Source organism: Leguminivora glycinivorella, chromosome Z (assembly GCF_023078275.1).
Source record: "Leguminivora glycinivorella isolate SPB_JAAS2020 chromosome Z, LegGlyc_1.1, whole genome shotgun sequence".
NCBI lineage: Eukaryota > Metazoa > Arthropoda > Insecta > Lepidoptera > Tortricidae > Leguminivora > Leguminivora glycinivorella.
This window is the reverse complement of record NC_062998.1, coordinates 22,518,868-22,642,501: the sequence shown is the minus strand read 5'-3', so window position 1 is coordinate 22,642,501 and position 123,634 is coordinate 22,518,868. Positions and strand designations below refer to the sequence as shown.

The 123,634-nt window shown below is 38.0% G+C and overlaps 6 protein-coding genes across 8 annotated transcripts; 4 read left to right on the top strand and 2 right to left on the bottom strand.

Annotated features, from left to right (window-relative positions):
- Window positions 1-6,775: 6,775 nt before the first annotated feature.
- LOC125241668 (protein takeout-like) lies at window positions 6,776-41,319 on the bottom strand. Its single transcript, XM_048150246.1, has 5 exons — window positions 41,063-41,319; window positions 37,016-37,107; window positions 10,304-10,452; window positions 8,285-8,418; window positions 6,776-7,693 (listed from the first exon to the last, which is right to left on the bottom strand). Exons 1-5 carry the CDS (start codon window positions 41,133-41,135, stop codon window positions 7,395-7,397), a joined length of 747 nt encoding a protein of 248 aa, XP_048006203.1. The 5' UTR covers window positions 41,136-41,319; the 3' UTR covers window positions 6,776-7,394.
- Window positions 23,996-27,331, top strand: LOC125241666 (protein starmaker-like). 2 transcript variants are annotated; one of them, XM_048150243.1, is made up of 3 exons: window positions 23,996-24,035; window positions 24,118-26,093; window positions 26,550-27,331. In XM_048150243.1, exons 1-3 carry the CDS (start codon window positions 24,030-24,032, stop codon window positions 26,980-26,982), a joined length of 2,415 nt encoding a protein of 804 aa, XP_048006200.1. In that variant the 5' UTR covers window positions 23,996-24,029; the 3' UTR covers window positions 26,983-27,331. The 2 variants fall into 2 exon arrangements, with proteins under 2 accessions (XP_048006200.1, XP_048006199.1); XM_048150242.1 differs by having other exon boundaries at window positions 24,118-27,331.
- A 3,917-nt stretch (window positions 41,320-45,236) lies between the features above and the next one.
- On the bottom strand, window positions 45,237-59,934 carry LOC125241669. The gene is made up of 6 exons (XM_048150247.1): window positions 59,770-59,934; window positions 54,234-54,376; window positions 52,907-53,001; window positions 47,419-47,552; window positions 46,585-46,734; window positions 45,237-45,745 (listed from the first exon to the last, which is right to left on the bottom strand). The coding sequence occupies exons 1-6, from the start codon at window positions 59,834-59,836 to the stop codon at window positions 45,594-45,596; spliced, it is 741 nt and encodes a 246-aa protein (XP_048006204.1). The 5' UTR covers window positions 59,837-59,934; the 3' UTR covers window positions 45,237-45,593.
- A 13,299-nt stretch (window positions 59,935-73,233) lies between these two features.
- LOC125241667 lies at window positions 73,234-85,090 on the top strand. Its single transcript, XM_048150245.1, has 3 exons — window positions 73,234-73,358; window positions 73,503-73,765; window positions 83,924-85,090. The coding sequence occupies exons 1-3, from the start codon at window positions 73,304-73,306 to the stop codon at window positions 84,965-84,967; spliced, it is 1,362 nt and encodes a 453-aa protein (XP_048006202.1). The 5' UTR covers window positions 73,234-73,303; the 3' UTR covers window positions 84,968-85,090.
- A 589-nt stretch (window positions 85,091-85,679) lies between these two features.
- Window positions 85,680-89,361, top strand: LOC125241642. The gene is made up of 3 exons (XM_048150210.1): window positions 85,680-86,478; window positions 87,504-87,769; window positions 88,152-89,361. The coding sequence occupies exons 1-3, from the start codon at window positions 86,400-86,402 to the stop codon at window positions 89,205-89,207; spliced, it is 1,401 nt and encodes a 466-aa protein (XP_048006167.1). The 5' UTR covers window positions 85,680-86,399; the 3' UTR covers window positions 89,208-89,361.
- Window positions 89,362-104,544: 15,183 nt separating this feature from the next.
- On the top strand, window positions 104,545-123,197 carry LOC125241710 (protein takeout-like). 2 transcript variants are annotated; one of them, XM_048150312.1, is made up of 6 exons: window positions 104,545-104,703; window positions 115,191-115,309; window positions 118,531-118,652; window positions 119,070-119,203; window positions 119,824-119,973; window positions 121,620-123,197. In XM_048150312.1, exons 1-6 carry the CDS (start codon window positions 104,592-104,594, stop codon window positions 121,769-121,771), a joined length of 789 nt encoding a protein of 262 aa, XP_048006269.1. In that variant the 5' UTR covers window positions 104,545-104,591; the 3' UTR covers window positions 121,772-123,197. The 2 variants fall into 2 exon arrangements, with proteins under 2 accessions (XP_048006269.1, XP_048006270.1); XM_048150313.1 differs by lacking the exon at window positions 104,545-104,703 and adding an exon at window positions 114,626-114,755.
- Window positions 123,198-123,634: the final 437 nt, after the last annotated feature.

Here is a 123,634-nt window from a genome sequence, read left to right as displayed (position 1 = left end):
GAGTAGAAAAAAGTTATAATTCGCGGTTGTTTTAGGCATAAATAAATCAAACAAATAAAAACATGATAAAACTACTTAAAAATTTGACCTAAATCGCCGTCAATGGGCAAGGTACCCAGAAGGCTGGCAGCATTTTCGCTGATCGTGGTCTATGTTTTATTAATCAATGTGATCCTCCTCCCTGTACCTACTTTTCTAAAATAAAAAAAACAGCATAAGAGGACATATTACAAAACCGTCATGACCTCATGACAGTCATGACATTCGATGAAATAGTGACATTTTAACATAATCATGTCGTTTTCTGATGATTATTAAATACAAATAAAGTAATAAGTATGCTCTATTTTGTGTTTATAAGAATAGTTCCGTGAGAGCTAGACAGCTAAAAAATATGAAGAACTTGGAACAGGAAACAACGAACCAAAATTTTCAGAAATCTGCGGCCGCTGCAAGAGAAAGTGGACATTATCAGTCATCCAGGTGAGCACGTCAGCCATATGATTACATTTTATGTTATCAATTTATTTTATTCAAAGCAAATGTCTTCAACCTTTGCATGAACGGGACTTTGCGCTGCCACTTGCGGAACGAAAAATAAAGAATATTTAGGTATGGTGAGATTGTATGTTTGAAGTTCCTATAAAACAAGGTACATATGTATAATACCGGGACAGACAGAGCCCAGACAATAAAGCGTACCTACCCCTGAAATGTATGGGCTTCTTAGGATTATTTCGCAGCCTGGAAGTGGCCAATATCATACTTTCCCCAAATATTTTTGCGTGTTTTTTTTTTTATAAGAACAAATGACATGCTTCTTTATTTTAATATCATGATATCACGTCAATACACATTTTGAAAAAAAAAAAAATTGCAGGCATCAGTGTAGTTATGATAGTATTTAATAGATGGCGCTAAAAAATGGAGGTACGATTCTTAGTATGAAGATTGTAAATCCTATATAGACAATCCTTGCTATAAAACTAACATAAAACCACGCAATTGTATTGAACATGAAATGGATCTGGTTATATAAGCGAGTTAAGAGTTATCTCATTGCAAAGACCTGGCTGGTTAAGTGAAGTAGAACTATGCTGCAATATCCGACGCGCATATACGCAGTAGCCGGGCGGGATCAATATTAAAAGCTTTGGACACATTGTCAAAAGAAACAAATAAAACTTGGTCCTATAATAAAAGTACATGTCAACAAAATGTTTTATAAATCTAGGTATACGATTTTTTAATATGCAATTTAGAGTTAGAGCTTTATTATTTTTTCAGCTAAGTACCTATATTAAGTACATGTCAAGACAATTTTGACAAACCAAAATTCCATAAGATAACACTGCATGTTATCTGGGTTATCACAGAGTGCCAATTTACAATTTCAGTCTTCTTCACCAGACATCCACATACAAATTGCGTTGCGAGGAACTAGGTTCTTAGCACTTTTCGTTCCATGGGCTTCAAATTCTTATCGAAACAGTTCTAGAAATCTCAGTCGCAAATAAGTACCTACCTAGGTTGCTTAGTTTCATCACGAAGTTCCTACTTATAGCCATATCTTATCTCAATTAATGAATTATACTTGTAGGTATGTAGGTAAGTACCAAAATATTGAATTGTCAGTATTGTCACCCAACTTTTTTTAGCTAGTAAAATACTCTTTTACGAATCTGGTTTGGTATATTACAATTGTCGGCCTCAGCTGGAAGTAACCGACATTAAAACCGATATCCGTATCAAACATCACATTTATACTTACGAGAGATTGATTTCTTGAGTTACGTAGGCGCACCTAGTTTTGTGACGAATTAGGCTTATTAGGCATTAAGATTCGACCGGTCCTGACTACACCACACCGTCCCGTAATAGGAAAATCTGCACTAAACACGGTAATCATTCGTACCTACTACATGCCTACCTATATGTATCTACATGTGATTAATATTTACACTTTTTTATATTTCCTACATATCTCAGGTAAGTAAATGAATATTGATATATTTATGGTACAAACTTATGTAATGGTTAACAATCTAAGTTTGTCTAATTGTTATGAAAAGATGAATAAGGGCCACTTGCACCACCCCGCTTAACTCAAGGTTAGTGGGCTGTCAACTGTCAAATTCCATATTATATGAAGTGGTGAGTTAACCTCGGGTAAAAAAGTGTGACCCCCCCCCCCCCCCCTCCTCTCTAACGTTTGAACCATATGTTTAAAAAATATGAAAAAAATCACAAAAGTAGAACTTTATAAAGAGTTTCTAGGAAAATTATTTTGATTTTGATAGGTTGAACAGTTTTTGAAAAAAAAAATACGGGAAACTAGGGACCCTACTCTGAGCGTGGCCCGACACGGTCTTGACCGGTTTTTTTAGGTGGAGATAGTTGAAAGCATAGAGAGTGACATAGGCTACTTTTTATCTCTTTCTAACTCTCAACTTCCCTATACAAACTTCCACTCCCCATTTAATGGAGGGGTGGAAGTTTGTACATGCAGCAATTTTCGCTAGCGGGCAAAAGCTATCATAAATGGAAAAGTTTGTTGTCTAATTTTGCACGTTAAACAAAATAAACAATGAGAAAATGGATCAGCATTCTGTCAATAACGATATTTGGATTCAACAAACAAAAAATATGTATTTTAAGAATAGCCAACCATCATCTTAATTTCTACCAACGTTGTAATTATGTACAAGTAAATAAGAATACGCTAAGAAAATGTAATTAGTCTTTAATAATGTGTTCTTTGGCGACATCTACCAACTCCCCGCCGAGATGCCTAATTAAGTAACCTTCTACATCGGGTATCATTAATATGAAAAGTGAACGTTTTTATGCAGCAGGTTCATAAGAAGGCTAAAAGATGGCGCTTAAAACAGTCAAATTCTTCGGTGCTATATGATATTGCAGAAATTACATGAAAGTGGGTTACCTAAAAGGAAAACATAAATGTGTCGCTTAACTTCAAACTCAGGTAAATCCATTCTTCTTTAAGGTCCGTAATATATGTACAAAAATATATTCATATCTGATAGATAATCAACCTTATAGAAGAATGGATTTACCGGAGTTAGAAATTAAGCGACACAAATATTAATTTCCTTACAACGATAGATATATAGATAGAATACTCTTTATTGGCACATACAATACACCTCAGCAAAAGATACAGAAAAGACAGTGGAGACAAAACAAATCATTATAAATAGAGGCAGACAACAGGCGGTCTTATCGCTTAAAGAGCTATCTCTATCAGACAACCTTTATTCAACGATCAAACTTTATTTTTCTTTTTTCCCGACCTAGTTAGATTTATATATTCCAATGAGCGTCAAAATGAATAATAAATGAAAACGAAATAATAACATAAAAGATAAAATTCTAAAACGTTTTAAGTACTTTGACTGGTATTTACTGTATGAATGGCGTGCTGATACGACGGGTCTCGTCTCGAGTCGGATCTCTTGAAATCATGTTTCATTATTATAGGTACGACCTTTTTATTATGATGATGCCAGTATGTGGAACTGGTCCTAAATATAATTTTTGTCAAAAAGGTCTACTTACTAAGTACGCAAAACCTAGGAAGAATGTGTGGCCTGTTTACAGTGTGACATGAAGCCTCATTTTTTTGGAGATGTTCTGTAGGCTATTTCACCACAAAGAAATTGACACCTGACAATTCTGTGCCTATTTCTGGTTTGATAAGTAACTTGGTTGCTCAGCGTCAATATTTCCTGGTTGAACGGGCAATGGACGGCGAAGTGTCACTGTCGGGCGACCATTGTCACTTGGCTAACTTGGCTTCGTGCGAAGTGCATGGAGGGGGTAAGCAAAGCGATCGATCGCAGTGCTTGCGGTGGTCAAAATCGACACTGATTGTGGTTTGTCATCTCAGAGATCGGATTTTTGTGCGTCATCTCATACTAAAGGTCATTAAAATGACGTAAGTCACTATACCTTGTACTTTTGGCACTTGAAAAAAGTGTAAACAAACCTGAGCTGTCAAATTTGAGGGTTGTTTATTAGGTAACGTTTGGTTCCTGATATTTTTTCTCTATTTAAAAATAATTGAACTCACTACTATTTTCTATTTCATTCCACTAATATGTAATTTCGTTTAATTTGACGAAACGTATACACCTTCACGAATACAAACATATCGTCATTACATTTAATGAATATTATTATTTTCTTCAGGGAATCATCAACCAAAAAGTACCTAATATTGCAGAGGTTTAAAACTCATGGTTGCATTTTAATCTGGGTGTAACTCCGGTTTCACATTATCCGATCCGATATCGGATGTCGGAAGGATTTCGATGGAAAAATCCAAGATGGCGCCTGTAATGTATGGGATATCGGTCCTACATCCGATATCGGATCGGATAATGTGAAAACGCACTAACTCTACTAAAATATAAAGGTGGCTTACGCGATTTTTAATTTTATCTGTCTGACATTTGCCATTGCTTGTTATCAATCATCATCATCATCATCTGTTCCGAGTTCGATATTTGTGTTGATGATTGTTATATTTATGTTTTTTAGGGTTCCGTACCAAAAAGGTACAAAAGGAACTCTTATGGCGACGCTCTGTCCGTCTGTATGTCTGTCACATTTCTAAGTATCTTGAGAACTACTTACGCTATCGATTTGAAATTTGGAACAGTTATGAACATTTTAAACCTCTACAAGCTGAAACTATTAATTATATTAATTATAGAAAATGGCCAAAATGGAAGGGGAGCAAACTGTAAATGTCAAGTTACTAGGTCAAGTGGGGTATCGTTAGAAAGAGCTCAAATTGTACATATCAAAACTATTTTTTATAATTTTATTGTAGTGGAAAATAAAAAGAATTATGAAGGAAAATGTTAAAAAATAAAATACCATTCCCCCTTTTCTCCCGAATTTTACCAACGAATAATTATGACTTACGAAATATTGGTTTTAAGCTAAATTTTACAGGAAAAGGTTTCTGGCCTTAAAAGGTTCACTATCCCTTGATCTGTCAAATTTGACGGCTCCGGTTTGTTTACACTTTTTTCAAGTGCCAAAAGTACAAGGTATAAGAATGTCGCAAATCCTTCCGATCTCTGGCTCATCTATCAAAACTCATAAAATATAATACAATGTACAGTGTAATGTTTGATATGGGGCACCAATGTTGTTTCGTTGTTAATTGTAAAAATAATGGCATAAATAGTCGTTGCACGTTCTATGCGATTCTTAGAGCACAATGAAAATTGGATCAAAGAACTAAATGGATAGCTACCGTGAAAAGAAAACGTGAGTGACATGTCAAAACAAAACATTATAATAAATTATATTTAAGCTTTGTTTACCTAATATTGTTCAATACGCTGTTAGTATTTTTTCCTACCGTAAAAGATTATGCTTAGCCTGGGAATAGGCCCATGTCGGATATTTCTGCGGCCGCGGATATGACTAGGTACTTACGTTTAGATTTGTTTTACATGGCATTAACGGGACGGATGTTTAGCGAATACCATATCACTAGCTCGTAGAACTTCTACCATACTCCTATGTTCTTCAAGATTCCTTATATGCCCTGCCAGCACCAATTTATTGCCTCTTTCTGTGGTTTGGGGTTGAAGTTTATACCGTGAGTAATGCTTTGGAAACTGATTTTTATTATTATATCCATGTCTTTATAATCTATCTACCTAAATTACACTTGAAATAGTAGCTCTTGTTATTCGATTTATTTAAAATTAACGAAAAATCGTTAAAATATATGTTTGGTAATTTTTTGACATTTTCCACTTCAAGTTCACGTGGTAGTGGGCGTAATTGTCGTGCACGTAGCCAATAGGCTATTGTTCGTGGTAAAACAGCTGGTAGCTTCGCACATAACTATGCTGCGGCAGAAGCTCTCGATTGCCAAAAAAAAGTTACTAGGTAGTTTTATGGGAAGTATTTTTTGAAAATTGGCATGAATGTACTCGGATATTGACTAAACTTAAGTCAAAATACGCTGAGAAGGATATCAATATTAATTAAATAAAAAATAGATCAAACTATGTAAATTTTAAAAATATCGATTTACGATTCTCGAATAAGAAATTTTAGGTTTTTCTTTTCGAATAAGCCGCACATATCTGTATTAGGTACTTATGATAGTTAAGTAGTTAGTTCTTTTAGTTAGTTAGTTCTATAGAGACTTTAGAACAGAAAGCTACTTAGCTTTTTTACATATACGCCATAAAATATTACATTAAATAATCTACCGACATCGACACAACAACGGATTTTTAATGTCCTGTGGTAGAACGAGTAAACAATTTTTTGGATGAAATAAAAACTTCCGTAAACACTACTAACTAAGGTTATTTATGAGATACTAACATCATTTTTCATTGAGATTTAAAAATTAATACTTTATTATTTTAGTAATTAGTGGTATCAGTCTAGATCTAGATCAATTATTTCTATCATTTAATAAACGTCTACTAATCTTCATATTTGGAAATCATTAAACTTATGTACTTACCTAGTATTTAGTAGGTAGGTAGGTACTTATCTACGGACACAGATTTTCTTTGGTAATAATAATAATACTTAGGAGCATGAGTGAAGCAGTGCAGCATCTGTTTTTCACATAATATACATATACCTACTGCGATGTAAAACATCATAAGGTAAACTTATTATACACAAAAAGGAATTGATGAAAAGGGTAGAGTACCTACATTCAACTTTATTTTCGGAACTACCATAATGAAGAATGATTTCCAGTTCTGAGAAAAAAACTGCATTTATTTCACTAAAAATATTTTGACATCAATTTATGAATTACCTAATTATAAATAAGTTCCTTAAACTGCTTAAAGAATAATACAATAACAATAGAATCTTATTTGCTTCTACCAATATTCTGTATTCAATTATACTACAAACCACCAAAAAACTAACTCAATAAATAGGTAAGTTTAGGTTTAGGTTCACGCGTCGAATTATGATACCCATGACAGTTCATCCAAATCAACTTTAACAAAATAATTCAAGAAGTATTACTCGTATGCTTTTACCTCATATAATATCACTAAAATGTCACGTTGCTAACAGTTTAATTTTGCCAGCTGCTTCATGTAAAAAAAAAACTACAGGGACATTTTTAAACGCGTGAAGTATAAGTAAACTGTGCAAAGTAATGTATTCTATAGTACCTGTCTTCGACTATGTAGATCGAGACACATAAAAACGTAACCTAACAAATTTTATATTAAACTAACTTTTTATTTGATTCCTTCTATACTATTAATTAAGTAAGTAAATACGTTAAATATAGTTAAAGATCACATCTTTCATAAGCAACTAATTAGCTAAAGCCCTAGGTTAGAGCGTGGTCCCCGTCGCTATGGGAAGAGTTCCTTGTAGGTGAATTTGGAAGTGATCTTGTTGGCCATCTCTGTGAAGAGGTCCGCGAGAGAGCGCTCGAGCACGGGGCGGATCTCCTCTAGGAAGAGCTGCGAGTTGTCGTTGATGACGCGGTTGGTGGCGGGCCCGAGCACGGGGTCGCCGTCGAACAGGTTCGTGAGGTAGATGGAGGACTCGCCGACGCGCAGCTTCACCTTGAACGGGTCGAACTTGAGGTACTCGTCGGCGCCGCGCGTCTCCTTGTGCCCGCGCATCGTCACGTTGCACGCGTAGTCTTCTGCAAGGAAACAGGAAAAACAACTATTTAACCGTACTTATACCGGTATGTAACCTTACTGAACAATGGTTATGATTTGATAACTGTGTCCAACTTCGTCTGTTTATATTGTATTTGTCTGATATCAAATTTGCAGTTGTTATCGTATCGTAAGTATCAATAAGTCACATCAAAAGGCAGAAAGTTGCGAAAGTCGCCGGTATCAATTCATTTTTTTCTTTTTTCGAGATTTTCTCTTTGCCTCCATAACAAAATTCAGTCGGAGCTACATTACATAGGTATTCACCTCTCAAGAGGAAAAAGTGAAGTAAGCCAAGATCTAGATTATAGTGTCGATATATATATTAATATATCTATTCCTTGAAAATGAAGCTGCAATTGGTGTCCCGGCGTAAAGTAAGCTATTTAAGCTATTTAACAAAGCTTAAGGGCTCAGCCACGACATCGGTCTAAGCGCGACAGCGGTGAGCGGCGGCCATACATTGGAGCGAGACACAGCGATGGGACTTTTCATTCGCACGTATGGCTGCCGCTCACCGCTGCCGCGCTTAGACCAATGTCGTGGCTGGGCCGTAAAAATAGTGAACTTACTGAATGTGCCCGTGATATTACCGCGGCCCTGCAGCCGCAGCAGCAGCACCTGGATGTCCATCTTGTACTTGCCGTGGAAGTCCAGCCGCGGCAGCAGCAGCTTGAAATCGAACCGGTTCTTGTTCAAATCAGACCTGGAAAGCCACAGACAATACATATCGCTTGAAACAATAATGAATGAAAGAAAATGGCTACCGCTCGTGGTTTAATATTGGAATTTTTCGCTTGCTCAGGTATGAATATTGGCAAGTGCGGTTATAACAACTTTGTCTCCTTATAAAACAAATAACTAACGACCGTGTCCGGATGAAAGTCGACAACTGACGGAAGGTGTATTATTAAAAAATACTTACTAATATTATAAATGGGAAAGCGTGTGTGTCTGTTTGTTTGTCCGTCTTTCACGGTTTCACGGCAAAACGGAGCGACGTGACGAATTGACGTGATTTTTTTAAGTGGAGATAGTTGAAGGAATGGAGAGTGACATAGGCTACTTTTTGTCTCTTTCTAACCCCCCACTTCCCTAAAATGGGGGGTGGACGTTTGTATGGAGAGTTCCGCAATTATCGAATTTAACGTGAGCGAAGCCGCGAGCAAAAGCTAGTATAACATATAATAAGACAAACGTTAACATCCTCTCAATAAACTATTTTTAGGAATTTACTGTATACTGCTCGTAAGTAGGTATTTTTCCTGCAGCCTGACTTTCTTCTTATTATATTCTTCATCATCAGATTTTGACCGACCAAATCTGTCAATAACACATTTATGGATTAGATTTAATTTGATATTATTGTACAGTTAGTATTTTCCTCGTGCCGGTGTAGTGCAAACAACAACGTTGCCCCATTGTAAAATAAATAACAAATTTCAAAGGGAAAAAATGCGGCGCTATTTTAAAAGTATGACTTGCAGTGCAATATATTTGATGATTTTTTTAGTGCATAATGCGGGACGAGGTTCACTGGCTACGCTGGCTAGGTTGCCTGCTGGCGCACCCGGGCCGGAGGTCAGCGGCAGGCAAACTTTAAACCAAACCTTGACCTATAGATAATGTAGATACTGTGACTATACCATATACTCATACCTACATACATTTATATATGTATCCGTAAAAAGTACAAAATGTTTTTTTGTACAACGCATACTAATAGCAAGAATAGGCCTAGTTGTTAGAATACAAATCAGTGAGTATGATGAATTTAATTCGTAATCACCTATTTTAGTCGCGTATCTTATGGGCTATTTATTGCACTACCTACCTGTTTATATGGAATTACGACCTCCTGGCCTTGTCGGTATTACTTCCTACAAAGCAGAAAACCCCATGATTAAATTCTGGTACCACCATCACGGATATTTCTTCATGAGTATAAATAGTATATAATACGTAGGCATCAATGGGGATAAATGCAGCATAGTTTTTACAACAAAAAAAACCTTCTTAAAATGAAAAGGTAGAAGTTTGTATGGAAAAATTGGAACATCAATAACGCCTGATCCGATTTCAATCTACTTACGTTTTTATCTTTGATGTGGTTGGAAACGATACAAAACTTGGAAACTTAAACAAATATTAACCTCCGAGTTGCGTCCCCACCCCAACCCTAACAAATATCTTTGCGCCAAAAACGTAGGTGGTTCTATCTTACAAGGAAAGGTACCTTACTGTCCCCCTCCGATTTGTTTGATTTTTATATATGTTATAGAGTAGTTAAAAATAACGGATACGTATTTATTTATAACGGCCCAAACTCATCCTGTTGGGAGAAATTGTCCTTAAAAGTCCCGAAATTCCCTGAAGAAATTAAAAAGTTTTCTCACTTTTCGGGATTTTGAAGGACAATTTCTCCCAACAGGATGAGTTCGGGCCGCTGTAAAAAATACGTGTCTGTTATTTTTGACTACTCTAGAGGTATAACATAACAATCAAATCGGAGCGGGACAGTAGGGTACCTTTCCTTGTTAGGAACACAGGGATAAAAAATTAAAAGTATAAAGTGTTAATTGAGTACTGACTTAAGTGTCTGTATGATGAAGTTGCTGGGCCCCTGCACCTTGACGTCGTTGACGACGGCGGTGAGCTTGGCGCCCTGTGGGCCGCGCGCCAGCGCGATCTGGCCCAGGCTCAGCGGCTCGATGCCCGGCACGTCCAGCTCGGGAATGCCCTGCACAACACCCACTACTTTATATTCAAACTGATATTTATACTGCTACATGAAACGATTATAGTTTTGGTATACCTAAATAAATGTTTTGAAACTGATATCATTTAGACCTATGAGTCAAAAGCTTGGACAAAGGGTGGAGCGAATTTAAAAATTTTGGAAATATGCAATTGAATACCACTCAAAGAATGCCTAATATCATGTAAATTCCGAGAAATATATAAACAAAAATCTAACTATATAGTTTTGGCCCTCTACTATTGATTTACTTAATAAATTTTTTTTTTTTGTAAAATATCATTTTTTAATTTTACATATTTATTTTTACATTTATATATTAAACACCACCTTTGGTATCGGAAATGATTTTAATTTCAGATTTTGTTACTTTTAATTTTTTTTTCTGAGACCTAAATTTACTGTAAACTTGGAATTTTCCAAACAATCCTATTTATATATAACTAGTGCTTAAAAAATATTCTAAGCATGTGACAGAAAAGCTATTAATCGAAATAATTAAACTCATAGCACATTGAACAACATAACTGTCCAACCAAAATTTTTGGTTAATATCGCTTCAAAGTATGCTTAAATTGCCCAATTAACGCCTAATGTCACTTTTGGTCATCATGTAAAAATAGGAAAAATCAAGAGAAATGCAAAAACCCAAAGCATTTTATTCATATCTAAAAATGTCCTTTCATATAAATAGCAACCCAAAAAACATACTATAAGGTCAGGTGGGGTAAGGGAAACATACTTCATTTTTTATATTTTACATCGAGCTCTAATCACTTTATTTAATGTCGTATATTCATCTTGACCGACACAAAGTATGCTTCTTTAAGTCTGCTTTCTAGGGCGAAATTAATTTTTAAACTAGCTTTATTGCATGTAGCTGGAAATTTATAAAATGTTTAGGCTGGTCCTGCCGTTTCCCTTTCCCGAGTTTTGGGGTAAGGGAAACACTTCGCTAAAATCTTAAAGTATTGCTGCTAGTGTGGATTATACCGGCAATGTAAAGTAAAAAAAACATCACCAATCAAATGGAGACTTTGGTTCTTTGACATATAGTTTAAAATAGAAGATATTTACATAAATTGAAATTCGGGGTAAGTGGAACATATGGGCTTGAGACAGGGGTGGTTAACTAAAAATTATAATTGTTTTTGAAGATTTTTTTACAAGTTTTTTTCGAAAATTCAAATTTCAGTATTGCAAATTAAAAAACGACTATTAATTATTAGTAATTATTCGTATTTAAAATACTGAAGCTTGGATCAATACAAAATTTCTGTACTTATAGAATATGTGTCTCTGAAAATGTTCATGACCCCTGAAATCGGGAAAAGGAAACATATGTTCCACTTACCCCGGCTATGGTAGTTCCCGTTACCCCGGTATGTCATTTGTAGGTTGTGTTATGAATCACGTTGAATTTTCATATTTACAGCATAGTTTTCTCAAATTCAAATACCAGACATGAACATTAAACATATAAAGGAATATTTACAGATATCAAAAGTCTTCGGACATGACTTTTTGCTACCCAAATCACTACACAAATAATACTCGTCCAACTCGTGGTCTTGTAGCACGACAACTGATTTTTTGTTTTTGTCAAGGACGCACACTCCTTAGAGCTAGCGCTATTTTTGTTTTTGTTTCGGAACTAAATCCTAGGTAGTACCTTACCGACCACCAAATGACCCAGCTACAGTCTATGAATTCAGAGTTACCGATCAGTGTTTCCCTTCCCCCATAGTCCCCCTTACCCCACCTGACCTTACTTGTTACTTCGTTTATCGTATTTCGCATGATAAAGTGATTATTGAGTTAAAAATGAAATATTGAAGTAAGTATCATTATTTTTATTTTTTAATAAGTTGAAACATTATTATGGTTAAATTCACTTAATAACAGGTTTTTTTTAATATCATAAATTAATAATAAGGGGTAATAATCGCCCCCGAGTAATGCGTTTTGTGAACCAGGCATTCGCGGGGACGGACATCAGGCCCCGCGACTATTTGGCCAATGTCACAGAGCGCATCGACATCCTGAAGCAGAAAGTCTATGCATGGGCAAGCCGTATTCGCCGCTACAGAAAGCGTGTGGACCGATTCCAGCAGAATCGTCTTTTTCAAAGCGACCAAAGGAAAGTATACCGAAGGTGGGAGGAAACTGACCCTCATGTGTCTGACGTGCGCCTGCCGGATGCTACTGCCATGTCTGATTTCTGACGTAGCATCTGGTCGGTGCCCGTCGAACACACGGAGAGTGAGTGGATGACCGTTGTCGAACGCGAGTGCGAGAACATCGAACCTATGGGGGCTATCACCATCAGCCCCTACGACGTAAGTTGTGCTACCCGTACAGCCCAGAACTGGAAAAGTCCTGGACCGGACGGATTGCACAACTTCTGGCTAAAATGGTTTCGATGCTCGCACTCGCGTTTGGCAACGCAATTTCAACAAGCCCTCGATCTTGGTTCTCTCCCACCTTCCCTAACAACTGGTGTTACTTTCCTGCTCTATAAGTCCGGTAGTACCACGGAAGCAAAAAAACTACAGACCCATTACGTGCTTGCCTACACTTTACAAGCTCCTTACATCCATTTTGAGAGCAAAAATTAACGCGCATATTGTCGCTAACAACATTCTGGCTCCCGCTCAAAATGGATGTAGGGTTGGGTCCCGTGGTACTAAAGAGCTCCTCCTCATAGACATGACCATCTGCCAACAAGTTCGGCGGAACAGGGGAGCCATCTCGGCCGCTTGGATTGACTATAAGAAGGCCTATGATTCGGTGCCTCATTCATGGCTGAGAAGGGTATTGGAGCTATATAAACTTGATGCAGCTTTAATATCCTTCCTGGCTGCATGTATGAGGCAGTGGACCACAGTCCTTCGTCAACCAGGAGGCAGGGATGACCGTTGCCCGCAGGACTTCATAAGGATTGAGCGAGGAATATTCCAGGGTGACAGTTTGAGTCCATTATGGTTCTGCCTAGCTCTGAATCCCCTCAGCACGCTGCTGAAGGATTCTGGGCTAGGTTGCCGGCTTCGGAGAGAGGGTGAAGTCATCTCTCACCTTCTGTACATGGACGATCACAAACTATTTGCACCGAACACCCAAGACCTGATGGTGCTATTGAAAACCACAGAAGTTTTCAGTACCGCCATCAGAATGGAGTTTGGTGTCGATAAGTGTGCGGTCATGCATGTACAGCGGGGGGAGGTTGTAAATTCAGAAAATTTACAACTTTCTGAGACGATGTCGTTCAGATCTATCTCTGAATCAGAAACCTATAAGTACCTTGGTATGTCACAGTCGTTGGGTATTGAGGATGTTGGCATTAGACGGTCGGTGAAGGAGCGCTTTTTCAGTCGGCCCACAAAAGTCCTTAACAGTCTTTTGTCAGGAGGCAACAAAGTGCGCGCCTTTAACGCCTGGGTAATGTCTCTACTCACATACTCCTTTGGCATACTACAGTGGACCCAGACTGAGCTGGACGCCCTGGATCGGAGGGTCCGCTCACTGCTTACCACACACCGTATGTTACACCCGCGCTCGTCTGTTATGAGATTGTACATCCCACGGAAGTGCGGAGGTCGAGGCTTCCTAAACGCCAAAGATCTCCACAACCGTGAGGTGTACAATCTCAGGAATTACTTCCTTAACAACGATTGCGGGATGCATCGTGATGTGGTGGCAGTGGACGGAAACCTCACGCCGCTCTCCTTGGCGAAACAGAACTGGCGCAAACCTGTGGTACTAAGTACTGCGGACCGCAAGGCGGTATGGGAGAGCAAGCAGCTACACGGGCGGTTCTACAAGGCCCTCACGGGACCCGATGTAGATCTGCTCGCATCGGTGAACTGGTTACGATTCGGGGACCTCTTCGGAGAAACCGAGGGTTTTGCCTGTGCAATTGCGGACGAAGTTATGATGACGAACAACTACCGGAAATATATCCTGAAGGACGGTACGGTCGACATTTGTCGGGCATGCCGCCGTCCCGGAGAGTCACTCAGGCATATCATTTCCGGTTGTTCTCATCTTGCTAACGGCGAGTACTTGCACAGACATAATCTCGTAGCCAGGATTATTCCCCAGCAACTTGCTCTTCAATACGGCCTTGTGGACCGCGAAGTACCGTACTACAAGTACTTGCCTGCGCCAGTTCTCGAAAATGGTCGTGCCACGCTCTATTGGGATCGCCACGATCTATTATCACTGACAGGACTATTGTAGCCAATAAGTCTGACATTGTGATAATAGATCGACTGCAACGCCGGGCAGTGCTCGTTGACATCACCATCCCCCATGATGAGAATCTCGTGAAAGCCGAGAAGGACAAGTCCAGTAAGTACCTAGACTTGGCTAACGAGATAACCGCCATGTGGGATGTTGAATCAACGATCGTTGTTCCGATAGTCGTTTCAGCGAACGGTCTCATAGCGAAGAGTCTCGACCAACATCTTAAGAGACTCTCGCTAGGTGGCTGGATCAAGGGCCAGAGATGCAGAAGGCGGTGATCTTGGACACAGCGCGGATAGTCCGACGGTTCCTCTCTCTGCAGCCCTAACCACCGGCAGCTTGGGCGGCACCCTAAGTTAGGTTTTTTATAATGTGTTTATATAAGTATTTTGTATTGTTTTGTATGTGGTTTTGTATTTTACTTTTATAATCATATTATAAAACCTAGCCTAAGAATTAAAATGAATAAAGAAGAAAAATAATAATTGATATCAGAAATAATTAATCATTAATTTATTTGTTAATTTTACATTTTTTTTGTTTTTATATATACGGCTGGTAGAGGGCTAAAAGTAGCACCTAATTTTTAATTTGATACCGGAAATATAATCTATAATTTTTTCCACAACTTTCGATACCTATTCCGTTATGAATTTCGAATTTGTAATTTTCTCCATACAAGCACGCTCCACCCTAGGCCCGACATGGAACTGTTAAAGGATTATGTAGGTTATCGGGAAACGTCACTTCTTTTAAATATCTCTCAGAGAAGAAATGTACTGTCTTAACAGTGAGTACAAAAAGTTAAACCATTTAGATGTCTTGAAAACGTTAAAATGACCTAAAATGCATAATATTTAGTTAAATTCATATATTATTTTATTAGTAAACCTAGGTACTTACTATGTACCTACCTACTACTATTAAATAAGTTCAAAAATAATGAGTCCCCGAGCCCTGATCTTACATTACGGCGCTTAACCAAAAAGTGATAGGTATATCTGTTAAATAGATACCTATAAAATAAGCAAACAATACATAACAAGATAGGATAAATTGTCTGTAATACCTATCCCAAATCCTTCTACTAGTAATCGAGGATGACAGATACTGGTACCTTACCTATACCTAGACGCATACTCTTTGGCAATGTAATTTAGAACTGAATCCAGTTCTCTGCCACTTTGAGGGATGTAGACGTGTGCGCCGCGTCGGCGCGCCGCCGCCGCCGGCGATTTTGGCCACGCCGCCGCCGCCGATTATTAATCGGCGTAAAATCGGCGTGACCTTGGTGGTTAATAAACTGCTCAAACTTAGTATTTGATTCTATTTTTGGACTTTTTATGCTTTTATTTGTTGCAATTTCCAATATATATATACTTAACTTTTATTAAAATATTATTAGGTTGGCACAAAAGTAATGAGACACTTGGTTTTGCGTTTTATATTTTTTTATTATTATTACAATACAAAAATCTTAGTCGATGATGTAATAACCATTAGCATCTATGACTTCTTGCCAACGATCCGGCAAAGTTTGGATGCCTTTCGCCCAGAACTCTGATGGCTGTGCCTCGAAAAAGTTGTTCAACTCCACCTGTACATCATGGAAATCATTGAATTGTTTACCCCGCAAATGTCGTTTCAGGGCTCTAAACAAATGAAAGTCTGATGGTGCGAGGTCTGGAGAATAATGGGTGGGGTATCGTCTCCCAGCCCAAGTTCTGCAGCTGTTGGCGAACGGTAGATGCGACATGAGGTCGAGCGTTATCATGTAGTAAAATTACAGTGGCTCGTCTTCGTCGTTTTTTCTTGATAGCAGAAGGTGAGCTGTGTTGAATATTTGTTAGCGTTTACAGTTTCATTGTGTAATAGTTCATGAAACAGCATGCCTTGCGAGTCCCAGAAACAACAAAGCAAAACTTTTAAGCGGTTCTTTTGACTCAGCTTCGGTTGTGTTGGTGGCGTTTCTTCTCGAGGCAGCCAAAAAGCACGACGTGTATCGTTCTCATAATAAATCCATGATTCATCTCCCGTAACCAGTCAAAAACTCTTTACGTCGGGGTCGCAGCAAAAGTGATTGACAGATGGCGACACGGACTGCATGACTGGCGTCGGTAAGGATGTGCGGTACCCATCGAGCCAAAACTTTTCGATACCCAAGCTCATGCAGATGGTATTCCACAGCGTGGTGACTGCAGTAAAGTGCTTCCGCTAATTCACGAGTAGTAGCATCAGGATTCGACTGTAGTTCGCGGCGTAAATCGTCATCATTGAATGCAGGTGGTCGCCCTGAGCGTGACTGACTTTCAAGGCTCCTGTCTCCTGATTTAAAACGGTCAAACCATCTGGACACCGTGGCATGGCTTGTACTTCCAGCGCCCAATGCAGTGTTGATATTGTCAGCCGCAGCCCGCGCACTGTGGCCTAACAAGTACTCGTATAAGTAAAGTGTTCGAACTTGTCGCTCGTCCATTTTATTTCAATCTAACTAAACCAATCACGAGGGCGGCTTTATATACCCTCACATTAGAAGTACCTAGAATGTTCTACAACATACTGGAATATTATCGAAAACAATTAACCTAAGAAAGGAAACGTATAGAGTTTTGTAGAGTGTGTCATTACTTTTGTGCCAACCCAATATATATTCAGCACTAAGAAAGATTAGGAACCATAATGTGAAGTTATAATGGCATGCGAAAACCGGATATGCGGGGATATCTGTGGTAGTGACAACGTTAATTTAGCATACGACTTGACACAATGGTTTTCAGCGTCTACGAGAAAACCACACGTGGAGAGCCAAGAACTTTCCCTGTTGTATCTTCTGTTATCGTTTCATCTGGATGACTACCATATTGTAATCCATTCAAGGTTGCATGGCTCCTTGAAATATTGTCCGTTCTAAAATGCCCACGTGCCCACCGCGTCGGGAAATTGCTTATAGGTGCTGTGTAAGATTGAAATAAGACTGTAAATCGGCAGATTGAAATAGGAAGCGATTGTTTTTTGCGTCTTACTCTTATAAGATCCTAATTTTGTTCTGCAGGAAATGAAGCTTTTCATTCCATTCTCTGTGGTTTCAAGTGCCAAACTTCATTTTGATCGTATCGTGTTTTAAGTGGCCTAATAATGTATCCCACTGCTGAGAAAACGCCTCCTCTTCTTTCCCCCACTCATCACGGTTTGATGCCTGCTCCCGCCAGTCATTATAAAATGCGTCCAGGTCGTCCTGTAGGCCTAGCACATGATGGCCGCGAGAGTATGTCGCCGCGAGATAGATCACTCGTCTTCTTCTAACTGTATTAATGCCATAAGGACGGGTAGTCTATCTCGCGGCGACATATTCTCGAGGCAATCATGTGCTAGCCATGCTGGTATCTCTTTTTTTCATCTGCCTCTGCCCCGGCTAAGCTGCGGTAACCATTCAGTTGCTAATTTGGCCCACCAATCCAGGTGCATTCGGCAAACATGTCCTGCACGTATCGTATAGCACATGGAAAATTATTCAGTGATCCAAGAAGAAAAAAGCTGCGTCCAACTCAAATTGCCGAGAGCTATATGCCGGATGTTCGTTTCCAGCATAGTTCAGCATGTAAAGCTCTTTTTTCCTCGACAGTGATAACGATGGAATTCTTGTAATTGTGCTGAAGTTGTATGCTTCTGAGAGGTCATCAATATCGAAGACCTCTTTTTTAGCGTAGACCCAACGTCATAATAAAAAATGGGCTTTGGCTTTGATATACGTAGCTCCAGCCTACGATCGCGATTGGCACAAAGTTCTTGTTTCGAAGCTTCCATCAGGTCCATCAAAAGAGGTTATTCGAATGATTCAGCAGCTTTCTCGCAAATAGAAGCATAAAGGTTGAAATTAAATGTTCGGTTCAGAGTTCAGACTACATTCATGCTGGATTACTGGTAGCCCTTAGGGTTATAATATATAATAATATCGTTCAGTATCTTCTTACAGCGCTAATGGAAAACTTAATTGAGGGACCCAATTTACAAGTTTCCCATTATCATTACTAAGCTCATCATAATGAAAGAGTTGCTTGTAGATTCATGAACATTTAAAGAAGGAATCCTTAAATGCAAGCCAACATTGATTAAAAAGGTTTTGTGCCAGCAAAGGATAATTATTAGCGTATACGAAAAGTATCGAAAGTATTTTTTCCTATTCCGTGTTCATTTCCATGTATTTAACTCATAGTTTATATAAAAGTATACGCAGTACACATGTATTGATCAATATTTCAAGAATAATAACAAATAAATGATTTTTATATAAGAAACATAAAATCACGGTCACGCCGATTTCACGCCGAAAATACGCCGCCGCCGCCGATTTTTTGGCAAACGCCGCTGCCGATCGTTTTATAATCGGCGCACACGTCTAGAGGGATGTAAGATGTACACAAGGTATGTCATTCATTATATCTACTGAATAAATACTTGGGACGGAACAAACGATTTGATAAGTAAGTACCTTCTTATAAAGAAAATTACTTTCCAATCATAGTCAAAACAGTGGTTCATAGGCAAACACTATTCTAAATTAAAATTAAAAAAAAAAACCCCACAAGTGACCATGGCTAAGAACACTCCTGACTAATACAGCTTTCAAACAAAAATAAAATTAAATCAAAATCGGTTCATCAGTTCGGGAGCTATGTTGCCACAGGTAGATACACACACAGACAGACAGACAGATACGTCAAACTTATACGTCGTTTTTGCGTAGGGGGTTAAAAACGGTAATGTAATTACAGGTGCGACAAAAAGTTAGGTACGTACCTAATTATTTCTATTACATTCGGTAACTTTTCAAGATTTGATAGACACTCTATAAACTACTTATAGGAAAAGGACCTACTACCTCAGGAAAATGAAAATTGTACGTAATATCTTTATTTTATTTTTATATTCCATTTACCTATAGTAATTTTAACTCATCACATATTTGCAGATTCCATTTACATTGACATATTAACTTATTGCAAAACGCTCTTGACAATGACACACTTTCCAAAGTGCTGTTGAAGCAAATACATATCTTCATACCTACTTACCTCTTTTATTAGTTGCATTGCAAGTGCTAGTATTGTACTATCTACGTATCACGAAGGTTAGGACAACATAACATTGTATTACAATGTGCCTCTCTATGGTATCATAGTGCTATGTCCAGTTTAGACCCATAGATCTTTCTGGAATCCCATGTCAAGTCCAATTCCCTTCTAATAATAAATTTACGAAAATCCATAATGAAATCGCAGTAATGCAACAGGTATTGGAAACCATCTGCACAATGTTGCACATAGGCAAGGAGGATTACCCATAGTGAAAAGTAGTAAAGGATACATTAAAGTGGCAGCCCACGGATCAATGAATTGTGATCGTATTTTTTTTTAATCTAGACTTGAATAGTACATTACATCAGAGGCCGGGAAAATGAGGCTTTCCGGCCAAGTGGGTATATACGGCCGAGCGAGCGTGCGAGCGAGGCCGGATAGGGATACGAGGCCGGGAATCCGTTTTCACGCCGAGGCATGTATAGTGCTTTTCTCAAACATACAATGAAATAAAAAAAAATGCTCTAAAGGACAGTATTTTATAAAAAAAAGTTACTTTGCAGGCCTAGGCCTAAAAAATAATATGAAATCCCTTTACAGTCCTCTCGAGTTGTTGCGCCCAAAAAGCGAAACTTCCCAGCCCATTTTAAGGAACGTAAAGACAATATTTCATTGCATGTTTGAGAAAAAGTGATTTTCTCTGATAACCATGCTACTTAGGAAAAGTTAAATGTTTCTGTCACATTAACCAGCCAGTAGATATACATACAAGTATTAAGGCAATTCAATGCATGGATTGTACCGACCTCTTTATATGTAACTATAGCTTTTGCCCGCGGCTTTGCTCGCGTTACAAAGAGACAAAAAGTAGCCTATGTCACTCTCCATCCCTTCAACTTCTCCATATTTAAAAAATCACGGCAATTCGTCGTTCCGTTTTGCCGTGAAGGACGGACAAACAAACAGACACACACACTTTCCCATTTATAATATTAGTATGGATTATCTATGGGCAGTGCGCCAGCTTAATATAGGAATTGTACCCGGCATTTTGTGTAGGTATATTGTAGGTACTAGCAACCTCCATTGCGCCAATTTTGAGAACATCTGCGCCTCAACATCGGCTTACCGCAGCTTTCATGAAATGTATACCTACATATTATTCGTGGGGCTGCTGGAATGGGCATCAAAGGTGTTAACTAAGACAAAGGATAACCTACAATTGTTAGGCGAGTAGTGCAAGCTACACTGTAAAATATATCTACAATTGTACATACAAATTATTTAGCCTCTATGTTACTTAAACGCAAAGGATCACCGGTGTTGTAAAGGATGTGTTACCTAATAGGAAAATGAATGCTATTTAGCCTTCCTTGCAATGAACACCTTTATGTTTGCGGTGAGATTGAACGAAGGTAGATACTAATGTTTTTAATATGGATAATCGTACGTGGTTTGTATACTTATTAATCTTGGTAATATAATTTGAATATCTATTATTCAATAACCAATGGGTAGACATATATTAAGTAAATAGATAGATTGTTTTACCTACCGTTTTCCTACGAATGACAGCTTCAACGAGAATTGAATATCAGGAACATAATAATTACTGCAAGAATAATCTAAATAGGTGATATAACTTAGATTATTTATACCACTAGTGCCTATCGCTACTAATGAATATAATAATGCTTAAACACTATATGCAGTTATAGTAATATTATGATGACTGTAACTAATATGAGTACGTATTTAAGTATCTGTTGACTAGGAAACTACATAGGTATTTACGTTTTAAATACCTATACTTACCAAGGATGATAGGATTGACAATCTTCATAATGAAAATCGTAATTCAGTGTTTTAGCGTCACCTTATTAAATACTAAAACATACACTGATGATGCCTTCAAATCTACGAAATGTGTATTGATGTGATATGAAAAAAAAGAAACATGTAATTTGTTCTTTAAAAGAAATGCAAAAATACTTGGGAAAAATTGGGATTTTTGCCACTTCCAGGCTGCGAAACAGCGCCATCTAGTTTTATCTCTAAAAGGCCCATACATTTTTGTATGGGCTTTGTCAATCCCGGTGTATATCGTCCTTGCCTTTAAAGTACTAACTGTCAGTCCTAATAAATGTGAGGCTGTCTTAAAAAGATACAAATAATTTGAAATAAGCTATTTACTTATTTTGATGAAGCATTAAGCGAGCATACGTAATGGACTAAGCGGCCCAGAGCTGCTAGAATTTCAGGATGAAACTTAGTGATAATGTAGAGTTCGTATCGACCTTTAATGTCTGCATACTCGTATTAATTACCTAATTCGAACGAACAATACGAACTCTACATTGTCCCAAAGTTTCATCCTTGAGAAAATGAGGAAGGTCTGGTGGCTCTGGGCTCTTAGTCCATAACACAAATGTGGTAAATAGTTGATCGTAAAATTTTGAATTATATGCAACACCTTTTGCCATCGTCAAATGTTTACTCCCATAGACTTTTATTTTTATACTACGTCGGTGGCAAACAACCATACGGTCCGCCTGATGGAAAGCGGTCATCGTAACCTATGGACGCCTGCAACTCAAGGAGTATCACATGGGCGTTGCCGACCCGCCGAATGGCATTTCTGCGACGTGAAACGAAAACGAAACCGTAAGTAGCGAAAGGTAGTCTGGCTCTGTCGTGTCTATACGCAAGAGCGATAGAGATAGATATCTACGAGCGTTTCGTAAGCGTTTGTGCCATTCGGCTATGCACCCGTAGGCCTACCACATGATTGCCGCGACGCGAGAGTATGTCGCCGCGAGATATGCTACTCGTTCTTATGTCAAGAAGACGTGTGATCCATGTCGCGGTGACATACTATGTGCTAGGCCTACTGACGTAGGGCAGAAGACCGCCAGGCTGACTTCAGCAGTCCCACTTGGGACTGAGCAGGTCACATCAGGATAGGTGGGCTAATAGAGCCACCAAGTGAATGCCGACTGCCAAGCGGGGACGTGACAGGCCTAGGCGAAGATGTTGGGACGACTATGCCTAGGCCTAGTAGGCCTTTGCCCAGCAGTGGGCACTGTAACTAATTAAACAAAAAAGCCACTAAAAGATATTTTTTTGATTGTGGTACCTATATCCCTTCCATTCAAGACAACTCAAGCAAAACGAATATTTAAGTACTTACTGCTTTGTTTTCTACACTATCTATTACTTTATATTTTTTAAATGTAAGTAGCTTATTGTATGTCGTAAATGTAGCTTTACTTATCTAGATATAATATGCCAATGGTAGAAAGAGTGTATTCATAAGTTTACATTTTTTTATATATTATGGTCATCACATTGGGTTAGTTATTTTGTATCATTTGTTTCCTCTTTGTTTCGTTCTAATATCCAAGGACTGATTAGGTATGTTTTAGAATTTTTTTAAAATATATATAAATATTGGGGACACCTTACACAGATCAACTTAGCCCCAAACTAAGCAAAGCTTGTACTATGGGTGCTAAGCGACGATATACAGTACTTAAATAGATAAATAAGTACATACTTATATACATAGAAAACATCCATGACTCAGGAACTATCTGTGCTCATCACACAAATAAATGCCCTTACCGAGATTCGAGCCTAGGACCGCGGCTTAGCAGGCAATTTGTTTGTTATTCAATGAAAATTTCGAACTTGATTTTAGAACAAGTATACAACACTTTTTAAGCGGGAGGGTAAGGTTGTTAGAATTTTGAAATAAGAAATAACGTTTTACAATTACAAAGCTTATCACAAGACCAAAAAAATAACACCTGATCTGCAAACAAACTACTTAAATAAGACATTTGTCGCAAGCCAGCGTATGCTCAAATGATTCATCTATATTATAGGGTCTAATGAAATTAATAATGAGTATAATGACGTTACAAATTCGTAAACGTATTGATTAAAGGAAACACGTGTGAATTGCATCAGGCAATTGAGAGACAGAACAAAGCTGTCGGAGCGCAGACGCCGCGCGCCGCACCTGGCGCGCTGGCTTATCTCAGCTGGAACAAAGGGTCTACGTGCCAAACCATCGTTTGTTTCTTAACCTCACCAAATAATCGCTTCATGCGTATGACAAAAACTCTTCTATCAAACCACAACAATGTATAAAAGTGCTTGTTGTTGTATCCGAGTGAGTATTTGTTCAAAATGTCGCGGCTTCAAGCAATCATACTGATAGCCTACGGCTGCCTGATGCTGGTAAGTGCTTCGTTTCCATTGGATTAAGTATATATAAGGACGCAATGTTTAGTAATAACCGCAACATCTTCATATTTTGCAGTGTAGCTATAGCGAGAACCGCAGCTGCAAGCAACAAGGGCCTTCTCTCAAAACACTCTTACGCCTATGGGCAATACGAAATCAATTGAAGAATTCATCTCAACAGCAAAGGCCAAGTGCAATTGTTCCATATCCCTATTGTAAGACATCTGACAATATTGAATCAAAAAAATCAACTTCAGGGTCTGGTGTAGAGTACAGAATTAAACTGCCTCTATACAATGGCAAGCCCGTTAAAACTAATATATACGTTGACCTACCACCTTCCATGTATCCTTCACCTAAAAAAGATTCAACAGAATCAGATAGCTGTGGTGAAGAAAAAGAAAAGCCAGAATATAAAAACGGTGCCGATGAAACTAAACCTTCCAAAGACAAGCCATCAAAGGATATGAATAACAAAAAGGAAGAAGACGGTGAAGATAAAGACCAATCTAGTGAACAATCTTGTACTGACAAAAAACCAGAAGAGTCAAATAAACCAAGTAACAAAAAAGATGAGTCGAAAGAAGAGAAGGACAACTATGATGAAAAATGTGATACCGATGACAAAATATCTGAAGGCACTACTAAGCCTGATGGTAAAAAAGATGAACCAAAGTCAACAAAGACCAGCGATAAATCAAAACCTACCGTAGGTAAAACAGCGGATGGCACCAAAGATGAAAAAAAAGGTGAAACAGGTGATAAACCGTCCACCGGAAAAAAACCGGAAGACTCAACTAATAAAGATGAACCAAAGACCAGCGATGAATCTAAACCTGTCGCAAGTGAAACATCAAAGGATACAAAGGATGGCGCCAAAGATGAAAAAAAAGATAAAACCGATGATAAACCTTCCACCGGAAAAAAACCGAAAGATTCAACTAATAAAGATGAACCAAAGACCGGCGATGAATCTAAACCTGTCGCAGGTGAAACATCAAAGGATAAAAAGGATGGCGACAAAGATGAAAAAAAAGATGAAACAGATGATAAACCTTCCACCGGAAAAAAACCGAAAGACTCAATTAATAAAGATGAACCAAAGACCGGCGATGAATCTAAACCTGTCGCAGGTGAAACGTCAAAGGATACAAAGGATGGCGCCAAAGATGAAAAAAAAGATGAAACAGGTGATAAACCTTCCGCCGAAAAAAAACCTGAAGACTCAACTAATAAAGATGAACCAAAGACCGGCGATGAATCTAAACCTGTCGCAGATGAAACATCAAAGGATACAAAGAATGGCGCTAAAGATGAAAAAAAGAATGAAAAAAAAGATGAAACAAGTGATAAACCTTCCACCGGAGAAAAACCTGAAGACTCAACTAATAAAGATAAACCAAAGACCGGCGATGAATCTAAACCTGTCGCAGATAAAACATCAAAAGATACAAAGAATGGCGCCAAAGATGAAAAAAAGGATGAAAAAAAAGATGAAACAAGTGATAAACCTTCCACGGGAGATAAACCTGAAGACTCAACTAATAAAGATGAACCAAAGACCGGCGATGAATCTAAACCTGTCGCAGATGAAACATCAAAAGATACAAAGGATGGCGCCAAAGATGAAAAAAAAGATAAAACAGGCGATAAACCTTCCACCGGAAAAAAACCTGAAGACTCAACTAATAAAGATGGACCAAAGACCGGCGATGAATCTAAACCTGTCGCAGATGAAACGTCAAAGGATACAAAGAATGGTGCTAAAGATGAAAAAAAGGATGGAAAAAAAGATGAAACAAGTGATAAACCTTCCACCGGAGAAAAACCTGAAGACTCAACTAATAAAGATAAACCAAAGACCGGCGATGAATCTAAACCTGTCGCAGATAAAACATCAAAAGATACAAAGAATGGCGCCAAAGATGAAAAAAAGGATGAAAAAAAAGATGAAACAAGTGATAAACCTTCCACCGGAGAAAAACCTGAAGACTCAACTAATAAAGATGAACCAAAGACCGGCGATGAATCTAAACCTGTCGCAGATGAAACATCAAAAGATACAAAGGATGGCGCCAAAGATGAAAAGAAAGATAAAACAGGCGATAAACCTTCCACCGGAAAAAAACCTGAAGACTCAACTAATAAAGATGGACCAAAGACCGGCGATGAATCTAAACCTGTCGCAGATGAAACGTCAAAGGATACAAAGAATGGTGCTAAAGATGAAAAAAAGGATGGAAAAAAAGATGAAAAAAGTGATAAACCTTCCACCGGAAAAAAACCTGAAGACTCAACTAATAAAGACGGACCAAAGACCGGCGATGAATCTAAACCTGTCGCAGATGAAACGTCAAAGGATACAAAGAATGGTGCTAAAGATGAAAAAAAGGATGGAAAAAAAGATGAAACAAGTGATAAACCTTCCACCGGAAAAAAACCTGAAGACTCAACTAATAAAGATGAACCAAAGACCGGCGATGAATCTAAACCTGTCGCAGATGAAACATCAAAAGATACAAAGAATGGCGCCAAAGATGAAAAAAAGGATGAAAAAAAAGATGAAACAAGTGATAAAACTTCCACCGGAGAAAAACCTGAAGACTCAACTAATAAAGATGAACCAAAGACCGGCGATGAATCTAAACCTGTCGCGGGTGGAACATCAAAGGATACAAAGGATGGCGCCAAAGATGAAAAAAAAGATGAAACAGGTGATAAACCTTCCACCGGAAAAAAACCGGAAGACTCAACTAATAAAGACAAACCAAAGACCGGCGATGAATCTAAACCTGTCGCAGGTGAAACATCAAAGGATACAAAGGATGGCGCCAAAGATGAAAAAAAAGATGAAACAGGTGATAAACCAGGCAAAAAACCGGAAGGATCTCTAGATAACAAAGAACAGCCTAAAGACAATAAACCCACTGATTTGGCTTAAACCCCCTGTGAACGACACTTCAAAGGCTGCAGGTAGCACAGCCGACGACAAATCGTAACATACCGACAGTACAAATAAAGACATGCAGATATAAAGAACATGGGACGCTAAAATAGAACCTCCCATTCAGAATAATGACGCTGCAATCCGCAGCGCGGGTTTCCCCTGGGGACCGGACATCTAACATATCACGTAGACCTCATGTTCCTTTCTAGATTTATAATTATTTACAAACAGTGAACGATTTATGGATAAGTCAACATTTTTTAGCCTTATTAATTATATTATACATAGTGTATCAAAAATAGATTACAGTCTGATAATAAAATTGTATATAAATCATAATCCGTTTCTATAGTTTTATTTTTAGTTGTAAGATATACAATTATACATACATCAATTTATTTTGCTATTTTCCCGTTTTATTAGGAGCCCTTCGAGTATTACGTACGTAAGCAGATTTATTTTTACAGACATTTATTTAACCCCCCCCCATTGCCCTTTTCAGCTCAGGTAAGCAAAGCTCTGACCCCATCCCCCGTCCCCATGCTTGCAGGTAGGTTGCCATTTGTCATCAAAAATAAGCAAAGCAAAGACCCTCCCGAATACTCTTGTGCTTACGCTATAGTAATACGTGAACGGCCCCTTATAGTACCTACGAGTATATATATATATATATATATATATTTATATATATATATAGTTTATAGTTAGATTGTCTGTCTGTCTGTCTGTGTGTGTCTGTTTGTGGCATCGTAGCTCCTGAACGGATGAACCGATTTAGATTTAGCTTTTTTTGTCTGAAAGCTGAGTTAGTCGGGAGTGTTCTTAGCCATGTTTCATGAAAATCGGTTAACTATATCGCGGTCGAGGTTTTATCAAAATTTTAATTTTGTGGCTAGGTTAGTTAACTTGCAATTTTTTTTATCCTGTTTTAATGCGACTATGATAAATTATAGTAATTTTCTATGACTACGACAAGTAAGTAATGACCACTCGTTTTTGATTCTGTTAGTAGAATTTAAATTGCTGTAGTAGTGGAGATACTATTGAACGAATTTTACGAAATCGAATGGCCGAGATTCAAAAATCGGCCCGCAGATGGTGATTTTTTTACGCACTAGTGCGAGAAGTGGTTCATTTTTTGTCAGGACGAAACTTCGGAGGGCCATCTGTACTGAAAAACGTCGTACGATACACGTGCGAAATATTCCTTTTTTTTTCGCACTTGTATCGTAATATTCGTAATGTACTATAATTCTAGCTGAACTTCGTTGCTGTTTTATAAGATGGTTTTGATTGGATCTCAATGCCCTTGTACAGCAGTTATGATCTCTAAGTTCTCTAAGCTAGGAAAGGAGCGAAAGGATATCAAGACAGATGCATCTAAATGGCAAACTTATAAAATAACTGCTATGAGTTCCTTGTTTATTGCGGAAACGACACAATCCTAGAAACAGAATATAATTATATTTTCCCCTCACTAGCTCGGAAACACGTGTTTTGTCCTTTAATACCAGCGGGTAAAAACGCATTTTATCCACTAGTGGGTAAAGTAATTTGACCTTGAATAAAGTTAAAATAACTGCTTTAAAATTGATAAAAGTAAGTGAATCTAGTAATAAAGATGTTTTATCACCTGTGGAACTACTGGAAGCAGTGATAAACGCATTTTTTTGCTTTGTAGTTTCCTCGCTATAGTGAGGGGAAAAGTTTTGTGTTACACTCGGGTGCAAATGTATTTTACTTCTCGTGTGTTAAAAAACTCGCAAGTTCAGGATTCTATTCCCGAACCACTCGCTTCGCTCGTGGTTCAACTATAGAATCCTTTCACTTGCTCGTTTTTCAATTCCACACTCGGCGTTAAAATACAACTTTGCCCCCTTGTATAACAAATAACTATTCTTTTTGATTTATCCGAAATGATTAACCTCTGTCACGATTACGTGTGTGTTAACAGTGATAGCGGGGTGAGAGATAATCAGCCTAATTCAACGTCAGTATACACACTATACACAGTACATAATAGTTAAGCCTAGTCAAAAATCTGAAAATGAATTCTCCGTAACTTTTCAGTTCATTTGTAAGCAATTAAGGATCCGTTGCCATTTCAAAAATCTTCTGCTGCGTGACGTTGACGTGTCTGTTACAGATGACGTGCATAATCGGTTTCCATGATATTTGCTCGGAACAGGGTGGCTAGCCGAATGGCACAATCGCTCACGAAACGCTCACGAAACGAAGCGCTAGTAGATATCTATCTCTATCGCGCTTGCGTATTGGCGCGACAGAGCCAGCGGCGTATGGCTTTCGTTTGGCGTCGGAGAAATGCCATTCGGCTACGGGGCCAGGCCGAATGGCATTTCTCCGACGCCAATACGCAAGCGCGATAGAGATAGATATCTACTAGCGCTTCGTTTCGTGAGCGTTTCGTGAGCGATTGTGCCATTCGGCTAGCCACCCTGTTCCGTCAACGTTAGGCACTGGTCCCACCCCGAGCTAGTAAACTATGAGCTATCGGCTATAAAAACGACCAAAAGAGAATCACTCTCATAGTTTACTAGCTCGCGGTGGGACCAGTGCCTTATGACTACCTACTTGCACTGAGACTGACTGAAATAGCCATAAAGTACCATTACTTTCGTGAGTTTCCGTGAAAATACGAAGGAAAAGCATTTCGCACTACGAATACATCTGTAACTGTCGTTGATGGAACTGTTGTTAGTTTAAGCTATTAAATTGTTCAAGTCATTTGCTTATGATCCATTGAAATCGTACATTCAGCCTTGCATCAAATGAGGTAGTTCTAATTTTTTATACATATTGTTAGGGATGAAATAGTGATGTCAAATCCGAGTTTTCCACCTCGAAAGCCCACCGGGTCATTATTAAATACTTGAAAAACCTTGACTTTTTTTGGTTTTTCTCATATTTCACCATCAAAAACTTTCTTAAGGGCTAAAGTCATTATGAACAATTTTAAAAATAATAAATTACCAATAAAATAATATAAAAAGTATCTTTGTGGCCCTAGTAGTTTCTGAGATACGCTTAGTTAAAGTTTTCACAATTTCATAAAAACACAGTGTACAGTCATATACTGAGGGTGAATTAATGTTATGTCCTTAAACTACTTAATAGGACACGGGCATGTCCTTAAACTACGACAACCAACGTTAGTAGGTCCCGCAAGGGGCCATCTGGTCTGCTACCAGTACCACCCTCCCGCCGAAATCCAGGCACCAAATAGCCTTGCTGCGTTTCATCTATGTACAGTGCCAGTGCCTTTGGACGATGATTGGGTATCTTATGTCTTATGTCGCTTACAGCTAGTCATTTTGGATCCTAAAGTTTACCGGACCCAGTAGCTCACGCTGGAAGGTAGCGAGATCCGAGGCACGGTCTTGTCGGTGGCCGACCGCAGGAAGTTGGGGGCCAAAGCAGTAAACGCATGCAGCACCTTGACAACTAGTTTTCACCCACCCCGTAGCCTTCAACAACATGAAACGAAAAAGAAAAAAGAATACAAGTAAGTGTAAACACCAGCGGCACTTCCTCTTATTGAAAGTGCACCTCACCAACGTGCACTATATCGATCTGGGTCTCCACCATCTTGAAATCGAAAAGCTCATCAAAACATCATCCTCCTGGCTCTGCAATGTATCCAAAGCGGCGAGTTGGTATTTAGCTGAGCCGTCCCGCAGGTGGCTGCAATACTACGTATATGATCGGAGTTGAGCTTTGTAGAGCATGGAGAGTGGATCGACATGGATTTCACCAGACAGTGGCCGGATCCCAGTGGAGCTGAGACCGAAACCGAGTGCCTATTTGGATCAGTTGTTAGCAGAAGGTCACTTTCCTGGTTTCCGCTGTACGTCGGTAGACACAGGCATACGATCGCTTTCTCAGAGCCCAAGTAAATAATTATCCACAAAGCGGACCCCTCACCACCCCGGATCAGGTCACCTCAAAGAAACAGAGGCGTTGTAGAAAATGCCGTCGCGGATGTACGCACAGACCCCAGCATCTGCTCTGAACTTGTCCTCCAGTGAGTAGCCTGGGTAGTTGATGTACGCTGCGTCCGCTGGGTTTTTAATTTGCGTATTCGTCAAAAAGAATATGTGCGGCTTTTCGATTTCAGGATGGTGGAGAACCGGATCGATATAGTGCATGTTGGTGAGGTGCACTTTCAATGAGAGGAAGTGCCGTTGGTGTTTACACTTACTCGTATTCTTTTTTCTTTTTCGTTTCATGTTGTTGAAGGGTACGGGGTGGGTGAAAACTGGTTGTCAAGGTGTTGCGTTTACTGCTTGGATCACTTGAACTAATCAGGACAATGAGGAGCTCACTTAGAGATTGCCTCCTCCTCCCATCCAGTCGCCATATCTGGCACGGTGGAGCTATTCGCGGATTTTTCACTAGGTGGCGGGGCAGCCTTTTGCATGTGGCTGCCGTACAACTGGACCTCAACTTCCTGCGGTCGGCCACCGAAAAGACCGTGCCTCGGATCTCACTACCTTCCAGCGTGAGCTACTAGGTCCGGTAAACTTTAGGATCCAAAATGACTAGCTGTAAGCAACATAATTGATACCCAATCATCGTCCAAAGGCACTGGCACTGTACATAGATGAAACGCAGCAAGGCTGTTTGGTGCCTGGATTTCGGCGGGAGGGTGGTAGCAGACCAGATGGCCCCTTGCGGGACCTACTAACATTGGTTGTCGTAGTTTAAGGACATGCCCGTGTCCTATTAAGTAGTTTAAGGACATAACATTAACTCACCCTCCAGTATATGACTATACATTGTGTTTTTATGAAATTGTGAAAACTTTAACTAAGCGTATCTCAGAAACTCCTGAGGCCACAAAGATCCTTTTTTATATTATTTTATTGGTAATTTATTATTCTTAAAATTGTTCATAACGACTTTAGCCCTTAAGAAAGTTTTTGATGGTGAAATATGAGAAAAACCAAAAAAAGTCATGGTTTTTCAAGTATTTAATAATGACCCGGTGGGCTTTCGAGGTGGAAAACTCGGATTTGACTTCACTATTTCATCCTTAACAATATGTATAAAAAATTAGAACTACCTCATTTGATGCAAACCAACCCCCCCCTGAAACATACGATTTCAATGGATCATTAATGATGACACAATATTGTTTTATACTTCACCTCAATACGAGTAAACTGCCTTTCAAGGTGAGGTGCAGTAGGTGCCTACCCAGGTCAGAAGAATTTTTCAAACATCTGTTAGATGGCTAACGGGTTTGCTATAGGAAAGCGTTGCCGATAACGTACGGCGGCCGTCTATACAAGTGCCGTAGCCGAATGACTTTTCTGCGACGCGAAACAAAAACGAAACGCCGCGAAAGGTAGTCTGGCTCTTGAGTGGCTCTGTCAGGCCAATACGCGAGAGCGATAGATATAGATATCTACGTCATCTACGAGCGTTTCGTTCGTATGGTAGGCTTGTATGGAATATGGAGACGCCGCTATATGACGGCACCGCTACCCTAGGAAACTCTGGCTTTGCAATCTTTACATAGGTGATTTTGTTCTTTACGCTTTACGCTAATAACCTACTCTACTCGTACAATAATAATATAGACGGTCAAGCAAATGTGAAACGACGGTCGGTCAAACAAAGAGGTGCCAAATTCAAATCTATAGGACGTTACACCTTCGCCCCTACAGTTTTCATATTTGCCTCTTCTGAGATCGGTATACCTAAGATACTTTGAAATGCGCCTATATCTAATTTATTTATATTTAGTGACACAATCAAATGTTGTCTGATATTTTCGTTCCGCACACATTCCGCTAATACATGCTGTACATCTTGCCAGTGGCGTAGCGAGGGGGGGGCCGGGGGGCCATGGCCCCGGGCGGCACATGACAGGGGGCGGCAAAATCGGCAATTAAAAATTATAACATAGAGACAGAGTCGCAGCATAAGTGTTCCTTTGTACCTTTTTGTTACGGAACCCTACTAATAAAAGAAAAATTAAATTATGAGACCAACATTTTTCAAATCGCGCTGTGAAACGCGCCAATTCTCTGTTTTGTGCTGGCGCCAGGGGCGGCTCACTCCGCGATTCTATCGCCGCGCTACAAGTACATCCTCGCGGCCTACTCAGGGGTGGCGCGCGTTCTCACGGAATGCACGTTCGCACTTTCTATTGTTAGTTTACGTCGCGAGGTTTTTTTAAGCGATGTCCGCGTGTTGAATGGCTAATAATACTTAGTTAAATAGACATATTGAATAAAATAAATACCATAAGACATTCTTACACAGATCTACTATTGATTAAGTCCCACGGAAAAGTTCAATAAGGCTTGTGATGTTGGAACTTCCAAAATATATAAATACAGTATATATACCTAGAAAGTTCCCAAGATTTGAATATAATAGTATAACATTTTATGTGAGTATTAGGTAACCCTATCACCGGACGCCGCGCACGTGCGGCTCGTTTCTTTGTAAGAATTTTGTAGGTATTTAAAAAGGCGGCATTTCGGGAACATCAAAGCAGTGGGCCTTCTGTACTTGTACTATTATATATTCTGTGCTGGCGCCGAATCAACGCCGAATACACCACGGCTGCGAGGGACGCGGGGCGGGGGCGCGAACGGCCGCACGCTGCCGAGCTTCCACGAACTATAGGCGAATGTTCGAAGAACTATGGCGAAAGAGCTTAAGCGGCAGCTATATTACACGATAAAACACCTTATCTTCATACAGTTAAGCCTTACTTTGTAATGAATGGAGTTTTATATTTTTGTACTTACGACACATGAGTACCTACTTGAGTTGAGCAAACAAAATTCGTCATTTTGTTCCGAAGTTTCGATTTTAAAAACTGCAATTTTTACTTTTTAGAGTTCTTAGTGCTAAGTTTAATTTATAATAGGAAAATATTACATTTGATCTGTGGATTGATATTCAATTCACTTATTGTCAAATTGAGTAAGTGTCTATTTTAAGCATTTTTAGGGTTCCGTAGTTAACTAGGAACCCTTATAGTTTCGCCATTTCTGTCTGTCCGTCCGTCCGTCCGTCCGTCCGTCCGTCCGCGGATAATCTCAGTAACCGTTAGCACTAGAAAGCTGAAATTAGGTACCAATATGTACATCAATCACGCCAACAAAGTGCAAAAATAAAAAATGGAAAAAAATGTTTTATTAGGGTACCCCCCCTACATGTAAAGTGGGGGCTGATATTTTTTTTCATTCCAACCCCACATGTGATACATTGTTGGATAGGTATTTAAAAATGAATAAGGGTTTACTGAGATCGTTTTTTGATAATATTAATATTTTCGGAAATAATCGCTCCTAAAGGAAAAAAAAGTGCTTCCCCCCCCCTCTAACTTTAGAACCAGATGTTTAAAAAATATGAAAAAAATCACAAAAATAGAACTTTATAAAGACTTTCTAGGAAAATTATTTTGAACTTGATAGGTTTAGTAGTTTTTGAGAAAAATACGGAAAACTACGGAACCCTACACTGAGCGTGGCCCGACACGCTCTTGGCCGGTTTTTGAATATGAATTGAATGTTGAATAGTTTTGTTCCATGTTTGAAATATTTCTCGTATGTTATGTGCGTAAGTAAACAATAATACTTTAGCTTAGTGGTAAGGCCACTGAGTAATATTAGACGGTCAACCAAATTTTAGCACTAAAAAAATCGGCTAAGTGCGAGTCGGACTCGCCTACCGAGGTATCCTACAAACTTTCAATAGTTGAATCATCAAATGGTATTCATATAACTGTACAAAAGTACAAACTTGACTAAATCCCTCAAGACTCAATTCCCACATAAGTAATATTTTAATATACAATTTTATTGTTAGACAAGACAAAGAAAATCACGATTCGACTTAAATAGTTTACGACATGTAAGGACGCTCCTGAAGCGACCTCATTATGTCAGGAAAAACGTGATGTAGGAAATGAGCGTTCAACGTACAGCGATATCTTTCGGCAAATTAAGTAAACTAATGTGTGCGAGCTAGTATGGACGATGATTTTTATGAGATAATTGTTTATTATGTGAACCGATTTTAACCATTATTCCTCTCTTTGAAAGCAAACACTTTCATTTTTATTCTGTAAAAAATACAAGTACAATAAACACCCGCAAGAGTGTTCAAATTGAAAATGTAAATCTGGAAGGATTTTTTTATAAAGTAAAAAAAAAAGTTCACATTTTTTTCCAAAAACAGTTTTTCTCCACAATAAAAAAATTATGAAAAAAATAGTTCTGACTTCTGATATGTATAGTTTGAGTTCTTTCTAACGATAACCCACTTGCCCTAGTAAATTTGAAATTTGTAGTCTTCCTCCCTTTTATTTTGACCATTTTCTGTATTTACATTAAAAAAAATATACTTTCAATTCAATCTCTACAAGATTAACGATTTTCATAAGTATTGCAAATTTAAAAGCGATAGCATAAGTAGATATCGAGATATTAAATAATGTGACAGACAGACAGACAGACGGACAGAGTCGCACCATAAGGGCCTTTTATTTGTACCTTTTGGTAAGGAACCCTAAAAAGGCGCGAAATTTAAATTTTCTATGGGAATTTAACCTTCGCCCCTATATTTTCAATATTTTTTTGAAGTGTCAGGATATGGTTCGTCGATGATTCCGCCAACGCCAAGGTTTAGGAAGGCACGCGTTTCAAGAAATTAATAACTAGCCGCTGAGCCCTCTACTTTTCAAATTTGCGGTTTTTTTTAGTACCAAGATTTGGTTGACCGTCTTCTTTAGTAGGAACTAGGAACAAAAGACAAAAGCTATTGGTTTGGATTACCTCAGAAAGGAAAAACGGATCCCTATAGGATCACTCGTGCGTCTTTCTGTCCATCTGTCACAGCCAATTTTCTCCAAAACTACTGAACCGATTAACTTGAAATTTAGCACACGTATGTCCTGTGACCCAAAGACGGACAAGCAATTTAAATTAAGAAAATTTAATTGTATTGTAGGGGTCACTTTTGGTTGATAAAAATGAAAATTAAAAATTAAAGTTTTTCAAACTATATTGTGTTACATTTTATCAAATGAAAGAACTTAAAATATTTTCTCAAATAATTTTTAGTCAAGTAATTTTCAAGTAATTTAATAAAATAGGTAAAAAATGCACAAAAAAAATACACGAGATAGCCTTCAATCTATGGATTACACAGGAAAGCCTATTATAAATCTATAGTCAAGCGTAAGTCAGACTTAAAAGAAAAAAAAAACTCAAATTTCACTCTCTGCCGCTGAAAGGAGTTACCAAATCTCTTGAAGTCTACCTAAATTAATTTCCGTTTCGTTTTTTAGAAATTGTTCAGAATATCCATTATTCCCAAAAATTATTTAAGTGCCTTCAAAAAACGAGGCGCTTAAGCCCTTCTTGTGGTGTACGGAGCCCTTACAACCATAGCATAACTCGCACTTATAATGACCAAATCAGAGGACCAAATAATCTAGATATGTTGATCGAGGGGCGGCATATCGGCAAAATTGGTGTTCGGCCCCGGGCGGCAACCACAGACGCTACGCGGCTGCATCTTGCTCGTGTCAGATATTTTTGCGGTCTTCATATGTAACATATTTAAATATTATTTGCAGGTGACTGTACCTACCTACCTACATTTGACCCGTAAATCACATGACAAAACTATGAATCGATATATACTTAATGAACTGTTAATTTTGTATCTAAGTAACAATGACATACATGATACAATACAGGTGACCCTCGCGCCGGCAGCTTTTTCGCGCAAAGAATTGATATTGCAATACAGCGCGGAAATGCTGCCTGCGTGATGGGCATCTTGCCGAGAAGCCAGCGCTGAGACTTTTGGTATTTTTATTTTTTAGATAGGTTAAGTTTTAGTTTTCTAAGTCTAGTATAATTTTAATAGTATAATTTGTAGTATGTATTTCTTCCTACATCTATTAATCTCATCATGTAAAACGAGGCAAAGGAACAATAAAAATTAAAAAGTAAATTGATGATTATTAACATACCTTAGATATTTTTGGGCGCAACTCGTCCACGGAGTTCATGATGCATTTGTCCACGTTGGGGTCATTGCGTTGGCAAATCTTTATGTAAGATGCTGAAACAGGAAAGGCTACGTATACAATACCTATATTCATTAACTTTAAACGTATATCATTATTATTATGATATATTAACAAAGAAGGTAGGCAATATACATTCTTTTTAGATAAATTTAGTTGATTTAGTTAATTTATATTATAAGTATTTCTACGTAGTACGTTAATATTCAGGTAATTTATATCCCAATATTTAATGGTGAATAGTCGAAGAGCTTCACTCACACCACAAGGAATCATGTGATAATTTTACTAGGGATTATTCAATTGTATCCATACAAAGGTACAAAATGATCAGTTACACAGGATCAAACTACATACAAAATTATTCAATAAGGTCGACTGGGGGGCAAATGTACTGGTCCATTTTTTCCATGTTTTACAATGTTTGCATTATTAAATAGAGTGTCCACCGGTTATATATGGTAGGCGTGTTCAGTGGATACATGTAGAACTCAACATCATAGTGTAATAATGGAAAAATAGACTAGTTACAATTGACCCCCAGTCGAGATTTGCCCCGCTGTACTTTATTAGTAATAGTGATAGTACAGTTTACAGTTATAGTTTAAGTACCAAACCTATGTCTTGTCCACTTATACATGCAATGTAAATACATTAAGACCACAGATAGATTTAGATTTTATTTAATAGATTAAGACCACATTTTGCATGCCTAACCAGCAAAATATGTCACTGTACAGGAATATCTTAAAAATGTCACCTTGTTGTACCATATTCTTTGCACATAAAGAATTTATTTATTTATTTATATGAAAAATGAGTAGATACCTATGCAGTTAAGTCTATACTGGTGATATACACAAATATATACATATGTATACATATTACATATAATATCTGGGAAGCGCTGGTGGCCTAGCGGTAAGAGCGTGCGACTTTCGATCCGGAGGTCGCAGGTTCGAACCCCGACTGGTACCAATGAGTTTTTCGGAACTTAATGTGCGTAATGTCTTTTGTCGCAAGTCGCTTTTCGGTGAAGGAAAACATCGCGAGGAAACCGAACTAATTCTAATAAGGCCTATATTACCCTTCGGGTTGGAAGGTCAGATGGCAGTCGCTTTCGTAAAACTAGTGCCTACGCCAAATCTTGGGATTAGTTTTTAAAGCGGACCCCAGGCTCCCAATGAGCTAATGCCGGGATAGCGCAAGGAGGATGATACATATAATCTATGATGATACATATAATATATGACATATAATCTATGAAGATACTGTGTATATCTCTTTAATTTTGGACACAGTGAAGTGGATTAATAGGATTATTTAAGACGCGTCGACCCTAATATAAATATTAATATTAGGGGACACTTTACCCAGATCAACCTAGCACCAAACTAAGCAAAGCTTGTAAAATACTATAACGATAGCTGTTATTGTGTTTTCACAAAATCCGATCCGATATGTACGACCGACACGACATCGCCATCTTTGATTTTTGCCTTTTGAAATCCTTCCGATATCGTATCGGATAATGTGAAAACGCACTTAGGCGACGATATACATACATACTTATTTTTATTTATCTATAATACCTATATACTTAGTAAGTCTTCTTGAAAAAACATAGTTGATTTCGAAACTAAATTTCTTTTTACAAGCTTTTATTTAACTTGGAATGCAAGTAAGTATGTATGTAAGTATGTATTTCCGGGTGAAATCTTGCGACTCCATTTTGAAGCAGATACTTTTTTTAACCGATTGAGCTTAAATTTTGCACACGTATGTAAATCACGTGACAATGCAATATTATCGTATCTGATCTGATGATGGACCATAAAGGAGGCCATAGGAACTCTGTAATGAAATGTCGTATCCCTATCGAGTAAGGTGTTTTTAGAGACGTCTCGGAGAGCAGCTGAAAGAAAAGTATAGTCGGTGATAAATGCTTGTGCTAAAAATGAAATTATTCTTTGTTATTTCAATTTGGACAGGCGTGGGTACCTACGTAAACAAATTACCTATTGTTTGGTCATTTTGAAGACGTAAAAATCACTTTCTTTTTAGCTGTTCCTTACGAGTATGTATCATTCATTACTTGTATGTAACTCCTTTGTTTGAACTAGGTGCTATGTTTTTGGTATACCTCAGTATTGTAGCGTAAGTATATGAATATGAAATAGGTAATGCGAGATTTCCTTTATTCGGAAGCAACATAGGATATCCACACAATGCGTGTATATTTGAACGTATACTTGTATTTGTGAAGCAGATAGATAATAATGTCACGGTTAAGGTAATCGGGAGTACTATTCACGTTAGAGTACGACTTTCGCTGAATGAGAGCAGTGAGTGGAGAGCGCGGCGGTGGGAGACGCGCGGGAATTATGTCATAGGTGCGTAACACACCTCGATGTAAACACTGACATGACACCGGGGCCGGACCAACCACCGCATAACCAACCAGGAAAACTAGTCAAATATTCTCGGCCACACGTCTAACAGGAGCCCTACAAGACGTGCGTTTGACAGCCGGTGATGGGAAAAAATATCGGCACTTTGCCACTCAACATGTGGATATTCCTTTTCAGTGCCGAACGACTCATCCTCCTTGCGTTATTCCGGAATTTGCCACATGTCATGTAAGCCTGGTCCGCTTTGACGACTAATCCCAAGATTTGGCGTAGGCACTAGCTTTACGAAAGCGACTGCTATCTGACCTGCCAACTTCCAACTAAGCCGTATTGGAATTAGTCCGGTTTCCTCACGATGTTTTCCTTCACCGAAAAGCGACTGGCAAAACCATCGTTTACCGACATTGCCGCTCAAATATTAAATTTGTAGTAAAATTAATTTGAAGGTCTTTCAATAGACATGGTCTTAAAGAATGTGGAGAAGCAATAATACCACAGGCTGTAAGTGTGCCAATAGATGGAAGGTATAATCATGTGACACAAGTCGAAGGCAATAAGATTGCAAGATCTTTAACGCACGGTGACCGTTATTATACCTTTTGATTTGTATGTGAAAACAATCCTTTTTTTAAGAATAATAAAATACTTGGCCTAAATACACTTTAGCTACTATTGACAAAAAACTAGGCAATATAAATTTAATATCAGTAATATCATTCCGCAACAAATATTGCCTCTACTGCGTAAGCTTTTGTTTTACTGTTAAGGTTAGGTTTTGAAGATTTACTAATTCAATGCATTAGGTATGCCAGAAGTTTTATAATTTACTGGTAAAAATAATGGCTTAGAATTAGGCTATCATGCTTTAATGGGTAAGTATATGTACATATAAAATAAACAGGGCCATATTTTGGACCAATCGGATTCCCTTAAACACTTCCACAATTAGTACAACCAACAGAGATGTAAACAGAAGATTCCACAGATATAGTATATATTACAGAGATGTACATATACAATATCATAAATGAAATCAATTTCCTAATATATAACTATTACGATGATAGCATAATTGATCCTCATACTTACGTATTTATTGTCATCAGATAGTACCCACCTACACAAAAACTAAATAATGCACAGGATAGTTCATTGGACACCAGAGCTGTGCTCTAGTGAACAAAAATATATATATGTATTATGAACAATATACTTTCGCCTGGTTAGGTAAATACGAGTATAAAGAAAGATATAGTTACCTCTATAGTAATTACTGTATAACGGTCTTGAAAACTAACATTTGACCAATACGTTATTTACCAGATAGTAGCCGAAATAATATAATCATTCGCTAAAACGTGCATATCAAACAGTAATACTTGCCTATGTAAAATTAAACGACATTAAATTATTATATGAAATGGTTTGTTCGAATGAAATCAACTTACAGTAAAGCAATCATACTAATGTAATTCAAATACGTAAGTAAAAGTACTCGCCTTACATAGCTACACGTATGTATGTTACAAGTTACAACGTTACTCGTATTATATTTATGAGCTCTACCCAAAGTACTTACGAATTTCAGCCGCTACGAAATGCAGCGCTATTAAAAGTACGGCAGCGGGCAACATGTCGATCGCCATAGCCATAGTGCTGGTGCTGAGGTTCGCGCTGGGTCAGCGGCGCCGGCGTGCGTAGTCGCGGTCTCAGCCAGCCCGGGCGCGTCGACGGCCGGCACTGTGCGCCCGCCGCGCGCGGCCCACCTCTCTACCACTCAACCTAAGGACACGCGTGATTGTCCAACCGCCCTGCTATTCTGGACTCGAGTCGACTTCGAGTGCTACTCCGCTCATAATGCGCCGAGTGCGAGCAAGATACCGGTACCGTATGTATCTCCCGCCTGAAGGTCGCAGTGTATAGAGAATCGTTGTGCGCGGATTGATGTGTTCCGTCGGTTGCGCCAGGGGAAACTACGCGCCTGCGGCTATCCTGGATGCGCGACGCAAGCTCTTCCGATCTTAGTGCGTGATTACATTGCGCAGCTTCCGCATTTTGTAATTATCCCACAAATCGTTAATTATATATGTTAGTAATATGTACATTCCTTAAAAATCCGAAGGTGGTAACGAGGCCGACAACTCGTTACTGTCTAAATGATATCTATATTATAGTGTGCTATAATTAATGTAATACCAAAGACAGACATATGTAACTCCGTATAGACGGATAAAATGTAAGAAAAAAATCGGCCAAATCGGTGTCAGGCCACGCTCAGTGTAGGGTTCCGTAGTTTTCTGTATTTTCTCAAAAACTACTCAACCTATCAAGTAAAAAATAGTTAGTTATATAGTTAGTTCCTAGAAAGTATTTATAAAGTTCTCCTTTTGTGATTTTTTTCATATTTTTTAAACTCCGCGGATAATCTCAGTGACCGTTAGCATTAGAAAGCTGAAATTTGGTACCAATATGTATATATCAATCACGCCGACAAAGTAGTAAAATAAAAGTAATGTTTTGTTAGGGTACCCCCCCTCCCCCTACATGTAAAGTGGGGACTGTTTTTTTTTTCATTCCAACCCCAACGTGTGATATATATTGTATATTGTTGGATAGGTATTTAAAAATGAATAAGGGTTTACTAAAATCGTTTTTTTGATAATATAAATATTTTCGGAAATAATCGCTACTAAAGGAAAAAAATAGTGTCCCCCCCCCCCCTCTAACTTTTGAACCATATGTTTAAAAAATATGAAAAAAATCACAAAAGTAGAACTTTCTAGGAAAATTGTTTTGAACTTGATAGGTTCAGTAGTTTTTGAGAAAAATACGGAAAACTACGGATCCCTACACTGAGCGTGGCCCGAGTGGCCCGACACGCTCTTGGCCGGTTTTTTTATACAATAATAATATACAATAAAAATAGTTCTTGTAGCGAAATGGCCGAGCATTGTATTTTTACTAAGGTGTAGAGTAGATTATGTATTGTGAAGTTAGGAGTTGTAGAATTAGAAGCTTAATGGGTAGCAATTGGGTAGGTATCTTTCATCCCCTAATTTAAAGGATGGAGGGGGGGGGGTTATTTGATGAAGATCTGAAACACCATGTTTATTACATATTTAGAGTAGGTACCTACCTATTTTAAAACTTCTAGCATCAACATTTATGGAAGTCTCATTCTTTTCAGATGTTTTGTTGTTTGCGTTTACTTAGTAGCTTACTCTTAGGGGGTGCGTATCGATCGGTATAACTTTTTTTGATATATTTTTAGTAGTTATAATGATCATTTGATATAATTATTGAATCATATAACAACAAATTATATACTGACAAATTGTATAATTCTTATTTAATATAATCATTCGAATAACATTTATTATAATATACTTTGAACATAATGCTTATTTCCTATAATAAATAAATTGTATAACACATATTCTTTCTAAAGCCCAGTTAGAATTGCACAATAAATTAGATCCATCATTTACCAGAAAAGTAGATTAGGTTAGAACTGTGACCCTTACACACAACGCGCTGCTACCAGACAAACAGGTTAGGTTAGGTTAGAACTGTGACCCTTAAACATACGTACTGCTATCAGAAAAGTAGGTTAAGTTAGGTTAGAACTGTGATCCCTTCAAAAAAGAATAAAATTAATTCATGAAATGTTTTATACTGTTTGCTAGTTATATTATACCAGTCGTATATCAATAGATAGTTATACCATACCATGGTTAGGTATTACAAATAAGTGTTATACGAAATAATGATTATACAAAATAAAATTAGATATTTTGTAGTTATACCTGTGTGGTGACGGGTTAAGAATTTCACCACCCCCTTTCTTCCCGTGGGTGTCGTAGAAGGCGACTATGGGATATGAGTTAAATTGTGGCGTAGGCGAGAGGCTGGCAACCTGTCACTGCAATGTCACAGTTTCGTTTTCTTTCAACCCCTTATTTGCCAAGAGTGGCACTGAAGCTTTAGTAGTTTCACGTGCTCTGCCTACCCCTTTATGGGATACAGGCGTGATTGTATGTATGTATGTATGTATGTACCAAATGTTAATTATGTCAAATGAGTGATTATACAAAAAAGTTATACCAATCATTACACACCCCTCTTAGGTACTTACATGCCCAATTTCAGCATTCCCTAGAATTTTGATGATCATTAATTGATTTACTGACTCACTGTATGAATTCTGAATTCAGTCAAAGTTTATTTTTGATACTTTTTAATAAAAGCTAAAATATGAGAGCTATGCAATTAACTTTTGTATGTTTTATAATCCGAATCTAGCTGGAATAGTTAATTAAGACTATTAAATAAACCTTAAACCTTTAACCTTAGTAAAATCAACCTTAATCAATCATATGTCTAGAAAAATGTTTGTCTAGAAAAATACCTTTATATCTATTACCGTCCTACATCGAATTTGCTAGAAAATGTACGATGCCTGTTTATAAGTTCGCTGTTTCACATCATATTCTGAACAATCAATTTATCTGGTATAATCCAAACCAAAATTTTATGATGAAGCTCGCTAGGTTTTTCCCCAAGTGCTTGATCGTCTTGGCGCGCGCGGCGCTCGCAAAATACTATACCGTCAGTATTTAGCGCCGCCATTATAACCGCCATCCATCTAGAATCAATTGCCCTTAATTTACGAAAGGATACGATTACATACTTATATGTTAAACTTACCGTGTCATATTTTACATCCAGGATAAAATAAAAGCTAGTACAAAATATTGCGTGATGAGTTCGTGTTGTTCCTCTCTCTCCATCTGCCGGAAGTGCAACACAGGGTTATTAACTGTTTACTGAAGCCACTGCACCATTAAACTTATTTAAACCCAATTTTGTTTAGATTCGAATTTTTCATGACCTGAAAAATGTGGTACTTACCTAATTATAGGTTGTAGGTACCTGTTGTATCCACTTAATTGCAGTCGTTATTTCATTCCCAAATAAACTATTTCTTACCTCATAGTAGCTAGGAAACTATAACTACTATAAGGTAGAGGAGGACAATTTCGGATTTATTATAATTTTTACATCCTTAATATATTGCACCACCTTTAAATATCGGTTGATAGCCTCAAAAACTAAAATGCATGGTTGATTGGTGGAATTGATACACAAATAAAAATGTACCCTTAAATGTCTCAAATAAGTAAATAGTTACACTACAAGTTTGATTTGATTGAGCACGAGGTAAATCTGCTTTCTGCTTTTTTTAACCCCCGACGCAAAAACGACGGGGTGGTATAAGTTTAACGTGTCTGTCTGTCTGTGTGTGTGTCTGTCTGTGGCATTGTAGCTCCCGAACGGATGAACCGATTTAGATTTAGTTTTATTTGTCTGAAAGCTGAGTTAGTCGGGACTGTTCTTAGCCATGTTTCATGAAAATCGGTCTAGGTACTAACTAATGTCGTGGTCGGGGGTCTTTTCAAAATTTTAATTCAGTCAGCGATAAAACCAAGTAAGTATCAAAATAAAATTGTTTGCTAAAATAGTACATTATCGTACGACGTTTTTTCAGTGCAGATGGCCCTCGAAGTTTCGACCTGATATATAAAGAACCACTTGTCGCACTAGGCGTAGAAAAACGTTCAATGGGTACGATTTTGTTCTTACATACATACAATCACGCCTGTATCCCATAAAGGGGTAGACAAAGCACATGAAACTACTCAAGTTTCAGTGCCACTCTTGGCATAAAGGGTTATAGAAAATGAAACAGTGAATTTTGTTCTTAAACTTTATTAAAATATACAGGGTTTTACTTTTAATAAAAAATTGCCTATAATTAAGTAAAGTATAGCTAAGCCATTTCCATCACAAGAAAAAACGGCTGAATTGAAAAACTGTAGTCGCGAATGTTTATCTTCTTATACAAAATTAATATTTGGTGCCTTTTTGTAGTAAGAAAGTTGTTTGACCAGCTATGGATAAGTACCGTCACCAGCATAAATAAGTGATGATTTATGTACCTTGTCGCTTTAAATCGTTTGACAATTTCGTATGACATTTCAAGACGTTAATCTGACAAGGTCAAAATCATGACATATTTATGCCGGTGACTGTACTACTCGTTGCGGCAGCTACTTGGGTATGAGCTGGTCCAAGGGGAAGATGTTGGCGATCTTGTTGGCGGTGTCGAGGAAGAGCTTGGAGACGGTCCGCTCGGCGTACGGCTTCGTGGCGCGGAGGATCTCCTCCCGGCTTTGGTTGATGGCTTCGTTCGCCGCATCGCCTGGAAAATAACAACCTAGCTAAACCTTTTGTTTTGGGTTTTCAGGGAATTGGGAAATTCCCATTGGGAAATCAGCCGCTGCTAATAACATAATATATGACAAAATAATCCTTTGCTTATAATGACTTCCTCAGAATTTTTACTTGTATGTGTGGCAATCTTGTAAAAAAGATTATGAAGTTTCAATTAGATATTTATTCATATTATATATTAGATGAATATGATACATTTTCATAAACACAACAATTGCTGTAGGTAAGTGTGATAATTATGTTGGTAGTGATGGGCGCGCACCCAGCGCCTTGTTGCCGTCGAAGAGGCCGTCGAGGCGCACGCGGTAGTCGCGCATGCCGAGAGCTGCACGTGCGCCAGCAGCTGCGTGCAGCGCTAGACGGAGGAGTGTGTGTGTGTAGTGTGTGGGAGTGAGCACGCACCGAGCGCCTTGTTGCCGTCGAAGAGGCCGTCGAGGCGCACGCGGTAGTCGCGCACGTCGAGAGCTGCACGTGCGCCAGCAGCTGCGTGCAGCGCTAGACGGAGGAGTGTGTGTAGTGTGTGGGAGTGAGCACCCACCGAGCGCCTTGTTGCCGTCGAAGAGGCCGTCGAGGCGCATGCGGTAGTCGCGCACGCCGAGAGCTGCACGTGCGCCAGCAGGTGCGTGCAGAGCTAGGCGGAGTGTGTGTAGTGTATGGGAGTGAGCACGCACCCAGCGCCTTGTTGCCGTCGAAGAGGCCGTCGAGGCGCACGCGGTAGTCGCGCATGCCGAGAGCTGCACGTGCGCCAGCAGCTGCGTGCAGCGCTAGACGGAGGAGTGTGTGTAGTGTGTGGGAGTGAGCACGCACCCAGCGCCTTGTTGCCGTCGAAGAGGCCGTCGAGGCGCACGCGGTAGTCGCGCACGTCGAGGCGCACGTCCAGCGCCGAGAACTGGATGTACTCGACGCCCGCGCGCTCCACCAGCTGCGAGTGCAGCACTATCTCCGTGTCGCACTTTACTGGAACATCCGACATACGCACTTTTTAGGGAGGCGTCAGTGAAATCTTTAAAATCTCATATAAATAATATTTTTCGAAGTATACTCAGCTCCAATTGTATTTAAAGCTCTAGGATAACCTTTTGATTGTCATCCGTTCGTAAAGTCTGTGCGGAAAGATAAGTCGTAGCTAAAATTCGCCTCTTCCTTTTCCGCACAGATTTCTACATGTATAATTTTTTTATGGACAACTTATTCAATAGGCTAGTTTCCTACTAGTCAAATCAGCTTCTTTTTATGAACTGTCAAAACGATTTGTTAATATGGAATGACTATGAAATACTGAGGAGTGACGTCACGATCAATTCATGTACTTTATATCTTTCTCTTTGACTTATTATTACAGAGATCGGATTTTTGTGCGTCATCTCATACTAAAAGTCATTAAAATGACGTACTTAACTCACTAAGAATGTCGCAAATCCGTCCGATCTCTGCTTATTAAATAGAAATTATTTTTATTAAAAATAACTATTGTCCATATTTTTCTTCTAATTATGTGGTGCTTTATTTCGTGCATTAAGTATAGGAAACTAGCCTATTATATAACTTATTACTAATCTTATGATATGGACAAATTATAGCGCAATTAGGATAGTTAAAATAGACATGATTGTTATGAAAATGAAGTAGAGGAGGTCGTACTGGCGTCAGCGACGATGGTGCCGGCGCCGTGCAGCGGCAGCACGAGCAGGCGCGCGTCCAGCACGTAGCGGCCGGCGAAGTGCAGCCGCGGGAAGCGCACGCGCGCGCTGATGCGCAGCGACTCCAGGTCCACGCTGCGCAACAACACGGTTAGTATAGTACACTCGAAGCACTAGCCTGGCGTCCACTAAGGCGGAATCGAGCCGCGTCGAATCGAATCCTCATAACATTTTAAATGCTATTCTCATAAGAAATGCAGTGAGCGAATTAGGGAGCGTTCAAGTATTACGTAACGCAACTTGGGGGGAGGGGGTCTCGTAAAACGTTACGATGCGTTACAGGGGCGGGAGGGGGTATTTCTTACAACACGTTACGTAACATTGTTTCTAAAAAAATTGGGAATTAAAACTCCCAAACTGGTAACCCTTTTCATTTACATTACGGGGAATCCCTCGATTGTATTAGTCTGGTCGTCATTTTTAATTTGTTCTCGCAAGTTGGCAAACTTTTTCATTTATATTTCACGGGGAGTCCCTAGATTGCATTGTACGTCATTTAATGTTGTTTTCGTTGTCAGTATTCGTTACTTCGTTAGTGTTTATGCGTGAGTTAAGTGTTCGTTTTTACGAATTTAGGATAAAATTGATCACATGAGTGTTACGTAACGTTTAGAGAAGGGTGGGGGGGGGCACAGAAAAACGTTACGGTGCGTTACAATGGGGGAAGGGGGGTCAAAATTTTTCAAAAATTGCGTTACGTAATACTTGAACGCTCCCTTAACGAGGCTCGACTCGGATAGCCTAGTGGATGCCAGGCTTAAAAGAACCCCGCAAAAATACCTCACATCATCTTATTTCTGGACCCATAAGGGCTTGTCAGATTTTATTGCCTTGCCCATGACTGATGACTGGCCCAAAGGGCCACCTCCTCAAAATCGGTTTTCACTGTAAATAACCAATAACAAGTGGAGACAAAAATTTAAAACATATTTAGCAACATTAAATTAAATATATAAATGTAAATAAGAAAATCTTATCCATCTTCAATGAAACAATGAGTATTAAGTTACGCAGAATCGATCATCTATAATTTTGAAGTATACATTTTGTAAATCAAATAAAATCATAACGGTGGTTAGTACAAGACAAAAAATGTAATTACCTAAGTAGATAACTATTACCTACTTAAAATTGAAATTAAAATTATGTCATAGAAAATATTTCGGCCCGCAATCTAATAAAAAGACATTGGCGTTAAGCACTCGTTGACAGTTGTCACTGACTGTCCTCGCAACCATGTTTACAGTACATTGATGCTAAGCAATTTAAAAAGAATGGGGTAAAACTAAGATTAACTCAAAAACACCTTAATGAATGATAACACTAACGAAGACATATACAATGTTCAAAGAAATTCAGTATCGATTTTGTAGGACGAACTGAAACTGTGTCGGACAATACAATAAATCCATGAATCGCTATTTAGTGTAGGACACGGTTCAGCAAATATCATAATAAATATTAAATATCGAATTATCGTTATCAGCAGCAAAAAATTTTCTAGACACGTAGGCAATTTTAAACGATACGCGAACATTTTATATTGTTATAATAATTATTAAAAAGACGACCTGACAGTAAGGCGCATTAGGGTAATTTCCAAGGTCGTCTAATTTCGAAAGTCACATAAAAATCACCATTATTTCCATCACATCAAGATTCCCCTTTCGAAATTACCCGAGCATTTATTGTCATTCGGAATGCACTTTATACCTACGATGACTTCAGAAGATCAGTTCGATCAGCACCTCTACATTCAGAATTCTAAAACTTGTGTCATCCAAATTGAAGTTGAAGGTGATGATGAATGATGATGATGAAACGTAGTTGAAGTAGGTACCTACGCGTTACACAGTAGCTAATGAAAACAAATGCAAGCACGCAGGGAGGGTGTATTGCGGACGCCGGTGCGCCGGCGCGGCCGCTCGACCGTAACGCAACGCTTGCGCAACCTGCATTATGACAGCGCGCTAATATTATAATAATAGCCTCTATCGTATAAGATCGGACGATGACGATAAGCTGAAAGTGATGAACTAATTCTAAGTGCCTTTTAAAGTTTACAAATATAGGCGTAGGTACGCTTTAAGGGCCTTGTAAGTTGTAATTCGGGCATACAATTAACGTACAAAATGTTATCCCATGGATGGATGATTTATACAGGACTTACAATCTTCATACTAAGAATCGTACCTCAATTTTTTAGCGCCACCTATTAAATACTATCATAACTACACTGATGATGCCTACATTTTTTTTCATAATGTGTATTGACGTGATAAGCATGGCATTTGTTTTTATAAAAAATAAAAACGCAAACATATTTGGGGAAAATATGATTTTGGCCATTTCCAGGCTGTGAAACAGCGCCATCTAGTTTTCTCCAAAGGACCCATTCATTTCGAGGGTAGGCTTTTTTGTATGGAGTTTGACTGTCCCGGTCCCGGTATTATATCGTCCTTGGTTATACTTATATTATGTCAAGTGGCGGGGAGATACAGAATTCTAGATGAAAACGTTCTTAATCCACTATTTTCTCCTAAATTTGTTACGTAGTAGTCTAGTAGTGGTAGACAAATTCGTAACGAATTTCAGGGAGTATTAGGTACTGCTTCGTATCATGTAAGTACCTACATACAAGCACCGACCTACTTTTGATCGACATCAACTCCTCTACATTACAATACCTACTGAGAGTAGCATATCAGTAAGTTATAATTTAGACAGTTTTGCACCGTATTATGCCATCTAAATAACTTTAATGTTAAAGGGTGATCATTAGATTATAGCAAGTTAAGTACGGTGCCCTATCACTATTCGGTTTTCACGTGTATGGATAAAATTATTCTAAAGGAGTCTTTAGGTACACATATAATTCGCAAAGGTTTTCTTTTATCTTTTAAATTATAGTCGGTGAAAATGGTGCTGCTCAATGGGATTTAATTTAATACGCCGCCCGTATCAATTGAGATACAACAAAACAATTTGAATTATACTTTGAGTTAGTGTATAACTTGATATGTACGATAGTTTGATCTCATTTTATATTTCAATGCCTTATTATGTTAGTGCATAATTTGATATGTACGACAGTTTTGTTCACTTGTGGTTGCGATAGTGCGCAACTTTAGTAAGTACCTATTTTATATAAATTGTCACTACCAGTGAGTTCCTGTAATTGGCTTCCCGTATCGAAATACTTTGTCTTATATACTTATGTCATAGCTGTTGGATCTCCAAATAAATAAATATAAATATAATATAATATACTTACTTCATTTATAGTGTTACAAAAAAGTCTGCGATGGCATATATCTATCTTGTACGGATAACTTACTATCAGCATTAATCCCCGAGCGAAGATGGCCGCTATCTAATTTGTTAATATTTCGCTGTCTTGCCAACAAACTGCATGGCAGCAGGCTAACTTAAAAATAATTACTAAAACAAACAATAAATATCTTACTACGTTTCAGTTAGAAATAACCAAGCGTGCAAAAAAAATAATTACATGTACCTGTATAATTTAACTATTAAAAAAATTAAATGATATTTTTGGATGTTCAACAGGAAATATCTAGCATGTTATATAGTGATGTTAGCAATTTAAATGAGAATTATAGCCTACGCAACAAGCATAGCAAACACAGGCAGCATATTAAGTTGTTTTCAATAACGGTAGGCGCTAGTGATATACGTTATGATCAACAATAATACGATATTGATTAGGGGAAGGTTGCTATCATTGGACCACTTAACTTCTCTGCTCTATAATTCATAGATTTTATGTAAAAAAATAAAAATAATTTGAGAAGTTTTAATTCTTTACATCTATTTATGAATTACCTTATTCACAATAAAAAAAATATTATAAATTTAGAGAAAATTCGTGAAAAGGTTTTCATACGCTGTTGCCTTCTTTGGACCAGAGTCGCCTTCATTGGACCACAAAGTCACCACCAATGGAATCTTATGTAATATATATATATATATATATTATGTAATATATATACATATTATTTTCATATGTACTAGTTTTTTCTTACATATTGCCTATTTGCGCACGGGTGAATAATTCTAAAAAAAAGTTGCCATGACTGGACCGGTCCGATTATAGAACCCACAGGTGGTCCATTGATAACAACTAGGTGCATTGATCACATCACAAATAAAAATATTAAAAAATAGAGAAAACAAATGCCTGGAAACTGTTGTTTTAAATTTGCTCATTAATAAATATTTAAGCATTATACGTCAACACACAAATTCAATTGTCAATGTATTTATACTTTCGTGATTTTATTCCTTCGCGTAATTTAACTTGAACAGCGCTCCAAACACGTCACTCTTGGACACGTCACTCTTTTCCGGGAAGCGAGGCGCGACTGAGGTTACGGGGTGGCCCAAGGTGAGGCCTAAGGTCACCTTGTACCTTACTGGATTCCATCTAGCACGATTAGATTTAGAAATATTTAAGTGGTCCAATCAAAGCGCTGGTCCAATGATCGCAACCTCCCCCAAATAGTTGAAATTACCCGCCAGTGAAAGTCGCCCCCCTGTACCTTATTATTTTCATAGTACATAGGTAATTACTATGAAGAGTATAAATTTCTCATGTGGAACATCATGTAAAACAGTTCCATTTAATGTGAAACTAACACGTAATTATTTGTACATAACTCGATTGACCAAAGAAAGCATAAAGTAACCTCAAATTTCAAAACTTTTGACAGTTGACATTATGGAACATCATTGTTCTGAAAATCACTCGTTCAAAATTTTCTCTTTTCGACACTTGTAGGTATCGTAATGTACTATTAAATTTTTTCGGGATCTATTAAAAGTCATTGAATATCAGTAACTCCCTTTCTTCTAAACAAAATCGTAAATAAAAATTGGGGTAAAAGTTTTCTGCAAATGAATATTATAATTATAAGTATGATATTAATATGCTGTGGAATAAATGTTAAGTTACAAATAATTTAATTTAGTTATTTTAAATGTCTGGTCCGACGGTGGTAAGTGTACTTAGAAGATACATTAAAATTGATAAACTACACCATTTTAGTCTACTGAAGTTTATGAAGAACCTACAGAAAATATAAAACAATGCAGTTACATACCTGTACATTGCTGGATATATTTTGTAAGGGAAAATCTTTATTTTAAACATTAAATCTAAATCACGGATAGTTTTAAATTGGGACTTAATCGTGTATCACTACATCCACTACTAAGTCCCGATTTAAAAGTAATTGTATGTGAAATATGTAATCGTGCAAGTTTAAACCAGTGTATCACGAATAGAGTCGAATAATAAGTAAGATCATTAAAATGTTTGTTTGTTAGTTGTACATACTCCCCTCTTATGTATTCTGTAGGTAGTTTATTTTATGAGAAGGTGTAGGATAAGATAGAAGTACTCTTACTCGACATTTTTAATAGAGAAGTTTCCCGCGCCGGACACCTGCACATCCTTGCCGACCGCGTGGAATTGGATGAGGTTGCCGCTGTCCACGATCAACTTTAAATCACAAAACAACGACTCTTTTAATACGCAAGGTAGCAAAGATTTACTTTAACCCTTAAATGCATGATTTTTTCTTTTAACGAGATATTAATATATGTGATAGACAATGGTTTTCTGATTCTTGGAAAAATTATTAAAAAAAAATTAAGATCGATTTTTATACTAAATCAAGTTAAATAGGCCAAATCTTATTTATATAAATATATCGTAATTGGTAAGTTTTATTTAAAAAAAATACTACTATTAAAAAGGTACACTATTTGTGAAACCTTTATGATAAAATGTTTAAACATAAACTAATTACTAACTCCGCCTAAATCACATCGCAAACCGCAAAAATCAGCCTAAATCACATATATAATCGCCATCGTCCTGTTTTTTCACTTTTCCGCCATTTCATCTTAATCCTTAAATAATAAATCATTATATTATTTAATTTATTTTAAAATTGTATATTAAGTAATTATAAATAATGAATAATAATTAAGCAATAAATGTGATTTTGGATAGCTACATATCGAGCCACGGGCCATCAAATATATGATGCATATATACATCACCATGCATTTAAGGGTTAAATCATGTTACGGACCTATCTCTTAAAATAATACTGGATGAGACGGAAAACAAAAAGAAACAACTAGAAAAGTTGTTCTCCTACTTGCTTCTCTTTTCTCTTTCTATTTTTTTTCATGTATCTACTAATAGATATAGACTACAGACCTACTACGTCGGTGGATTCAGCTAATAATGACATACTTAGGTACTTTTGCAAAAATGGCGCTGAATTGGGTATGTTTTACGGAGGCTGTACAAAACAATCACATAAGTATAATAAGGTTTTTCAGGTTAAAAAGAGGACAAGGTTGATCTAATGTGTAAAATGAATTCTTAATTTTTAGGAAGTTTTATTTGCTCATAAGCAGAGCTCGGAAACGGTGAGCTGTTTGCCTTACAATATATGTACATACATACCAGTGCCGGCTGGTGAAAATTTCTGCTAGGCAACTCTGAGCAAAAAGAAACCTACCTTAACATTAGGAACTTTACTAGTAATCAATTTTAGGCAAGCCGGTGGGAATCGGCTTGTGTGGACCAGCCGCTGCTGATACATACATACTTATGTATGTATAACGTGTTATGTCTATTTAAATAGGAAAAAGGCCCACCGTGTCCGACCTCTGTTCATGAGAATAATGCGAGTAATCCGAGAGAATAGTACGCACCTCGGGAATGTAGAAGGGTTCTATGGGCGGCACCTCAAACTCTGGTATGCCTTCAGCTAGCTTCGGTCGCAGCCTCTCGATGGATTTGCGAACGCACGCATTGATAGTGCTCTGATCGCGCTTGCATACTTCTATGTAATCAGCTGTAAAGTTAAAACACTTGTGTTTTTAAATCATATTATGCACTTGTCATTTAGCATTTTTTATTTATAATTTATAAATATATATTTATATACAAGTTGTCCCAGAAGTACCACGTCACAGTGACACCAGAGGTAGGGCAGCTCAAGAGGACCCTAACCAACCTAACATGACCTCAGTAAAATGTTCACCGTTTTCGAGTTATTTCCAAAATAAGTTTATTTTTCAGAATTGGCTTTCGCGTTATATTTTTAGTTCTAGTTCTACTATACTATACCTACCTACATATACAAAAGGTACAAATATATGTATAGGTACAAGTAAGGATATGCTCGTCCTCTAGTATAAGAGCCCAAAACCGCCAGACCTTCCTATTTTAACAAGTATGAAACTGGGATAATGTGGACTTTGTATCGACGTTTAATAGTTTTTTGCTATACTTAAGCTTTTTTTTTTAACACTAACTTTCCGTTTAAAAAATAGGAAGGTCTGGCAGCTCTGGGGTCTGAGTTTATAAAGAACGATCAATGGTGTAATGGCATTGAGTTCACCTTCTGTACATATATCTTTATTTTGCGCAGTCTATGTATTTATGACATGTATGGTTTGGAGAGCTATGTGAATGTCATCTCGCTTTGTGTGGTTCCTACTACAGCTGATGCCATACCACATTTAGAGCAGAGCCCTACTGGGGAAGTACATCCATGGAACAAACCGTTTAAGTACTACCACATTGCAGTATACTGTATAGACCTTAACGTACATCTAGGGTTTAACGAGGGTTCAGAGTTCAAAGAGCACATTGCTCGAATTTTAGCGCACATTTGGCACATTGCTAGCACTAACTCCTGACGTATACCACACCAGGATTGCTTGATGTACACCCGCCATTCTGACGCTCACTAGCAACGCGGGAGTTGCCACCTCGGGAGTTGCTGGCGTACATACATACATATACCACGGACACTTCTTACAATCATTGCGCACACATTTTCATCAAAAATATTGCTTAAAAATTATTTTGTCCTATGTTACTCAAATAAGAAGAGATAAACAACAATCATTACTTAAGTAAAGTACCAGTGGTAGTGAATACGTAATGGTAGAGAATAGCTTACAATCTTAGCGTTATGGGTAATAATGAGTGGCCGACTCGTCAGCCGAGCGATTATGTCTGATGAGTCTACAATAAAGGATGTCTCGACATCAGGGAACAATGGCAGGCCGCGGCCGCGCTGACGTGGCCGACTCGCCCCTCCGCACACCCACACCCTCTATCATGAGATTCATGAGTTATTGACGTTTCACAATACGTTACTCGATAGCGTAACTTCGGGTAACGGACATTCATTCTATAGAATACCGCCTCCAAATTGTTATTTACCAACTTTTACACTGTAGCTTTGAAAAATATATTGATTGCAAGATTACACACTCATGCTAGGCAGGGGTTGTCAGGGGAGGAAAGGGGGGGGCAGCAATACTTCAGTAATGAGTACCTACTTATAATGTCTCAACTTGTCCCAGGGGTGGGGGTGGGGACATTTACTTTTAGGCAACAGGGAGGTGTGTTTAAAAAAAGTTTGGGAACCCCCGTTCTAGAATCTCTGTTTTTAATTATACATATGCATAAATAATTATAATTAAACTACCTTACCTACTCACTCAGGAAATCACTGGAATCGCTGACCGTATAAAGTTTTTGCTAATATTTCGTGGAAAACTACCTGCTCAAAATAACCATTAGGTAACGAAATGCAGGCCATCGGTATAATGATATACACTAACGTCATAATACGGATGCATTTTTTGTTAAAGAGCTACAAGTAAACAAATTAACCGCAGAATTCTGTTCCAGTCCAAAACCACAAAAACAAGTCGGTATTGCACAGGTAGGTAAAGAAGTACCTAAATGTTATATTTGTCGATGATTTTCTTACCTTCCTGGGTACTAAATATAATAACATGCATCATGAACCAGCTATTGGACATAGGGGCCACTCAATCCACTCATTTTATAAATTGCCTCATGAATTTTTAATTTAAATTAGCAAAGTTAGTTAAGGATCCTAGTACATATTGTATTGTAGGAAGTAGTTTTGCAGCCAACTGTACAAAGTGCTACAACCTGTTTTTATTGATTTCCGTTAACTTCAAGGGAAGGTTCTTTGGGTTAATTACAATTAATTTATGTCTCTAAGAAACTAGTGTCTTTAACTTACTGCTATCGAGTTACTAAAAAGAAAAAAAAATCATTGTTCAATACGAGTAAGTGCCACGCACGACGTTTATTACTTCCTGATAGATTTTATTATCACATGTGCCCTCAGGTACTTGACACTTACTTGTTATGTAATGCTTAAGATTTTCTTACGCTTAACCCGAGGGTTAACCCACCATTTTCTATGGAATTTGACAGATAACAGCCCACTAACCCTGAGTTAAGTTGTTGGTGCAAGTGGGCCTAAGTCATTTACTAGGTATGAAATGGAAAAAAAAAATCGAAATTAAAAAATAGCCATATACCGGGTGTTTTCTGTTAATGAGCCTAACGACGTGTCGAATTTTACGGAAAACAAAACTAGCACGGTGTATACTTATTTGAACTTACAGCCCACATTGCGCAAGTCTAGTGAATCAATAAACACATTGAACGCTGAGTTGTCCCAGCCCTAGCAACGCAGTCCTTAAGCTACTTACTGGCCGTAACTCGAAAGTTTAATAATTACAAGTTACAACTACATATTTATATTATATGTAAAAGGTTCAAAATATAAAATGCTTTCAAAACGGCATTTACTACATAAGTATAATGGCATTAATGACCCCTGTTTAGTCACGTTAGTCTCATCGTCGATCTTGATTCCCTGGCCCCGTAGCCGAATGGCATTTCAGTCTGGCTCTGTCGCGCCAATACGCAAGAGCGACAGAGATAGATAGCTACGAAAGAGATATTATCGTGAGCGTTTCGTGAGCGTTTGTGCATTCGGCTACGCACACTGGTGTACAAAATTCATAAAACTGAAAGAGGTTAAAGTATTCAGGCGGATCACACGCGCGTTTGAGACGCCTGTACGTTCAGAATCTTGAATATTTCAGAGATGACTTGTATAGATACCGAGCATTCGCTTTTATGCATCAAGTTTTTGAACATACACCTCGCTATCGATTAGATCTGCGCATTGGTATGTATGCAACAGGAAATGGGATGAAGTAGGGAGGCAGCGGCCATTATGGTTGTAGATGTTTTACATGGATTGCGAACATAATGGTATTTCTATTTAAATTACAAGTATTTACTACGCCTAATTATTACGAAAAACCTATTTGTTCTTGCCTCATAATACAAATAAACTTATTAAGTAAAAACTTTAAGATGTACCTATCATACTAACTAATTTCACTCCTTAGCGATTGTAGCTGTGTCTTATATGTATAAGATGGCCAAAGGTTGCTAAGCCCGCAAGTAGAGAACATAAATGGACATTGAAGTATTAATATGTCCTACTGATTTGTGGTCATATTAATATGTCCCATAATTTATGGTGTAGATATTCCCTCTTCATAACAAATCTATTGTAGCTCTAAGTAAACTATTTATACTTAGTTTTGCTTTTATTTTAAAGATAGGTATGTTATTTTTATATTATATATGTGTTTGTATTATACGATAAATATGTACCTATGTATTATGTACGCCTACGTAACCATGAATTTGGGCAACTTTTGTAGTGAGACATACTCGTACTTCACTTAATTTTCTTATATGTATATACCTACTTAGAAGAGACAAACACCGAATAAAAGGGGTTAAAACACACCTTGCAGAAATAAAGAAAAGTTGATAATTCAACAATATTGCGATTCTCAAGTATTTTACTTGCAGTGGCGTGGCGGGGTCGGCTTGCCTTATTACAATTGACACGATTTTGCAAGTACGATTAATTAACACAGATTAGCAATTTTGTGGTATCAATATTATTCTTAAGCATGATTTCTATTAACCCAACATGCGGGAGACGAATTTCTCAAAAATCATTTAACCTATATTTTGGACCTAAGTATGTTATAGTAAATATTCTTGTTAAAAGACTTTCAATCGAGCACGGTACATTTACCTACTGGTACTCCCTTCGGTCGTGTTTTAATTTATCTCCACTCGCTTGAAACTTCCTCTTTTCCGCATTAACTAATATCGTATGTACTACATATTTTCAGTACAGGTGGTGCTTAACTGCTTATTTGCCCGCACTAGTGAGCCAAGTGGTTCGTTTTTTGTCAGGGTACGCAGCCAAATGCACAAAAGCTCACGATAATACTTATTAAGTATCTGTTTTGTAGCTATCTGTATCTATCGCTCCTGCGTATTGGCGCGACAAAGCCATACTGCATTTCTGTCGGCGTCTAGCGTCGACGATTGCCATTCGGCTAGTTACGCCGGCAGGTCGAAAAGTCGAAACTTCAGACTTTCAGAGGACCATCTGTACTGAAAAACGTCGTACGATACACGTCCGAAGAGGAAATTCGTAACTGGTGTCGATTTAATGTAACGCCATTCGCATTTTCAATTTATACCTATGAAATTCTATTACAATCTCCGGTAAAATAGAAGTAATATATCTAATTTATAATTAGGTTCATCATAATAATATAGACGACTGTCCCTGGAAGTATTGTGTAGTTTATGAAGAGGTAAGGTAAATATATATATAAATATATTCGCTCGCGTGCATGCATATAAGGTAGGTAAGTACTCTTTTGCAGGCTACCTGTTAAAAACACCATGCTTATATTGGTGATAGGTAGGTAATCGTTTATAATTAATTATTGGCACCCCTAATCGGTGAACGGACGAGTTTTGCAAGGGTGTTGGAATACCGCTGCGCTCAGGTACGAGATCTCCTTTTGATTAGGGAAGTAAAGTTTAGTAGCTGTAACAGTTACATAATGACAACTCAGGTGAAATAGTACATTACAATACAAGTGCGAAAAAAGGAAGTTTGAAACGTGTGGCGATAAATTAAAACACGACCGAAGGGAGTGTTTTAAATCGCACGTGTATAGTACGACGATTTTCAGTACAGATGGCCCTCCGAAGTTTCGACACTTTCGACCTGACATATAATGAACCACTTCTCGCACTAGTGCGTAAAAAAAACACCATCTGTACTGAAAAATATGATTATGATTGCGTGGACGTCCATTAAGGGTCTCGGGTCGCTTCATATTGCTCCTGATACCATTTTATTTTTGATGGTGTAAGGTAAATGTACCTATATTTAGGTATGTTTTCTGTATTTCTGGCGAAGTTGAAGTAAATATTTTCATAAACCCAATTGTTTTGACCTGCAGATTATGGTTGGATACAGATAACTGGAGTCACACCATCACTTACGTAAATCCTTCGGGAAAACACTGCTTACAACTTGCAAGAAAATTATTACCGAAAGAGACTTAGTCATTCTGGCAGAACCGAGCTAATCACTAGAGGCGAGGTCATAAGACAATAGGCAAGAGGCAGCCAACGGCGTTCACGCCACTAAGAGCTAGGGCCGACCTTGCAGGGTTTTATACTGCACAGTACTTGAATCAAACTGCTACGTCATTGCAGTGCTAAAGTTCGAGATCGTTCAATCAAACACATTGTACGAATGGGAAGTTTCCGGAGCTGCCAAAATTCTACAAAGTTAGTTAAAAGGAGCTACAAAAATTAAGCAAACAATTAAAATGTGTCAGAATCTTAATACATAGCTATATAAATACATATGTATATATCCTTTCCTTGTGCTTAATATCATAAATTAAATATAAGAAGATAAATTATACCATTCCATACATTAAAATGCGACCGCCTAAAGACGTGCAAAAAGTAGATGGCGTCACTATTTGTAAAAATGCCTTGTTGCCATTGCTAACTGTAACTGTTGCCGTTGCATAGGCTAACATGAGCCGTGGACGTGGCAAATGGCGGGATAACGCAAGGAGGATCATGTTAATGATGGTCTTATTTAGTGCACTTCTCAGAACTCCACAAAGACATAAGTAAACATCTCTTTTTGGCGATAGCTAAAACACTAATATTTGGTGGGGTAAAGGCACCAACCAGTAGTCAGCCTCAAATCGAAATTTAGAATGATTCATATTTTATTTTGAAAATACAAAACGTAACTTTTGTTTGTTTGCCAATTTATCGGCAAGCAAATATAGTTATAATTTATGCAAGCAAATAAAATAATTGCATAAAAAATATAGAAGGGTCATTGATTTATAGACTTACATTCCATTTGAAAACAAAAAGAAGTCTTAAATCCTATAGGCAGCTGGGGAGGACTTATTTCCTTGAACCCGCAGGTGGCTGACTATTTGATTCTGTGCAAAAAGTAGTTTCCAATAACCAGCCCCCGTAAAAATCTGGTTTTCACATAATATTTTTATTTATTTTTTATTTTATTCAAATAGTTTATGTCTTAATTAAGCGAAAAATATCTTCTTCTTTAACCAATAATTCCTAAATTGGCTGCTATAACATCTTAGCATAATACCATGTGACATTTAAAAAAAACCGACCAAGTGCGAGTCGGACTCGCCCACCGAGGGTCCCGTACAAACTTTCTTTCAAACTACCTAGTTAAAATAATCTCATGTTTTCATATAACTCTAATGACTTGACCTAAGACAAAAGTATAGGTACTAATGAGCATTATTGTGTATAGCGCCATCTCTCGGTGAATTCGCTAATTAATTTGCGCGACCTGTATACTATGTTGGTTTTTCAGGGATAATTCTTTATAATGTTAACCGATTTAAACAGTTTTTACTTTATTGGAAAGAAGACGGTTCACGTAACATCACGTATTAATTTGAAGTACGATATATATTCGCAAGGGTGGGTAAATTGAAAGTAAAAACATGAACAGTTTTTGTGAATTAAAAAAAAAGTTTCCAAGATACAAACACGATTATATTTTTCCTGTAATATTTAGCATAAAACCAATGTTTCTTAAAATTTTCATAATTTTTAGTTGGTGTTCAGGCACAATAAACCACTGTGCAACTACGTCAGCGGCACCGCAGCGACACCGTGTACTGCATCGTATGCGCCCCGCCACTATCCCCAGAAGCTATCCGATCGCGGTCAAGCACACACTCTTAAATATATTTTTTGTAAATTTATTACTAAAGTAATTAAACTAGTATGTACCTTAAAAGTGCATTAAATTTATTGAAGAGCTCCTATTTAGAAGAAACCTATACATAATTTTTGGCGACCGAAGACACGACGTTGCGCGGAGGCGCAATACCTAAAGACGACGTAACCTGCCACCACGAGGTCCACGAAGAGGAGGCGTGAGGTGGAAGCGAACAGCGAACTCCTGCCTGCTGGTCTACATATTTCAGGGGAGTGCCCGTTCCTAAATCTCCATTATTTCCACTCATTCCAATTCCTTTCCACAGAAAGTCTCGACTGTGCGCAAGTACCGTTAGGTTACATATGACACGTGCACGTGGCCACGTAGGTATAAAAGTAGCTTCATTTCGAAGATTTTCTTTGTTTTCTTCAAATAATAATTAAATTTAGCGTTCTCTTATTTAAATCATTAATTTAAATATTCAATTTAGTGCCAATTTTACCCCTTTGTTCAATAGTAAGACATTTAAGTAATAGATCGAACCCCTTAATTAATTATAGCCATTTAGCTATCCATAAAAATAAATCAGCATCTTAGTTGCATAGGTACTTATTGCGCTCGCCGACTATTCCAGATTTTGCGTAAACAAGTCGAGGGCCGACTGTTGCTACGCAGAGAACAAAAGATCACGCGCATCGGCCACTCCATCGGCGTGGTTGCACATTTAAGACTATCAACGCTGCACGGGTTTGAATCTGAACTGCAAGGTTTGCCGGAGTAAACGGTATTTATAAAATTTTATTACCTATTTGTTCATTACAATGTCTGAAACAGAGTTGAAAGAGTTATTAAAAAAGCGTAGTGTGATTAAGGGTAAAGTAACTGTGTTTAAAAATAAATATGCGGAATTTGAGAGCAAATCAGAGATTACTTCTAGTCAAGTTAATGAGCTAGCTTTGCGGTTGGGCAGATTTGAAACTGTTTTCAATAATTTTGACGATTTACGGGAAAAGATTGAATCGATAACCAGTGACAGTGATCAGTTAACAGAAAATATACAAATTGAAAACGATTTCTTCGATCTGATCAATTGCGCTCAAGAATTTATAGATACACACAAACAAAAGTTCGCTGATGCTGATGATGGAAGTGTCAGTAGCCGAAATTCAAACCAGCAAATTAATATTAAACTTCCTCAAATAAAGCTGCCAACTTTCGATGGAAATTATGGCAAATGGCTTGAATTTCGTGATACTTTTATGTCCATAGTGCATAATAATAGTTCATTAAATGAAATAAATAAATTTTACTATTTGCGCACCTCTTTAGAGGGCAGCGCCGCACTTGTAATTAAATCTTTAGAAATATCTGCCGCCAACTACGCAGTCGCTTGGAGTTTACTGTGTGATAGGTACGACAACAAGCGGCAGCTGGTTCATAATCATTTGCAGTGCTTATTCCGCATCGAGTCTCTGGCACGCGAGTCAGATAAGGCTTTACGAAATCTAATTGATAATGTAACTAAAAATTTAAGAGCGCTCGAGAGCCTCGGCGAGAAGGTAGATTGCTGGGATACGCTAATTGTTTTTCTTTGCTCCTCCAAGCTTGACCCGATCACATTAAGAAAATGGGAGGAAAAAAGAAACAGTCTAGAAGACTCGCCGAAGCTATCGGAGTTCACTGACTTTCTTCGTAGTAGGGCTGACATATTGGAGTCGTTGGCTCGAAGCGGCTGTAATGTTGAAAAACAGCTTGAAAACCAGCCTATTAAAAAATTAGATAAAATTCAAAAAACGTTTGTCGCCGCCGCTTCGAACTCAATGACTACCAGCGCGCCTCAATCATCGTGCTTGATATGCAAAGGTGACCACCGTATTTACACGTGTAGTAAATTTCTTGAAATGACACCGGAAGTGAGAAGTGATGAAATATATAAGTTAAAGGTGTGTCCAGTCTGTTTTCGAAGTGGTCATCGAGCATTTCAATGCCGAGCTAATCCATGTAAAGTATGTGGACGTAAACATAACTCGTTATTACATCGAACGTATATACCTAACAACGCTCAGGTACCTAGTACCTCTCAGGCGAACGCTGCCCCGCCGGGTGACAGCCAAATAAAACATGCATTTCCGTTATCGTTTTCCTCATCGGCCGCGACACAGGTGTTGTTATCAACCGCCATGGTAGATATAGTAATAAATGAAAATAATGATTGCCATCGCGTTCGTACTTTGCTCGATAACGGAAGTGAATCTTCCTTTATAAAAAAGTCCTTACAGGAAAAATTAAATATTCCCGTAATTGAGTATGAGACTGAGGTTTTTGGCCTCAATAAATTATCTTTTACAACTTTACGACGGTGCACAATAGAAGTGCAATCCAGGGATAGGTCAATGAAAATACCTATACATTGTTTCGTAGTCGATGACATAGGTAACGCCGTCCCGGAGAACGAGGTCGATATTTCGTCTTTCAATATACCTAATCATATAGAATTAGCCGACCCAAATTTTCACCGTCCCTCTGAGGTAGAATTGTTACTAGGGGGTGAAGTTTTTTGGGGCCTTATTGTACTAGAGCAAATAAATCTAGGTAAAAATAAACCGTTCTTACAGAATTCGCATTTCGGATGGCTTGTTGTCGGTCCAACCACTTATATCTCAAATAATAATAATATTGGGCTAGGCAATAAAGTAAATTGTAACTTTAGCCACGAAATCAGCGTCCAATTAAGGAAGTTCAGGGAACTGGAAGAGCTGCCACAGCAAGAGAAGTGGACAGCCGAAGAAGAAGCGTGCGAGGCTCATTTCCTCGAAAATACCTACCAGTTGCCCGACGGTAGGTTTGGCGTGAGTTTGCCTCTTAAAGAGTCACCTGAGAAATTAGGTGACTCATTTCAAATTGCCAAAAAAAGATTTAGTTACTTAGAAAAACGATTTGTAAGGCAACCTCATGTAAAACAACAATATTGCGATTTTATCCACGAATATCAAGAATTAGGGCACCTTACGCCTATAGAAAAACCAAATGTGGCTAATTATTTGCCCCACCACCCAATTTTACGTGAGAAATCCGTCACGTCACGTTGTCGTGTCGTCTTTGATGCGTCAGCAAAAACAACGTCGGGTCTAGCCCTAAATGATATTCTCATGGTTGGACCGACAATGCAGGATGACATTTTTTCAATTCTCACCAGATTTCGTCAACATGAATATGTTTTGATTGGAGATATTGAAAAAATGTATCGGCAAATCCTGGTAAACGAAAATGATAGGTATTTACAAGTCATATTATGGCGCGAAAATACTACTGAACCCATTAAATATCTGCGCCTCGATACCGTTACATATGGTATGGCGTCATCGCCTTTCCTAAGTATAAGATGTTTATATGAAATTGCTAAGACTTGTGAGGACCCAAAAATAAAAACTATAATTGAAAGGGATATGTATGTAGATGACTTAGTTACGGGTTCGGACAGTGCCGATCAATTAAAAAACATTCTCACATCGGTCTCACAAACCTTAGCAAAGGCGCAAATGAATTTACGTAAAATAAAATCCAACTGCACTCAATTATTTCATGATGAAGGAAACTTTGACGAACAAACGAATGTCGACTTTAATGACGAGTGTTCTACGCTCGGAATGCGTTGGAGAACCCAGCGGCGGATAAGTTGCTTATCAGCTGCTCGAAGGGTGTCAACGATGTAAACAAGTTAGATGCTAAGTGCACAAAACGCACTATCTTATCCACGATTGCCAGCATATTCGACCCTTTGGGTTTGTTAAGTGTTTGTACAATTACATTTAAATTACTTTTAAAGAATATCTGGACATTGAGTTTGGAATGGGACGATGAGGTCCCATCAGACATAAAGCAAACGTGGAATAAGGTCGTACGCGGATTAAATTTGTTAACTGCGTTCGAAATTGATCGTTATGCTTTACAACCTAAGGCGAAAAATATTGAATTGCATTTTTTCTCGGATGCTTCCTTATTAGCCTACGCCGCGTGCGCATATGTTCGCTCGACAAGTTTAGTGATAAGGGAGTATATAGTAGTTCGGTTGCTCTGCGCCAAGGCCAAGGTCATGCCTACTCGGCCAGCTGTTACGATACCTCGCGCGGAGCTCCTGGGCGCATTGTTGGCTGCTCGACTTTATGACAAAATAAGGAAGTCATTACGACAGAATATTAATAAAGTATATTTTTGGGTCGATTCGAAAATCGTACTTTCGTGGCTAAATATTTATAATTCAAATAAAATGCAACTCAAAACGTTTGTATTGCATCGCGTATCCGAGATAACGGAATTATCTCGCGGCGCTCAGTGGAACTACGTCCCGTCTGGTCAAAATGCAGCTGATGCAGCTAGCCGAGGGTTAATGCCCGATCAGCTGACGTATGACGGCATGTGGTTTCAAGGACCGTCATTTTTAAAGTGTGATGAGGCGGACTGGCCATCTCAAGACAATTCAATTGAATTAAATTCAGATATACCTGAAATTAAATCCACTGTTCAAGTAATGAGCGCGAACTTGAAGACAAACGCGTCAGTGGATTTTATTGACATAGAAAAGTTTTCGAACTTTAATCGCTTGAAAAGGTCAGTCGCGTACATGTTGCGATTTATAAATAATTGTAAACAGCGGAAACAGCCTAAGAATAAATTTCTAGGGCCTTTAAGAGTTTCAGAATTGCATGCGGCTGAAACTACCCTTGTTAAATATTCGCAAATAAATTCGTTTCCTGACGAATTAAATTTATTAAAAAATAACTTACCTATAAATAAACGGTCCAAGCTAGTGTCTTTAGACCCTTTTATAAAATTAAATGAAGATGGTGTACTGCGAGTTGGCGGCAGATTATCCAACTCCGATTATATGTATGATAAAATACACCCTACCATTTTAGACGGTAAACATTATTTAAGTAAATTGATATATGTACATTTTCATATACAGCTAAAACATACCGGGCCGCAACTGCTACACTCAAGTGTTCGCGAAGAATATTGGATTATAGGAGGACGATTATTGGCGCGTAAAACTTATCAATCGTGTGTAACTTGCAAGCGCCTGCGAGGAGCAGTTGCGACCCAACTCATGGGCAACCTGCCGGCTCAGCGCGTGTCGCCAGGGTACCCATTTCAATCCACGGCCATCGATTATGCTGGTCCGTTCTTAATTTTAAGTAAAAAAGGGCGTGGAGCCCAATTAATAAAATCATTTCTATGTATAATGTGTTGTCTGAGAACAAAGGCCGTTCACCTCGAACTTGCCAGTGATCTCAGTACGCAAAGCTTCATTTTAGCTCTTAAGCGATTTATTGCCAGGAGAGGAAAGCCTCATGAGATTTTTTCGGACAATGGCCGAAACTTTCTAGGGGCTAGTAATGAAATAGGTCAAGTTATTCATAACTCTTGTAACTCTGTCTCAGAAACGTTCGCTAATGAACACATTCAGTTCAGATTCGCGCCCGCGTACTCGCCTAATTTCTCTGGCTTAATCGAAGCCGCGGTAAAATCCGCAAAATACCATATTCAAAGAATAATTGGTAACATGCACTTTACATATGTAGAACTAGAAACGATATTTGTTCAAGTTGAGGCTATCTTAAATAGTCGACCTTTGTGTCCCTTATCTTCCGATCCTCACGACCTATCCCCGTTGTCCCCAGGGCACTTCCTGATCGGACGACCATTGACTTCGCTGCCGGCGCCAAACCTCGAAGAAGCCAAGCCGAGCCAGCTCCATCGATACGCACTCATGGAACAAGTGCGACAGCATTTCTGGGCCAGATGGAGCCACGAGTATGTCAGTCTACTGCAGCAGCGCACTAGATGGCGCTCACGTCAGCCTAACCTCGAGCTGGGCCAGCTCGTCCTGGTGAAACAACCCCACGGCCCGCCGTTGACCTGGCCGCTCGGGCGCATTGAAAAACTACACACCGGCTCTGATGGATTATGCCGCGTTGTAGACGTCAGAACGCGAAAGGGCCTAGTTCGACGTGGCATTTCCTGCATTTGCCCTTTACTGAAGGACGGAGAGGATACTGACCAACAACCATATTGAAAGCAGGAGCTTTCAAGGCGCGGGAGCATGTTCAGGCACAATAAACCACTGTGCAACTACGTCAGCGGCACCGCAGCGACACCGTGTACTGCATCGTATGCGCCCCGCCACTATCCCCAGAAGCTATCCGATCGCGGTCAAGCACACACTCTTAAATATATTTTTTGTAAATTTATTACTAAAGTAATTAAACTAGTATGTACCTTAAAAGTGCATTAAATTTATTGAAGAGCTCCTAGAAGAAACCTATACAGTTGGTAAACTTCGGAGATAAGGGGGGGGGCGGTATTTTTTTTTACATTTTCCTTCAAAATTCTTTTTTTTCCACAACAAAAAAAATTATAAAAAATAGTTTATTTACGTTCAATTTGCGCTCTTTTTAAGGATATCCCACTTGACCTAGTAACTTGAAATTTACAGTTTTCCCCCCATTCATTTTGGCCATTTTCAAATAAAAAAAAAAATACTTTCTATTTGTAGAGGTTTACAATGTTCATAACTATTCCAAATTTCAAGTTGATAGCATTAGTAGTTCTCGAGATATTTAGGAATGTGACAGATAGACAGACAGACGGACAGAGTCGCACCATAAGGGTTCCTGTTTGTACCTTTTTGGTACGGAACCCTAAATATGGCGTAAGCGCATAATGCTTCGTGTCAGAAGACAGCACCTCTTTGCATTTCTTTGCGCTTTATGCTTGAAATCAATTTTATATATTAAGATATTTTACAATTACCATTTGATAAATCTATGATTTTATTTAATTTTGACATGAATTTGACAACTTTGATTCGCAGCCTGAAATATGCAAAAAAGTCTGGGCACTGGTGCATTTACCCTAAATAGGCTATACACGTAGTTCACACTTGTACAGGCTATAACAGATTAAAAAAGCGGTTACTAAGCTAGGTTTGCGCACAATTTTCAACAAGTCTCAAAGTACGAAAAATTATTTAGTTCAACATTAATATGTTTTTTTATAGTTTTTCCCAGTACACTGTAGTAAGACGATAAATTATAATACTTACCTCATAGGTCAACCTTCCAACCCTATTTATTTTTGTACCCTAGTATTGTAATATTCCCTTTCACATTAGAAGATAGATATACCTATGTTTTTTACAGTATGTATACCTTTTTTCGCTTTCTTGACCTCCCACTCCACGCGTTCACGAGTTGAAGGGTCTTGACTCCTGAGTCCTGGCAGACAGACGACGACGCTGATGGACGGACAACAGAGTGATCCTATAAAGGTTCCTACTTCCTATAAGGTTACGGAGTTTAGTTTAGTTATCTACCTAAGTTGTGGATATTTTTCTCCACTCCGTTTGCTTTTAACGCCTGTACTTTTTTGTTTCAACTATTGCGACGAGACTGATGATTGTTTTGATTAGGCGTTATGAATTAAGACGCTACGGAAGCAAAAATGCTAAAATGGAAAAGAGTCCCCCTTTCAATTTGGGAATTTCAGTTTAATATATATACTACTTAGTGTTATAAACTAGATTTATGGAAAAAAAAATATCCATTAAGAATAACTCAGTTAAAAGATATTGCGAAAAAATATTTAAAATTGAGGTCCCGCTCTCGACTGTTTCCTCCTTCAAAACTTAATCGATCGGAACGAAATTTGAAAATCTGAATAACAATGAAATAATCTGTGTCGGACCGCCCGGACCGTTTTTTTGGCTGATCGGTACCGATCTTGAGTATCACACCTTTTTTTGAGCCATATTGAAAAAGGCCGTTTTTAGAAATTTTTGATTGGCTCTAGCATCCTTTGAAATAAAAAAAGCAAAAAGAAATCATAACGGTCCGACACAGATAAAAATAATAATAATCTAAGTTGAAAAAATCATTGCTTTATCTTCGAAAACCAGGGAGGAAATAGTCGAGAGCGTTTGTATGGAGAATTGACCTGTATCGTATCGTCTTAAATAGCTTCCTTCCTCCCTTCTTAGAATATTGACGTTGACGCACTCTCCGCACAGACGACCTGTTGCATGATAAAATACAAACTAAATGCTTATTACTAGTGGTTTTACATACAAAGGACCAATACCTATTATCAGCTTGTATTTAATTGTGTAGTTTATGTACCTAGTAATTGGTTTCGCGTGAACTTGCGAAGTGCATAGGGGTGGAGGGAGTAAGAAAAGCGATCGCAGGCATCGCAGCGTATTTAATGCAAGTCATAGGTATGGCTCGAAAAAAAACTTTAATTTACGTTTACTCTTCAAATGTTAAAATAATTGTATGATGTTAAAAAAAAAAGAAAAAGTGACATATTTCTTTATTTTAATAATCACGATATCACTTCAATACAAACATTGAAACAAAAAATACATTTGAAAATTTGTTTCGCGAAATCTGCTTCTTTCTTCCCTCAGAAATACGTAGTTAAAATTAGATATGTACCAACTATTGCTTTGGCCGACTAGGCCGACTAGGCCGACTACCGACTAGTCGGCGCTTGGGTGGCCGATTAGTCGGCCGGCCGGACCAGTCGGCTAGTCAGCCAAAACATAATTGTCGACTAAATTCACATTTTGAATGTTCATGTTTTGGTCCTTCGTTCGCGCTTTTCATGATTTTTTACAAGTTCAAAGGTTCATGATAATATTTATAATTATATGTACATTTACCATTTTTGACAACCGGTTTGGCTTAGTGGGTAGTAAGGTATCTGTACACTATTCCGGGATAGTAAAATGTGGTACATTATTCCGGGATACTTTGGTTTTTGTCGCAAAATGAGGAAACTATCAGTAAAATCTTAATTTAATGCAGTATTTAATTAACTATAGATCAAATAGAACCGAAAAAGTCGATTTTCGGATATATATCTTATCTTTTGAAGCCATGAGGTACCTCCAAACGCGTCAGTAGCAAACACGCAGTGGTTTCTATGGGCGTGTTTGACGGTGAGCGTAACGCGGCAGCGGAACTTCGTAAGGGTTTGCTGTGATGATGGTAAGTTAATTGATATTAAATTTGTATCATAATTGTCTTATAGTTATTAAAAGACATTTATATCATCTTTTCAAGTTAATTTAAAACATATTTTAATTAAAATACCCGCTCCCGGAATAATGTACACCATTTTGACGCGGTGTACATAATTGCGGGAGTATCACGGAATAACGGAAACACAGTCCGTAATGTTTTTATGTTCTATTACTATTTGTGGTTAAGTATATTTATATATTTGATGTAAATGAATTAAGTAAAGATTACAGATTATAGTGACATAATTACGGTACATATATTTTTTAAGATTTTAATCTCATAATTGAATACGAAATGTATACTCGTTGAGTAATACGTGCGAAATATTGGACTGTGGCATCGACATTAAATTTGTTTTTACTTCATAAAATTAAAGCACAAGTTTATTTATTTCAATGTTTTGAGTATAATTGTTATATAATCTTCCAATATACTTATAAAAAAATCTCGTTTGTCTTTTAATATAGGCTTTTTTTGACTGCCGTAATTAAGTACACGACTTTATATGAGTGTATCTTATTCCGGTATATTTATATAAAGTATATTAAAATATATAAACTCATAAAATAAGGTACAGAGACCCGGCCATTATGTTTTCAAACTTCCTTAGTTAGCTAAAAATCTTTATACCGCATATTGGTCTGTCCGTTAGTCAGTCTGTCCGTCTACGATTTAGCTCAATCATCATTAGTACTAGAAAGCTAAAATTTACATGAGGACAATACATAATAGGATAGATATATATATAAAAAATAAAATAGTACCTATTTAAACCGATTTCATCAAACATGGCTAAGAAGAACACTCTCGATTAATTCAGCTCTTTCAAACGAAAAAAAAAACTAATCAAAATCGGTTCATCCATTCAAAAGCGATGCCTTAGACAGACAGACAGTGAAACTTATAACACCCTGTCGTTATATCATACAATCGGTATAGCGTCTTTATACCGTAAAACATCATATTTCGCCATCCCATTCCAGCCCACCAAAACATTGTCAATAATAAAAAATACACTCTGTATAAGCATTTATCTCTGTATAAGCATTTATCAAAACGATTTGTGCATTATATATTTATGTAAACAATATTTTTAATTCGTTTTTAGAAGACCTGCTCATGAAATCGATAATCCTAGGTAGGAAATTTATTTCTGTGATGATTACAGATATTTGTTGTTTTGACAAAGAAAGGATTTTTTTATACAAATGGTGTCAAACGGTATACTTACGGTCCGCCTGATGGAAAGCGGTCACCGTAACCTATGGACGCCTGCAACTCAAGGGGGTGTTACAATTACGAATAGGTACATAATACAACCACAATTTTCAGCTGTAGCTTTTAGTTTTTCTATCACTACTTAATGAAGTGTTGACTAATCGGCCTTTTTTGCCCACACAAAACTGTAACAAATGATATACTTACCATGTACTTATATATACTTACCTAAACCTTCTCCAAGAATATCTGTATTGATATTGTTATTTTAGAGTTTAGAGTAATTTAGGTATAAAATGTAAATAATCGACGTTCCTCCTCCTCTAGATTTGCGGTTGCTAATAGGGCGCGTGACAGTTGTGCACGTAGCGAATCGGACCCTAAAAGTTGATTTCACTGCATAAATCTGAATTTTCATCTTAGCTTCATACATGATGATAAAGATAAGCGTATCCTTATGATCTGAGTGAATGGGTGTTGGTAACGAGTAAATGGGTATTCGGGTGTGTGTCCGTTAATGCAAATTTCTGATGAAATTTAGCTGTGTTTGTGGTAAAAGTCGTATTACACGATACCTATCGAATTTTACATTATAAAAATACTATTTTTAATACTTGATCTCACACATAACACTTTGGGTGGCTGATATATTAAGAGCAGTGTACCCTACCTCTGAAACTGTGATTTACGTACAGTCAACCAATTGGAACCTTAGGCCACTGTAGGACTATGTCATAGTATCGTAAGAAATCTCTTACTGCTTCTTATTTTGACATGGTTGTAGAGTGGCCTAGGGTTCCAATTGGTTGATTGTAGGTACCTATAAAGAGTAGTCAACGAGTCATGAGTTATAGGTAGATACTTATTTTTGACTTAAGTTGACTGAGTTACCAGATCACATGGAGTTAGTACTTAACTCTTTATCTTTATGAATCTGAAGATTTTGAAGTCAAGATTCAATGCAATGCAAGTGGTATATACTACTTTTTTGTTGCTTTATAGAAAATAAATTAAAATTTAGATAAGCGATTAATGAAGTGAATCGTAACTCTCTGTTTGAGAAACAAAGGGTTCGCCTCACACACAGTCCACAAATAGCAACATTTTTATCATGATTTCAGAAGGAACGGATTATTGTTGCACTCGAAGCAGTCAGAAACTTTGCAATTCAAGAAATAGTCTTCTATGAATGAAATAAGTGCAGGTTTAGGTAAATTTTATATTTAAGGAAAATATATATACATTAGAGAAAGTTCTACTAACCTTACGGTAAAAGTTTAGATTTTACTTGGAAACCACACAGCTTAACTCATACAATCCCTTCACTAACCATACTTAACCAGAAATCCTATTTTTGTTTTAAGCTTATTCGTGGAATAGATAAGAGATTCAAGCATTGTATGAATCAGTTCTGCGTAAAAAAACAAGTGCGATAAAATGTGACCTGCGATAGTGGTGGGACGGGACGGGAGCGAGCTCAGCAGTAGCCGCCGGGATGTGGGGCCCTCCGCAACTCGTGCTCTTCGCCGCCGCCGCTGCCGCCGCCCAAAGTGCGTCACACCGTTTTTGATATCTATAGTCTGTGACATGTATCTATTATTGAACATCCTAGTTCTTTATGTGTACCCATTAGATAGACATACTGGCATACTTCGTATAAGCGCGTTGATTAAAAGTATGTTTCTTATTTGAAGGTATCGGTGTTGAGCGAATGGCAGAAACTCACCTGGAGCATGGCGAGAAAAGATTAAGCGAAGTGATCCTGGCGACGATGGAGCACTACCAGCAGCCAGACCCGGTGGGGCTGCCGGGCGCCGACGTGCCCGACCCCTACCCCGTGCCCGACATAACGCACTCCATATCCTTCGGTACCACGCTGCACTTCAAAAACACTCTTGTTTACGGCATTAGCAAGTTTCGCATTCTACATATCAATGCAGAAATCGGAGACATGGAGGTAAGAGTACAAAGTACAATTCTGTGACAATGTGTGTTCACCTCCGCACACCGACAAAATGCCACACTTCGCTTACCAATTACCATAAAGATCTTCATCCTTTAGAGAAAGGTGCTAGTAACCTCTGTCAAAACGCTTTTATGGCGAGCGACAGCGACATAATTATATACATAGTGGAACGTTTTACCGGGCGCAAACACATAATTATGTGCGGTACATATAATGGATTGATTTTTATCATAAAAAATCTGCTGAATTTTCTGAATTTAAGTAGTATATATGCTATGCGAATACTTAGACTACTAACCAATGTAAAATAAGTAATGGTGAAATAAGAAAAACTGTGCTTATCAAACCGGACATAATGTAGGATGTCATATCAGAAGATACTATTATAATTACGACTAAGGTACAGCGGGGCAAATCTCGAATGGGGGGCAGCTAACCAATCCATTTTTTCCATTATTACAATATGATGTTGAATTCTCCATGTATCCACTGAACACGCCTATCATATAAAACCGGTGGACACTCTATTTAATAATGCAAACATTGTAAAACATGGAAAAAAATGACCAGTTACATTTGCCCCCAGTCGATATTTGGCTTGATTGTACCTTTACCTTATGTTATTGTAGAGTAATTAGGTACGTATATAGAGAGTTGGTTATTCCTATCACCAGCAGAGCGTAGATATACCTTCGTAGGTACCACTGGCAATTAACAGTTTATTTATTAAATAACTTTGATTGAATAGTTTCTCATAAAAGTACCTAGTAAAATAATATTATGTTATATTAATACCTATAGTTCAAAGAGTGAAAATCTTACAGTTGATGATTGTTCCTGGTTAATGGGTTTACCTGGCATAAAGTTTGCTTACTACGAGTATGCAACTATGAAATAGTTAGGAAACATTAGCTATTTTAGTACCTAATGTCTGTAGTTAGTTAAAGCTTGTTGCGTTCTATATATTCTTACTTCACACGAATCTTATCAGAATTAAACTGCGACCTTGGAATATGCTCCCGCAGTAACTTGATACGTGAGTGTGTTTAGTAAAACGTCCCACTTTGTCGGTTACAATTAAGGCAAGATTTACTTGTATCTTTATATGAATACACTGACAAAGCGGCTTTATAGCAATCGACAAACTGGGGCGTTTTCCCGTGCACACTCACATTACAAGGCTTTGTAGTGCATCATAAAAATGCAAACTACGGGTACGGGGTACAAAAGAGCTGGCAGCTTCCTCGCTCAACGTAAGGTGCATTAGGGTAATTCCGAATGACAGAAATGCTTTGGTAATTCCGAAAGAGGAATCTTGATATGATGGAAAGAATGGTGATTTTTGTGCGACTTTCAAAATTAGACGACTTTCGGAATTACCCTAATGCACCTTATAAGAAATGCTACAGCAATTACTTAATGCTGCCAGCATCTCGGGCACTATGCCTTCTTTAGATTTAGTTTTTTTTTTTATTGTGTATTTTTTAAATATTCACTGTATTAAATACTTACTTCCAATTTTCCTTATGACTACTTCAAAAACTAAAACCACTATGTAAACTTAATACTTGTTCCACTCGATAAACTCTCAGTTAAAATATAAAATACATAATTAGGTATTTTTATCGGGCTTAGGTATATTAAGTAGGCAACTTCACATGTCTCATCTCAAGTATTTTATTAATATACCTACCTCCTTACCGATGTAGGGAATCAAATTATTTTATTAAATATTTTTTGATTTGTTTTTTTAAGTAGTAACACTACTCTGTATAAATTATAAACCGAAATAGATACCATACACTAAAGAAAAAGCCGCCAGCCACCAGCCACCAGTGGGCTTGGTCGCTTTTTCTTTAGTGTATGGTATCTAATAAAAAAAAAATTGTTCATTTCCAAGAAAATACAGTCATGTATACAATTAAACTGACCTCCACACTAGGCAGATGCCTGTCCCGTGGAGGAGATCGTTCAGTCTTAGGTATTCTTAGTCTTTTTCGGTTTATAACCTACCTCGTTACTTATAATATTATATGTTATGTACCTATTTTAGGGTTCCGTACCTCAAAGAGGAAAAACGGAACCCTTATCTAAGGATCACTCGTGTGTCTGTCTGTCCCTCTGTCACAGCCGATTTCTCCGAAACTACTGGACCGATTTACTTGAAATTTGGCACACGTATGTAAACCTGTGGCCCAAAGACGGACATGTAATTTAATTAAATGAAATTTAATTACAGGGGTCACTTTTGGGGGGTAAAATTGAAAATTAAAAATCAAAGTTATTAAAACTATATTGTGTTACATATCAAATGAAAGAGCATTTTATCAGCATCTGAAATATATTTTTTTTATATTTTTTGTTTTGGTAATTTAGAAGTAATTTAAGAAAATAAGCAAAAAATGACCATTCCCCCCCCCCCCCCTTATCTCCGAAACTACTTAGCGTAAAATTTTCAAAAAAATACACGAGATAGCCCTCTCCCTGTAGATTACAGGAAAACCTATTAGAAATCTACAGTCAAGCGTAAGTCGGACTTAAGAGAAAAAACTTAGATTACGAATGTCACTCACTGCCGCTGCAAGTAGTTACTAAACGTCTTAAAATTGTGTAAGCGAGTTGGACAGGTATAAAGAAATTCATTTCTGTCTTTTTCCTTTTAGAACTTGTTCAATTTTTTTTTCATTTGTACAAAATGACTTAAGTTCCTACTAAAAAGGAGGCGCTTAAGACTGTTTATAAATTGACTGAGCAAAATTTTATTCAAATCGGTCCAAAAAAAGGTGTCTGTTGACGAAAACATAGAATTTGTGCCACCGAAAGCCCAAATCTGAAGTCCATTTTGCTCTATCTCTTATCGTTTCCGAGATATATACGTAAAGTCTTGAAAGTGCGAAACGTTAACTTTGCCATCATAGTCGTTCAGGCGCTCATGAGTTCTTTGTATGGAAAAGTCGAAAACCGACTCGCACTTGACCAATGTTCATAGAACGTTGTGGTTTTTTTTTATTAGCAAAAATGACTTAAGCGCCTTCAGAAGTGCAGGTGCTTAAGACCGTTTGTAAGTTAAAGTTAGCTGTGATGGCTCAACGAAGAAAGAAGATTTCAATATCCTACTTATACATATTTCATTAATTTAACTACCTATACAGTTTTTATTACTCAAGTCAAGCGTTACGTTAGCTATTGCTATTGAAAGGAAAACTTGTGTATAAAGCTTGAAACAAATTATGGGACGCGTCTGACGGACGCGGCTGACGACCGCGACTGATAAGCCGATGGCTTGCGTGGGCGACGGTCGCGCGATGGTCGCGCGACGGCGATGCGACGCATACGAAATCAAACCTTAATCGATATGGAAGTAGACGATGCGATGAGACGTGAAGGCGACGGTCGCGCGACCGTCGCCCACGCGAGATACGGCGTAAGTGTGCACAGTCTTAAAACATTCAGCGCCTCAGATTGCGGTAGGACACCATCCGATTCATCCGAACGCTCAAGGCCACGTCCACGGTTTATGTCCAATAGTTTGCACAATTCAGTGTCATATTCATTATCTAGATCGCGGCAGTGGACGGCGTTCGTCGCGTTTTTAGGTGATTATCTGATTATCGATGGACTATCACATCGTTCTAAACTACCGCGCAGCAGCGCGAACTGAATTAAACTTATGTTGGTTGCAATAAGACGTAGATTTGTTTAAAAATATGCACACTTGCCACCTGCGGTAATAAAATTTTATGGCTTGCGCGATGATCACATTTATTAATGTCATAACCGCCAATTACTTGCATTTGAAATTGAACTTTAATTTCTAAGAAATAACGTTGTTTTTGTAAAAAAATGAAAGTAGTTTTTACTACATTGCGAAGTTTTCGTTTGTCAACTAGACGCACACATTTGCAACTAAGCGATCGGACACTTTTGAGTGTCGAATTTGTAGGTGACAGTGTATCTAGCCTCGTGGCGCCGAATGTACTTTCTAAAGTACATAATGGTTTCAATGGAATTTTAACTCTAATAAACAAATAAAATATAATTTCTATTGTTTATAAAATTTTTCGAATAACTGAAATTGAATTCAATCTCAAGTACAATAAGAATCAAAATTCCCTAGCAAAAATTTTGTATGGTGGGCGCCACGAGGCTCGGGAAGTTTTTAAATTGATGTTATCGCATCGATCTACTGAGGGGGGCGGTGCCTACAGTAGTTGTAGTTGTATGCATACCTAGCTCACGCACACAGACGCGTCCACTGGCGCCGCGCCGGTGTCTGCGTGCGCTCTCTGCAATGTCTCTGCAAATTCTATGCACAGCGCAGAATATGCAGAAACCACATGGTGGTCTGTGGCAGAAACTCAATAGACATTTTTACGTGAAGTAACATGGTAAATTAAAAATTATCATTAGATACTTATTTGCGGAGGTGTAAACAATTTCCTTCGTTTTGCCATATATCAATAATTACCTATCTATATTAAATTAATTAATCCGTATACATTACATTTTTACAATTAAGTGTATGAATTATACTTTTTATCGTACGGTCAGCTACATAAATATCTATACACCTGTATTCATTCAATTTTGAACCTTCTTCTTCAGTAATAAGTTTCGATATATAATGTATTTACTAAATAATATTTTTAAATTTAAAAGTGGAAAATGTCTGCCTTGGGTGAGACTTGAACTCACGGCCTCTGAATCGATACTCCAGCGCAGACGTTTCTGCTAATCAGAAGTTAAAATTTAAATAATATTTATTTAGTAATTTCCCGCTAGAAACTTGCGTTAATTCTGTATACTTTTTCAGCTACCATAACCAAATTTGGATTAGATTAAAAAAACCTTTAAGTAAAACTTAGAACCTTTCAGATTGTTTTACTCACCCTTTCTGGTGTTTACCATACTTTATACTTACTTACCCCGTTATTCATAAACGTACACTAAAGTTATCAAACCGATAAATTTCGTTTGTCCCTTTCCGACGTATTGGTGTGATAGAAAGGGACAAACGAACTTTATCGGCTGGATACTTTAGTGTATGAATAAGGGTGTTAAAATTTATAGCTACGAAATTTTACATAAAACACCTACTTTAAAATTAAATAAAAAATGTTGAATTTGGTTAACATTATAAAAGACCTCACGCAAGCTGTGCTAATTAGTTCGCGAATTCGTTGAGAGGTGGCGCTAAACACAATTATGCTCATTAGAGAACCTATACTTCTAGCCTAGCCCAGTCTTTAGAATTATGTGAGTAACGTAAAAGTTTTGTAGGTACGGAACCCTCGGTGGGCGAGTCCGACTCGCACTTGGCCGGTTTTTATATGTATGGGTTTATATTTACATCAGTCAGCACCAAAAGTAGCGGATCAAATAACGCTTCAGAAGTAACGACCATTCTGCACTCGTAAACAAAATGCGATGATACATAGGAAACATTTTACTGCGTTACATACGCAAATTACTACATTTCTGTGTATGTTGTTTCATTGTGTATGAAAATACCGGCAAATACAAATATACACTTGTAGTTGTTGACGTGGCTCCCATTGCTTGTCTTTTACGGTAGCCACACTAACCCTTACCAGGCATCATGAACAGGGCATACATGGGCACCTACCTACCTACCTACTTCAATTGTGATTAAAGCGAAGGTTAATTCTAGATCAAGGTATGATCAAAGGTAACGCTTAGAATTTCATTAGGTTTGTAAAATGGTACAGTCAACATCAATAGAAGGTAGCGTATGAAATAACGAACCATAAGTATCTGACGTCCCAATAACTTTTCTAAGGGCCACTTTAACCACCCGCTTAACTCAAGGTTAGTGGACTGTCAACTGTCAAATTCCATATAAAATAGTGTGTTAACCCTCCAGTGGTGCAAGTGACCCTAAATATAAATAGATAAATTTGTACAGTTTGCGGTCAGAAATGTCAAAGTAATTTTTTGTTTCCATGCACACATCTCTTTTTGTATTAGCGGCTACAAAATGGTTGTTAGTTCAGAAGCGTTAAGTATACAGCGTATGTATTCCATACGGGCGAATATCTTGGTAACGATTAGTATTGGACCTAAGGAGCCTAACTACTTGTTTTTTGTCCACATCAATTAGCGTACCTACCTAAACGTCACTACGACATGACGTTTATGTCAACGTATGAAGTTGGACGGGGTACATTGCTGCTTGGTCAGATTAAAAAAAAATAATTACTCTTAATTAAAAACACTTTTTAACAAAATGATTATAAGGTGTATAATATTACCTATACGAATCAAACGTTTACATGGTTATGTAAATATGAAGTAAAATTGTAGTAATAAACATACATTTTGGTAACTAAGTTACCTACCGATATCGATTCCAAGTGCACATGTCCCAACACTACGAGCTACGTTTGTATCCCTTTTTTTTTTTTAATTATTCGCATACACGCCTAAGAGTAGGAGTGGTAAAAGCCAACGGCATTCATAGAGATGAACATACCTTATATTAATGTAAGTACTCTTGTCAGAAGACTTTGAAGATAACTATACATATACACGTCCATGCAGGTCACTCCGTACATTAAACTATTCATCATTGGGCACGAAATCAGAATGATAACTCCTCCTAAAACGAAAAGAATGACTGCTATTACAGTACCAGGAGCAGTAAAGTACTGCTTTTACTCATATCCGTAATACCCATATGCTATACATTACCCCTATTGTCTGGAAAAATCACGATATTCGACAATAATAATGACGACAAGTTTGACATTCATTCAAATTCATATACGAAACGATGCCATATTAAAGTTGCATTACTTATTATTTACATTGAACTTAAATACGTATTATCATTGAGTTTCATAAGAATTAAGAGATAATAAGTAACTTTTCCTTAAATAGGTACACTGACACTGTCCTGCTTTGACATCACAAATTCATATGACAAATGTCAAAAGTATTTATGCGAGTATTAAGTTTTAAGTCAGTAAAAAGGTTTTAAGTTCAACAGATTTGTAGATACATCATGAACGTTACTGTATCTATACTTAGTCCCGTTTATACCGATACCTAGCACCTTGCAGATCCTCATAAACCTACATTTTTCACCATAAAAGTAGCCAAGTTCCTATCCTCTGCTCTATTCAAACGTTCTCCATTGTGATATTCAAAGTTGCAGTCCACTGCTTTAATCAATCCTCTTCCACCATATTTAAAGCTCCTGCTCTCTTCTCTATCCAAACATCCTCTCATCACATTTGGTCGCAAGTATTCAACCTTTCTAGTTGAATCGATCTCATCAAAACTCTTTTCATCATTACTGTGATCCAGTACTTTAGTCTCCAAATTAGAGTACTTGTATTTATTAGAGTTATCCTGACAGATTACAAATTTATTTCTTACTGGTATCCATACTCTAAATCCTTTCTTTCTCGAATATCCTGTAAATACTGCGGTAATTATTCTTGTGTCCATTTTTCTCTTACGTGAGTTCTTATCTAAAATTTGGACCTTTTCTCCAAATTTACGCATGTAGTCGATTTTCACAGGTTTTTGGCACCATTTCTCATAAGGAATCTCACTGTTCAAACAAGAAGTTGGGCAGCGGTTCATAATAAAACACGCGGTATCTATAGCTTCGGCCCAAAATTCAATATTCAACGCACTATCCAACAGCATACAATTTGCCATTTCAACTAGAGAACAGTTAATCTCCCGTAGTATTTCATTTCCACCAGATACCTCTACACTTCTTTTAATTCCCTCTTTGTATAAATATTTATCAAACGCCGCAGTAAAGTATTCTGCGCCATTAAGTGTTTGAAAATATTTAATCCTTGAACCAGTATAGTTCTCAGCATACTTCTTGTACATCTTAAATGCTTCTAAAGCCTTGTCTTTGGTTTTTAGAAAGTAAACTTCGCACCAACGTGTACAGTCGTCAATAAAAGTAATAAAATATCTGGCTCCGGATTTCGATTCACATTTCATCGGACCTACGATATTAGAATAAACGGTATGCAACCTCTCAGAAGCTCTTACAGTCGATTTCGATGAAGTTAATACGGATGTCTTACCTTTATTGCAAATATCGCAGTCACTCATACCTAAATTAATTTCACTCGCATTCATATAATTACCAGTTTTCAATAACAATTTTAAAACATCTTTTGAGTTTAGGTGACCTAAGCATTCGTGCAACCGTCGCAAATCCGGCTTGCTGTCAGTGGACACACTTGCCGATGCACGTTTGCAGAAATAATAAGAGTTATTTTTGCGGTATGCAATTGGTCTAACCATTTTAGTTATCTCAGTGGCATCACGCGTTAAGCTCGCATTAAAACCATTAGCTATATCATTTGACACTGAACTTAGTTTAGCCACTTGCCCAGGTGAGTACATAGTAGAGTATACCTTAAGTTCATCAGCTTTTACCTTGCTCTCTATTAATGCCGACGGCTTAACCACGTCCTTACCTTGCATTTGCGCCTCTAAACTATTAGTCTTTTCGAATATTCCATGGCACTTTTCAGATGTGCCCCCAAACTTGTTCGTGTTGAGACTTGAGTAGGATGTGCACGCAGAATCAATAGGCTTTCGCAGTTTACATTTATTAATTACGTTGCATTTAACACCTGAAACATTTAACGACATTAATCCTACATCTATTTCGTCACTAAGACGCGTAGTGCTTATGATGGCTTCGCAGCAGTCTGAGGCTTTATGATCAGGGCGATTGCAGCGGTAACAAGTAAATGATCTTTTCTTAGTTACACAAGTCGTGTCTTTATCATAAGAGTGATAAAAAGATCCTTTTCTTTCACGTACGTACATGACACCGGTCTCAGTTGAATTTTCCTTTCTGGATTCATATTCCTCCAAGATTTTCACTTTAAGTATCTCTGGCTTTGGCAAATCGTCACGGCTTTCGATGGCACATCGAAAATTAGCAAAACTAGCAGGTAAAGTATACAATAACATTATTGACAGTAAATCTTCATTTATATTTACATCCATAGACTCTAATTTGTCCACCGTATCAAAGAATGTGCCAATATCCTCACGAACGTCTCCAGACTCACTCATCTTGTACACTAGAAGACGCTTCAATAACATTGCCTTCCTAGCAAGCCCGCGAGATGCGTAAATGGATTGCAGTCGCAGCCATATCTCCCGCGAAGTCTTACATCCTCTTACATGACGGAGCTCCGATGGACTAATGCATAGTATTAAATCCGCCCTTGCTTTGGCGTCTTCACTATCCCACGTATCTGACTCAGGTGGTTCGGCTGGTCTTGGTATTTTCCCATTAGTATATTTCCAAAGGCCATTTTTCACAAGAGTAGCCTCAGCCTGTAATTTCCAGCTTTCATAGTTGTCCTTTGACAAGGGGTCAATTTGTACAGTATTCATTCTTATTCTAGTGGAAAGAATACATTTTACACATACTCACAAAGAAAATCTATTATAATGAATTTTACTTCATTTCGCAACATATTCCTGGGCCCATAACCCTTGTTGGGGCTACGGGCAGAGTGGCGCAAGGAACTTAGTTATTCAGGTTGCACAATATTATCATATAAACACAGAAGTAAATAAAACAGATATATTACACATGAAAATAGTACAAGTGTCAATCAATAAGTGAAGTAAACAAAATCACGTCAAATCTATAGTACCATAGTAATATTAGGAGCCAGTATGAACGTTGCATTTGATTCAAACCTCAACAGATTATAGTACACGATTCGTATGATCAGATACTATAACTGGATACATTATTCGCCCGTATGGAATCCACACGCTGTATGATTCGCTACTTTTTTATCTTACTCTACCTCGTGCTTCTACGGTATCAGTGAATAATGAGACAGATGTCATCAGGAGGCATAATTAAATATTTTCATAGCTTATTTTATTCGTAATCGAATTACCTGTTAGGTCGCAGTGTAAAAAAGTTGGCCCAGGCCAGTGTCCTAGAACTCCAAAATAAAGAAGTAAATTTGTTAATCTTTCGAGCATAGCGCGGGCAGAATAAGCGTACCTAAATAGTTGAGAGTATTTCTCAATACATCAGGATCAAATGGATCCGGATCCGCACTGGAGCAAATTGTAGCTACACAATATTAACAGTAATCGTGTACGTTCCAGGTGACTGCTGCCTTGATGATAGACCATCTGCAAGCCAAAGGGAACTACACGCTGTCGACATGGTTGAACAGAAACACCGGGCCGTTCACGGTGCACGTCAGTGGACTCCACATCACCGCCAAAGCCAATCTCGGGGTAGAGCGAGACGGAAAGCTCAGGGCTCAGGACATTGCCATGGACATGTCGTTCAGCTCAATGGTTGCTAACTTTGAAAACCTTGGCACCTTCGCCAGCATGCTTCAAAGTGTCATAAATTCAGCTGGTACCCTATTATTTGATTCGATCAAGCCATTCGTCCTCAAAGAAGCCTACACCAAAGCCAGAAATGGAATTAACGAAAAACTTGAGCAAGTAGCCGGTGATGTGCAGTTTCCTAATTCCGTCTCGCCGTTAGATATGGTGATCGCAGATGCTCGAAAAATCGTACAGGACAAGGGCATGGATCCATATAAAGTTAAGGATTATAATACAACAGTCAGCATATTTACTGTGTCCTTGAGTAACATTTGGGTTACAGGAATATCGTCTTTTCATCGTGTGGGTAATATAACGTTAAGAATGGAAAATAATACGGCCATTGCCGACTTTGAAATAGGCACTCAGAGAATGTTGGGCACTTTGCAATGGGACTTCTCAGCCATCAGAGGTCTGGTGAAGCGTTCCGGGACTGCCTCATTTTCTGTTGAATATCTGAACGCGAGAATAGTTCTGGCCCAGCCACTAGACGTAAGACTTACTCCAGAATTTAGAGACTTAGATTTAGAATTGGGTAATATACAAGTCCGTTGTGATGGAGCAGGCACCTTGGACTACGTCATAGAACTGTCTGTCAACATATTGCCTAATCTATTACGATATCAAATAATGGATGCCTCAGAAGGTCTAATAAAAGGAAAAGTGCAACAAGAACTAGATAAAGTTAATGTCGAAGAAACAATTAAAGAAGAATTACCAAAAGTGGATGAAATTCAACAACAAGGGTTTAAATTGTCATCTCTAAAAGAAGTACCGTCTAAAGACGAAGATGATTTTTTCAATTTTTAATTTAGTATGTGCTGACTTAGTTACTACACACATTGCTTTCTTCACTATAGGTAATTTATTTTTCTTCCGTAACCTACATAATATACACAATATACTTATAATATAATAGAGCCGTTAATTACTTGCGATGAATTTTATCTACAAAACTCCCCAGTTCGTAAATCATTTCTCAAGCAATTTTAAAATGTTTATATGATTCTTGAGGCCAAACACTTAGTTAATGTTATTGATGTACAATTATTCGCCTATAAACAATATTGAGCAATCTGACAGACATACAGAGTCGGCGTAAGGGCTGATTGTGCCTTTTTGGTACGGCACCCTAAAAATAATATAATATGCTAGTTTCCCACAGTTCAAATAAAATATTTTATGCAGTGCACGAAATAAAGCACCACATAACTAAAAGAAAAATAAGGAAAGTAGTTATGTTTAAGAATAATTTCTATTTAATAAGTCAAAGAGAAAGATATTATATACTTATAAAGTACCTAAATGAGTTGACCGTGACGTCACTCCTCGGTATTTCATAGTACAGATGTAGTGAGAAGAGGGTTTCCTTCGGAAACGTTCGTATTTGTCATGCTAGTTCAGTCAATGTCAGTACATCTTGTACTGAGACTGACTGAAATACCATGACACGTTCGTACGTTTCCGTAACAATACGAAGGCAACTCTTTTCGCACTACATCTGTAATTCCATATTAGCAAATCGTTTTGCCAGTTCTTAAAAAGAAGCTGATTTGACTACCTAGTAGGAAACTAGCCTATTCACCTATTCTATAGCTTATTTTTTAAATTAGGTCGATTTGTAGTTTTTTTTTTTACTCGAATCGAAACAAGATCCCAGGCCAAATAATTAAAGTGTCGTGCATTGAAAACTTGAAAAAATATGTAAATAAGTATATAATGCTGTTCAGATTTAGAAGCTGCCCTTGCATTATATGTAACCGGCGTTTCAACATTCATTGAACTGAACAACCCAAATTGACCTGTGCGATATGACGATATCACATCACATGTCGTGTTGTCAATTTAATAATGTATTCCTGCACTTCCGTAAATTACCTACGTACCTACTTAGTTGTCGGTGTAAATAGGCAGAAAGGATACGCATTCACTGAATGATAAGAATATCTATATACTTATTAGAAATTATTAGGCTAATACCTCTGCAGTATTGTGTAGAGATTAAACGAACGAGACACAAAGCTCCACGTGAATATTTTAAAGATACCTAATCCTATTGTCCGCAATGCATTAACTAATGCATTTCAAAATAACCACGAGACATGATTAGTACTTAGTACCGAGTCCCTACGATAACAAACTAAGGCGAAATGTGACGCGGCGGACGATAAACTGTGACCCCTCCCGGACGGGACGGGGACGACGCGACGAGTAGTAGACCGCTCGGGACGCGCACGCGAGGATGTGGGCGCGCGCGCTGCTGCTCGTCGGCCTCTGCTGCTGCTGCTGCCGCGCCGACGCCGACGCCGACCTAAACCAAGGTATTACCTTTTTATTGTTTTTGTGCATTCAACAACATCCCTTTAATCCTTTAACATATCAATAATCGTGATTCTGAGGGACTCTACTACCTACTGAAACGAATATAGGTAAGCGTATGAAACCCTTAATTTGTTTGTTCATTTGCGTTGCTTGTCTGCCTTTTGAACTGAATTACTTACTCGTTTAACTTTGTAAACTTTGTAACCTAAGTGTGTTTTCACATTATCCGATCCGATATCGGATGTCGGAAGGATTTCAAAGGCAAAAATCCAAGATGAAGGCTTAAGTGTATGGAATATCGGTCCTACATCCGATATCGGATCGGATAATGTGAAAACGCACTTAATGAGACGATATGAAATGAATGCTAGTCAAATATGAAATAACGTCTGATAGAGAGATATGGAAGAAAATTAAAATTTTGAAAAAACCCCCGACCGCGACCTAGTGGACCGATTTTCATGAAACATGGCTAAGAACACTCCCGACTAACTCAGCTTTCAAACAAAAAAAACTAAATCGAAATCGGTTCAGGAGCTACGGTGCCACAGACAGACACACACACAGACAAACAGACAGAAAGACAGACAGACACGTCAAACTTATAACACCCCGTCGTTTTTGCCTCGGGGGTTAAAAAAGACGGCTACGGCGACCCCAAGTAGGTACCCCAACCAATTCTTAGGTAAAATCAACTGGTTCATAACTTTTATAAGTTTATTAGGTACAGGTTGATCATAAATATTGAGACTAATATTAAAACAAAATTTTGTTTACATTATATAGCGATTATTGGTTAGTACCTATTCTCGTTATTTATTTTCATTATAATTTAAATTCTCATTCGCATTTAAAATTAACACTGTTAGGTATTGTATACATATAAGTATATGTAATAATTATAGACAAAGGTATTATTTAGTAGGTATTTCGATATTCATATCAATTTTCACATTATTCAAGCGTTACAAAGTTTGTACATAACTTCGAAATTTAAGTACGTAATTATTTGTATTTTATCCAGATGCGGACATACAAGATGAAAATACATCGGAAATGCTTGCCGAAGGCGAAGAGAGGTTAAGCAAGAAGATTATACAAATCCTAGAACATTTCAAACAGCCGGACCCCATCGGGATCCCCGGCGCGGACATCCCGGAGCCGTACCCCGTGCCCGACATGAAGCAGACCATCTCCTTCGGCACCACGCTCCACTTCACCAACACCGCCGTCTACGGAATCAGCAAATTCCGAATACTCCACGTCGACGCTGAAATTGGAGCTATGGAGGTTAGTACGAGTATGCTAGCGCAGCTCGCAGGGGCATTAATCCGCTTACATATTTTATCCAATGTCCGCGATATCGTGCGCGTGGAGTTCGATAATGGCACTTTTACACGAACCGTTGCTTGTCAGTTGTCTTGTCATAGTCAGTGGTAGGAATTATACATTACAATTACTAGCGTTTGCCCGTTGCCTTTTGATTTAAAAAATAAGTTATATAATCTAATAGCTTCTGGGATGTCACTAAACAGCATATTTTATGGAATTCACAGTCCTGAACATGCTATAAGTAGTTATCTAACAAATTCCAATGATTGTACTAGGTAGGTAGTGTTAGGTAGTTAGACGATTACCCAGACATTTAATAACGTATAATGTGTTTTGTCAGGTGCACGCGGCCATGCTGATAGACAAGCTGCAGGCGCGGGGCAAGTACACGATGTCGACGTGGGTGAACAAGGCGCAGGGGCCCTTCACGGTGGACGTCAGCGGGCTGCGCCTCACCGCCAAGGCCAACCTCGGAGTCGAGCGCGACGGCAAGCTCAGGGCGCAGGACATCCTCATGGATATATCTTTTAACACGATATCCATGAATTTCCAAAACTTGGGCTTGTTCGGAGCCATGTTCCAAGGAATAGTCAATTCCGTTGGAAACTTTTTGTTCGACTCCATTAAACCATATATTCTTAAAGAAGCTTACACTAAAGCGAGGGCTGAAATAAATAAAAAATTGGATGAAGTCGCTGGAGATATGCAGTTCCCTAACTCAATTTCACCGTTAGACATGGTGATAGCGGACGCCAGAAGAAAAGTACGCGAGATGGATATGGACCCGTACAGAGTAAACGATTACAACGCTACGGTTAGCATATTTTCTGTATCTTTATCCAACACCTGGGTGACCGGCGCGTCGTCGTTTCATAGAGTCGGCAACATTACTCTAAAAATGCAGAACAATACTGCTATAGCAGATTTTGAAATAGGCACTCAAAAATTAGAAGGTACGACGCAGTGGAATATAGCCGCCCTCGGCGGGCTGGTGTCCCGAGCGGGCACCGCGTCCTTCTCGGTGGAGTACGTGGTGGCGCGGGTGGCGGTGGCGCAGCCGCTCGACACGCGCCAGAAGCCGGAGTTCCGGAACGTGGACCTCGAGGTGGGCAACATCCAGGTGCGCTGCAACGGGGCCGGCACTCTCGACTACCTTATTGAATTCCTTGTCAATATATTGCCTAATCTATTGAGATACCAGATTATGGATGCCTTGGAAGGACCTATAAAAGAAAAGATTCAGGCGGAACTAAATAAAATAAACGTCGAAGAAACTATTAAACAAGAGTTACCAGAATTAGACAAAATGCAGGCACAAGGCTTAAAGTTATCTGCTATTAGAGGCGCTCCCATTGCTACCGAATCATACGATGAAGACGATTTTTTTAATTTTTAATGGAAATACCAAAAAGCAATGTATGTAGATGTAAGTGTACAAAGTAGAAAAATTAGTAGTGTTAGTAAGTAGGTACTTATATTTTTATTTAAATTATTCAAAAATGCTTAGAAATAATAAAATACTCCCAAAAAAAATACGTTATTTGCCTAAACCAATGTATTATTATTTAACAACTGGGTTTAAAGTTTTAATACTCTACAAGTCTACAGGAGCGAAAATGCTAAAATGGAAAGGAGCCCCTCTTTCAATTTGAGAATCTTATTTAAATATACTAGTGTTATTAACTAGATTTATCGAAAAAAAATGAACATTTAGAGCAAGTCAGTTAAAAGTTATTGCGAAAAAAATCTTTAAAACCGAGGTTCTGCTCTCGACTGTTTCCTCCTTCAAAACTTAATCAATCGTAACGAAATTTGAGAATCTGAATAACAATGAAATAAGTTTTTGGAGATTTTTGATGGGCTCTAGTGTCTTTAAAAATAAGAATATCAAAAAAATCAAAACAAACAATAAAAATAATAATAATCTGTGTTGAAAAAACCATTGCTCTATCTTCAAAAACCAGGGACGAAATAGTCGAGAGCATTTGTATGGAGAATTGACCCCTCTTGTATCGTCTCAACGCACTAAATGGTAATGTACTCGCATTATTTTTAGCCGTAAATATAACTAAGACATACTACTGCTTACGTATAAGAAGGCCAATAACAGTCATCCATTAAATTACATTTAGATTAATCTATGTTCTAAATTAGACATGAACTTGGGACTTACTCGTTAAGCCTTTTTATCACTAAGTAATTAGGTATAGTAGGATTATTAGGCATATAAAGTAAGTTCCTACCTACTAAAATCTGACACCATATGCAGTTACTCTGGCCCAAGTAGTCTTAATCGAGGATTAAGAGTTACGTATAATAATGAATTTCGGCGCTATCACTAACGCTTTTTTAATTCAGTGTAATTATGTTACATTTGAATAAAAATGTTGGTAGCTCGGGTTGTAAGCCTCAATTAAATCGGATTTTTTATAACATATTTCCACCATTAAATTATTAATTACGAGCTCATTTGCTGAAAAAAAAACGCACGAATTCGCCGTTCGAAAGTCTGTGGAAAACGACGTAATATGTTATTTTTGAAAAAGGACGCCTAGTAATTTTAAAACTAGTGGTAATGATCACTCGTTTCCGATGCTGTTAGTAGAATTGAAATCGCTAATAGTGGAGATATTATTGAACGAATTTCACGAAATCGAATGGCCGGGATTCAAAAATCGGCCCCCTGGCTGTAGTTTTTTTGTAATATCTTCCGTTCCAAAATGTTGATGGATACGAAAATATAAATAAATCTTTAAATTGCCATAAAAAGCTTTAAATGAAATAAACCTACTGCTACTCGGGCTAGTGGACCGAATTAGAAGCGATTTTTTTCAACGTAAAGTATTTTCTCTTTCGGTAAGTAAATTTTACCTATGTCTGATAATATTCACCAGTTTGAAAAATATTTTACAAAATAATGTACTTATAAAGTAAAAGTAGCTCGACACGCTGCTGCCCCATAGATGACAGCCTTTATTGACATTAACTTAAGATCGAAAGTTGTACTAGTTTTTTTTTACGTGTCATTTAAAATTATTTAAAATACATCCGTTAGTCATAATCTTTAATTAAACTATATGGAATAACAAGAAATAAAATATTTAAATCGTAGAGTCTGTTCGGAAAGTCAAGAGACGTGGAATGTATTGGACCCCATACATTTCACGACTCTTGACTTTCCGAACACTCTATGATCATTTGGATGAAAAAGGTACCTAAGCACCTAGAATTTGTCAAGTTGTCAGGCTACTTCATAAATTTCATAATCTACGTTCAGATACATACTTAGTAGGTAGTGCGAAAAGATTTTCCTTCGTATTGTTATGGAAACGTACGATGGTGTCATGCTATTTCAGTCAGTCTCAGTGCAATATGTAAGCTGACGCTGTTGAACCAGCATGACGAATACGAACGTTTCCGTAAAAATAGGAAGGAAAAGATTTCGCACTACGAGTACATCTCTATAATTCGTGACAACTATGTAGAGTCATATAAAGCTAATTATAAGTCCTAATGTAAATGGTTCTTGGTTGGCAGCGATTTTGATAGCCCCGTCTGAAAAAGGGTTAACAAGGGAACGCCATAATTTTATAATGCTTAGGGGAAGGTTGTGATCATTGGACCAGCGCCTTGATTGGACCACTTAAATATTTCAAAATCTAATCGTGCTCTGTGGGTTCTATCATCGGACCGGTCCAATCATGGCATCTTTTTGCTTTAGAATTATTAATACTAAATACCCATTGTAACTAAACCTCCGCTCACCATACTTAATTACTTACTTACTTGACTAATCAACAGTATAGCTAACCCCCCCCTTTAAATATACCCCGTAAATTTGGCCTTGTGATCGTCTAGCGTGAATAAGTAGAACCCTTCAATGTGAACCGCGATAACCCAGATCCTTTAATGAGTATCAGCTGTATTTTTGGCTAATTTTTAAAATTTTATTTATTTATATTTTAAAGAAGAATAAAGGTTATTGTAGCATAATAATATAGTGTTATAGAAGAGTATTTTATCAGATTTAGGCCTAGAAAGTTATGAGTGAGAAAATTAATGACGTAATAAAGAAATTTTTAGAATAAAAGTTAGTGAGTGAAACATACATGAAATAAATATTAAAAAATATTTTGGAAAACAACCGCTACGCTCTATTAGTGATCCTGGCTTGGGTACGAACTTGCGTTGCGGAATAGGATCCTTAATCTCAATCAAACTGCTTTATTGAGAGTCCTATGCCAAGCCAGAAGGGCTATCTATCTACTAACTAACCCCCCTTTTATTTTGTTTCTTTTTCCCTAGCTAAACCCCCCTTTTCCCCAATACTGCTAATAGACCATAACTTCTCGATCCTTCTAATGTATCATCAAGGCTCCGAGTAGTTGCTACCACTGAGAACGAAGTAAGTAAGTCTAGTAACTCCTTGAAGCTTTTGACTTGTCATCAGTGGACGGCGCTCGCATGCCACTGGGCCCTATAACAAACCTATGCTTTTTATTCCAAAGTATAGTTTGTTTCCCTAACCAACTTGATAGAATTTACCTTGAAAAACTAGTTAGCAACACTCACTGGCTCGATGCCACACGAAGAATCAGAAATTGCTACCACAATTATTAATTTCACTCAGATAAATTAAGTAATAAAAGGTTTTATAAATTACCAGTTTTACCACATATTTTAAGATAATAAACACTACATTTAAAATCCATTTAAACCATATAAGTAGTAGTAGTTAAATTATTTCTCCACAATACACGTTGACCAATTATATTCCAAGACCAATCATAAAAGAACTCTACTTTCATAGAAATAGTGTGTGACTCTACCCTAATCCTATTGTTTTTCCTACTCTAACATATCTGAAACACAGACCCTCACTTACCATAGATCTTGTGTTCAGAATATGTACAAGTGTATCCCTACTAGAACTGTACCGTTCAGCCAGCGAAGCTGAGATAGGCAACCTATAGGCTTGAGTTCTGATCCCCCCCTCTGCTTTTGCCCGCAGGCTAGGGTAGCAGAGAGTAGATCGCCCTATCCGTGTATATATCCAGTATTCTAGGACACAACAGTACAAGCCACATGAGAGACCCAGCTGCGATCAACTTTACTTAGATGTGGATCGATCACAACCGAAATCCCCAGCGACCAACGCCAGCATGGACTAGAGCACCGAGTAAATAAATATAAATATATATAGGACCCCAGCCTCAAATACTGCCGACTTCAGTGAGCAAGGATTACTCCTAATGTCTTTCGTCAATCGTGAAAGTCCTCACTTCCATCTAACAGTTGGACTCTTTGAGACCGGTGAGAAAGTACGCCTTTTGTAAGTAAATAAAGACGCCCAAGCCTCCACTTGGAACAAAAAGACTCCTAAACGCCTTATGTTTAACAGCCGCAAGGTATAAAGCGCTTAGCCGGACAACAGTCTGTCACAAACAATGATCTGGCTTATAACTTTCACAAAATAACCCCATAGAAAATTACTAAATTCAATTTTACTGACCAACTAAATAAACGAATGAAGTTTCCTTTACGTGCTATAATCTAAGCTTAGTTTTGCAAGAATTACTCCCTACAAAACCAAACACAGACTTATCTCCAAGCACCAGCCATACATCGACCCAGTCTTTGTATTGCTTGACGGCACTCATGAAACAAAGCACAGAAAACTTCACTACACTTTAATTAAAACGTAAAACTACACTATAAATAGAACACTAAAATAACCTCACAACTGACGGTAAAGCAATTCCACCACAGGTCTAAGTACAACTGTACGACGATATTGTCCCCGCACAATCAAACAAAGACACAATTTCAAAGTTTACAATCACTTAGAATAATTTCCAAGTAAAAACAAACAGAGAAATAATAGCAGAACAACTTCACTCACCAGTATAACACACGAAAGCCAGAGACACTGTTAGTCTTGTGGATATTGTAAGAATGACGCGCGTCGGCTCGCTCCGACCCTTTTATAGATTCAAAGAGTGACAGGCGACAAAAGGGGCGACTGGCGACAAAAAGGGCGACTGGCGACAAAAAGGGCGACTGGCGACAAAAAGGGCGACTGGCGACAAAAGGGGCGACTGGCGACAAATATGGCGACAAAAAGGGCGACTGGCGACAAATATGGCGACAAAAGGGGCGACTGGCGACAAATATGGCTACAAAAGGGGCGACTGGCGACAAAAGGGGCGACTGGCGACAAATATGGCGACAAAAGGGGCGACTGGCGACAAAAGGGGCGACTGGCGACAAATATGGCGACAAAAGGGGCGACTGGCGACAAAAGGGGCGACTGGCGACAAATATCAATGGATAGCCGCTAAATTACACTCATAAGTAAAAGGTCATAACTGTTTTGTTTACTAAGTCGTACGCCTTAGGCATTAATGTCCAAGACAGCTCAGCACGTACTTTTTTGCTTCTCAATAGTAGTGATGGGTAGGACATCAATTTCAAATGAGTTTGTATGAGTACCTCATTTCCAAAAATGAGGTGTTACAATGTCTTACTTCAAATGAGGTGAGGTACTGATCTGTATATATATATATATAATTTCTAGCATCAGCTGTTTGACAAAATCCATCGGCAACAAAAACTAGTATGTGTAGTTGTGTACTAGGTAAATATCCTTTATACATACTAAATTTCATTAGTCATAATGAGTACTTGAACATTTAACAAGAGAAAATAGATAAAATTAAAAAATATTTCAAGGACTGTCATAGAGACCTGCATAACAACTTAATTTGATGTTTTTATGGAACTGGGTCTAATTTTGCCATTGAATAATATTATTTACAGTTTGTTTCATTAAATTACTGCTACAAATTACAGTGGTTTCATATTATTAACAGCTTAATAATAACATACTTTGATTAGCATAGTTACCATAAAACTGCATGTTTTAAAACAAACTAAAGTTCGTATTGTTTTATAATTAGTACCACTTTTACATAAAAATAACAAACTTACCACTCCATGTGTTTTAAAAGCAATATGATAGTAATTAAAAGCACCATCAACATTCGCGACGCCGGTAAGTCTTTTCAGTTCAGTTTCACCATTTTTTTGCACACAAATGACACTAAGGCAGAATCACAGGTATATTTGATTGTGTAAAAGTTGTCACCATTATTACATTTTGGCTCATTTATTAGTAATATTAGTATTATCACTGTAGGACAAAACTAAACTTTATGCAAATATTGCTAATGCAAGTACGTACAAACTAACTTTTCTTCTGTAAACTGTCATTACTGTCAACGTCAACCGCCTGTGAATTACGTTTCGTGTCGGATTTATTTATCATTCTATTGAATTAAGAAATGAATTATTCTTTCTATTACTGATTAAATACTTAATTAAACTACCATGCTTCACATAATTTATATTATATTTCGGTCAGTAATCTTGTAATTGTTTTTAAGCAAGCTTCGTAAACGCATCTTCTCAGTGGTTGGCCTGGCCCTCTGTGTTGGTATGCTTGGTATTCCGAATATTCAAAACACTTCAGTTACCATTTCAACGTCCAGTCTAAGAGAGCTCCTGATTACACATAACAACAGCCATACAAACTCTATTGCTGCGGTAGATCACGTTATACTGGTCAATGTGTTAGCACAATAATAGCTATCAAAAAATTCAAAAATGAAGACCTGCCGCGAAAAACAACATTTTGCATCTCAGCTGCATTTATTCATGACTTCACAAATGCGACAGAGACAAAAGATGTGGTTCACGCGAAATCGTCTGATTTTTCGCGCGATTTTTGCGAGCAAGTTAACTATCCTGGGATCAAAAAGGCGTAAAATGTATGAAAACTTGCGGCGCATAAGATTGTTTTCTTTCGAGTCATGTGTAACGATGGTGTAACGTATTTTTGGTGAAGCAAATTTGAAGCCCGCGTGTGTCTGTCTCACTCCCTCTTATGGTAAACGTAACTATCTGTTTCACTTTGAAAGGATTTTTGAAGTGTTGTTGTCACAGTGCCTCTTCTGTCTTTCCGGTACAAAGCGATTTCCGGTACAAACGAGTCAAACGATACATTTTATTTTATCGGTGGACCTTTTGTCCCGGCCATAAGGTCTGTAGTTCGGTAACTGAACGTGTGGTTGATCACTTCATTTGAGGTGTCGACTCTCGCGACGGAGTTTGAGGGCTGCGTCTGCCGCGAGGCGCGCGAGTGGATGATGAGTTTTTGACGTTTTGTGACATTTGAAGTATGTGCATGATCTGTGAGGAATGAGGTGTTTGTGTTGCTACTGTTGCGAGCGAGTATTTGAGGGCCGCGAGGCGCGCGTGTGGATGATGAGTTTTGACGTTTTTGTGACATTTGAAGTACGTGAATGCTTTGTGAGGCGTGAGGTGTTTTTGTTGCGACTGTCACAAGCGAGTAAAATGAGGTGCGGTGAGTTGAAGTGTGATGCAATACATTTTTGCCGTGTGAAGTACTGCGACAAATTAACAATATGAGTGGTACAAATGAGGTGCCTCACGAGTGAGGAACTCAACACTACTCAATAGTAACATCTGCATGACTGCACGTGTTTTAGAGTGAAATGGAAATATCTTTTGTTGATTCCTATTACGTAATGAAACATTTTATATTGTGGTAAATATAAATATGCAAATATTACTTTATCAAAGGTTTTTAACCAGTTTTGTAAATCAAATACATAATAAAATATCATTTTTGTTTCTAAATGCTACAATAAACACATCCAGAAAGTATACTACAATCATTATGAACTTTTACGACCTATAATTGAAATCAAGATATAATATTGGAACGCTACTCAGTTGACAACTGTCAGTGTAAGTATTTCATCCATGTGAACGTAGTTTGTTGATAAATAAGTATGTTTTTCCAACCTGTTTTGCATCGAATAACAGTGAATTTTATGAGTGAAGACGTGACTATACATGTGATAAAGCTTCAAATATATTATTTGTCAAAATATCCAATGAAATCCCAAAGGAAATATGCACCAAAAAGTTGGTCAAGGAAAAGTTGATTCGCCGTAAGTTTTATATGTAATAACGAGTCAATTTCCTCGTCATAGACGCTTGTTCTGTTACACCATGCGCTAACAGACAAAATGTAGAAAAACTGGCCAAGTGCGAGTTGTACTCGCGTCGCAAGGGTTCCGTACACCACAAGAAGGGCTTAAGCGCCTCCTTTTTGTTGGCACTTAAGTAATTTCTTAAGTTTCTAGTCATTTCTACAAAAAACGGAACAGAAATGAATTTATATGTAATATTCAAACACGCTCGCACAATTTCAAGAGGTTTGTAACTCCTTTGAGTGAAATTCGTAATTTGAGTTTTTTTCTTTTAAGTCCAACTTACGCTTGACTGTAGATTTATAATAGGTTTTCCTGTAATCTAAAGATTGAAGGCTATCTCGTGTATTTTTTTGAAAATTTTACGCTTAGTAGTTTCGAAGATAGGGGGGGGGGTCATTTTTTGCCTATTTTCTTAAATTACTTAAAAAGTCACACTTAAAATTATTTAAAAAATATTTTTGAAATACTTATAGAAAGCTTTTTCATTTGATATGTATGTAACACAATATAGTTTAAAAAACTTTGATTTTTAATTTTCACTTTTACCCCCCAAAAGTGGCCCCTATAATTAAACATTCTTAATTTAAATTACATGTCCGTCTTTGGGTCACATTTTAACATGTGTGCCAAATTTCAAGTTAATCGGTTCAGTAGTTTTGGAGAAAAATGGCTGTGACTAGAGATGGGTAACTACCCAGGTAAATACCCGACGGTGGGTATTTACCGGGTAAATACCCGATATTTACCTACCCGCGGGTAAATACGCGGGTATTTTCATTTTTCTTCCAAATTTGACCATTTAAATTGGTGTTTGGGCTAAAATATATTCATTTAAGTCAGTCTTTGTAATTGTACACATAATGTTTATTCAAATTGAGAACAAATAGGTTGCTATGAGATAAAATGTGATTTTAGTGTATCACTCCAACTATAAAAATCGTGTAATATCATTCTCTGACATACGGAAATAATTTCAAATGCTTTTAATATAAATTATAAGTCTGATAAATTAAAACTGTAAATAAAAAATATTTTAAAAGTCTATTTTTGAAGCTCATAACTCATACATAGTATGTTTTATGACAAAAATGCATATAAACTTTTTTGTAGGAAATTGTGTCTACTTTAGTTCGTACATACAATACTTTTCGATATTAATGATAGTTTCCATGAAATATGAAAAAAATACATTTTACCCCCCCTAACCCCACCATAACCCCCTCCAACCAGTACTAGGAAGTTTATCTTTATCGTATAAATACGACTATTTAATGCAATCTAAAAAGCACACATAATACATATTTTTTTAATTATTTTTAAAAATATACATAAAAACTTCTGTAAACTTTATTGTATATTTGACTGAACAGTTTCGTTTTAAATTGTGTATAATAATTACAACCACTAACTTAGTATTTATCTCCATTTTAATACAAATCAGCATGTGCAACATGAAATGAATCTACCCGTCAATTTGGGTAGATACGGGTAAATACCGGGTAGATAGGTATTTACCGGGTAAATACCTGGGTGGGTAGATTGGGTATTTACCCACGACCTATCTCTAGCTGTGACAGACGGATAGACAGACGCACGAGTGATCCTATAAGGGTTCCGTTTTTCCTTTTTGAAGTACGGAACCCTAAAAGCTAGTACATATAAAAATAATATATACAGATATATATATATTAAATATTTTTCCCCTCACTAGCTTGGAAACACGTGTTTTGTCCTTTAATACCAGCGGGTAAAAACGCATTTTATCCACTAGTGGGTAAAGTAATTAGACCTTGAATAAAGTCAAATTAACTGCTTTAAAATTGACAAAAGTAGGTGAATCTAGTAATAAAGATGATTTACCACCTGTGGAACTACTGGAAGCAGTGATAAACGCATTTTTTGCGTTGTAGTTTCTTCGCTATAGTGAGGGGAAAAGTTTTGTGTTACACTCGGGTGCAAATGCATTTTATACTTCTCGTGTGTTAAAAAACTCGCAAGTTCAGGATTCTATTCTTGAACCACTCGCTTCGCTCGTGGTTCAACTATAGAATCCTTTCACTTGCTCGTTTTTCAATTCCACACTCGGCGTTAAAATACAACTTTGCCCCCTTGTATAACAAATAACTATTAATTATAAAATTTATATAAAAAATATTTCATTAAAGATTTTTATTTTTTGTCAATTTCCATAAGTTTCCTTGATTGGACTATTGGTCTAAATTTCCTAAGTCCATTGATGGCGACTTTGTGGTCCAATGAAGACGACTCTGGTCCAAAGAAGGCAGCAGCTTATGAAAACCTTTTCACGATTTTTCTCTACATTTATTATTACTGGTTGATCGGTTGGTTGCGTAACCTGGATGTCGACTTATAATATTAATTGTAATCCAGTATACGCCATACGCTTAAATAATAATAATTTATCATACTTTTTTTTATTGTGAATAAGGTAATTCATAAATAGATGTCAAGAATTAAAACTTCTCAAACTAGTTTTATTTTTTGACATAAAATCTATGAATTGAGCAGCGAAGTTGAGTGGTCCAATGATAGCAATCTTCCCCTACACTTACATACACTTTTATAGTAATACAATGCACCGGCGGGACTGTCAATATATCTACCAAGATATTAACGATATTAACACGTTCGCGGACGCTCAGTCACCCCTCTGGGACACCAATATTTTGTATGGGAATTTTTCGACTGCTATAGCATACCTGTCCTTAGACAGCTTATATTAGGGTTATTATGTGACGAGGAACGCTATAGCATTCGGATGCTATAGCATACCTGACAAAATACAGAGTTAAAATGTGATCTTATGTGACACCGTATGCTATAGCATACGATGCTATAGCATACCGTGACACAATACTGAGTCAAAATGTGATCTTATATGACACCGTATGCTATAGCATACGATCCATAGATGGTGATACAGCAGATTCATTCTGTAGAATCATATCAAATAAAACATTTAGTGTTTCTGGCTGCGGGGTTGATGCCCACAAATAAAAGTATTAAGCTTGTTCACGAATACAGAGTTTTTTGGTACAAGAAGAATTGTCTAAATGTGTATCTCCTACAGACTCTTTTGGAGTACCTAACTTTCGTCAGAACTGTAGTCACCCGTTTCGTCATTGAGACTAGAATAATGTTTGTTCAAACCTGCTGTTGTATAGGTGCTAAAGGCCTTCGTTTGGTGCGATGATTTCTGTGTAGAACTTATCCACTACCTCTCACTACGCGATGATTCGCCCAGCTTTATATACTATTTTACAAGTATCTAAACCAAGTTCAAGTAGTTAAACACCAACAAAATTCACTCAAAAAGACATAATTTAACGTAAACAGTCAGTATCAACCAGAAATAGGGTTTATTCACAATTATATGAGCAAAGCAATGACTAAGTACGAAGGAAATTACTCAAATAATAGGTATAAACATGCCTCGGTTTTCTTAATTTATCGTAACCAAAATCACGGTGTATTATTATAAAACGACAGTGGACATGTTTGTTAACAAAACCGCAACACAAAAATATATATAAACTGTAAAAATAATTACTTATGATTTTTTAAACAATCCGTAAAATTGCGTTTGCGCTCGAAATTTGGCCACATTTCACGGGCCAACTCCCGGTGCGTCACAAAAAGGTGAACTCGATCTGTGACGCCACAGCATATTTTTTAACTGCGATAAAACTATGTAATGTTGCAGTATGCATACTATGATTCTAGTGAATGGTAGAGGAAATGTTGGTCAATAATATTATACTGTGAACAAGCAGATTACTAAGCAAACAGACGCAGAAATTCAAACCAAATAACGTATTCTATAGCATACGCGTCACCAGAAGGAGTACAAAAACGTATGCTATAGAATACGCGTCCGCGAACGTGTTAACCACGGTATGACTCTAGAGTACCTATTATAGAATAACGGTTCGCTTCTTTTATTTTTGATTGAATTCAATGAAACCGGTCGCAGTGAGCCAACGGTACCATTAACTGACAGCTAGTTACGATCGAACTTTTGTCTACCAATACCAACGACCAATACACGTATATTACTTCCGATTGACCTACTCCTACAGTACACATAGCTAACCAGCCTACAGCGGCTGAAGAAGACAAAAGTGCACCTCGTGTTTGTCCGAGATACTTTTCTGTGTGCGATAAACTCAAAAACTGGTGTCCGGATTTTCATGCGGGTTCACCTATTTATCAAAAAATTGAGCCTCCATCTTTTTTTAGGTGCATAAGGAGGAAAATTTTAGGTGCATAATTTGTTAAGGTTTTGTGCAGCCCGTACGAAGCCCACGTGGATCCCTAATAGTAAAGGCTGTGACAGACAGACAGACAGACGCACGAGTGATCCTTCCGTTTTTCCTATTTGAGGGTTCCGTAACCCTAAAAAATGAAAGTAATTTGTAACGAGTACTTAATAGCGATATGTGGGCTGGAGGAAGGTTGTCAAAGATCGTAACAAGTGGAGGAGGCCAAGATCCATAAGAACTTTTAAGTTACTTTCAGGTAAATCTTCTGTTACTGGTTCCTACCTTCCTATAACAGGTCCAGGAAAAAAATAATGGCTAAATTAAGTATATGACGACCGGTCTGGCGCAGTCAGTATTGACCCTGCCTGCTGCGCCGCGGTCCCGGGTTCGAATCCCGGTAAGGGCATTTATTTGTGTGATGAGCACCGATATTTGTTCCTGAGTCATGGATGTATTTATATATTATATTATATCGTTGTCTGAGTACCCACAACACAAGCCTCCTTGAGCTTACCGTGGGCCTCAGTCAATCTGTGTAAGAATGTCCTATATTTATTTATTTATTATTTATTTATTTATTTATATGAATGGTATTTCTTATTATTCATATTATTTCATATTCACTCAACTCAAGTAAACCGAATACAAGTTCACTTGCATTGTGTGATATCTATAAGGATGTCACCTCAACAGTAAATACATATCAGAATAAAGCTTATATTAATTTTACGTTTGCCCGGGACATCGTCCCTAGGACGCTTGCCGCGTTTCCTCGCTGAATGACTAGCTAGGCTCAGCCGTTGTGCAAGGAAATTAGCCGTGCGTAGGTCACCAGACACCCAGACAAGTTTGGTGGAAACCTCCTTCACTAACTGCTTGGTGCTTGTTGGTGTGTGCTTGGTGTCTGATGTGGTCATCAGGTCCAAATGTTTCAAATGCAAGTGCCGCAATTATGTAGTTGTTTTTTAAAAATGCATATTTGCGGCACTTGTTCAACTGGGCGTTTTCAGCAGCAGTCCCTGGTTTCTGGGCCGAGCGTTGGACGTTGAACGGAGCCAAGGTATCCACACAGGTCACGTCCCACGCCAAGGGTCGTCCCAGAAACCAAGGCACAAGCGAGCAACCATCCGGCCGCTTTCCGTCTGCTGCTGACAAGCCGATAGATTCAAGGGTTGCCGGTATGTTCGCTGTGCCGAGAGCCTTGCGGATTAAATCTTTAAGTGCAGCGTGTCTAAAAATTCGGCCGGCACTAGACTGGCAGTGGAGTCCGTGGTGTCCTAGTGCATCGACTGAGGCTCCGCAGCGGCAGCAAGGATGTGGTTGACAGGTCTTTAGCGCCAGTCTTAGACAAATAGCTACACGCAGTGCGGCCAGATCCAAAATAGAACCTAAGTTCCGCGACGGCAAGGCGTGCACCCAATGTCCAGACTCAGGCTCGGAGACTGCCAACAAACGGGCTCGGTCGATAAAGTTGCGGCTATTTTCTAGGAGTGACCCATGCGTTGCCTATATTTTATTAGGTCCCAGGCGGCTTGGCTATATTTTTCAGTCGGCAAGCTCTCGGCACCCCAGGCAGACTCTGCATCTGCTAAGCCCGCCACTATCACATCAGTAGGATTGGAGACATTAAGGATACTACTGATGAGGGTGACAGAGCAGTGAGCAGAGGAGAGAAATGCCGATAAAGTCAGGTCACTCGAGGAGCGAATGCCAAGCCCGCCATATTTGATACTTACGGCCCAGCCACGACATTGGTCTAAGCGCGACAGCGGTGTGGCAGCCATACGTACGAATGAAAAGTCCCATCGCTGTGTCTCGCTCCAATGTATGGCGGCCGCTCACCGCTGTCGCGCTTAGACCAATGTCGTGGCTGAGCCATTAGGCAGAGTAGCCTGAGACCAGTTATCGGAATTGAAAGAAATGTTTAGAATTTTTGCAACGGAATAATTAAGAGTGTTGTCTATGGATGAGGTTAAATTTTGGAATTTCCAAACGAGGCTACAACGCATGATATATAGAAATTTAGGGGAAAATAGGCACAGCCGTAAAATATTAATATCCATATGAGGGTTAATCGTGAAGAGCAAATCCGAACACTTGTGGAAGTTATTTAATTTCCAATTTATTGTTGGGGTGATGGCATCTTCATATAATGGAGCACCGAGTAGAATAAGAGAATCACGAGTCTGTAAAGTGAAACTGGGCAAAGCACGGTTGAAATTTTTAATTATGTCGGATCGGTTAGCGGGCGGAAATAAAAGAATGATCACCCAAATCTGAGATAAAAGATTAACTCGCACTTGTCAAAGATTATTTTGAGGCCAATTTAAAAAAAAACTTCTTTTAACGGTTATTACTTAGATCGTTTAAGACGGAAGAAGCCATCCCACCCAGTGTCCCATCATCCAAGTACCAAATGTTAAGTTCAGAGGTTAGCTCGGTGATAATGGGGTGAATCGCGAGGCTAAACATAACCGGCCCAATGGGATCTTCTTGCTGGCAGCCGACACACGAGGAAATTTCTTTGTCTGATGGGTAGCGGATGTTTATCTTTTAGGGCAGCAAGAACTTCAGCAGAACGGGAGGCCAAGGTGTTGCTGGAAAATAAAAGTTTTGTAGCATTTCTTATGTCACCAACAGAAATTTTGTTTTCTATGGCATTGACCTTATGGTTTAACCCAGTATTCTGATTGGTGATACTATGGGGTCTATTGAGAAATCAGGATGAGAAATGTTTTCTTTAATAATAGTGGATAGGTTACGGTTGAATTTGTCGTGGGGGATATGACAGTATTTGTAAATAAATCCTAAGGCTTTCCAACTGGGTAAGTCAATATTTGCTATAACCTTGGCCAGGCATTCTGTAAGATGTCTAACTACGGCAACCCTCGCTCCCTTTGGGATAACGTTTAGCTATTTTACTATTGGATTTTAATTCTGCCAGGCGCGCAGATAATTCTGACGGGGAAACGGGCGTGGCGGAGAGGGTGGCCCCGGGCCTGATGTTGACTTGACCAGGAACTGATGGGGACGCTTCGATCCGGGGAACGTGTTTCTTACTTTAGAATAGTTTTAATCCATGATCTCCTTTGTACAATTTGCGTGATATTAAATTGAATCTATACTTAGTAGAAGTGAAAGACTTAGGAGTCATCTTGTACACTTATTGTTAGAAGTTCAGTACTTTCAGTAGGTACTTAATAGACGATTTACCGAGATGATAAGTTAAATTGATTCTCGACTCTTTCTTGATGATAAGATAATTATTACTGGCAGTAATAGTAACAGGTATGGTACGAAAGGATGAAAATGGCACCAGGGGGGATGTGGAGGGAGTGGTGTTGCGGCCGGCGCCGGCGCCGGCATAGCCCCGGCTGCTGCGGCTCGCGGCGCACGCGCTCCAAGCCCGAGTTCATGCCCGAGTCCCTAGTACGCGCAACACTCAAAAATATACTTCACACGATGGATAAGCTTCGAAATATTATTGTTTTCGCCGCTGTACTAGCGTCAGGGACCTGCAACACAAGTAAGTACTAAACAATCTAATCATATTTAATAAAGAAAGGAAAAGACTTTCTTTTTTTTCGCTATGTATGGTGCACCACAGCATAATATTTATATTGTATATTTCTTCGCAATTGAACATCCGTTACGATACCAAGGTTTTCTCTGTTAAATACTTTTAAATATTAGAACTAAACAAATTATTAATAGTTTAGTCATTCGACCAAACCCGCACTAAACTTACCGACTGTAAATTGTACTCGTAGGTTTACGTAGTTTACCCACTCAAGTAGAAGAGAGGCGTTAATATTTTTAAAATAACTAATATCACCAAACTACACCAAAATAAACATTCCCTTCATACCCTTGTATTCAAATAGACGTTAAAATCAGGACATTCAATACATCATTATTTTCTTTTGGTATTTCATCCCCGTCAACAATGTCCCGTTAATTAATCCTGCACTCGCGAGATGTACGTATCCTGATGAGCTATTTACCGGCCACGCCGGAGTCGGCGCTTGCACATTGCACATGGCCACATGCCAACCAGAAGGTCATCGTTCTCTAGATATCACCAGTCTTAAGAAGACCAGATTGCACTTAAGAAGACCGTAATAGTTCTGCAAGATTTTGCACTGGAAACTATACCTAATACAAAACATTGTGTCAACTGTTGTGTTTAGTTAAATATCGTCAGGCTATCGGAGTGATTTGTCACGACGTATTGTGGTACCTTTTCTGAGTTTTACCAATAGGTATATTTATTTTAGGCTAAATGACTAGGTTAAGGGGTTCACATAGAAGAAAAGTTACTTTTACACGAGCTCATTTTGTGATCAGAGCCTGACTGAACTTGCGAAAGATTTAAAATTAAATCACGCGCAAAGCGAGTAGGTAATAAATAATATAGTAATTGTTTAGCATTGCGAGGGTTCCAAAATACGAAAGCTTGTTGAACTAAGATTCCTAATTTCTTAAACGTTTGTGAAATTTCGAAAATTTTCGTAGTCAGAGTTACTAAGATATTCGAAATTGCACATTATAAATATTTTTTACAACTTTTTTGTTGTGGAAAAAAATATTTTTGAAGGAAAATGTAAAAAAATACGCACTTGGCCAGTTTTTTTTTATCTGTCGCGTTATCGGCCAATCAGAGAGACAGTTTTAACTTCGTTGCCAGGAAATTCGATGTTGATACAACGGTGAACGACGCTATTAACATTAACTGGAATGATGATATTGTTCGTCAATTGATAATGATGATGATGACTCATAGAAAAAAAGTATTATTATTATATACAATGCTGATATAATCAAGCTTTTCACTGTCGTACCGTACGATTAGGCCACTGGGCAAGCTTCGTGGCTTAAATAGACTCGACTGAAGAGCTCTCTATTATATCACGATTGTATAAAATACACATTAATTGAGTCCCACAAGAAGCTCAAGAAGGCTTAGTTAAAAGAACTGTAACTTAAACCTACTAAGCGAAAGTGACAACTTTAACAATATTCATTTTGAAACACAACCGGTCTGGCTCAGTCGGTAGTGACCCTGCCTGCTGAGCCGCGGTCCTGGGTTCAAATCCTGGTAAGGACATTTACCTATGTATATCGTCGCTTAATTAGCACCCATAGTACAAGCTTTGCTTAGTTTGGGTCTAAGTTGATCTGTGTAAGATGTCCCCAATATTTATTTATTTATTTATTCAATTATGAAATTTGTACCGTTTGTACGGAATACTTAGGTAACTACACCTACACCAACCTACCTAATACTTATTTTTTTTTAAACTCTTCAGTTTTAAGTGGCTTTAGAACTACATATTTTTATCCATACTAATATTATAAACGCTTTACTAAGGCATGAGAGAGAGGTGAAAAAGGCATACGATACTTCTTCCACGACACCAACTGGCAAAGGCTCTCTTGATACTAAACTTCAAAAACGAATAGCAAAGTTGCATTTTATCCACGAGAGTGCTAAGTTTTTTCATACAAATTTTACCTTGATGCCCAAAGCTGGCTTGTAGAAATGACTGACGTTAAATTGATTATTTTGAATCATACGAGTAAATCCATACTAATATTATAAATGGGAAAGTGTGTGTGTCTGTTTGTTTGTCCGTCTTTCACGCCAAAACGGAGCGACGTCTTGACGTGATTTTTTAAGTGGAGATAGTTGAAGGGATGGAGAGTGACATGACTACTTTTTGTCTCTTTCTAACGCGAGCGAAGTCGAGGTAAAAAGCTAGTTTATAATAAGTTTATTTTTAAGTAGGTACTTAATAATATTCGTTAAAAATTAGTTTTTTTAAGTACCTACAAGGGCGATATATCCGGGACTAACAAAGCTCATACAAAAAAATGTATGTGCCTTTTAGGCATAAAACTAGATGGCCCTGTTTCGCAGCCTGGGATTGGTAAAAATTATATCTTCCCCAAATATTTTTGCGTGTTTTTATTTTTAACCCCAGACGCAAAAACGACGGGGTGGTATAAGTTCGACGTGTCTGTCTGTCTGTTTGTCTGTCTGTATGTCTGTCTGTTTCTGTGTGTGTCTGTCTGTGGCATCGTCGTAGCTCCCGAACGGATGAACCGATTTAGATGTAGTTTTTGTTACAAAGCTGATTTAGTCGGGAGTGTTCTTAATCTTATAGCCATGTTTCGTGAAAATCGGTCCACTATGTCGCAGTCGGGGTTTTTTTTTTTTTTTTTATTTTAATTTTGTTTTCCCTCACTAGCTCGGAAACACGTGTTTTGTCCTTTAATACCAGCGGGTAAAAACGCATTTTATCCACTAGTGGGTAAAGTAATTTGACCTTGAATAAAGTCAAATTAACTGCTTTAAAATTGATAAAAGTAGGTGAATCTAGTAATAAAGATGATTTACCACCTGTGGAACTACTGGAAACAGTGATAAATGCATTTTTTGCGTTGTAGTTTCCTCGCTATAGTGAGGGGAAAAGTTTTGTGTTACACTCGGGTGCAAATGTATTTTACTTCTCGTGTGTTAAAAACACAGAGAACCTCCTATAGAGTGGCAGTCTTGTATATTTGGTTCGCGATACGAGTCACCAGTGTTTGGGGTGCGAGGAGCGGGCGGGGAATGTGTTAAGCGCGCTGTGATTGGCCGTTTCAAGGACGGCGGGCAGTCGCGCCAGATGAAAAGGGACAGAAGTATGACTGTCCCTCTACTGACGCGTAAGTGGCCAATGTAAGTTGACCTATGCCGGCTCTGAATAAATTATAAATATGACTTATTTGTGGAATGTAATGCCGTCTGTTTTTAAATTTGAGCTTCTTGTTACCTTTCCACACCATTTCACACTACAGGTGGACATCTTTAAGGCATCAAAATACCCTTTTCCAATTTTTTTGTGCGAAAAACACGCGCTGCTTTCGGGTCTGTTACTTGGTCGATACTGATCGGGCACGGCGAGCGCCCGCGCTTATATCAGTGCAAATACTAGGAAGGCTGGCCACCGCGAGTCGTCTTGTAATAGATGTCTATAGGGGTTGGTCTGTGGTTAAAAAACTCACAAGTTCAGGATTCTATTCTCGAACCACTCGCTTCGCTCGTGGTTCAACTATAGAATCCTTTCACTTGCTCGTTTTTCAATTCCACACTCGGCGTTAAAATACAACTTTGCCCCCTTGTATAACAAATAACTATTTATTATTAACAACTGAAATATTTATTTATTTTAATATCAATACACATTTTGAAAAAAATAAATTTGTATCAGGCATCATCAGTTTAGTTATACATAAATCTCATATAAATTATCTTTGGTTATTATTAAGTTTCATGTTGTTGTTAAATAAACCTAACTAACCATCTAATATTTAACAACCAAAAACAGTTTGCCACCATTATTGCCATTATTTTCGCCTTATAAAACGGTTTGATCCGAATCAGATTGTAATTACCTGACAAAAACATTCAGCGGTGCATATCGCTTTAATTTAATAAGTCATTAAATAATCAGACTCGAATAAATTTAGCTCAAAAGTGTACCGCGAAAACCCGACGGATACCTTTCACTTCCAATACTGAATGAAATCTTACCACTTTCTTCCATTTTGGCCCCGTTGTCGCATCGCAGTGAACATGTTTACTTACTCCGTTGGCACAATGCATCTAAGTGGGCCACGAATGTGAATATCAAGTTTAACTTATGTAGTTTCACACTTCCAAAGTTAGTGCGTCTCCACATTATCCGATCTGGTATCGAATGTAGGAAGGATTTCAAATCAAATATGGCGGCTTAAATATATATTTATATAATATTATGGGATATCGGTCCTACATCCAATATCGGATCGGATAATGTGAAAACGCACTTACTTTATCATACCCACCTTACCAATAGCGAGACGTCATCGATTTTTGTCTTACCAATAGGCATGCAATATTTATTTATTTATTTTGTAGGTACGAGGGTCAAACTGATACATTTTGAAATAGAGACCACCTAATTAATAATGATTGCTTACTTCGCCTGCATTCGTTAAACACCTACCTCTTTCTGGTGGTATGTGCAGTTTTCATTCAACAAGTATCACCTACGAAGGAACACATACATACTCGTATGTACGTAGGGATCAAAGCTCTTTCTATAAGGAAGTTCGGGTCTTTAATGGTTTTTGAAATTCATAAAAACCAATACTTTACACTGTTAACAGTCGAACACGAATTACTCGTAAATTCGTAGAGCGTATCGCAGCTCTTTTGATGTAAGTATAATATGAGATAGGTCTAGCTTAGGTTCTTGAACCACGTAGGTATGTCTAACACCTGTGTAACTTTAAGTACTTAAGTAACAATGAAGACAGATGGTATCGTGAGTATTACTCTGATTATCTCGACTACAAGCATTAGGTCATAATACATACCTTTCTACACACGGAACTTAGCATAATGACAAAGCCACGGCTGAGATATGGTTAGATTATACCTGCGTATCTTAGTAGCAATCACATTTGAAACCAACACACGCTGAAATTGTTGTATTACATCATTTGAACGCGGAAGAGTGGAAAATGTAGAGAAATGTACATGTGAAAAGTGGACACCAGGTTGAGTAACATGGGAAATGGCGATGGCCGCGCGCTCAGCCGCTCAAGCCCGCGGCGGCGGCGGCGCAGGCGCAGGCGCTCAGCTCCGCCCGTCGCTACACTACACGCCATCGTCTTTGACTTCACTACGAGTCCTTTGTTGTCCCAAGCAACTTATTCTGTTTGCAGCAATTTTGTTCTAAATGTAAAATAAGATATTGCTGAACAGTCTGGCACACCACACACCAGTCTTGTGGTCAGTCAATTACGTGGCTGGTATTTAATCTACGTGGCAATAAACTTTTTGTATTTCGTGAATTTCAAAAATTAGGTACCTACCAAGAGAAACTAGATCCCTAGTTTCATCTTATTGATATGTACATATATATTAGTTTATTAAAACTGTATTTACTGTATAAAGTCGAATATTTAATTTGGTCCTAACTGAACAATTGTCTTAGTACTTATAATTATTTAGTTACTTATCTACCTACTATCTATCCTCCTTGCGTTATCCCGGCATTTGCCACGGCTCATGGGAGCCTGGGGTCCGCTTTGACAACTAATCCCAAGATTTGGCGTGGGCACTAGTTTGTAAGAAAGCGACTGCCATCTGACCTTCCAACCCGAAGGGTAAACTAGACCTTATTAGAATTATCTACCTACTACTTAAAATAAACCAACATAACATTACTCGAGTTATTTCAAGAACGTATCTTACTAGGCTGTAATTTAACTTAATTATACTCGAAGGTATACTAAATAGAGGGCTACCAGTTAACCCTGTACAGTGATCCAAATACATACATAAAATATAAACATAGGTACCGTATTATAACTGTACATATACATATATTGTATTCTTTTGTAGTTTGCACATATATATATATATATGTGAATTTGTTGAGTTAAATAAAAGATTATCATCTTTTCATTATTATCATTATCATCATCCTCACGCGACAGGTACCTAGGTATAATATGACTAAAAGGTACCTGATGCCCTGTGGAGAGCAGGGAGACTATGGTTCGTACAGTAGGTAAATGAACTAAAGGCACCGGGTTGACCTGATTAATATGAACATTAACACGTTCACTGCGGAGCCGGATTTTGTGAACTCGCTCTCAGTGCGTTACAACCCATGAGAGTCCTGTATTGAGTTTTCTCTCTGTGCGGTACAAGTCAATTACAGCTTGTAAGGAGGGTTTCATATTTTACCTAAAATACCTTTACCAGACACACATTTATTAAATTTTATTGAAACAATGTTTAGTCTAATAACTAATCTACACAATACTGTCTTCGCCGAAGTTGATGACTGTTCGTTTAGATTTTATAGACGAATTAATTAACAGGTCAAAATTGACTTGTACCGCACAGCCAGAACGGGCACAGGTAAAAATGTCGTTGATTTAGTAGTGATGAGGAAAATAAAAGAACTAATATATCGATCCAATTCTTTCTTTCTTTACCTTTAATGTAACCAGATTTTTATATACAACCAAAACTTTTAACTTTGCTCTTAACATTATTTAAAAAACGATTTTTAGAAATTTTAGTAAATACTTTGCATCAAGCAATTTTAACTTTTTACAATACATTTTTACGTAATAATATTTAGCAAAATTGTAAACGTTTTGCGTATAAAAGCGTTATATTGTATTTAACGAATTTCATTTAAAACAATCGAAACACAGAGAGTTTTGAATGATTCACGGTTATTTTCATTAGACTTATATTGACCGGGATAAGACCGTGATTACCTTTTTGATTTTTGTCGAGTTTTTCCGAGAGAGTTTTTCCGTGATCATGATGCATGCAACTGCGTCGAAATGTCGGGAGCTCGACAAAAATCAAAAAGGTAATCACGGTCTATATCCCGGTCAATATAAGTCTAATCGAAACACATTTTTTCACCACAAAATAACGTGTGGATTGATAATATGGTAACAACACTAATGCATTTTGCACTTTGCTCCAATGCTATACAAGGTCGTGCGTAACAGGTCATTATAGGCCCTGTTCCGCACTGAATAACAAAAGTTTAAGACTGGTGCGAACAGGACATATGTGACTTGTTTATTAATTTATATGCTGTCAAATAGAGTGTAAAATGACAAATATAAACGTATACTTGAATATATAAAAATAATAAAATATCACAATGATATGGGCTTCGCACTAGGGTAAAGTTGCGCATTTCTGTCGCCGCACCAGGGGGAAGTCCAGAACAGGGTCAGAATGACCTGTTTCGCAGTGAACGTGTTAAGGAGTTGCAAACTTTTATGTTTAACAGTGTCAAAGGAAATTATTAAAACAACTATATTAAGAGTTGTCAGTCCACCCGTATGGTTTACCCTTGAATCGCCGACAGACACTTGTTCGAATATTATTTCAAAGACAACGTTTCAAATAATTTCATTTCATCGACAGTTCATATCATAGAACAATCGAAACAAGTAAAATCAAACCGTAGACTTTTATTTCGTAGATAACTTATTCCGAGTATACTTTATATCGTGGTATTTCATTTCGTGTTTTTTCATTTCATTTTGTTTTACATTAAATACAATTCATTACGCATAATATTATTTCAAATATGTTTCTTTCTAAAATTGTACAATTTGTAAACTGTTTCTTTGGTCACAGTTCTAACCTAACCCAAACCTACTCGGTAAGCTGGTCGTTTTTGTGTGTGGTCACAGTTATAACCTAACCTAAACCTAATTTAAAAGCAATTGGTTGTAGTGTAGGTCGCAGTTCAAACCTAACCTAAACCTACTCTGTAATCTGGTCGTTTTTGTGTGTGGTCACAGTTCTAACCTAACCTAAACCTAATTTAAAAGCCATTGGTTGTAGTGTAGGTCGCAGTTCTAACCTAACCTAAACCTACTCGGTAAGCCGTTTGTTTCTGTGTGATCACAGTTCTAACCTAACCTAAACCTACTCTGTAAGCCGGTCGTTTTTGTGTGTGGTCACAGTTATAACCTAACCTAAACCTACTCTAGGATTTAAGCCAATGGTCATAGTTTAATTATGGACGTAAATATGTGATGTGCCATGCCACGATAAAATCGACAATTTGAAGTTTCCTAGAATAGAAACATCTATTAACGTGTAGTACGACAAATGAGAAAGTATTGTAATAATACGTCGAATAAATGAATTGCGATGTTTTGTAGTTCTGCTATTTGAAGTACTTTGAAACGAATCAGCGATGAAACAATATTCGTTGAATAGTATTTATAATAACTAAGAAAATTTCAAATAAATAGTAGTTGAAACAAAATTACTCGAAACAATTTTACTCGAACTAAACTTTCGATGATTTGTTGTCGATGAAAAGTTTGTCGGCGAAACAAGGGTAGGTACACCCACCCGTATATGTAACTACATGTACATATTACTCGCTTTTTGGCGTAATATGACAGTGGTTGTTAAAGGTACCTACTTCGTGAAATTAACCTTCGTATCCTAAATGCTATAAGTAAATATGAGTCAATTTAATTGTATTACATTTTTAGCAAATTATATTGGGGTCCACAAGGGCTAATTTATAAATGTACGTGATATAGCGTGATGAAAGCAACTGGTTTATGACGGGAGCGCATCAAGACGCACCGAGAGCGATGACCCTGCCGCAGCGGCGGGCGCCCGTTCCTTCGGCACCCGCAAAAACACTTTACTGTTAATTCTTTGCACACGCTAGGTGCGAGACTTGTTAGAGGAGGTGAAAAAATTAGGATATTTTTGCCGATTTCACGGACTTCATAGGCTGTTCCAGTGTTCCTCCTAAAACTGGGATATATTTCGTCCCACGTTACTCGCTGCAACACCTATCCGAGATTGTCTCAACTCTACCTCTACAGAGGCAAGGGCATTTTCTCTGTTAATGTTACCGTAAAACCTAGGTTTTACCGGTAAATCCTAGATTTTACCGATGCCGATTGGTTTACCAGTCGGCGAAGCGAAAAATATTTGAAATATAAATAATTTATTCACGGCATACAATATAAGTACAACAGTGAAACTAAAAACTACACGTTCAAAAAAGAACAACATTTTGTTGTTTACTTCGGGCTTTTATCGGCAGACAGTTTTGAAGGAGGAAACATTCGAGAGCGGAACCTCGATTTTAAAGATTTTTTCGCAATATCTTTTAACTGAGTTGTTCTGTAGGGACAATTTTTTTTCGATAAATCTAGTTAATAACACTAGTATATTTAACTAAAATTCCCAAATTGAAAGGGGGGCTCCTTTCCATTTTAGCATTTTCGCTCCCGTAGCCTCTTAAGTAAGCTATACATTTCAGCCGGGGGCAGTTTCACTATAGGATTGCGGCTAGACCCTTTGTTGGAATAAACTCAATGAATATTAATTATTTACTAGCTTGCCTTGCTGCTATTGTTTTTTCACATACGAGACAAAACATACGACCCAGTTGGCTATAAGTACAATTTAGAGGTATAATAATATAAGAGTCAAAAACATTATCTCTTGTAGTACATATATGTATTTGTTTGTATTTGTAAGTAGGTGGTAGCTAGGTACCGTAGTTATTAAATATTCAGCTTCGACACTCATTGGATAATAGCGCTTATAATTCGAGAAGGATAACTTTATCCTTTGACTAAATACTTAATCAAAGAAAGACTCATCAATGATTAGCATATGAATATGGAAAGAAATACTCGCTCCCTACGGCGATGAGTAAAGCTTATCTGTCCTAATCACAAGACAGGAGACAAAGGCCATCCTTGCGGCGGGTAACCTTTGAAGGTTAGCAGTGGCACGTGCCGTGGCGCAGGCGCCGCCGCCGCCGCCGCACAGGCATTGTGCGCCGCGCGCGCGCGCGCGGCGGTCAAAGCCGCGAAAGCGCCGCGGCGGCCAGCGCACCGCCTACCGTTATGCGCGGAAGACCCTCTTGCATACTGATGCGGCGCGCTCCATACCACATGCGAAAGCAGTATTACACGTTCATCGAGCTATCTGTTCAATATAGCCATTAAGTACATTCAAACACTTTTTAAATACAACTGATTTTTATGCGTTTACAAATAATGGTACCTACATCAGGTACGAATACGATACAAGTGCGAAAAAAGGAAAAATATTTTTTTTGTACAGATGGTGCTTTTTTTTACCACCTTTGCGAGAAGTGGTTCATTTCTTGTCAGGTCGAAACTTCGGAGGGTCATCTGTACTGAAAAACGTCGTACGATACACGTGCGAAAAGCAAATTCGTAACTCGTGTCGATTTATCGCCACTCGTTTCGAACTTCCTTTTTTTTCTCACTTGTATCGTAATGTACTATTTCGTAATTTTCCTTTACCGTACACCGGAATCGTTTGACCGTTCATATCAAGTATATACCAGTAAAACGATTGAGAGTAATCATAAAACTATTAAAAGTGCAGTGTTAATTATGATTGTATCGTATCAGGCATGTTCGGAACGCGCTGCTCGCGGCGCGACCCCGCCGTGGACGCGTGCCTGCTGCGCGGCTTCAACTCGCTCGCCGAGCACCTGAAGGGCGGCGCGCCCGAGCTGGACATCGAGGAGGTGAGGCACCGCTGACCGTGCGGCCGGCTACGGCTACACCAGCCCCTACGGCTATACAAGGTGTAACATGAGAAACATCATATTAGAAGACTAAAATGTGTGTATAAACTTATCTGGATTTCGCCTACTTTTAGAGTTATATAAGTATAATAAGCACTTAAAAAAAGTAACAATTACTTATTATTTTCGTTTTCGGACATAATCTAATATCCTCGTTGATATGCCCGCTCCAGACTATGCGCGCGAATCACGGCGCGACATCGCGGCGTGACGTATCGCTCCAGACTCGTATAACTTCGCGGCGATTTTGCTTTCGATTCTCGCCAAGACGGCGGAATGGCATCAGCTGATCGAGTTTAACTACAAATTATCTATGGCATCATACTGAGTTTAGCTGTTTTTCCATTTGTTTTTCTTGCTAAATCGTATAGATGTCAATAGTAACTCATTGCAAAAAGTATTTTTTCTACTTGTCGACTGTAATCTGTCAATTAGGACACCACAGACTAAACTATAAGTGCTAACTTTTCAGTGTTGGATACTCTATGGCAGTTCCGACTCAATTATAATAAGCTCATTATAGTTGACTTTAGTTAACTGTAATATGTTCAAAAATAGAACTTCATACAATTTCTATACTAATTTGCGATACCTGGCAAATTTTCCTGCACCTGAAACACATTTTTTTATCTGTCGCGTTATCGGCCAATCAGAGACGGTTATTACAAACAATTGGTTGCTAGGTAATTCGATGTTGATACAACGGTGAACGACTCTATTAACATTAATTTTAACTTGCATGAATGATGATATTTCCGTCCATTGATGATGAAGATGATGACTCGTAGAAAAAGTATTGTATACAATAGTGATATAATTAAGCTTTTCACTCTCGTACCGTACTATTAGGCCACTCAGCAAGCTTCGTGGCCTAAACATGGTACTCGACTGAAAAGATTTGTATTATATCACGATTGTATTATAAAATACTATTTTTAGAGAAAAATGAAAATTTTTATTTTAAGTGCCAGTTTTACCAATAAAATTTACTTTTTATGTGAAAATACATGCAAAAATATTACACAAAGAAACATTTTTTTAACCAAATTTGCTTGACGTCATATAACATTTTATCCTTATTTTGCCCTCAGAAATAAAATCTTTCGGTTCTCTCATGTTACACCGTGTATACAGTATGTATCTCGACGAAAAGCAAACACTTAAATCCGTTAACGTTTAGCTAATACTGACCAACTTTTACTATGAGGACAACCCCGAAATCCCAAAAAAAATAGGCTAATTCTTACATTTTGGTCGTAATTTTTCTATGGAAGCTTTGATTTTTTTTTCGCGATTTCAGTCTTGGTCCCATAGCAAAATTTCCTCAATGTGACCTAAATCATAAACGGATTTAAATCTTTCAAAATAGATAAATATACAGCATCGACGTCACTTGACAATGCACTAAGGGCCACTTGCACCAACGAAAATGGAGGGTTAACCCACCATTTTATACCGCGTGCGGATTCCATACGGGCGAATAATGTATCCAGCCATAGTATCTGATCAAACGAATCGTATAGCATAATTATTTTGTTAAAAAGTGTTATTAATTATGAGTAATTAATTTTTTTAATCTGACCAAGCGGCAATGTACGCCGTCAAACTTAATTTCACATGACATAAACGTCATGTCGTAATGACAATTAGGTAGGTACGCTAATTGATGTGGACGTAATACATTGCGTGCTGAATTATTATATATGAAAAAAAAATCTCGTCTATTCAAAAAGAAAACATATAGTTAAGCTCCTTGGGTTCGATAGGTACTAATCGTTATTAAGATATTCGCCCGTATGGAATACACACGCTGTATGAAATTTGACAGATGACAGCCCACCAATGTCTTATAAGATACGGAACAAATACGTGGTACTGATGTACCTACCTAAATATTTATACCTGCCTCAAATATTGACTTACTGTTCAATCTGCGTATTAGTACAGTACCTACAGCCCACGTTAAATGTTTACCCAATTTGTAAACAATGATAAATATTCATCCAAATAGGCACTACGTAGTTACCTGATTTTGAGACGGTGCCTTTGCTAGTATTTTTTATTTATTTCGGGGAGTTTATGGCCGAGTGCCTACATTTATAGCATAAAGCCTGACCAGGCCTCGTAGCCGAATGGCATTTCTCCGACGCGAAACGAAAACGAAACGCCGCGAAAGATAGTCTGCCTCTGTCGCGCCAATACGCAAGAGCGATAGAGGTAGATATCTACGAGCGTTTCGTGAGCGTTTGTGCCATTCGGCTACGTACCCAGAAATATATGACTATTGTCAGGAGGCCGCTGTTATTCTAATGTATGGGTTGACAGTCCAGTATAGTAAGAAAATAGTTCTAATGAAATTCGGCAACATGGCGCGTAGTCATACTAGTCATATATTTGGTCAGGTTTTATATTCCACCAGTGGTCTCACTGAATCAATTATTTTTTCTCAAACATGGTATGAAATATTGATGTTATGTGCCTTATAATTGGCAGCGAAGTATGACGTTGCAGGTGCGGCTAGGACGATTGATAGATAATGGAATTTCATACAAACCTTGCAGGCCAAGGCCGGCAAAGTCTTCTTTTTTAATTTCCAAACACAGATAATTGTGACATAACATCCAGGTATTTAGCCAATTAAAAAAAAAACTATAAGGGGCTTTATAGACGTGCCGACTGCAACTGGTACGGGCCCTAGACAATATTTGATTTTGGGTGCGTTTTCATACAAAAAAAAAATTTAGTTTTTTTTTTTGTCTTTTTTTAACTTTTTGTTTTTTTATAAGCGTATACGGGGTATGAAAGGGGAACGAAAATTCGATTATTTTTGCGCTACGACGCACCGTTTAGGAGATACAGCCATCCAAAGTTACTATTTTCAGTAGACTTTATTTATTTCATACCATGTTTGAGAAAAGCACTATACATACCTCGGCGGGAAATGGGGTTGCCGGCCGAAGACATATAGACGGCCGAGCGAAGCGAGGCCGGATAGGTCTGAGGCCTTTGTCCCGGCCTCTGTAGTAATGTACTATTATGAATATGTGTCACTGCTGTGGTAATTGTTGTATTTGTAATAAAACCTCTTAATTTCTACAATATAACTAAGTACAGTGACATGGATAACATGACATCTCGGTTAACTTGTCATAATGTTTCAGGACGAGCCGATAGTGATCGATGAGCTGTCGATAGCATTGGGGGGCGGGCCCGACGGCTACCGGGCCACCTTCAAGGACATCCACGCCACCGGGGTCTCTAATATGACCATCACTAATGTCAGGTGCTTATATACCTACCCACATTGCGAGTACATATGACGGAACGAATAATTAAAATATTGATAATTTACAAACTGAAATATATCCATATAGATATGGTAGTGTTACTACTTGAAAAAAAAATCAAAAAATACAAATTTAATGAAATAAATTGATTTGTTCCCTACATCGATTGACAATTTAGTTAACCGACAAAGTCATAAATAAAATACCTTTTGCTTATGCAGAAAATCTAAACCGTATCTTTAATCCTAACGATGATATCTTATTCAATATATCGAATATTGAATAAGATATCATCGTATATTTAATATCAAATGTATATATATTTTTAACTGCTTCTTTAGTTTTAACGACGAGGAAATAAATACATAGATGCCTTACTCAAATTCGTAGTCCTCATTGATGGAATGAAACAGGTCCGACCTGGAGACGCACCAGTTCCAGCTGACGCTGTTCGGGCCGCACATCAGCGCGCGCGCGCGCTACCGCTCGTCCGGCGTGCTGCTGCTCGTGCGCGCCTCCGGCGGCGGCGACTACTGGGGCGAGTACGGTGCGTACACTACACTCCCTTTACCTTTCAAATTCGCGATCCGGGCTCAACTTTCACTATACAGGGTGACTCATTGAAATCGGTCAGTATGATAAAGTCTGAAACTATTACAACAACTAGGTACTTACAGCTTTTTTTTTATAAATGCAGTTTTTCTTTTTATTAAAATTTATGACATAGTTCCTAAGAACAGATCTTCGTATGTCTTAATGGTTTCAGACTTTCCCATACTGACCGATTTGAATGAGCCGCCCTGTATATGGAGATCGATAATAACGAGACACAGTGGAGACACATCAGCGGTATCGCTGTCATACCTACTACATGTCATGAAACTAAATGTAGACTGAATGCAAGAATCCGCAAAGATATATAGAAGTTATGACCTCTACCTAGAGTTTTTCACGTTTTAGAATATTTACGTCGTCGATAGCGTAAAAGTCAAGGAAATTTTATTTTTGGTCGTCGTAAATAAGTAACCGTTTGGGGCGCTGTTCTCTTTCTTGTATCTACTATGAATACCTAATGAATGTAATTTTCTGTAACATTCGTTAGATACCTATTATTTGTAAGAAACAGTGTAAGCATGAGTAAGATAGGAATTCCACCTGCCCCGACAGACGGCGTGAAGGCTAAGGTGTACTTCCGCGGGGCGCCGTACGAGCGCGACGGACGCACCTACCTGCGACTGCAGCAGCTGAAGCTCGACTTCTCCGTCAAGGACATCCAGATGGGCGTGGACAACTTGCAGAACGGGAACGCCGTGCTGCGTAAGACGCACTTCCTTCATTTTACACTTTCCTACCTCGATAGGAAAATAATAACTTGCTACTTACCACTGCATATGTTCGACCTGTAGAAGTTATAAATAGTTATTTGTTTTACATGGGGGCAACGTTGTTGTGTAACCGCACGTGCCAAAATTGATAGCCGAGCAAGCGAGAGACTCTAATAGTGAACCGCGAGCGTAGCGTAATCTTAAGCGTTGCGAGACTTGCGAGGGTTTCAAGGCACGTACGTAGGTTAAACAAATTTTGCCACCGAGTGAAACACAAAACTTTTCACCACACCAACACTATGAAAATACATACCTGTCTGTAAAACACCAAACTAAATCAAATCCATCCGTTTACTTAACATTTAATGATTCAAAATCATCATTAATGTGTAAATAAATCGTGAATTCTAACAACCTGCTTTGGGCATCAAGTTAAAATTTGTATGAAATTACTTTGCAGTCTTGTAAATCAATTTGCTATCCGATTTCGAATAATCAAGAGAGCCTTTACCAGTTGGTGTGGTGAAAACAAAGTTACCCAGCCCTCGTAGAAAAGTCGTTTAGAAATACATAGATTTTCGCTCAAAGATCTTGAATATAGATCGGTAGATAGAAACTGTGACGTCATAAAGAAAATATTTTTCTCAAACATGCAATGAAATATTGTCTTTACGTTCCTAATGATGGACTCGGAAGTATCGCCTTTTAGGCGCAACAACTCGAAAGGCCTAAAAAGGGATTTCATAGGTAAGGTGCATTAGGGTAATTCCGAATCACAGAAATGCTCGAGTAATTTCGAAACCAATCTTGATATGTTGGAAATAATGGTGGTTTTTATACGACTTTCGGAATTACCCTAATGCACCTTACTACTTTTCAGGCCCAAGCCTTACAATTAGTTAGATATTTGTTTTACTAGGGGGCAAAGTTGTTGTTTAACCGCACGTGCCAATATTGATACCCGAGCAGGCGAAAGATTCCAATAAGGTTCAGAATGTGGAATCTTGAGCGTTGCGGGGTTTCAAGGCACGAATAGGTTAAATAAACTTTGCCACCGAGTGAAACACTAAATTTTTCACCACACCAACACGAACAAAGTACTGACTATGAAACATCAAACTAAATCAAATCCGTCAATTATTCAATATTTATGATTCAAAATCATCATAATTATAGGTTATAGGTAAAATCTACCAGCCAGCTTAAGTGCGTCTTCACATTATCCGATCTGATATCGGATGTAGGATTTTTTCCATTGAAATCCTTCCGACATCCGATATCGGATCGGATAATGTGAAAACGGACTAAGACATCAAGTTAAAAGTATGAAATTACTTTGCATTGCACTCTTGAGGATAGATGGAGTGGTGAAACTGAAAAGTAACTTTTTTACTATTGACAACATTGTCATTACAGCTGCAGACAGGTTTGACGAAAAGCAGGTTTAGTTTTTAAAGGTTGGTTATCACGTTGTCAGACTAAAATATCTGGAGTAAACGTTTGGACACTTTGGAGCATTTTTTTATATCACTGCATGTTTGATGAGAAAAAGACTATACACGGTCTCGTATCGTATTCCTATCTATAAATTAGCCAGTTGGGCGGAAATAGTAATCTGATGTAATGTGTCGTGTACAGAGGCGGCGCTGAACCTGTTCATCAACACGAACGCGCAGGAGCTGCTGAAGGAGATGAAGCCGGAGCTGAAGCGCGACCTGGCCGACAAGATGGCGCGCTTCCTGGCGCGCATCCTCCACCACATCCCCTACGACGAGTGGCTCGTCGACTGACCACCACCACATCCCCTACGACGAGTGGCTCGTCGACTGACCACCACCACATCCCCTACGACGAGTGGCTCGTCGACTGACCACCACCACATCCCCTACGACGAGTGGCTCATCGACTGACCACCACCATCACGCACCATGGCCGCCTCTACCTATACCGAAAGTGTTACGCCATATTCTGCCACCAGAGTGCAGCACCAGCTATTAGTATGCTTTACTGACCAATTGACCATACATGTACTAACTTATGTTCTGATCACGAGGGCGTTGCTGCATCAAAAGCGGTTTATATGTACTAGATAGCGGGGCTACCAGAATCCACGGTTGCCACGGTGCTTCCCTGTCCCACTCACGTGAGTTTCCGAGTGCGAAAAGGGGCAACAGTCAATACGCCGATCATACACACTCGACAATCTGGTAGCGGTGTCCTGTGCGCAGAGTTTTGAGTAATATCCCCTAACCCTATTCGCTAAACATAACTTCTTCATAACTACTCTTTGATCATTTTATTTATAATAACGTTAGGTATACCTTCTCATGGGTAGTGTTACTGAATGTAGCCAAGGGAAAAAAATCATTGTCTTTATTCACTACTTTTGACGTGACCTACATGTACAAAGGAGTAAGAATAAGTCAATTGTGTTAATGTTATTTAAGACTTGATACTAATAAATAATACGTATTGCGTTCTTCAGGGGAACCTTTTAGGCGTTAGAAATGGGTATATTTACAAGTACTTCATTAAATATTTAAATCAAATTTACCCTGTCTGAGAATTTAAATACTAAGTACATAGTCAGTACCTAGCTAGTAGATACCTAAAATATTCAACATGTGGCGTCAGAAATACTCAGTAAACAAACAGCTCATCTCATATATACACATATCCCGAGGGATTGGGAAAAAAAACGTGTGCTGCTCACATATACTATGTACTTGAACACAAGTTTTGTACACGTACGAGTATAACATACTCGTATGTTTACGTACTTACATAAGTACACATCTACTTAGGTAATTTTTCATTCTTAGAGTAGCTACTTCTGATTTACGCACACCTATCAAGGTATAATAGTTGACTACTCATTTTACTAAAGATTTAAAATTTAATTATAAATAAGGAAAATGTTCAATATATTTCTTGGCTGTGTCGTAGAGGTACGAGGTACTCAATGGTATCATAGCAGATATCATAGATCCCATAGTATCACTATGTATTTTTTTTCCAAACTTGTATATGTATACAATTATAGATATGTACCTACAACTAAGACTGAATAACAAAGATGGGAAACCTAACAAGGAATGTCCATGTATGTAAATGGAAATGGAATCACTGGCAACACAAAAACACAAATGTAGTATAAATAAGTATAAGGTAGTCGTACTACCTATTATGCAACAAATATATTAGTATACATACATATTTCTACAGAGTTTTTCTTTTATTCTATCCTGTAGTTATTTATCAATGCAACAATGCATACTAATATTATAAATGGGAAAGTGTGTGTGTCTGTTTGTTTGTCCGTCTTTCACGGCAAAACGGGGTGACGTGATTTTTTATATGGAGATAGTTGAGGGCGTGGTTGAGGGGATGGAGAGTGACATAGGCTACTTTTTTTCTCTTTCTTCGTGCTGCCTTCTTGGTAATCTCTAGCAAAAGAGTTGGTATCACCGTAGTGTTCTGAAAAAGTTCTGTTTCCATTTTATCGATAAATAAGAACTGTTTTCACCATAACGTAAAACAAAATAACTAATATTGACCTGTTATGTTCTCGTTCTGCTTAAAATTCTTAACATCTAATATTTGTTCTCAGTGCGTTTTCACATTATCCGATCCGATATCGGATGTCGGACCGA

Bases quoted from the DNA above. Each gene is read 5' to 3' on its own strand.
- LOC125241667 (XM_048150245.1), top strand. From the start codon at position 73,304: ATGTGGGGCCCTCCGCAACTCGTGCTCTTCGCCGCCGCCGCTGCCGCC. The intron at 73,359-73,502 runs GTGCGTCACACC...TCTTATTTGAAG, and splicing joins CGCCGCTGCCGCCGCCCAAA to GTATCGGTGTTGAGCGAATG. The intron at 73,766-83,923 runs GTAAGAGTACAA...TGTACGTTCCAG, and splicing joins CAGAAATCGGAGACATGGAG to GTGACTGCTGCCTTGATGAT.
- LOC125241710 (XM_048150312.1), top strand. From the start codon at position 104,592: ATGCCCGAGTCCCTAGTACGCGCAACACTCAAAAATATACTTCACACG. The intron at 104,704-115,190 runs GTAAGTACTAAA...GTATCGTATCAG, and splicing joins GTCAGGGACCTGCAACACAA to GCATGTTCGGAACGCGCTGC. The intron at 119,204-119,823 runs GTGCGTACACTA...CTGCCCCGACAG, and splicing joins CGACTACTGGGGCGAGTACG to ACGGCGTGAAGGCTAAGGTG.
- LOC125241669 (XM_048150247.1), bottom strand. From the start codon at position 59,836: ATGACTAAGTCTCTTTCGGTAATAATTTTCTTGCAAGTTGTAAGCAGT. The intron at 47,553-52,906 runs GTAAGAGTACTT...GTTGTTGCGCAG, and splicing joins TTCTCTATTAAAAATGTCGA to CGTGGACCTGGAGTCGCTGC. The intron at 46,735-47,418 runs GTACGACCTCCT...CGGATGTTCCAG, and splicing joins CACCATCGTCGCTGACGCCA to TAAAGTGCGACACGGAGATA.
- LOC125241668 (XM_048150246.1), bottom strand. From the start codon at position 41,135: ATGGCTATGGCGATCGACATGTTGCCCGCTGCCGTACTTTTAATAGCG. The intron at 8,419-10,303 runs GTCAGTACTCAA...GTGGCTTTCCAG, and splicing joins TTCATCATACAGACACTTAA to GTCTGATTTGAACAAGAACC. The intron at 7,694-8,284 runs GTAAGTTCACTA...GTTTCCTTGCAG, and splicing joins TAATATCACGGGCACATTCA to AAGACTACGCGTGCAACGTG.
- LOC125241642 (XM_048150210.1), top strand. From the start codon at position 86,400: ATGTGGGCGCGCGCGCTGCTGCTCGTCGGCCTCTGCTGCTGCTGCTGC. The intron at 86,479-87,503 runs GTATTACCTTTT...TATTTTATCCAG, and splicing joins CGACGCCGACCTAAACCAAG to ATGCGGACATACAAGATGAA. The intron at 87,770-88,151 runs GTTAGTACGAGT...GTGTTTTGTCAG, and splicing joins CTGAAATTGGAGCTATGGAG to GTGCACGCGGCCATGCTGAT.